Raw genomic sequence first — 144179 nt, 5'->3', positions numbered from 1 at the left:
TTTAGGGAATTTAGGGCATTGCATGTGTGTGTGTTCGTGCAAATGCATGTGTGTGTATATAGTTTATTTGTTTTACTTTATTTTTGTTCACTCTTTTTGGTTAGCCCTCTCTCTCACTCTCCTCTCCGAAATAAGCATGGTGCTGGAGGAGGTAATTTTCTCTCCCTCGTTAACAAGGCCTCATTAGGGCGGGCACACGCTATTTTCCTTAATGAACTCACTGAGTCAAATGGAATGGAAAGTTAGGCTTCAGATAACGAGAGGAGGAAATACACACTTCAGACACCTGTGCTAGAGTTGTTTTCAGAGAATGTGTACATTTTGAGGACAATGTTTTCTGGTCCTCACAAAAGTAAAGGTTCAGGATGTCTTGCAAGAATCAAGAATCAAGTGTTAATGTTGTCATACACAAAAGTCTCACGAAAGGAGCCCCCCATACGTTTGCTGTTTCCTAAACAATTATCACAATATGATAAAAACGTTGATCTTTTAGTAATATTGTTCCTGTTGTTCTACAGTACATATTTGCCAACCAGGTGAAGAAATCACAAATTAAGGATTTTAACCTTTGCTTTAATGAAATAGGGTTTTATGGAATGCTTGTGAACAACATATTGCTAGTTTGCCCATTTGAAATGCTCTAATCAATAATAGCCAATCTACAAGCTCAAAATGCGTTGCATAGAGAGCTTGCAACATGCTTCCATGGAATCCAAATGACTGAAATCAGCCATGGCGACTGAGACCTTAAATCCATGCATAAAGGTACAAAGCACTGAAAAGCAAATGTGGTGAGATCTGCAGGCGGTCGCCTGTGCTTGTGTGCTAAATGCTAACAGCAGCACAACAATTAAAACAACTACTGGATTCGATACAAAAAACCTTGGCCGCCTGGAACCCCCTCAAGGTCCCTGGGCGGCCCCCACAGGATGCTCTGGGCCGTAGCAGAGTAGAACACTTAGTTAGGGTTAGAAATAGGCATGAAGTTGGGTTTAGAGTTTAGGGTTGGAGTTCTGCATTTTGCTTAGTTGTGCACCGCTGTCGCACACCGAAAATAGGGTAAGAATGGCCCCCAAAAAGACACAAAATGGCAATGTTTTAAAAGTGAAATTCAATAAAATGTAATGCTGATGTCCTCTCAAGTATAGTAATGACAGCGTGTGTGTGTGCATGCATGCTAAATTGCCTCCTCCGCTGCATATCAACCGCACGCCCGGCGGAGCATCCGCTCGTCGTACGATCAGATTGAATTATTTGAATAGATATTTCCCATCCTTTTCCCATAAGGCTCTGTGTGACGGCTTCCTCCGTGTCATTCCTCTCTGCCGGTGTCGTTGGCAGCAGGCTGTCTAATGAACGCTGCTTTATCAAACACGGCGCCGCTACGCGCCAACAGACGACCGCGACGAGACAAAGAACCGCGGGAGAATGTGAGACAGGCACCCTGGGTGTCAGCGTGAGTGAATGTGAGTGTGTAGATGGTCTCTCTGTATAAACGGGGTGTGTGTGTGTGCGTGCGCACGCACGCACGCACACACACACACACGCACACACACACACACACGCACACACACACACACACACACACACACACACACACACACACACACACACACACACACACACACACACACACACACACGTACGAGAGAGAGAGTTATTAAGGCACTGCAAGCTAAAACATGCATTCTCATTTTTACACTTTGGCTCTGAAGGAGGTGTCAAAGAGCATTGATTCAACCCAGTTTATGAATCAGGCTATATGGACCCATTTAGCATTAATTCATTCATGGGGAGTCTTGGGGACCCATTGGAGCCAATCTATACTGTAAAACCCTCAGTGTTTAATTGAATTATGAGAGTGTAAGGACCCGGGGTACATTTGGTTCCATTTGTACACTGTCAGAGTTACAAACCTGTCACTGGTGGTCCAGGGACTGAGAAAAAGTGGTCTACATTCAGCCTGTCTGTCTGTCTGCCAGTGAAACATAAGAAACTTTAAAGAAGTTAGATTATTAGAATAATCATTATGAATCTTAATTGAACAAGTTACACAGTATGGTTAAGAAGTTTTGATCGGGTTGAAACCCCACCCGAATTTGGAGATGACTGACATCATCGTTGACAACATATGCATGCGCCTTTATTGTCATTAGCCTGTTTTGCCTATAGCGTGATACCTCGTTAGAAATCCAAACATGCAAATCGATAAAACTGTATTTCTTTTATAGATAGAAACTTGTACCATATTTCATAATACTACTTTTTTACATGCATAAAGTAGGTAGGTAGCAAATAGCTAAACCTAATAATTCAACATTTCAAACGTTCCTTCACAGAGAAGCTGAGATTTGACAGTTTGTAGTGGTTGACAGTACTTGCGCGCTCTGCTTGCTGGCCTACTAGTGTGCAACAAGCAAGTAGGCACTCGACAGAGTGCAGTTCTAGTTGTAACTACTTCACTGCAATTTGGCTTCACTGCACAGTGTAAATGCATTAGTGCACCATGTAGCTACTTTACGTTACCGTGTTACTGCTTTACTGCACCAAGTGCACCATGCTACTGCTTTACTGCACTGTGTAACCACAGTACTTTACTGCACCAAGCTACTGCTTTACTGCACTGTGTAATCACAGTACTTTACTGCACCATGCTACTGCTTTACTGCACTGTGTAACCACAGCACTTTACTGAACTGTGTAACCACAGTACTTTACTGAACTGTGTAACCACAGTACTTTACTGAACTGTGTAACCACAGCACTTTACTGAACTGTGTAACCACATTACTTTACTGCACCATGCTACTGCTTTACTGCACTGTGTAACCACAGCACTTTACTGCACTGTGTAACCACAGTACTTTACTGAACTGTGTAACCACAGCACTTTACTGCACTGTGTAATCACAGTACTTTACTGCACCATGCTACTGCTTTACTGCACTGTGTAACCACAGCACTTTACTGAACTGTGTAACCACAGTACTTTACTGAACTGTGTAACCACATTACTTTACTGCACCAAGCTACTGCTTTACTGCAAAGTGTAACTGCGTGTAGATACTTCACTGCACCATGCAACTACTTTATTGGACCTTGTAACTATCACTGCACCGTGTCACTGCTTTATTGAACCTTGTAACTACTTTTGTGCATGTGTGCGTGCACGTGCATGTGTGTGAATGTGTAGGCAGGTGTGATGGTACAGTATGCATGCATAACATTGTGTGAATGTGTGGAAAGTTATAGGCCTAAACTCATGCATGCACACATGCATGAGCGCACATCTGGATATGGCTCTGTGGCTGTGTACTGCAAGTATGTGGGTGGCTGTTGTGTGCTTGCATGTATTGTGTGTGTGTGTGTGTGTGTGTGTGTGTGTGTGTGTGTGTGTGTGTGAGCGAGCATCCACTCTGCCTCACAGTAGGTAACATTGGCCACATTCCCAGCTGCTGTTCCTCTCTGAACTCCCCTGTAGAGACAGAGCCAATGGGAGAGGGGGGGGGGTAGCTGAGAGAGAGAGAGAGAGAGAGAGAGAGATGGGAATATGAAGGAGAACAGAAACGGAATGAAGGAGGGAGGGATGGAAAGAAAAGCTGACATCTAAACTAAAGGGGGGGGGGGAATAAAGTACCAAGCAGAGAGAGAGAGAGACGGAGAGAGAGAGAAAGAGACAGAAAGAATGGCTCTGCTGAAGCCTTTGGAACCCCACTTATAACTCAGAGGCATGGCAAATGACAGGCCAATCTTCTGTTATTCAGAGTGTGCACGCGGCGTTGTGCGGCAGAACAAACAAGCAGCGCACCCGCACCGACAACACACACACACAACTCCAGTCAAGGGCGGCTCGCCTGCGTCGCCAAGGTCGACAGACACGCTACCAACACAGAGGAGAGAGGGGACAAAGTGGCTGGTAGAAGGTTTAAGTATTTTCTCTATTTGTCATACAAAAAGCAAACCTCACATAGCTTTTCAGACCTTGGACCGCTTAACTGGTCGATACAAAATAGGTAACAACTGCTGTGATCGTATTTGTTCTCCCTGATCTTTGAAATTTGAGTTATAAGGTGCGGGACCCCTAATGGGTCCTCAGACAATCTACAGGGCAGCGCCAAATCTTTGTGACCAAGTACAGTACAAGTTTTCTTGTAGTTTTGAGTTTTCTCAAGTTTTCTTGTAGTTTTGCGTTTTCTCAAGTTTTGAGGGTTTTAGTGGTTATGGACTCCTGATCCCTCCAAATCAATCAATCAATCAAGGGCAGGACGCCTGTGTCGCCAAGGTCGATGTGCGTAGAGAGGACAAGGGATGAAGGGCGGGATAAGACGCCTGTTGGAAACCCATTACTGTAAAGTCACCTCAGGGATGTTTGCGTTCTGGGTTTTAACTTTCCTGTGTCTTTGGCTCATTGTCTGGCAAGAGCCCCGGTTCCAGCGTACAGCAGACGCGCGACCGCCAAGGCTGCATGCAGCAGCTGGCTCCATGTCTGCCAGAAGCCCGGGTTCCATGGCGCGGAGTCCTAGACGGTAGACACCCACCGTCACCGCACACTCATGGCCGCCAACGCTGAAGCAGATGCTGCCACCGCACCACGATTCAGCCCGACACCATTAGAGAGACTTGGGGAGCGAAAATGAACTTGCGGGAGTGAAACTTTCTCCACTTGTGCGGTGCGATCCATCTTTCTTACTTTTTTTTGCAAACATCCAACCCCAGCAACCTAACCCACCGAATCCCCCCGAGCTGGTTCCTCTCTCTCTCTCTCTCTCTCTCTCTATCTCTCTCTCTCTCTCTGGTTTGATAAACGGCCCCTTATGCAAAGGCTTGTAGAGGGGAGGAAGAAGCAGCAGAAAAAGGCGACATGTACACACACACACACACACACACACACAGAGCCCTCTGAAGGCCATTTAAACAAGAGTAAGTTTGAAGGCTCATATTTCATTAAGTCCTTATTACAAGGCTCCAACACCAGCCCTGCAATACGCTGTAATCGGTAAGCCATTACTGGTGTCCACCCCTCCCTAGAAATAACAGAGTTAACGCACACAGATGCCGAGCCAACCAGAGAGATTTTAATAAATGTCATGTAAGCGCGGCGACAATCAAATTTAATGGGCCGGAAGACAGTGGCCTGGACTGCTTTGCCCCGTGACGCACTTTTGCATAAAAGAGATGACAAGCAAATCCAATAAGAGGAGAACACATCTTGCTTCTTTTACATATTTAATTCATAAAGAGGTGTTGCATTTGCAGAGGATTCACTCCACAAGCTACACAGATGAGAAGGGGCATGAGTTCAAGTCACATTCTACTCGTTATTCCTGGATCACCGACATGGCGAATGGCCAGCTCGACCCCCGTCAGAGCCCCTACCAGTCCCCCCTGTGCGCTCATCTTCAAAGCATCTCGGCAGCCATCTGCTGGGCGACGCAGTAAAAGCATGGACCAGAAAAGAGTACTTTGATCACCTGTGTCACACGGCATCATGTCGTCCCTTCTGTCCTGTCTCTCCACTACAAAAACTCAGCAGGAGAAGGAAATGTGCAAAGTGACTAGGGAAGATATGACTGCACGAGAGAGAGAGAACCTCTTCTCTTAAACTTGAAAAGTGGAAACTCGTGTAACATTCAGGAAAAAACCTTTTTTCAGAGGGAGAACTGACGTAACCTCAACTTTTGAGGAAAGAATGTGGCTATGCCTTTTAAAGCAGCTGATAAATTAAAGAGACTTGACGATCTGACTTGATGAAAGGAATGAACATGAGAGAGGGGGAGAGAGAGAGGGAAGACTGCTTGTGAGGGAGGGAGGGAGAGATAAGAGGAGCAATGCAGGGGCGGGAAGGCAGACAGCAAGGCAGGGAGTGTAAGATTGGAAAGAGCAAACATGAGAGCGCACCGTCGATCCTCTTGATGCATTTGTAGCCGCGAGCCACATCTGGGGAAGTGCAGGCAAACTCATCAAGGATTTTTCACCTTCAAACGCAAATTGTGTATAAAACTTCTGAGTAGGGAGATCAGATCACCACATGCTCGTTCCGAGAGAATGTGAATCACGTTGACTGATGGGTGAGCCTTGCAAAATGGAGTGCAAGTCTGCGTGCATACTTCATTCTTTACTGTATGTACTGTATAGCTACACACAAACACACAGATAAACTAGATAATGTGCCCCTTGGGGCACAGGTCTCCACCAGGGCAGGTCAGGTTGTGGCCTCCTGGTGACGCTATAATATGTGAAAAGGGTGCCATTTCTTCCTGCGCCTTTGATGACAATTGGATGATTTGAGGCATTTTGTTCCAAAAATGTGTTTTGCAAAAATCCACCTGTTGGTGGCACTATAGTCTCTCGTTACCAGACTGTTGCCTCCGCAATTTCCAAATGCTTCATCATACAGTCTGGGCCAACGGAAGAGCTGTCTTGAGTAAACTCTAAAGCGGAAGTGGAGCCTCCTTGCCACTTCTGTTTATCCTAATATAAGGTATTTTAAAATATATTTTCGTGAACGGAAATGGCAACTTCATTTACTCAGCTCATGGGGGCTATAGCATATATAGCATTTGGAGATTGTGGAATAGTTGTCTGGCTACACGAGACTGGTGGCGCTATAACAGGCCAATGTGAAAAGGGTGGGATATATTCCTCAGCCTAGTAGGAAAGTGCGTGGAAGATTTCACGTAAATTGCACGCTGCGTTCATGATTTGAGGCTTTTTGTTCAAACTTTGAAAGCCAATGTTAGCCAAGTAGGATGGAATATGAAATATCGGACAGATCCGTTTTTAACACATTACTATAGAGATAGTGTGTAACGATTTGCGGGATTTTTGGACAGAATCTGGAGTAATATCAAAAAGATATTGAAAAGTCGGCCTCCTGGTGGCGCTATAACAGGCCGTTCTGGAAAATGTGGGGCAGAGGTTCATCGGTGGCATCTAGGGAGTGTGTGTGCAAAATTTGGCATCGACCAGGTTAACGTTGCCAGAGATTAGCTGTACACAGACGGACAGACACACACGCGGACAGGGTGCAAAACATACTCTCTCCCCATGCCTTCGCCTGGTGGAGACAATGAAGATCCCTATAGCGATATTTGTCGTATGACTGTATCAAGCTTAAAGGGTTCATTTGAGAGTGAAATTAATTAAGTTATTAAACCAACCAATTAATTGCTGCTGTGTGTTCAATCAGAATGCACCTGATGATCGAGTGGCCATGCTTAAAACAAACAGGTCACTTTATTTCATGGGTTTACCGTGACTTTCTACAAGTCCTTGTAGAATCAATAATGACCTTCAACATCATGTTTAGGTGTGATGCGTGCCATCAACCGGAATCCTCTCAACAGGGTTGTTGGGATCAGTGGCAAGATCATTGAGAGGAACCAGGAGCCACTCAGCAGTATCCACAGGAAACGGACAACAAAGAAGGTCTCTCAAATAGTTGAGGACAACACATGTCACTGTTGTCACACACCCTCTACGAACTAATGCCCTCAGGCCGTCGATACAGAGCCTAAACACTCACCAAAAGGGGCTCAGCTAGCTTCGTGCATACCTCCATCAGACTGCTGAATGCCTATAGGCTGAATCTGCCCCCCGCTGGACTATCCAACATCAGACTCACCCCCCTTCAAACCTGATGGACTATAGTGAAGAACACATATCATATTATCATCACCTACAGCACTTATAGGATTGCTCCATGTGAATTTCAATAATATTGTACTTTTAAGTACTACTAAGTAGAATTTTTAGTTTTATATACACTTATAGCAGTGTATCCATGTATTGTGATTTTTTTGTTGTCTTTTTAACCACTGCAGAAAAGAAGTTTCCGAAAGGAAAAATAAAGTACTTTGAAGTTGAAGTTGACCTGCTCAGTGCCCTTCACAACTCTGTATCCTGTATTCTCATTTTGTCTTAACTTCTGTGCGTGTATGTGTGTGTGTGTGTGTGTGTGTGTGTGTGTGCCTCACGTGCGTGTATGTGTGTATGCTTTTTCCACTTTGTGTAAAATCCCCCAATAAACGGATCTGAAGGCCAAACCCCTATAGGAGTATTATTCTGTAGAGAGCAAAGAGTTAAACAGCAACACAACCCTCGGTGATTGCATTGACCTACCACGCACACACTCACGCACGCACGCACGCACACACGCACACACAGGTAGAGAAGCCATTAGTCCTCTGACTTTGACTTGACAATGTGTGACAGCTTGTTGCCCTCGGTGCCACTTGACGCACAGGGAACGGAGGACGTGTGCCGTACGGGGAGCGTGGTGGCTTCAAAGCTAATCCACTCCACACATTGATTGGAGCAGCCTTCTGTGGCGAGAGAAAGCACAGGCCACGGCCACAGAGAGAGAGAGAGAGAGAGAGAGAGAGAGAGAGACAGATACACAGAGAGAGAGAGAGAGAGAGAGAGAGAGAGAGAGAGAGAGAGAGAGAGAGAGAGAGAGAGAGACAGAGACAGAGAGACAGATACACACAGCGAGAGAGAGAGCGAGACAGATACACACAGAGAGAGAAAGCACAGGCCACGGCCACAGAGAGAGAGAGAGACAGATACACACAGAGAGAGAAAACAGTGTGGAAGAAGCACTTGTAATGTATTTTTGTTGTCATTGATGTTTTATGTGTGGCTGTAGCTGGGGTGAAAGCCCAAGACAAATTTCCCTTGTGTACAATAAAGTTTACCTTGACTTAAGTATACAAAAGTATTGTTGACATCAAAGTACCATGGTAAGAATATTTTCCAAATTTGTGAATTAACCTTATTGAAAATAGCTGATCTAGCTTGCGATGCATTGTGAGCTTGTTGATGCAGCTTTTTCATATTTAAGTTATTTTCTTCTTTCTTTTCTCATTATTTTTGTAAAATAGGGATGAATCAGTAATTTTATTAATAATGTAAATGTACAACGTAACCTCAGAAGGACCTCAGACTGAAGTTCATGGAGATACTTAAGTAAAATAAAAGTACCACAAAATTGTACTTAAAAAGTACTGTATTTAGTTACTTTCCACCACTAGAAAAAGCGTAAGAGAGGCTGAGAGAGAGAGAGAGAGAGAGAGAGAGGGAGAGAGAGAGAGAGAGAGAGAGAGAGAGAGAGAGACACCAAGAGATGTAAAGGCGAGTCGATGGCTTGCATGCACACCTGGGATGTGCCATGGAGAAGGGGACAGATCAATTTTGTGGGGGGGATGTCAGAGGTTTTATCCTCTGGTGACCACATCCCAGGCTTTTAAGGAGTTCAACCTTTCGCCTGTAGATGTCAAGCGGAAAACATTGAAAACCTTTTGAAAAAACGTTACAACCACCAGGATGAGACCATGATGACTGGCTTTGTCTGGGGGAAGCCCAGACACAGACGCACACGCACGCACACAATCCAATAGGGATTCCCAAACTGTACCATGCCAAGGACCTGGAAATAGCCATAGTTATGGCTGTGGCTCCCCGAAATGGTGAGTTAGATGCTAGTTAGGTGCTATTTTCACAATTTAGAATATATTAATGACATGCCCAAAATAAGGATTACAGGTTGAAAGTGTGTTAATCTATCCATCCATCAGTTGCCAGTTCTGCTTATTATAAGCGACTTTCTGCAAGGTTTCCTGTAAAATAGCTTAAAAATAGTTGCACGTTGCTTTAGTTTGGGCCCGTTTCTGAAGTAGGCCTAGTTGCTCAATTTTGATTCACGATATTCACAATTATTTTTGAAAATAGCCGAGTGGTGAAACTGGTATTTTTATTTTGGGCTTGTTTTCATAGATGGTTGTTTCACTCACAGAATGTGGCAAAACCTGCATCCCACAATGAAAACAAGACACAAACTGGTAGCATTTTTTCGCTAGCTTTGCTTTGGGAGCGACGGCTCCTGAGGTCGGCAACCGACCGAACATCGGTTCTTCATCAACGGGTTCCGACTGAAGGTGATATTGACAGCGACGGGAGCTTGTCGTTAGGAGACTCTTTCAGACGATTTCAAACTGGTTCTGGCGCCGACCGTCTGTGCTGTCTGGAGCTGCTTTAACTCAGCCGATTTACCCGGAAACTGCGAGTCAGGAAGTGAAAAACGGCTATGTAACATGTCCCGTGAATGTTATTTCATTCAACCAAAAAATTAATAAGAATTGTAACAAAGGCCCAGGCGGTGGCGTAACCGTCTGGGCACCCGACTGGTGATCCAGTCGCAGTGTGCCGCGGGTTCGACTCCCGAGCCCGACACGGCCTTTCCTGCATGTCATCCCCCCATCTCACTCCCATTTCCTGTCAGCCTACTGTCTGTCCCTTCAAAAAAAACAATAAAAGGCGTAAGCCGCAAAAATATATATTAAAAAAAAAAAAGAATTGTAACAAAGGATCATATCATTTAGAGAAATGAGCCGCAAATCAAGCTTGTTTTCGTCCAAAATTTTGAATCTGAGATATTACGATTAGATTATTATTTTCCTTTTCTTTTTTATCACACCGCAACTAGGGTGTTACGAGTGCGTACAGAACACAGTTGTGAACCGTAATCAATTGATATTAAAAAAGCGTGACAAGGCGAGCTCGTCGATGTGGGCGCTTGGACCAGAAGGCGTCAAAAGGCGATCTCGGTGCAGAGTGAGTCAAGTGTCAGTCCAGACAGGAACAGGGGTGGGGCTGCTTCAACAGTAACGAGGTATAGAGGACAGAGTGAAATACAGACACCTGCCCTTCATGTAATGATACCTCCACTCCACATCATAAAAATGATGTATTCTTTCTGTACATTTCCAATAGTGTAAGCCAGGAATGGGCCCCTGGGGGCCGCATGATCGCACAGCACACCTCCCCCCCCCCCCCCCCCCCCATCCTGATGGCAGGGCCACCTTCTACTTTCAAGGAGAGGAAACAGCAGTCTCTCTCTCTCTCTCTCTCTCTCTCCCCCTCTCTGTCTCTCTCTATCTCTCTCTCCCCGCTCCCTCAGGCAGTGCCTCCGGTCCATCAACACCTCTTCTCCGATCGATAGCAACACGGGTTGCCGGCGGTGGTGGTGGTGTTGGAGGAGGAGGAATCGATCTGACTGGGAGTGTTGTGGACCGGACCGGGTGGCACATTATGCCCTCTCTCTGTTCTGCCACCAAAAAAAAGAAAGAAAAGAAAAGGAAGACAGCCACAGGGCAGGAACTTTTCCAGGCTGTTTTCATGTTAGCGAGGCCGTTATCTAATTTTGGAGAATGAAGAGGATCAGTGAGTCGCAGAAAAGTGCAGCGATCCAGGCGCTTTCTCTGCAGTGCCAGGTTTCTCTGTAAGACTGTGAGGAGAACAGTGATAAGGGGTGTGTGTATGTGTGTGTCTGTGTGTGTGTGTGTGTGTGTGTGTGGGGGGGGTGCTTATCTGAACAAGATTCCAAACATCAAATATGACTCATCTCAGTGTTGCTTTAATTGCAGAGATGGCGCTCCAGAATATAAATGAAAGAAATATCCAAAAACTAATGGGGATGTCTGGTGGCTCAACAGACAAAATGTAATAAATCTAATAAAAATCACACCTGTGTGAAGTGAGGGGTGCTCTTATCATCGTACATACCGGTAATCATGACATAAAATAGACACTGTCTATTTGCTCAGACACTGACGTAAAATTCTCTATTCATTGTCAATGAGGACTTAATGTGTATGTTGTGTATAGGACAACTTTGTGCACAGCACACACACCAAAAGCTGGATATAGGAGGGGCTAGCTAGCACCCCTCAAAAATGTGTTCCACTGGATCCAATGTAGTTATTATTGAAAACAATGTAGGTTTAATGTTTGTTTTTCCTTAAACCAACATTAAAAACACCATTGACAATGGACAGAGTTTAATGTTTGTTTTGTCACTAACACAAACATTAAATGCCATTAACAATTTCATTTAATTAGGTTTAATGTTTGTTTTGTCCTCGATGTTGTAAGATGAGAGAGATAAGAGAGATAAGAGCACCCCGCAGCGGCCGCACTTCACACGGGTGTGATTTACATCCATGCAGACAGGCAAGACAAGGAAGGATGCTCAGTATGCCTTAGGTTACATGGTGACGTGTAGGGGAATTTATATAATTGCATATGACAGATTATAAAAATGGAGAACAGCAGTGTCCCCAGGGATGAACCTTGGGGTACACCTTTTTCCAAAATCATTAAGTCTGACTGAGTACCATGATACTTTAAGTACCGGTATACCTTACTAATAATCAACCACTCAATTCAAAAGCCAAACCAGATAGGTAGCCTATATATGTACATAGGCTAGTTGATCGGGGTCTAGTACTTTGCTAGTCAGGGGTAGACATTAGACAATAAGGGAAAGTGGCCCCACAATTATAACCACTGGCCCAGGACATTCATCAAGTATTGATCAGCATAATTAAGCGATTAACCTTAAAGCTGCTATAAGCAATAATAATAATAATTTATGGGCCACAATCTGCATTCATGGATGTTTCTAGAAGCCTTGTTATTGGTCGGAAAAAAACCCGGTCGGAATGACTAAACAAATCAGGAAGTAGACAGGCAAATTGACCAATGACAAAGCTTCAAGGAAAATCTTTGAATGCAGATTGTGGCCCCTAGATGTGTCGCAGAGACTAACATTTATTGGGATCGTTTTACCCATTGCTGGCTGTCATTAACATTTTGACATATTATTGCTTATAGCAGCTTTAAAATATACAAGCAAAACTCACTTCTGCATATATCATGTGTAAATGAGTTAATTGTATAACTACTACACCTAGACTACGTTTCTATGAAGCAAATGTGAATCTACGATGCAGCTCGACGCATTTAGATTTATCAAAAACTTCTACCCCATATTAACTATTATTTGTATTTATAAAGTGCTGTAGCATGTTACAGTATGTCCTAATCAAGCATAAGCGACTTAACATGAAAAAAAAAGGAATGAGGATTACCTATTGTGAGAATGTTCAGTTTTCAATAACAAAATATACATCCTTCTGCAGTGAATTACAATACATTTAGAATTGTGCTGCATATTCAAGAAGCTTATTTGTTACTGACTTATACAGATTAACACGCAGAAAAATGATTAACACACAGCAAAATGTTGTTGGGACTAGTTCTGCATATTGTTGTACATATAATGAAGAAAATAAAATAGACAATAATAAAAAGAATAATGTAGCCTTAGCCTTAGTCGGGCAGGTGAAGGTTTCTAGTTGCTACTGGGTTGCCCAATCGGGCAAGTGTGCATTTTGAGTGGGGATACAACCGTCTTAATTCGCTATAAACCCAACACGAGATATATCTGTCTTGAACGTGGTCATTACGCTCCGCCTCGGCCCCTGCTTTCTATCTCTCTCTCTCCCTGCCTCTCTCTCAAGCCCCCCCTGCTGCCTTCCTGCCTTCGATCAGCGTGATGAGAGAGCTTCCAGCTAAATCTGCCATGAGTTTTCTTAAGCCTCACAAAACAGGCCAACAACCTGGGGAACGGGTAAAAAATACTACGGACAGTCACAGAGAGAAAACGTGACGATAGAAAAAGTTAATATGAGTCAGAACAACATCAGTGAAAAGTTTGTCATGCGCTCATGCGCCGTGAGCTTGTGGATCGTTTTGTTTTCGCCACACGACACCGTTGTACCGTAAAGTAAATCTCGCAGAACTAGCACACAACACATCAATATGCTATACATTGCCTGCCTGCCAAGTTTCAACAATACCATCATGGTTGGCTTATTAATTAGTGTTTTCAGAATGTTGTTGTTGTTTTTTGTTGTTAATGGTTGTCATTCAACACTCATCTCATGCCGATAGTAAGCCCATAGGCTGTGTGAAAGTGGCACATCCAGTAATGAGGGGTGTCCTCCGAATGGAAGAACAACTATGAAGAGAGCTACGTCTAATGTTCTTATTGTTAAAATAAAATGCTAGTATTTACATAACTTGATTGTTTACTGTAGTCGATTCCTGTGACTTAAACAAAAACATAGTTTTCAACTGGGAAAGGAAACGTTTCAAGCATGCAAGTAGAAAGTAAAAAATTAACAGACCTAATTAGTTCCCCTCAAAGCAAAGCAACGTTAGCATGAAGCTAACATAGCATAACAGAGTCAGACAGAGCCATGCACGTTCATGTACGCGGGAGCGAGCGAGCAGTGGTCATGTCATGTGCAGAGTAGTCTCTCGAGACAGACTGTTGGGCGCTGTTTTTCTGCTGCACAGAGAGAGACAGCGGAGCAGACGGCTGTCTTTCATCCAAAATATATCGGGATCAGTTACGAAACGATGCCTATGTTAACGGTAATTACCGAGACGATTTAACTGAAGTCATTACAAAACTCAGTAGGCCTACTACAGGGAGATAATGTAAAACTATTAAAGGTTAATTCATGTTTTTGTTTTCACTGGCCCGAACAGGCCAGTACTTTTGTATTATGGTGGGCCACCTGGCCAGTTATATTGTCGACCCCTGCTAGTACTTTGCTGATGTACAAGCTCACAACGTGCCATGTGACGACATGTTGCCCCAAAATAGGAACTCTATACTGTTCAAGTTGTTAATGCTATTCTAGTTGGGTTAACAAAAACTCATTACGGTGGCAATTTCAATATATCTCCCCTAGTAATTTCCATAGAGGGCTGAGGCTGTTTTTTATTTAAAAGAAAATCACTTTTCCTGACTTCCTATAGGCCTACTGTAGTTTATTTAGTTATTTCAGTGTATGAAAAAGCAATAGGCTAATTTCCCCGGTCGCATATTAGCCCCTCAACCTCTGCTATTCCCCTGCACAACATCAGCTGTCTGCTCTACATGCAGCACAGAGCTCTCATTCAGCACTATATTCACCTACAGGCTCCCCAGGCAGTGCAACCACCTGCCTGGGGAGCTTACACCAGCACAACCACCATCATCTTTTAAATCTCTGCTCATAACGCTGTTTTTTATACACTTCAGGTTTCAATGTCATGTCTTTTATCCAATTATCTTATAATATATATTTTTTATTTGTATAATGTATTATTAATATTTTTTTTATTTGTGTACCCTCTATTCTTTTTATCTTCTGGTCTTGTGAAGTCTTTGGTGTTTTGCTCATTTGATGTTTTGTTTGTTTTAGCTTTTATTTTTTTAAGCGGAATACAAATAAAGATGATTTATTATAGGCCAAATAATAATCACATTTTCTGCCAAAGAGAAAACATCATAAGGATTTCACCCAACAAAGAGCTAAAAAAAAAAGCTCACCTCTGGTGTAGTGATGGAGGGAAGATTACATGTTAGATTTTAAAAACAAAACAAGCCAGGGACCTCTCATTATCTACATGAAGACACGTTCAGTTTCACTGTGGCTTTTGAAGATGACTCAATGCTATTCAGCACAGCTTCCATGAGCTCTGCTAGGGTTGGAGAGGGGAAAGGCAGCTTTCAGATGTGGAGCGTGAGGGCCATCTAGTGGCAGAAGAGAAATATGGCAGAACGTTTCATTTTGTCTCAGTTAGTCAGTGTTGTGTGTTGCTTTGCCTTTGAGTCATAAGCAAATAGAGCAGCAACTGCCTACAAATCTTTAAAAAAAAAAAACATTGTAATGCCTGTCCCTGCAGGATACAGCTAATTCACATCAACAAGCAAAGAGGCCCCCATGCTATTTCATCCGCCAGGGAATGTCCAATGCATTCATATATTTGAAGCTACAATCAGACCCTATTATTTCCTGGTACTATAATCTACCGTACATCTTAAATCTGCTTCCATCTGCTACAATAATCCTGTGCAGTATGTTCAGTATGTTCCAGTTTTAAAATAATTAATACAATTATTTGGAAATCTCTATGGGAAAACGTTACAGGCTTTCTATGTGTGGAACCACAGAATGGCTGCTGCTGCTATGCTCCATTGATTCACATGGCATCTTGTCAAAAGATTGACAATTGTATTTATTTTTCCCCAAATATGTTTCATCAAATGCCGAGGGTGTACAAAAGTAACCAAATAGACCCTGCCGGGTCCATTTGGTTACATTTGTACACCTTCAAGAGTCGAATGAAGACAGATTTCACAGTGCAGGATTCCCATGAGGTGATAAGGTCAGCGGGGCAGCAAGCAATCCGTCTCAGTTAATGTCGGCACTCAAGTCCGACCTCTAGCTGCGTATGCCTGGACGCCTGCAATTTACATCCACACTTCTACCCCGTTTATGAACCCTAGATGAACTGCTGTGGGTAATAGCCCAGAAATACTACTCAACAGGCACACACAGACACACACACACACACACACACACACACACACACACACTTCCTTCTGCTTCTTCAGCAGAAACATGTGAAATGGGGGATAAAAAAGGCATTAGGAATAGCCAGCCATGTCACAGTTCATAAGCATTTATGTCAATAGAAGGACAAGCCATAACCTTTCCACCCTAGACCCACAAAGTCTCTGCTATCAGCACCAACACACCACCTGTACATAAGCTCTCTGTGTACCTACAGCTTATCCCTTCATCCTCATGCCCACAGTCGACTTATTACGGCCACATTCCCTCATTACATGTGAAATATATATATATATATATATATATATTTTTTTTTAATCCCTATTGCATGAGAACAGCCCCTTAAGAACACTGTACTGTTCCTGCTGCTATACTTTCTTACGTGTACATCTGCTTAAGATGCGAATACAGGGTCTAAAAGAACATGTACGACGACAGAGCTGCATTTAATGTTCTGACATCATGTACATAATATCTGATGTATCACATACAGTTTTTAAGGGTTCCCTATAGGTTACCCAATCAACTCATTGAACAAACGTTATATTTTATTGGAAATGCCAATAGGACTATTCATAGTAAATCTAAGATAATTTCTGCATTTGACATTAATAAAATCTACTCACTAGTCACTACGGACAACTAAAGTAATAAGGTGTTACATGTATCATTGTAGCACATATGTAGTACAGTACATGATGGCAGAACACCGTATGTGATAGCAGATATATGTACATGATGGCAGAACACTGTATGTGATAGCAGATATATGTACATGATGGCAGAACACCGTATGTTGTGATAGCAGATATGTACATGATGGCAGAACACCGTATGTTGTGATAGCAGATATGTACATGATGGCAGAACACCGTATGTTGTGATAGCAGATATGTACATGATGGCAGAACACCGTATGTGATAGCAGATATGTAAATGATGGCAGAACACCGTATGTTGTGATAGCAGATGTACATGATGGCAGAACACCGTATGTTGTGATAGCAGATATGTACATGATGGCAGAACACCGTATGTTGTGATAGCAGATATGTACATGATGGCAGTGTATGTAAAACCAGTTTAAGAGCCATAAACGTCAAGACGTCTAATTGCCAATTATGTACCGGAGACGTGATCCCTTGGGAATTCAATTTTTCTTTTTTTCATATTTAGAAAATTCCTCTAATCTGGTGTACAGGTGATGTTACAATTATTACGGATGGTAGCTATGCTGAAATAACACCTTGTTGTGATCCTACTCCTACTGATATAAAACCATTCAGCCTGAAATCTAACTTGTAGTGTTGCATGACAAAAGTGGAATATTTTCAACCGGAAAACATCAAATCAGATAATGAATTGAATGAATTGCATTTTTATAGCGCTTTTCCAAGTGCTCAAAGCGCTTTACAATGTTTCATTCATTCATACATTGGGAGGTGAAGCAGCGAACAGTCGACGCCAGCGTCCTCACTTCCCACATTCACACACCAATGGTGGCAAGCTCACACCGACCGACTCATTGGAGGCAATGTAGGGTTCAGTGTCTTGCCCAAGGACACTTCGACATGTGGACAGGAGGAGCCGGGATTCGAACCGCCGACCCAGGGATCATTGGACGACCTGCTCTACCTCCTGAGCCACAGCCGCCCTAGATATACTGTTTGACAAGCCAGAATGCAGAGTTTGTTAAAAGGAGCCCTGGCTAATCAGACAAATTAAAACTTATACTTATTATACTGTACTATACTGTGTATTCAGACCGGATCGGATTTTTTTTAAGAACGTGACATAATCTCTAGTCGACGAGCCAAGCGTCAACAAAAAAAAACACAGCCGCTGCACGATGCGTAACACCAGCTGATTTCTCAACGCCGCCCGTCTCCTGTTGAATCTGCGTATACGCGCAGCACCGCAGTACGCGCTGATCTTATTCTGCGGACTACACATGGCTCTTGGGCTTTGCTTGGCATAGTTTCCAAAGTAAAACAAAATAATAATAATAAAGTAGCAAACTAATATCAAACTGGAGCACAGAACTGACTGACACAGTGAATAGCAGGCAGGCTGACAGTATAGTAGTATAACGGCAAAGAGGCAAAGAGGCAATGCAATGCAGTGTGTCTGGATTTATTTGAGACAATGTCGCACAGTTGATTGTCAGTGTCCGTGCGCGCCAGCCATCAAGCACACCGTCATCTGGAGGACTAAAGTGTGTTATGCAAGTGTACCCGGGTGCGCTATTGAATCTCGGGCAATGTGAATCATGGCCATCGGGGACCAGGCAACCGTATTCGGAAACTGTTCCAATGAAACAGATTCAGTCCGTCTCAGTGTGAATTGCCTATTAGTCTTGTCCCTCTCAGCATTCGATTTGTTGTGCAATGTCCCGCCCTATATTTGCATACTGGGCCCTGGTTGGTTATAGCCTGGTTCCAGACAAATCTGGTTGGCTCGTCACCACTTTGGCCAAATCGAAAAAATACGGAAGTAGACCGTTCTTCCAGGTGTTTCAAAACGCCACTGAGCAACTTGCCTGAAATGAATAGCAGCGGGGCGGGTCTGTTACTGCGGTTCGGCCTCTATCCTTGTATTACTCTATGGTGAAGACTTAATCTGCCTGGGGCAATATGCATTGCAAAGGCAGATGAAGATCCTTTACAATTCAGCCAATAACCAGCTACTGAACAACCTGACACTGACCAGATATGACAACCTGGATTTTTAAAGAAATATTAGTGTGTGTGTGTGTGTGTGTGTGTGTGTGTGTGTGTGTGTGTGTGTGTGTGTGTGTGTGTGTGTGTGTGTGTGTGTGATAATTATTTTTACACAGCTTAAAACTACTAGATGCATTAAACCTCCTAGAGCTACATGACACCATAACCAACTCAAGTGCTGTTTGCATCATCATCATTCCTACAATTGACAAAAAGAGAACTCAAAGTAGTGGCAGTGATACTGAAGGCTCAGATAAGAGTAGCCTACCAGGGTAAAACAGGTCATAGGCAGAAGTGTTACCAAGCCAATCATATAGGAACCAATACAGCCACCCTGTCACAACTCACCAACCTACTACAACAACAAACATACTGATACATATTAGATTTACAACACTGCAGCACAAAAGCATTAATTGATCGCTGTCATGTTAGGTGTCAAACAAACCTAGCTTGAATTTGACAGGAAATAGCAAACTTACACAAAGATGTATTGAAGTGACCGAGAGCCACATCCACGTACTGCATACTGCACCATATCACAACTCACTATACCTTCTACAGTAGAAACAACACGACAGACACACAGCAGATTCACAATTTCACTTTAGTCTTCAAGTGCAGATCCAGAAACACTGGCAACTGTCACTGGACAAAGTGGACATGTTTCACTGCCACCCAGTCATTGGGTTCCCAAATGGCAGTAGAGCAGCAGCTGGAATCACATTCGCATACGCCCACCCTACAACACAAACAGCAGCAGCAGCAAAGAAAAAAAGGTTCCTACCTTGAGCCGTCTTCTATGTTTGACTCCATCAGTTGTGTAAGCGATGGCCAGGGTCAAACTTTGGAACCCCAGGCTTGGACGAGCCCTCCAGCGGCGTCTCCAGTCATCTCCAACCTCCATATCTGGCTAGCTCGCCAGCACTTTCCTCCCTTTCCCTTGTGATGCACAGTGGCCAGGGACGTCTGTAGAACAGGCTTCACCGGGGTCACGGTGGCACAGTTGGTAGTGCTGTCGCCTCACAGCTAGAAGGTCCTGGGTTCGATTCCCGCTCGGGGCGCTGTGGGTGCTGGCGGCGTGTTTCCTCCTCCGCGTCATCAGTGCCCATACCCGAAGGCGGGGTTGGCGAAAGGGCCTTTCTGTGTGGAGTTTGCATGTTCTCCCCGTGTCCCCTAGGGTAGGTACCCTCACAAAAACATGCAGTAATCCTGGTCTCTAAACTGCCTCCCCCTGGCCAGCCGGGGCGCCTGATGGAGGGGAAAGGAACTGGTTGGAATAACGTGTTCCTTCCATGCGCTACGTCCAACCAGGGAAACTCTCCCCTGTCAGGTGTAAAGGAGCAACTTGGACACTCAAGCATGAAGGAAGCATGAGTTAAGTCCGTTGCTCTCCCCAGGTTGGCGGAGGATGTGTAGAGCCCAGGATCACATTAGATGATTGACACAGGGGTGAAAAATGGGTTACAAAATCGTGGGATAAAAAATATATAAAAAAAAAAAGAACAGGCTTCACCTAGCATTCACTGCTATATAGGAGAACAGTCTCTACAGTCACTGAGAAGAAGATGAGCTTGTAGTACTTCTGTTCTGTATGGGGCCAAGACATGGACGCTCACAGTACAGCAGGAAAGGTCCTGGATGGCATCTACACAAGAATGGCACTTGGTGTCACATCAGAAACTATGGGGGTCTCCCACAGGTCAGAGATTAGTTCAGAGAGAGAAGGATGAGGCTATCAGGGTATACTGCGTCAGGCACCCGGTACTGGTGGCACGCAAACTGACTGCGGGAGCCAGCCCAAGGCACAGCTAGGAAGGGAAGATGCACACCTCCTACGACACTCTGCGGCGCGACAGTTAAGCTCAGGAGCTCAGTTAACGCTGCAGAGCTCAAGACTCATGTTAAGACATGTCATTAGAGGTGGATGTTCCGTGACGTTCTTGCTCCATCCACTACAGTATCTGCATAGTCCAGGATTATAATGAAGAAGGAAACAGGATCCTGCCAGGATATCCAACTCCTCTCTGTTGCCGCCTGGGGTCATACCTGTGGAGTAGGCAAGGTTATTGTAGTTATCTGAAATAAACAAAAACTAGAATAAAAATTAATAAACAATAACTAACTGAAACTGTATAGTGTGTTTACAAACGACCTAAAACAAACTTAAAATTAGACAAAATGCCGTAAGTTTTTGTTTTCGTCAATTTATAAGCTTTTTGGGCTGATATGAAATCTTAATCTATTTATTTCGCTGTATAGCAGTTTTACACCAGCTGCCGTCACACTGACCACCATACGGCACCTTGTGGTTAACAGCAGAAAGAAACAACACACAACATACATAGCCTTGTACAGTATATATAAATTGTACCCCCACAAATAAATGATAAACTGCTCCTAAACAATCTTCATCTGATGCAGAATAGACAACGCTCCGACTGATGTTCACAAGGGCTCTTTATTTACCCCGCGTTAACCTGGTCGATGCCAAATTGTGCGCACACACACACTCAAATATGGACAAAGCGTTCCCCGGGTCTAACATGAATGTAAAATGAAGCCTGTCAGTCCTTGCAATGGAAGTCGCCATCTTTCTAGATCCGTTTGGGCCCAGCTGGCCCATTGGCTGGCCCAGACAAGATGCCAACACATTTTCCAGAACGGCCTGTTATAGCACCACCATGAGGCCGACTTTTGTAAAACACCTTTTTTTATATTACTCCTCCAGATTCTGTCCAAAAATCCTGCAAATAGTTACACAGTATCTATCTATCTATCTATCTATCTATCTAATAAGACGGATCTGTCCGATATTTCATATTCCATCCATATCCAGGCCTGGTGGAGACCTGTGCCCTGTGGGGCACTTTATCTAGTTTCTCCTGGATTTGGTATCAAAGTCCCAAAATTCACCAGAACACAGGAACTTACATCTACTATATTAAAAAGTCTCTGTGTGATTGCATGCACTGCCCAGACCCCCACAGTGCATGCAATTATCATGCAGAGATGTTCACTTAAATAATGAATTGTTATCATTAAAGATAGGTCTTACTTCAGTCATCAAATCTATTTCTGTAGGCCTATGTTTAGCCTTTTAATGGCTGAAACTGTACGCATCATTTCCCAATGCTAGTAAAGCAAGCCTGATAAAAGTATCAAACTCCCAAAATTAACCAGAAACAGGAAATTATGTTAAAAGGTTTATAGGGAGGACCCCCAGACCGCTGCATGGAGAGTCCCCCCGCCCCACCACTACCCCACCCCCAACAAAAAAGAAACACACAGTTTATTTTTTAACAAAACGTTTTAACAAAACGTTTTCCGAGGATACTTTCCAGGTGTTTGTACACAAACAAGCTGGAAAGTGTCCTCGGAATAGGATACTTTCCAGCTTGTTTGTGTACAAACAAGCTGGAAAGTATCCTCGGAAAACGTTTTGTTTTCAGCTGGAAAACTCCAGACGCAGTTGTTGTTGTTTTTTTTTGTCTTGAAGGTAATTAACTTCTCTTGCACCTGTCACTCATGTCTTTTAGCTATTTAAACTCCCTAACAACACTGGCAACGCTACGCTAGTCAACTTCCATGTGATGTTACTTACCGTACATTAAGTTGTTCATTTTACTCTTTTACTCCCAAATATCACGGTGCTAGTAGCTCGCGCAGGTGGCATCAGGTTTGGGCCGCCCGGGGTGTGTGTGTGTGATGGGGGGGGGCGTGCCCAAACAAGGAGGATTTATTTTAAAGAGCCAGTTGAGGCCTCAACTTGAGGCATGTTCACACAGTTCACTCGTCAAATTCAAAGGAAAAATAGTGCGCTGTTTCTCCTTTATTTTTGGTTCTCAGTTTTCATTTTGTTCCACTCGACTCGGGGGTCTAAGTTATTCAAAGACAGGCAATTCTCTATAATAAATTAACGATAAAAGTTTTACAAGCCACCATGAAAGCATCCTTTGGACCATGCGTCGGTGTGTGTCACCTGTGTGTGTGTGTTTTTTTGTGGCTAAAAGGCCAGTGTCTTTATTCAATGCGGGCACTGATTAGATTGATCAGGTTCACCTGTGGTGCTGCTGATGCCCAGCATGGTGCTGCAGATAGCAGCAGTGGTGGAAAAAGTAAGTAAAAGTAGCAATACTGCAATTTAGAAGTACTTCGTTACAAGTAAAAGTACGGAATTGAAAATGTACTTGAGTAAAAGTACAAAAGTATCGGCATCAAAATGTACTTAAAGTACTAAAAGTAGAAGTATTCATAATGCAGAATGTCCCATTTCACAAGTGCAAAATGTGTACAAAATCTATTGAAAATAGCCGATCTACAAGCTCACAATGCGTCTCGTTGCGACGCATAGTGAGCTTGTAGATCGGCTATTTTCAAATGGCCGAAATGTATAGGGTTGATGTGGTTAATGTATGTTTCGCATATTTATGTAAAATCACCAAAGTAACTAGTAACTAAAGTTGTACTTAAGTACTTAGTTACTTTCCACCACTGGATAGCAGCAGTAGACAATAAAACCAATAAAAGCCTCAGTGGTAGAGGAGCGAGAAGTACATCATTATGGGACCAGTACAGTAAATTGTGTTCAATATAAAAAGTTTGGTCAAGGCTTATGGAAAGGAAGGCCGAAGGAAAGGACTGACGGTCAAAAGCCAAACTTCATGGAACAAATGGACGCCAATCAGTGAAGCACATGCTGGGAATCTCTTTTAATGGTTATTTGGTCTGAGGGTCTTATTGTGATATTATTGTCTGAGGTTTATAGATTATAGTTCCACTAGACCCCAAGAAACTACATCTGGCCACTGATCACAGGATCTACTGAATGTGAAGGTAGCCTACTGGGGGGAAGCCACACTGTGTGTCGTAGGCTCAATATGCCAATTTGACACATTCAGTATATCCTGTGATCTTTTGTGGCCAAATGTAATTTCTTGGGGTCCATTAGGACTATAGTAAAGAATAAAAAAATAAATCGCTATAACATTTTGTAAAGAAATACATATTTAGCCCCATGTTCGAATGCCCCCGCCCCCTGTCAAAACAGCTAAAATCCCTAAAACGAAAGAAAGCAGCAAATGAAAAAATAATTACACTCACCTTTTACTTTCTCTAATAACCTAACAACCTAAAACATGAGCCTTGGTTGAAAAAAACTAAAGTTGTCCTTTAAGCCTTAATGTGATATACATTTCTTATTTAGGTACCCAGATGCTAATCCTGTTATTTGTTCAGATGGGACAATGACAAGACAAAAACACAGCAAAACAACAGTCAGAGAAATGTCTTCAAAGGATTTATTTAAATTAACAGATTCATTAAATATGTACATTTTCCACAGCGCTCACTGGCAATATCACTGCAATAGACAATCTATGAGGAATGAGTTCAACACTACCATTAAATATCAAACAATCGGTTGCTTATCTCAAAGAGGGGTCCCGGGAACCCCCTGGTGTCATTGAGGGGGTGCAGGGTGTCGCCAGAAAATACATGTTAATATACAGTAGCAACAAAATCAGTGTGACCACTTTAATTAGCTTTGAAAATAGCCGAACTACAAGTTCACAACGCGTGAGCCTTAGATATGCCATTTTCAAACAAAAAATAAAATCTGGAATATGTTTTCAAAATATTTAAACAACACTAAATTATTTTAGTGACTATGGGTCCCGCTTTGGGTTTTTGACAATATGGTCAACCTACAGTGTGATCTTAATCTCTCAAGGCATCCATGAAAGGACCAGAACTTCGACCACTGACTAAATGTCCCCATGCTGTACCTGATCTTGGACACTACACACCATGTGGGGTCAGTCTGTAGTTTAAACCCATTAAGACCTGAGACGAGAAAAGAATGCTTTCTGAATCTGTAGTTCTCAAACATTTTCATAATTCAAAATCAGTCAGCATTTTTCAAACACTTGAAAGATTAAAAAATATATATATATAAAATAGCAGATGTACAAGCTCGCTCTGTGGCACAAAGTGACATGCTTGCCTGTGAGCTTGTGTTTCTGCTATTTTTGAATAGCAAACGCTAAAATCTAAATTGACACAGATGCTTTCCCTGTGTTAAAGGGTTAAATACGTGACCACTGGCAGAGGTGGAAGGTAATGAAGCACATTTATTTGAGTACTGTACTTATGTAAATGTTTTGATTGTACCTGTACTTTGAGTATTTGTACTTTTGACTCCACTACATGGGAAAATAATTGCCATGTTTCAAATATAGTGCTTGTAAATATCAGATCCACAAGCTCACAGCGCACCACAGCGCAAAGTGTTGTGAGCTTGTAGATCGGCTACTTTTGCTATTTCAGACATTTCTAAAATGTTTTAGATTTGTTTTGTGTGACAATGTCTAAACTTCAGTAAAGCAATGCATTGATATTAAAAAGAAAATGCACATTGTAATTTTTACCTATGAATACTACTTTTTATTTTGTACGCACATATTTTAACTCAAGTAAACATTTGTCAGAGCAACATTCACTATACTTTTACTACGGTACTACCACCACCAGTCATCTCTGCTGAACCATGATGTGTTTCTAAGGTAAATGCAATGAAACAAAACTCCTAATGGAATACTGTGGATTAAGTGCTTAAAAAACCTCACGTACAGTATATAAAAACATAATTTAAAAGTCAGAAATAAATAACTGCATCAGATCTCTATTGTTTAATAATGTCAATTCTCAACTCACGCCCCCTCATCTACAGTATTCAAAAAGGCCTCACATGAATTAAACCACTTAAACCCCAGCTTCCACATTCTGGGAGGAACAGATTAGCCACAAATAGCTGATCTACAAGCGTTATGAGCTTGTAGATTTTTGGTTTGAGAGATTTGTTGCAGACGTTAAAGATGGATTGCCTTGATTTTTGTACTTTGTACTCTGTTTTGTATGTGTCTATAGAGTTAGACCCCCAGGTGTGGCTATAATATTAAAATATGTCTTCCCTGTGCCAAGGTGAAAACCAGGTATACGTAATGAACTGGCCACATAAAACATCATTTTAACACATTCTGTACAATCTTTTGAAAGAAAAACTTCCTCCTAGTATAATCATAGTACCTGATGATCATGCTTTTTTGGGGGGATCACAGCAATCCATCATTAAAAAGCGATCCAAGTTCAGAGTGAAGTAAGGTTCTCTTCAGATTTAAGTGGTTAAGAGAAAGTAAAAAAAAAAAAAGATGAATAATTCACTCTTAAACCCACAGGCAGCGATAAAAATGACAGCTGAGGCCACTCTTTCTTATTGGTCTGTCTACATCAGTCTATGGGAGGGCTGTGTGAATGTGATGTCACAAGCCGCTGGTCTACAGCCTATGGGAGGGCTGTGTGAACGTGATGTCACAAGCCGCTGGTCTACAGCCTAAAGGGCTGTGTGAAGCTGATGTCACACAGCAGTGATATGTGGTCGGAGGGGTAGTGGTAGGACGGCAGGCGGTCCGGTCCGATGTCCTCCTCGCTGGGCAGGTCAAGCAGCGTGTCCACCCGCAAAGCATTCTGGGTATACCAGATGTAGTCCAAGGTGCTGCAGCTCTCCCCGGACGGACGGATCTTCCAGGTGGTGTAGGCGGGCTCCGTCTGTCCGTCGGCGCTCAGCAGCTTATAGGCCGACTCCAGGCCCAGGGGGGAGGAGCTGAAGCGCCGGTAGACGTCCTCCGATGGCTCGGCGTTGAAGTCGCCGCAGACGATGAGCGGGACTCCGCTGGGTCCCACGGCACCGGGGCCGCCGGCGCTTCCGCTGCGGGCGGTGACGGCCGCCGCCTGCGACGTGATGCTGCGCAAGTTCTGCAGGAGGTCGGCGCCCTGCGCGCTCCGCAGCCGCTCCCAGCCGCTGCGCGCCTTCAGGTGAGTCACCGCCACGCACAGCTGCCGCTGCGTCACCCGGCAGCGCAGAGTCTGGACGATGGCCACCTGGTCGGTGTGGGACAGACACAAAAGCATGTTTACTTAAGTCACTTCTTGTAGTTGTGCTCCACGACATTTGTAGAAAAGGGAGAATACCACATTGGTCTGACTCAAAAAGTACATTATTATGAATTAATTAACAGTACAAGCTCACTTGAGGCTATTTGTCTAGTTTGCAATACAGCAATGCATATAAAAAGGAAAATATTCTTAAAACACTTAAAACATCACTTTTATTAACCACTTTATTGGCCAAAAATAGTCGATCTACTGTAGAGTGTAGAGTGAAAAAGAACGAACCTCCTACGCTCTTTGCAGGTCCGTTTTACTAAATATTTAAAGTGGTACCATCCCTGCAGTGCATAGCATCGGACTTGGCAGAGTTTAATGAGAAGGGACAGCAATGTGTTCAGCTGTGGCTGAACCACATCTAGCCAACTGTGGTACCAGAAATGCAGCTCAGCAAAAGTAAAATGGTGTATGACACAAGGACAACTTCCCGACTATTTAAAATCAGTGCATCATTGTGCAAGTTTTTTATATTTGTATCACTATAAACGATAACTATTATCGTCCCATGCCTAGGTTGAATAGGTACTGTACCTGGTTGGTGGGCAGCATCATGGCGGCCAGGCGCAGATGAGCGGTGGCGAGCAGCGTGAAGCGCGAGCGGCGGTAAAAGAGGGCGCAGCCGTCGGGGCCGTTGTTGCGCGCCACGTCCAGGCAGGGCGACCAGGGCTTGGCCATGAAGCTGCCGTGGTAGCCCAGGCTGGACAGCACCGGCTGGAAGGTGTCAAAGTAGTGGTCCACCTCCTGGAGGCACACCACGTCCGGACGGTACGTCAGGATCTCCTCCAGGATCAGGTACTTCCTCTCCTGCCAGTTGAGCGCGTCCAGCGGGCAGCGCACGAAACCGTCCTTACCCTCGCCCAGAGCTGCACAGAGACAGAGCGAGAGAGTCAGAATAGGTCTTACGATGCATGATTTAATGGGCATCAATCCCACGAGTATGATTAACCCTTTAAGACTGAGCTTGTACATCTGCTACTTCTGCTGTTTTTGGACATATGAGGTTTCCACACGACAGACATATACCCTGTATATAGTATACTAGAGGGAACTTTCTGCTGTTTCTGCAGAAGAGAAAATGTATTTCACTCATTTTGTTGAATTTTATTCAGGTGTGGATTTTTTTTAAATAATTAAGTATCAGAAAGACTGGGGTGCTGGCAATTTCTTTCTTACTGTGAATATTCGCATTTCATAAAAGATTCGCAACCACAACATCGGTGTCTCACGCGACCCCAACTTTGGGAACCCCTGGTCTATGATGAGTGAAAACATGACCGTACCTTGAGCCAGTATGTTCCACTGCAGCACCCGTATGGAGGGTCCGGGGTCGTGGTCATTGTGCCTGTGGGCCTGGCCCGCAGCGCCACCGCCACCGGGGTAGACCAGGTCCCTGTGCGGGCGGGCAGGCCGCTTCTGGAGGGCCTGCTCACACTCCTTCAGCAGCTGGTCCGGGTCGGCCTGGCCCGCCAGGCCGTCAGGGTCCGCGTCCGGGCCCTCCTGCTCGGGTGCGGGGTACAGGTGGTGGGGCTGGTCCGGCGGGGGGCCGCTTAGTGACTGATGGGCCAGCGTACCAAACAGCCTGTTGCTGCTGCTACTGCTGCCCATCGGACACACTGGAGAGAGAGAGAGATGGAGATTAAATCCCATTGAAATGAGTTTGGAATAAGCCTAAAAGAACACTCCCCAAAACATGCTAACCCTGGGTCAAATCCGGCAACCTCGGAGCAGTCGCCAAGAGGTACTCCTAAACGTAACCTGTAAAACTATACCTAAACCTAACTTTATTCCTAAAGCTAACCTCAGTAAAGCCATGCATATTGGAGAAAAAATATTCCTTATACTATATTGTTATTATGGTTGCATATATACAGTGTATATATATATAACCTTATAGAGGGTATGCACATGCATAAAGTAAGTGCCAAATCGAGTGGCAAATCGGCTGACAAAGTGAGTTTAATGTCATTTAATGCAATCAGATAGGACTTTTCTGTTTGGATATATCGGCTGTCAAGACCAAAATAGTTTTTCGCCAGTACTCAGTAGACGTTCCTGCATGACTTCTGGGTATTATGATGATGACACACAAGTAAAGACATGTCTAACCTTATTCCTTAACGTAACCTTTGCGACCACAGGTCGCATTTACTATGGAATCGTGCATTTCCCTACATCTGACTTCAAACCTCAAACCCTTAGATCTCCATATATGGAGCTGACCTGTTAAGACATTCCATATGTTGATCCTCCCCATCAATCCTTCCTCTTTGATGTCTCACTTTTGACTGATACCTGTCCATTTCAACTGTAGCCGGGCGTGCCCCAAAGTTATTAGTGCAGCCGCGCCCGGCAGTCAGTGAAAACTAGAGTTCTCAACAGGCCCGAAAATGAAGTTGAACCTGCTCTGAGATTCCATATGTTGATCTGACCTCATCAAACCCTGTACACTCAAGACACGCTCCATATGTGGCCAGTACAGAATTAATTCCATATGTTAATCTGACCCCCCATGCAAAAGCATCAGCGCTCGCCGTCACCCAGGTGGATGGGGGTGAGGTCGCTTCTCGCCCTCAGGCGTCTTACTGGTTCTAGACTGTGTGCGTGTGCACGTGTGCGTGTGTGTGTATGCAACATTGTACTTAAGTTCACATAACTATATCAGCTTGCAGACAGCGGTATGTGCCAGGTCTGCATGGTATATGGCACAGACCATAGACAACAGCATATTCTTAGTTAACTGGTTAATCTAACTAATAAATGTAATCGATTATCATTAATAATAAGTACTACTATTGCTACATCTACTGTACTTGTAGTGTCTGAGAGACTAAACTGAATCAGACTGGCTGAATCAAATCGACTCAATGACTCATACACTGCTGTTGATTGTAGCCATTTTCTTATGACATGGAAAGAAAAGATCGTCTTTGGTTCATTTGGCAATGACACTTACACATATTTATATTCTCGGGATGCACACGCAGATCCAACACAACAAAGGTCCAAAATGAGGAAATCATCCTCATTGCTCCTGACAATGTGTTGGTTTGACAAGCGTTGCGTCGTGCTTGTGGTTAGGGTTTTGGGTATGGCGTTGCCGCGTCGGTGTAATGATAGTTGGACCAATAGTATGTCTGAACTAAAGCCTTTACCCTATAATCCCAGTTGTATATTATACAACAGCGGAGGCTCAGGGGTAGAGTGGCTGGATGGTAAACGCAAGGTTGCCAGTTCGAACCCGGGCTCCCCCAGAGTTAGTGTTGATGTGTACTTGAGCGAGACACTGAACCCCTAATTGCTCCTGATGTGCTGGTTGGTGCCTTGCATGGTTTCCGTCACCATCGGTGTATGAATGTGTGTGTGAATGGGTGCAAATGTAATGCACAATCTATGTGTCTTGGATAAAGGCGCTATATAAATACACCATTTACAACCTGATATTTCATTGTGATTAGTCAATCAAGGCATTATGTTATGACTAGGCTGAGGTGGGGGGTGCCAGCAAGGTACAACAAGGCTGATAAGCATGAAACCCCAAGGAACTGAGCACAATGTCATGCAAAGCAGTTCACGACAATTATGTATTTCAAAATAGATTAGAAATACAGACTAAAATCAAACATGTAGGAGTTCAAATTCAGTAATTCAAGTGTCATTTCAGCACAGTTCATTAACTGAACAGTTCATCTTTTAGCAGGAATATAATTCTATTTCAATTCATATCAATTGAAATTAATCACAGCATGAAAGCTCAAAGAATAAACATTTTACGTTTCTTAAGTTGCAGTGAAGTTGCAGTGAAAATTGGAGAGGAAGGAAATAAAGAAAATGTAACCTTGTAAAGATAACCTTCTCCTGTTGCTGTTACTCTAGATGAGTGATTATTAAAATGACAGAATGGCATGGTATCAGATGTATTTTTCACTCGGTCCATTAAAGCATATTAATCATGCGGAATGTAATATATTGCCCAAAGATCTCTTAAAGACAGCAGGTTTCTTACCTGTGGCCTCCATATCAGTGAAGCGTTAAAAAGCTGTGAGGTCTGATGACTAAGTAAACCACCTTCTGCTTCCTCCTTAATGTGTTCTATTTCATTTCATAGCTCTACCCACCCTCTGACTCAGCCTGTCTCCCTCCCACATCTCACTGCCCCAGTCTCTCTCTTCCCCCCCCCACCCCCTCTCTCCCTCTCTCTGTTGACATTTCCAGCGTGTCACAGTGTGACTCATTTGAGGGCCTGCGTGGTAAGCTTGTCTTTCAGACACGTAGAGCAGGGGGGTGCATACTTAGTTTAGACTAGTCATTGGTTAGACATGGGTTAAGGTTAGGTTTAGGTGTGCTGCCCCGTGGGAGGTTAGGTTTAGGGTGAGGGTTTGAGATAGGTTGTAGTTGTAGGACTAATGACTGGTCTAACCAATGTCTAGTCTAAGCCAAAAACTGTCAAAACTAAGTACTGCACCCGTGGTTCTCAAAGTGGGGTCTTGGGATCCCCGGGGGGCCTTGAGGGGGTTCCAGATAAATTATGGATAGTTAGGATTACAGCCCCCCTTATGGGGCTGTAATGCTTAGTGTACAAATGGAACCAAATGAACCCTTATGGGTGCCGTTCCATGGTCTAATGCAGCGGTTATAAACTGTAAGTGGGGGCAAGGCAGGGACCATCAGGGATGCATTGGCTATTTTCACAAAAAGATGTTTAAGATGTTTGGATATTTTTGACAACAGAGAGCTGGTAGTGACAGACAGGGGGCGCCAGAGAGCACTGGAGTGTGATATGAAAGAACAAAGAGAGGAGGGAAAGGAGAATGGACTCTTTATTATTATTGGGAGTTGGAGAAGGAAAGACTGATGATGCTTCAAGACCAGGGAGTGGGTGGAAGAGATGAGGATGGAATGTGTATATCTATTCTACGTCCGAGCATAGACATGGTAACGCCCCGCCTGCCTCTGATTGGCCTACCGACACTGCCCGTCTTGCCCCAATGGTCTCACCAGACCGAGACGCAAGGTTACTCCGTGGTGGGAAATAATAGAAGTACAAGAGAATGACTGCGCGGCACGCGCAACAGTAACCTATTTTTGTAGAAGAGGCAAACTAATATTGTTTATGTGTGTATTAATCTAATTATAGTAAACTAATACTATTATAATAAAAAAAGATAAAGATCAAGGGAAAAGATACCTTTTTACAGTACAATAATGTTTCAAGTTTACACTGTACATGTAAAATAAACGGCATAAACAAATATATTAGTTTGCCTCTTCTACAAAACATAAAAGTTACTGTCGCGCGTGCCAAGCTGTCATTCTCTTGTATTATATCGTACTTGTATTATTTATTTATTTCCCACCTCGCAGCAGACTATCCAGCATAATTATACCGGTAGCTATACACCTGAGGAAATTTAAGTCTGGTAAGGCCGGCAGTGTCAGTAGGCCAATCAGAGGCATGCGGGGCGTTACCATGTCTATGCTTGGATGTAGAATAGAGACACACGGGAACACAATGAACTATAATATACTCCATCAGTTTGTGAAAAGTGCTAGCATAGTAAATCTCAAGTCAAGGTATATAAGTCACGGTATATAAGTCACGGTCGCATCCCTTGAGGTTTTCAATACCCAGATATATGTATTGTGTTTCGTTTTATACGTTATGTATTTGTTAAATTATCTAAACAGCATCTTGCAAGACTAATTATTAATACTCATCTGGAATCACTAGGTAGTTGAAAATGTCAGGATATGTCACTCCTCGATTTAGCTGGGTTATTTTCCCAACTATTCAGCCAAGTTAATTATACAACAAGTTGACAACGGTAAAACACACCGTCGTAGGTAAAGCATATATATGTTCAAAATATAGACATGGATGAACAAAGTCAGTCGGGACCGGGATGTATCATTGAGAATTCCACTCTTCAAAGTCGGCGCTCGTAGCCTCATAAAGTCCCTTAAAGCTGTCCTAATTTGAAGCCTATAACTTTTAACCATAAAACAACCAGTGTAGACCAGTACAATTGTTCTCTCAATGTCTATTTTTCTATTATACTACAACTCTAGGGACATAATTCAATTTGGCCCTCACAGGAATTCTAAATATGCACACACACGCATGCACGCTTCTGCTTTCTGGACACAAATAGCAGTTTATAAACCTTTTTAACACAACCCAACTTCCCAAGACAAAGAAGGCAGACCATCATGGGGCTGTTACTGCGTTCAGCTGTAATCCTCCATTTAGATCTCCCACAGCCCTTAGCTCACTGTTCCTGAAAGGTCGCCAGATCCGGGGACCACCAGGGGACCAAATGGACCCCACATTTAGAACCAGTGCCTTAGCTAATCATACCTGGCACTGTATGTTAGCGGGACTATACGTTGGCGAACGCCAATGTAACCAAAGTTGCACGGAAGGCCGCAAAGATAGTGCATTCCTTTAACTTGACGTGTGGGTCACATCCCGGCTACACTAATAACTGGAGCACGAGTACGAACACGGAACTCGGAAAGCGAAGACACACCTTGAACTTCCTACTTCCCCACAAACGTTCACATTGTTAGAACAAAATGGACGCCCAAAAGAAACCTACTGTATTCATTGCATTAACAGCTCACTACCAACATCACTGTTGGTTCTTGTGCTGATGACGGCACAATCTCGGAAACATCGCAGCTCTGGGAAAGTTTAGACCATTTGCCCAGGATTTCTGAGTTGAACGGCCATTCATGTGCAATTTGTCCTACATGGAAACTTCCCAGTTCTTCTTACTTGAAAGTCTATGACAATAATTCTCAAACTTGATCAAAAATGTCATGGTCTCCCCTTAGGGTTTTAGATTTGCCCTTAAAGACAACAATGGTAACAAATAATATCACATCTTGAACACCAATAGTGCATTGAAATTTAGCTGATTCATGAGTTGTGCGTTGGTTACATTTCCAAAGTATGTCTTAGCATAATCTGATTTATTCTTATATTCTTAGTTGAAGGAGGGAGAGAGAGACACAGACAGACTGTGTGTGTGTGTGTGTGTGTGTGTGTGTGTGTGTGTGTGTGTGTGTGTGTGTGTGTGTGTGTGTGTGTGTGTGTGTGTGTGTGTGTGTCGAGAGAGAGAAGGCAAATGTTTGGCATGTGTCACACTCCGAAAACGGACGATCTACAAGCTCACAACCTGTCGCTCTACAACCCATTGTGACCTTGTAGATCAGCTATTTTCGGTGTGCGACACAGGTGCGCAGCTAAGTATAAGTCACCCATTAGCCTTAAGCCAGACGTGAGCTACACAATACAAACACAAGATGATACTCACATGAGCAGGCAGTCGGGGAGAGAGCACATACAATATAATATATCCACCTATCGCTCTTCTGTTCTTCACCTCTGTTCACATCTCTCCTTTTCTCCCTCCCTTTCTCTCTTTCACGTTCAGTCCCTATCCCGTCATCACTCCATTCTCTCTCTCTCTCTCTCTCTCTCTCTCTATCTATCTCTATCCTCAATGTCTCAGTTTCTCGTCATCTGGCTCTAGTCTTCCTCCAGTCTGTTCTTGCTGGAAGATTGGAATGACTGCCGACCATCAGACTGGACTGAACAGCTCCCAGTATGGGACTCACTGTGTGTGTGTGTGTGTGTGTGTGTGTGTGTGTGTGTGTGTGTGTGTGTGTGTGTGTGTGTGTGTGTGTGTGTACACGCGTCTATTCAAGAACGCTCTTGAATAGACCAGTCAGCGAGAGTGACCACAATAGCACACACGGAGTTGTTCCTGTGAGAGTCACTGTTCTTCGCGCACAAACACACACACACGCACACACACACACACACACACACACTCTAACTGAATTATGGCAATCTTGACTGTGCGCTGTCCAGGGTATTTGGTCTGCAGGGAATGCGAGGCCTCAAGTCACATGGAAGCAATATATCATCGCTGTCGGGTGGAAACCTTGTATGTCCTAAAACCTAAACTGATACTTTTCAGGAAATTGAAAAAAAGCCTCTCATAAGATCCAGTATTATAATACTTCATAATTACTGCTAAACTCACTGACTTTTTCTGTGAGCGTCCAGCAATTATGAAGTAATACTTGACCTTTTAAGTCATTATACTGTACAACGCTTTACAAATTGCTATGAAACACTATAAGTGTTATAAGCCGATAATGCATTATAGGTTTGTTTAAAAAATAGGTTTGTTTAAAAAAGGAATCGACCAATATAGGTTTTTCATGGCCGATACCGATTAGTAGTGATCAAAGAGACCAATAGCCGATATTAAAAAACGATATTCGTTAATTTTAATTATTATTATTTTAATTGTCAAATTTGACAGTAACACAAAACAGTGTTCTTTAAATTTTAAGAATTTTAAGCATTTAAGAATATTTATCAACTCAGGGATAAAAGGGTTGGATTGGGGGTAAGTCCCTGCCACATACTAGCGTCATGTCCAGGGGTGTACTTGTACATCAAACTGCCTCACGCTACAGAAACAGGAGATAGGGCTCCTGCCCTATGGCCTCATGGCTCGGCAAGGCTACTTACTACTTAGAGGGGCAAAAAATGCAGGGAGCTCCTATTTAACAGCATTTCTAATAAATTTAACTGAAAATTAAAAAAGGAGTTTTTTGCCCCCGATTTTTTATAATGCATTATACTGTAGACATGGATGCAAAGCAAGTTTTGCCTAAGAACCCGTGTTCCAATGAACAAAATGCGTTTCTTTTTAGTCACAAGCTCTTGTAAATACTTTTGGTTATCTTGTAGATCTGCTATTTTCGCAACTTTTACGACACCTTATACTTAACCAGTATACTACAACAGCTTATGAAATGTGGAGATACAAGGTTTCTGTCTACCAATTCTGCCTTCTCTCGTTCATGAGTGTGACCTAAGAACTGCCCTGTTCCATTTAATTTATTTACCTTTCATAGTGTTTTGAGTGTTTTCTCTGTATAACTAATATATTGTGTCTCCCCAGCTTTTTCTAGATGATTTCTAATATGTATTAAATGTATTTAAATCTCTTAAATTTAATATAAAAATGCTATTGCAAATATTTAACCAATAACTTAAAATGTATTTATTATTGCACATAGCTAAACAGTAAACACTTCTGGTGCATTGAATGTTTATCTATTCTGGTTATATTTGGCATTTATGCATTATTTGCCTCAAAATGGCTTCCCAATCACTTGATTGTTTTTTCCTGATAACGACTACACCCCCCCCCCCCCCCCCCCCCCATGGAGTCCACCTGTTGTTGCTCACCTATAAATGGCTTGTTAATTCCCTGAAGAAGGCCGAAAGGTCGAAACGTTGGATAGTAATAAATACACAGCATCGTGGCTACGTGTGTGCCGCCTTTTTCTCATTTTTACTTATTTACTGCCTTAATTAGGCCAGCACCTCACCAACACTGGTGTGCGCCCTTTCCTGTTTTGTCCACAAGGTTTCTGTCTGACATCAACATTGTGTGTCCTCATGCCACACGCACTGTAGTAATGTTTGTATTGTTGTGTCATGCACCCCTGTGGCGCACACACACACACACACACACACACACACACACACAGTCACACCAGGGGGGCAGTCAGACAGATATTTTGTGAAGCCACTAAGGAAATCGGGATTTCCTGAAAGTTCATATAATGGCCTGTTGTGGCGCTGTCATTGGGCCCAAAAAAACCCATAGCCCCATAGAAGTCCATGTATTTGGGCCCAACTTCACCTAGACTGTATTACCTTAATAAACATGGTCATGAATACTTTCTGCTTCCAGTCACTAGTTTAAAGTCTCATTTCTAATGTCATAATATTCTTTTTGGAAAATTATGGTCCCATTTATAAAAAGAATGACCATAAAGTTGCGTATGTTCTGAGGGGCGTGGCTACCGTTACAGTCTATGATCCCCACCCACACTGGTTCCCCACCCACTCGAGTCAAAATAAAAACCAACGGAGAAGAAGGGGGGAAGTCCCGCCTCGTTGTCTGGGCCAGCCAATGGCCAGCTGGGCCCAAACGGATCTAGAAAGATGGCGATGTACAATTCAAGGACTGACAGGCTTCATTTTACGTTCATGTTAGACCCGCGGAACGCTTTGTCCATATTCTTTACAGTCTATGAGTCACACACACTTCTGAGTGAGGGGAACCCCACTTTTGGAGGTCCAATGATCTAAACTTAGCTCCTGAAATGTCACACAATGCTATTGTAATCTTATCTGCATTTTCTCCAGTGTGGTGATCACATGACAACAGGACAAATTACAGATGTGAAGGGATGAGTTTAAGTTATTAAATTGATTACATTAGGTCAAGCCAAGCGCCACGTGGTGAAATATTACTGGACTGCTTTTGTTTTTCCTCAATATGGAAAATACAGCACTGGCAGCAGGCCTTCAGTGTGTGCATGACACGGTGACAGTCACTGCACTGTGGTGTGGTTTGGTTGCTGCATGCTTCCGATGGCAACCTGCCACTGTTTTGTCTTGTAACTTTATTTAACCAGAGGGTTGTGTGTGGACTTTTAAATGATAGTGGATTTTAAATTTGATTGTGTTTTACATTATTTGGGTTTTTAGATAGGCTATTGCATTTTAGATTTGAAGTTTTATATTTGTGATCAGCAAAATAATTCAGTGTTTTAATGGCACCTCTGTCTTTTCAAACCTGTGATCATGCTGAAAAGTTGAATAAATAAACTATAAACAGAGGGGTCATCGAACAAGTTTATATTTACAGTCTGGCAAAGAGGCTAGCTTGTCTAAAGGAGGTGTGGGGGGAGAGAGAGATAGATAAAGACAGGGGGAGAGACAGAGATAGCAAAGAAAGACAGAGAGAGAGAGAGAGAGAGAGAGAGAGAGAGAGAGATGTTAATTCTACGTGCCATGGGCAACCAGGCCTTCTGCTCGGCCTCCCGACGCAGTCTGTTGATTTATTTAAGAGAGGATTAAGACATACAGTACTACCTTTTTTAACAATGCCATTTTTGAGTGGTGCAACCACTCCTATATCCAGCAATGTCTGTGTACCTGTCCTGTATGTGTACCTGTGTACCGCTGTTGTGCAACCCGGTCTAGGTTCGCTAAAGAAGGAAAGGCCGAGCCAAAATAATAATGAAAAAATAGTTCTCAGCGACGCGGATTGATATCCATAATAAAGCTAATCTAACGGAGCAGAGAGAGAGAGAGAGAGAGAGAGAGAGAGAGAGAGAGGGGAGTTGCACCACTCGGTTCACACAGGTGTGATTTTTTTGTTTTAGTATTGTTTTTGCTACACTGGTTTTACGTTTAGGCTTTATGCCCTCATGTATTAATGTTTTTGTTTCTGCTTATTAGATCTATTGTATTGTAGAACTTTGAGATTTGGTCAAATATAAAGTGCAATATAAAATTCTATTATAATTATAATTATTAGTATTATAAATTATACACTAAATGTATGCATGCATGCTTGTTTTGATGCCAGAGTGACAAGTTATTTTAACACATGCCTGCCATCTGTGTCTGTGTGAGACTGGCTGGCTGACTGGCAGTGATCTGTTATAACACAACCTTACTAAGCAATCCCATTACATCACAACCTAAGCAATCCCATTACATCACCAGTTCACAACACGACACGTCAGCTATTTTCAGTGCATGACACTGTAGCAATGGGACTTACGTACGTGGTGAACCATAACCCATATCATGATAGGGGCTGTTTTCTTTGTCACCAAGACAAAAGTTGTGTGTTTGAGGGACAAACATTTTAACCACTTTTTAACCCCTGGCCTGTAGTCTAAAGCCCAAACCACATCAAAGGGTCGGGTTGGGACAAAAGGACAAATTTGTGTTTTTTTTCAACCAAGGTTCATGTTTTAGGTTGTTATTAGAGAAAGTGAAAGATGAGTGGGTTTTTTTTTCATTTGCTGCTTTCTTTAGTTTTAGCGATTTTAACTATTTTTGACAGGGGGGCGGGGGCATTCGAACATGGGGCTAAATATGTATTTCTTTACAACATTTTATGTTGATTTATTATTCTATTATTTACTATAGTCTTACTAGACCCCATCTGGCCACAAAAGATCACGGGAACTACTGGTGTGAAGGAGGAGGTGACAAACTGACAACACACAGTATGGGAGCCCCCAGTTAGTACTGCTATCTCTTCACCAGCAGGTCCCGTGATCTTTTGTGGCCAGATGTAATTTCCTGGGGTCTAGTAGGATTTTAGTAATTAATAAAATAAAATAAATCACCATAAATGTTGTAAAGAAATGCATATTTAGCCCCATGTTCAATACATTCCAATGTGTGGTTTGGTGCGGGGTGCAGGGTTTGGTGAAGGCGCGTCCTTCCTCCGCTGTGTGTTGTTGATGACTTTGGATAATTTTTCAACACTACGACAAGCAATTACACCATTTGAAGGCGAATTATCATGAAACGGAACGATGATGTCGGCACAGTGGTACTTCAAAGGTTAGTGAAAACTAGGCAGAGAGATGGAGCTCACCATTATTTAATCTTTTTTTGGTATTCAGACAGCCAGCAATGGGTAAAACGCTCCCATTTTTATTCCTCTGTGACACATCTAGGGCGGGGCCACAATCTGCATTCAAAGATCTTCCTAGAAGCTTTGTCATTTGCCCGTCTACTTCCTGTCATTTCGACCGGGTTTTTTTTCCCCAACCAATTACAAAGCTTCTAAGAACATCTTTGAATGCAGATTGTGGCCCCTAGATGTGTCACTAAACATTTTTGGGAGTGTAACAGCAAAACATAATTTTGCTTATAGCAGTTTTAATGGCCAGCCCAAAATAGGGATGGCAAGTAATTAAAAATTAGCAATACAACGCAATACATAATTTTCTGGGTTTCAGTAGCCTGATTATCATCCTGAAGCTGCGTGAAGTGCACTCAGGTAGTGGGCGGGCACCGGGGTCTATGGGCTGGATCCAGGCTAGGGTTTCAGAGTTATCAATAATCATTGATAATTTGTGGTCCATACCTTCATTTACGAGCCGGTTGAGGGTAATACAGAAGGCCAAGTACACACTGGCTGTAGCTGAGCTACAGGGCACTCTACACTGTACCCAAGTTGTTGTTCTGGCCTTAGTTGTGTTGTCAGGTTATGCTGTAGAACAGTGGTTTTCAGCCTGTGAGTCCGGACCCCCACATGATTTTGTAGGGGTCCCCAGATGACATTGAAGTGACTTTTAGAGAAGGACGCATATGATCCTGAATGTACAGTGTTCACAGTGCTGTACTGAACACAATGTTCAAGCTATATTGGAATGATTTTTGTGAGCTCAGCATCTTTCTTATCACCTCTACTTACTGTATCCCCTCACATGCTTTTACTGTCCTCTGTACAGTGTACACTTACTATGCATGTGTTACACGTTTGCATTTTTTATACACTGTACAATACATCAAATAAATGCAAAAACAACTGCATTTTTTATAATCAACAAAATGTGTATCTGTAATGGAAAAGATAATCTTCCAAAGATGATGGATTGACAAAGTTGATTATGATCAAAACAGAACAGACTGGTGTGCTGGTCCTCACAGGAGCCAAATGCCCCCCCTGGGCTCAAGCCCCTCCAAGTGTCACCTGGGACCCCTTTTATACACACGCTCTCCCTAAAAGAAGATAAATATAAACAGGCAGTTACAGGCTGTACTAAGTCACAGTAGGAAAATGCTGACTAGTTAAAACCCATCCCCCGCCAGGATTAACTTATTTATTTATTGCACATTGCCACGGTTTTCCCCCTTTCAACCCTTATTTTGAAGACGAAATGGGGTGTGTGGACCGGTTGTTGTTCTCTCGCTGGGTGCAAAAACAACCTCACCGCGAGTATCACAGCGCCAGCTGTGGGCAGTTGAAAAACCTTGTTTTGACCAGAAACGACATTCATTGCGCCAATTTGGGGATACAGGCCATTCAAAGCAGCACATAGGGTGCAAGTGGATGCGTGCGCATCTTAAAATGGCGCCGGCCAGTGTCACACTTTACAATGGGATGCTAACGGGAGACGGCTATTGACTCGATCGTATCAAAACATGGATTATAGAATATAAAGAATTTTTTCACGTAGCCTACGGTCTTGCCGTGCGGCCAGACTAGAGCTTATCTACGGTTTATACGGTTCTGGTGGGCTTCGTGTTAGGTTAAACGAGTCCATACTAAGTCATACAGGCTTGTTAAATTATGGACATCAATGGTATTGCTGGATCAGCCAAAAAGAGAACAGTGTATCAGAAATAGACTAGTATCTATAATAACAACAGAACAGTTGTTGAAATGACAGCAACAGGAGCTCTGAAAAGACCCCTGCTGTGAAGGTAACACTATGGTCGATGTTTTAGAACAGATTTGCATTGTAAAATATCCATTTTACATATATTTATTCTTAGTCTGTTTCTAGCGAAAGTTTAACCAATTCAGCAGCAGTAACATTAGCGTTTTCTCTCAGTCAGTTGATTCTTCATATCCATATGAGTGAAGCGGCCTGGATGATTTGTTTATTTTTCAAACACAGTTTTTATATGAGGCGATCTAAAATCCCCCTATGGGTATTTCAATGCAAATAAAAAGTACATGAACCCGTGGATTTGCGCCTTCTACCGATATTGACGTCAGACTTCGGTGCTCTATAGTGTGCGGTTCTTTGAAAAACAGTGTGGATTGGGAGTCTAATGATAATGGCTGCCTAGTTGACTAGATTTAGAAGACATTTTGAAGCTCTTGGTACTGAAATGATGGATTATTTATATGGATAAATCCCGTCATTTTAACATGCATCTGAATGGGAGAGAAGGAAAGCTAGCAACTTGTAACTTTTCTAACGAGCCTATTGGACAAGGACGGGTTGGGGAGGGACTTAGCGATATCGGGGAGTTCAAAGTAAGTTTGCGTCCTGGAATGGCAGCCTACAGTATATGTGGGATATATCTATGGGGCAATGTCCCCCTCTGTGTAGGGGAGGAATCTAGAGGGGGCCTCCCAGGGAAGATGGTAGAACGGGAGGGGGTATGTTCAGCACATTGTGTACACAAACACATGGTTACACACACTCAGAGAGACACCCAGGCAAAGGCACATACAAAAATACAGACTCACACATATAGCATTGTATGTTTTCTTTCTTCTTCTTCTTCTTCTTGAGGCCGATTCTAAAAGCGCCTCCTAACCTAAGGTATTCTGAAAACCTTAAAATTCTTATAAAAAAATACAGAAATACACAGAGGGCGCAGCCTGTATTTAATTAATAAATGCCCTAGTTATTTCATACTTTGACGTATGACAGTATCATGCAAAAGTAGGGCAATATAGCATTGTGAGCTTGTTAACTGGCTAGTTTGCATTTTCACTATATATATTTTTTTCTTATTGATTCATTGATTGAATACTTTAGTAACAATCGTACCAGTACCAGTTCTAGGCCTTTTGAGGCCCTAGGCAACATATTATACAGAGGCCCCCCCCCCCTCCTGCTTTGCCACGCCGGATAAAAATAGTAAATTTGCCATGAAAATGCTTCAATCTGGTGATGCCTAGAACCGGCCCTCAGGGCCGGTTCTAGGCATAGGCGAACTAGGCGGTCGGGGGGGTAGGACCAAGTCTCATGGGATTTGTGATTTGTTTATAAACATTTTGGTATTTGTTTATAAACATTTGTGATTTGTTTATAAACATTTGTGATTTGTTTATAAACATTTTGGGATTTGTTTATAAACATTTGGGATTTGTTTACAAACATTTGGGATTTGTTTATAAACATTTGGGATTTGTAAGTCTCATGGGGGGGGTAGGACCACTTCCAGTTGACCTGTAGTAAGTCTCATGGTCGGGGGGGTAGGACCAAGTCTCATGGGATTTGGGATTTGTTTATAAACATTTTGGTATTTGTTTATAAACATTTGTGATTTGTTTATAAACATTTGTGATTTGTTTATAAACATTTGTGATTTGTTTATAAACATTTTGGGATTTGTTTATAAACATTTGGGATTTGACCACTCAGGGCCGGCAGTGCCGGTTCTAGGCCTTTTGAGACCCTAGGCAACATATTATACAGAGCCCCCCCCCCCCTCCTGCTTTGCCACGCCGGATAAAAATTGTAAATTTGCCATGAAAATGCTTCAATCTGGTGCACTTTGAGATCAAAATTAAGAAGCTAGGTGGGGGCCACATGTGGCCAGTAGCCCATGTAAGGGATACATGAAAAAAAAAATCTTCTCCCTGTGACGAGGCCCCCTCAGTGGTTGAGGCCCTAGGCGACCGCCTAGTTCGCCTATGCCTAGAACCGGCCCTGAATCGTACCATCAGTACAGTCAAAGGTACGGGGTATGCTCTCCTAATGATGTGCCCAGAATAGGGATGCCAGGTTGAAAGTGGTTAAGCATGTCTGTGGGTATTGTAAATAATTAACCAATGAAAAGTATTAACAAGCGCTTGTGACTAAACAATGAAAGGTGGGTCCATGATTGCAAACCAACTTGTTTCCACTTCCTCCTAATACAGTAAGTCAGCCTGGCATGGCCAGACTAATATCCTTGCTGTGTAGATATTAGTCTGGAACTTTGGTGTGGAAGTTTTATTTCCAAGGGGAGGTTACAGATACCAAAATCACAGCAAAAAAGTGTCTCACTTTGAATAGTGGGCTCCAATTTGTCACCCACAACTCTGGGGTGAGTGAAATGTAATTCAAACTGAGCGCCACTGTCCCCAGGGATTTTTTTCCTGTGGAAGATTTGTCTGGTTTCCATGCTAACAGTTTTGGACATACAAGGTTTACAGCCAACAGTGACAAGGCTTCCAGCCAACAGTGACAAGGCAAGGATGAAAAGAGGTGCACACATAACCACAGACATGGCATGGCTGTCAGCTGCTCAGCTCATATATCTGTATAAAGATATATTCGTTGTTGTATTCTATGCAGGCAAGTGATGTGTGTCACACGTTTTGTGAATGAAGGTCCAGTCCCCAGAGAAGCGATAACAATAAAATCCACTGTGCCCAACAATCCAATCAAATGGGGGTCTGACTCTGTGACCACCATTTAAATAATTTGTGGACCGCCCATAGCTCCAATGCGTAGCATTTCGCATTGGAGCTATGGACCAGAGCTAAATTCAGCTAACCCGGCCGTAATGGCCTATTTGGGATTTGGACCGCTGGTGTGGTCCGCGAACCCAACGTTGAGAGAACCATGTGAGTGACATCAATCATGTACTTAACATGGACCTAACATCCAAATATGCTCATATTCCCTTACAGCGTTTACTTTAGATCGTATGCCACGCAGCCCACGCTTGCCAGAAGTTCAGAACCGGGGACTCACCAGCTCCAGCAGGTCCTGGTCCTGGTCTGGTCGTGATGGAGGTCTTCACCACCTGCGTCTTAATGGTCTCGGTGTGGGTACCCTCCTCTCCTCCTCTTCCGGCGGTCTCACCGTGGTACTGCTGGTGGCCGTGCCGCGGTCCGGACAGGGGCGAGGAGGAACAACACACCCGCCTGGCGGCGTTCGGTCCTCGGCGGGACGAGGAGGAGACACACAGTGCCGCTAGAGCCGAGCAGCGTCGGGCCGGATTCATGCCGTCCCGCCCCGCCGCACTGAGAGAGGAATTGAGGAAAGTACCGGTGGCGGTGAATGACAACCTCCTGCTAGTAGGAACTTGTCTTGTAGCTTTTCTGTCTTTGTGTTCTGTCAACCGCGTTCACTTCCTCCTTTCCTCACGACAGGCGACAGATGTGTGTCATGTGTTTGTTCATCATGAGGAACATTCTCATGTGTTTGATACAAGTTTCGAATAAGCTGGTAACAAAAGTGACCGGCAATCCGGCATGATGTTACATCACCGTCAGTGAGTGGGTTTCATGTCTAGTGACTCATGGAAAAGCTTTCATCAACGGAGGGGTGTTCTGAAAATGGACTGGTCCCCTCCACTGCAGTCAGTGTGCCTTAGGCCAGGATCTTTTCTGACAAGTCAATAATACAAGGAAAATGGTAATCACAGGCAAATTGCTTTGTTTTTTTTATGTGCTTTTATTTTTGTACTTTATTGTATTTATTATTTTTTGTGTGTGTGAATCACATTTTGTTCCATTAAAACGGCAGCTTCTACTACTGTATATCATGCTGCCTGCCTCCCCTACCATTATGCCTAGATGGTTCATTCCTCGGACGACACCTAGAAGGGGCGTGTTCTGCCAATGAGCGTCTGCTGGGCCCTCTGACAGGTACATGCATAGATATATATACGGTATATAATGGCGCAGACGTACAGTACGCGTGAATTCCGTTTGTGTCCGAGCATAGGCATGGGCCATGGCTGAGGCATGGTAACGCCCCGCCTGCCTGTGATTGCTCTACTGACACTGCCTGTCTTGACTCACTGTACACGCGCGCGCACACACACACACGCGCGCGCATCATGTTTTTTCTTTGAAGTTATGTCACAGCTAGAGAAACAAATAGGTTTGTCGTTTGTGTGTGAAAACAAAGCTTGTCTGGCCTGCACTGCTATGCTGCTTTTAAAAAGGCAGGGTACAACACTTTTTGTTTTGTTTTTCTTCTTACTAATTATTTGATCGGGCCAAAACATTATGTTTATTGTCATGTTTTGGCATAAACGTCTTTAAATAAATACTTTTTTGAAATGTCTATGTGGAAAATGAATGCGGAATTATTTCCTGTGGGGGGCGGGCCTGACAATAAGATGAAATGGAAATATCCCAAAATATTGGGTCGTATTATAATCGTATTATAAGCTTGACATTAACTTTTTGAGGCACTTGACCTTTGGACAAGTACATTTCTGGATTTCCCATTCACTTGTCCGGGCACAAAAGTCACTTGTCCGGAGCACGAGCAAACAAATAGGCCTACATTTTAAATCAATTAACTGTAAGTTGGTCTTACTTGGTGAATACATGTTTGAATATTAAATGAATATTCTAAGTTATCAAGTTAATAGCCCTAGATTAGAATGTCTATGATCTTACATATGAAGTGAGGGGCCCGGAATGAGTGCAGGACTGAACATATCAAAATGGCCCTTGAGGAGGCACAAATGTATGGGGCACACAAAACTGTTCCCAAAGGAAGTTTTTATATTTTCATATAAACTGCTCTGACAGGACTGATATATATGATATATGTATTTGGTATTTGGAATACATGAAATGTAGGCCCTATGTAAGATTACAGACATTCTAGGGCTATTAACAATATTGGAAAGCCACACAATAATGCCAGACAATATTGTTGGCTGGTAGGAGCGTCACAGAAAAAGCTAAACCAAGAGTCACTTGTCCAACGGACAAGTACAAATTTAATGCACTTGTCCAGGAAGATTTAATACTTGTCCCGGACAAGCGGACAAGCTTTAATGTCAAGCCCTGTGATACATAACTTTGTATATTATTATTAACCAAAGGACTGTAACTTCGATAGCTCATAAAAGACCAAGCATTAAAGCCAAAATGTGAATACCCCTTGAAAGTAATTAGATAATTATATACTCAAACCAAATATCATATAGGCGTTCAAAGACAAAATCACCTTTGAATAGAAGAATGCGGTAGGAAGACCTTATAATCAGACTCGTCTTATATTCGGCACAATACGGATAGTTAACTTGTTAATGTGTAATGGGAGAGTGCAACATCTGCAAATTAAACCAAATGGACCCTTATATGGTTAAATTGGCACTCTCCGAGAGATAAATTAGGCTTTGACTCCGGACTGCAGATAAATCCAAAGTAGCAGCAGCATGTTATCCCTCCAGTAGTCTAATCCCCTTACATAACCTGATGAAGCTTCGCCACAACTTAGTTCAATGTTCTCTTCAACTGTTAATCATCCATTGACCTTCCATGGCAAGCCAGCAGTGGTGGAAGGTGGTTTAAGAACTGCAGAAAGGCCTGCATTAAAACTTTTATTTGAGTAAAAGTACAAAAGTATTGGCATCAAAATATAATTTAAATACCAAAGTAAATTTACTCAAATGTTTCAAGATTTTTCAGAAATACTGGGTTTACAAGCTCGCAGCTGCGTTGTGATGCATTGTGAATCAAGCACATAGTATTATTTGCCTCAGATCCTATTTGTTTAAAGTGAAATGGACATACTTAAGTGAAGTAAAAGCACCTAAAAATTAAAAGAACAGTACTTGAGTAAATGTACTTAGTTACTTTCCACCACTGGTTATCAAGGCTGTGTGACTTCAAACAAGTTTCATGTTGTTTTTGTTTTAAAACAACATTGGCACACAGAGTCACGACACACGTCACATGCGAAGAAAAACACAACACAAAGATAATAAACACAGAGAAATTTGGAGCCACCAGAGAGGCCAAAAGACCACAAGTCACTCGTAACTTCAAAAAGGAATTCAGGATTTACTCAATATGAAAAAAAATCTGTTTTCAGAGATAACATATTTGTTTATTAAAAGATAACACACTGAAGAAGCAAAAAAGCATGGTAGTCAGTGATATAGGCGTACGTAGGCCTACACCGATTTCAACAAGAGAAGGAAGCGCTGCGTGGTTGGATCCATAGTGTGGCTCACTCAACAAGTACTCTTGGGAGGAACACATTCCAAGAAGTCCTGCTTGAGCAGAAATTTAGTTTTCGTAGGCTGACAGTTCCTGACACCAATCATAATCGTCTCTGTCGGGTGGTTTTGTATGTCCAAAACTGTCACTTCTCAGGATTCCAATTCAAAAACAGCAAAAGTAGCAGATCTTCAAAAGCTTGTGGATCTACTACTTTTGCTGTTTTTGTATGACACTGTAGGTATGATCAAGCTGGTTTTTTGAGGTTTTCTGCCCAAGGTTTCTGCCCGACAGTGATGATAAAAAAACAACACAATGTTAAAGTCATCTATTCTGAGTGACAGGGTCAAAATATGAACAACCTATTTGGTTCCCAAACCGTTCAGACCAAGATCCCCCAAATAGGCCTATCCATATAGTCTTGATTACAGCAACACACTTCTCATCAGGAGTGGTTATTGCGAACTCAGTGAGCACTTACTATGAGACCTAGCAGATCATGTCTGTCTGTCTGTCTGTGTGTGTGTGTCTGTCCCGCTATCCAAATATGGAGTGTGTTGCATCAGCAATCACTCAGCTCCATATATGGGCACAAAAGGGGCCAGGTCCACTCAGCTCCATATATGGGCACAAAAGGGGCCAGGTCCACATATACAGTAACAGCGGGACAGACACAGACAGACAGACATGGGTCTCAGCTGCGTTCGCTTCCCGCGTTTGCGCGTCTTACTGGTATGTGTAGGCGTAACATTGGTGTGGTTGAATAAATTGATTTAATTACAACATGCACTAGCCATGTTACTTCTCTGCCAAGGACTACTTAGGACGACCATCATTTATGGTCGTATACCGCCATGGGCGATATTGGACGAGTTGGACTTTTATACTGAAAAACCCCCCCACATACATGGTTATTGTAAGGATATTATTTTTAGACCTCATTGAATTATTGCTTTTGAAACTGCTGTTCGTGTACAACAGTAGGCTGTTTAAAACTTTATCCACATTGTTGGAGCCAAAATGCTTTTTGTTATTTTGTTTTGTTTATTCTACCTGATTAATGACGTCATGAGAAGTGGCTGTCATGGAACGCTCTTATACCTGTCACTGTGACGGCACTCAGGGGCGACAGGGGAAGACAAGACAGTTTTCGACCGTGCGTGGTCATTATAGGTTCAGTGGTTTTGTTTGTTTAATAGTTTCAGTTTATTTACGTTTGTTACTACTGCTGAGTATTCAATAAATGGATTGACATATCGAAAGTAAGACAAATCTCTGGACATTTGAATTAATCACACTGCACGCGTCAAACACGTACAACCCAGTTGCCCTGCTGTAAAGCCTAGTTGTAGGCTCTACACACATCTTTAAATCAGCATCATACACTTTTCCTTTGGCTCCAATTCTCTGGCTACTCAGATTTTCCACCAGAGGGTGCTGCACTTCAACTATTCTAACAGTGATTGTTTCCACCAGGCTGAAGGCATGTATGTATGTATGTATCCCACCCTTTTCACATTGGCCTGTTATAGCGCCACCAACAGGTGGATTTTTGCAAAACACATTTTTGGAACAAAATGCCTCAAATCATCCAATTGCCATCCAAGGCGTATAAGAAGAAATGGCACCCTTCACATTGGCCTGTTCTAACAGTCTGTGGAACCATTGCCACCACTTCTGAATGAAGTGTCTGGTGCTGAGACTCTGGTGCAACGCACAGGTCCTGGGCCTGGTGAGAGCAGGAGTGGACCTGGTGAGACATACAGTAGGAGGGGCCTGGACATGAGTCAACCCACAGAGCCTAGTCCTTCCATGTGTAGAAGCGTACCTCCCAGCCCTGGCAGAGTAGTTCTGGAGTAGTTCCAACGGATTGTGTGGCCCTGGTTTTTCCCTAGTGGGACTGATTGAGGGTAGCTACTGGGACGTAAGTTGGGACTTGATCACTCCGGCTGGGTCGCCTGAGTGAGGGGTATGATGTTCGAGAGACCCGAAACCCAGATGACCTTGGGATACATCACTGAGGATACGTCCCGGGTGCAATCGTCCCGGGTGCAATCCATGCAATGTTTTTTGTAATAGCGCCACCATGAGGCCACAACCTAACCTGGCCTGGTGGAGACCTATGCCCAGAGGGGCACTTTTTCTAGTTCCCAATCGTTTTAATTTCAAAGAAATTAAAAGGAAGAAGTTTGATATGCATTAAGTCAGTCACATTGGTTCTCAATCTGTGGATCGGGAACCCCAGGGGGTCCCCACATGATTGTGGGGGTCCCCAGATGACAGTGAAGTGTCAATGTATGTATATAAACCAAGCTCACCAAGCTCACATGAAAGAAGGCATGATCTGGAGATGTACGGTTTAGTATGGTAAGAATATCGCATTGGTAGAAATGTGTTAGGTGACTAATAAGAGCCCAAGGTCCCCTGTAAGCTGTAAATAAACAATGACTAACCTAACAGTTCTCATACTTCTCATATTTAAGTATGATATATATTAAATAAAAAAAGAAAAGAAAAACAAGTTATTGTTTTTGTTTGTTTGTTTGTTAAAAGATGACACATCTGTGCATTTTTACGCAGAGAACTGAAAACTAAAGTACCAGTAGAAGTTATTAAATCTGATTTTTAATTCCTACAGGGCTGCCAACACTCCCTGATTCCGCAGGAGGCGTCTCCTTGGTTTCAACCACATCTTCTTGAGGACTCCTTGATTTCTCATGGGTTTGGTATCAAACTCCCAAAATTCAGAGTGGGAGGAATAAGGAGAGCCTGCTTGATCCACCTAACACTGTACCGAAACCTGAACACACTGACTACAGGTTATTGCCTTTTGTCAATGTATTTATAATAAATGTATAGTTCCAAATAACTAAAGAAGTTATAATGGCATTTCTTCTAGGCATCCCCCAAAGCAGTAAACCTAGAGAAAACACTGAAAATGTCATGTCCATGTTGCCTCTCTCCCAGGCTGGAGTCGACGTGGTGTGGCACCGGATTCTCTCCTTAAACCCCATCCATTCCCTCTACTAGTAGTAGTAGTAGTAGTAGTAGAGACTACTCTCCCTCTATCCTACCTCAGGCTAGCCTCTGCCCCTGCTCCACCATCTCTCCTCTCTGGCCTCAGGCTGAGGTCGTACCCCATAGCAGTGATCAGACAGTGGGGCAACATCTCCTCCAGCAAGATGATGATCAGGCCTGGACTGCTGAGCCCAGGAAGGGACGATATGTCCAGACGCCGCAGCCGTTTGAGATGGCTTAGAGCCGACAGCCCGCGGACGGTGATGCGTGGACAATGAGAGATGTCCAGTTCCTCCAGGCTTTCCTGGAACTCATGCAGCCTGGTCAACGACCAGTCGTCCACTTCTGGACACCCCCGCAGTGACAGAGTACGCAATGACGGCTGCCCCACCAGGTTGTCCATCCCTCTGTAGTTAATAAGCGTTTTGCTCATGTCTATTTCCTCCATGAGTGTTTCCCTGTGATTTAGAAAGTCCCAGTTGAGTCTGCCCCATCTGCCTGGACGGAACCACTCAGACTGCCCAACATACCTGAATCCTCCCTTCATGCACAGGATGTAGTAGGCTGTCGCTATGTTGGCCCCGTAAAGTCTCTGAGTGTAGCCATAGTAAGCATTCTTCTTCCTCAGTGAACTGTTCTTCCACCGAGAGGACCAGTTGAGGAGCATGTCAATGTCATAGAAGCGCTGAGAGAGGAACAGAAGCATTCTGGAGTACAGTGGGGCTGGAGCCACTGGGCTGGAACTCCACCATCGCCTGGACACCAGGAGGACCGATGCCTGCCTGCAGCATCGTGTCAATGGGAGCACTATGATAAGTGATACTAGCTTTGCTAAAAATCCTGTCGGAAAGCACGTGAGTCATATGACATCTCTATTTATAGGATTAGGCCTGTTATTATAATATATAGGTTCGGGTATCTTATATACAAGTGAAAAGGTGTACCCATACTCATTCTTCATGCTCTATCTCCGACCGAACCACACTTTTACCACACATCTCTATATGCAAAATAAATTCGCCACCCTCCCCGAACTGACATAGCCTATTTTTTAGCCGTTCAAGTTTCTTATTTACTCTGCAAATATTACTTTTATGAAAATCACGATCGAGCCAGCAGATAAACGGGTGCCACAACACGCCGAGAAACAAGGAATTTAACCACGCTACTTGCATACACTGCAACTCGCTTACAATTCGCAAACCTGGCAACACTGCCTGCCTCTTACGTCACCAGCTCTGCTCCTCCTGGCCTCCGTAGTCCGTCGCGCTCACAATCTGTCGCAGCCATCTTGCTTTTCTTTTGGATGGGCGAGTTGACATTTAATGCTAATAAATTAATTATAGGTCCAGCAAGCAAATCATGATGGTCTGATTGTGCTCAATAGGTCACAATAACATTCCGAAATTAGGTGTTGTGTTTTGTATGGCATTTTCCCCAGTAGTAGTTGCATATCTATCTCAGCTTTTGCCTGATAGCACACATGCTAACGTCAGCAGCCATAGCAACATACAGTGTGCGCAGACATAACATGAGTTGTTTACAACACAAACACACGGCCTTTTCACCACGCAATACACACAACAGCTCGGGAGTTATTAAACCGAACGTGGACGCTGTTTCAGTGTTACATTTGCTGCGCATATCGGAATAATTGTAACGGCATGCATGATAAATGTAACAACGCTAAAAAACACCATTAAACATATCGTTTTCACCTTAAAGCTATTACATTTCATTGAAGCAACTCCTTAGCATTGTTTTCATACCATGGATGTGATAAGATAATGTATCAAACATAAGGGAAATATTAAATAGGATCGGGTGTACCAGTTTGGCCATTTCTTTTTTTTCAATGGGGCAATACATTGATTAAACAAACGTTTGATTGATTGAGTTGTACAACGTTATACAACCCTACACTAATTTTAGAATACACTACACAATACAATACAATTTTAGAACATATTTTGCACGTTCCATTTTTTTACTCAGAGATCCCTTTAGCTACACATGTAATATTTCCAGGCAACGGACCTACACATGTCAGCTACCATAAACCACTTCAAGTTATTAGGACGAAATAACTGACAGGAGTGACGGTGCTGTGCTGTGAGTAAACTAATAGGGGAGAGCCGCCAAGGATGTAACATTTTGCACGTTTCATTCTTTTACTCAGAGATCCGTTTAGCTACACATGTAATATTTTCAGGCAACGGACCTACACATGTCAGCTACCATAAACCACTTCAAGTTATTTTTTTGATAAAACAGGTCGGGAGTTATTCAACCGAACGTGGACGCTGTTTCAGTGTTACATTTGCTGCGCATATCGGATCAATTGTAACGGCATGCATGATAAATGTAACAACGCTAAAAAACACCATTAAACATATCGTTCTCAGCTTAAAGCAATTACATTTCATTGAAGCAACTCCTTAGCATTGTTTTTATACCATGGATGTGATAAGAACATGTATCAAACATAAGGGAAATATTAAATAGTATCGGGTGTACCAGTACCAGTTTGGCCATTTCTTTTTTTTCAATGGGGCAATACATTGATTAAACAAACGTTTGATTGATTGAGTTGTACAACGTTATACAACCCTAAACTAATTTCAGAATACACTACACGATACAATACCATTTCAGAACATATAATATTGGCCAATATGTCAAATATGTAAATATTACATATAATGGCATTGAATGGAAGCGGACCATTTGTAACACATGTTACAAATGACCCGCTTTTGCAAGTTTTCTTTGCAGTTGCTTACAGACCAGAATGAACGTGAATTCCGTCTAAACACGATGCAAACTAATGAAGAACATAAGCATGAACACATCCATGTGGATTTTTATTCACCAACACCAAAGACAAAAATTGTACCACACATATACTCCAGGTGTAAAATTAGACGCATTTTGAAGGTAAACACTTCAAACTTCAAACTCCTGGCCACGTAGAGTACGTTGCTGTACACATACTGACGCGATGGCGTCATGGTGGCGTTGACCAATCAAGATATAACGTCCATGTTACAACCGTGAAGCGTTACAACCTTGGCGGCTCTCCCCTACATTTGTTACTAACATTAGGTTGTGGCGAAGTAGACACGTGGCCAGCAGATACTGTGTTTTGGACAAACAGGCTAGGTATTGGTGTTGATTTGGGTCAACTGGACAAACAGCGTGGTGTTGTTTTGTGTCTGTGTTTGTGTTGGAGCGCCTCAGTGTGGCCGTACAGGTCATGTGCAACCTCTTCCACAGAGAGATGGAGACACTAAATCTCAGCTGGACAAACATGTTTGCATGCATGCATCGCTGCCTTGCATGCTGTGTGCTACTGTTGAGTCTGTCACTTACTTTGACTGATTTATGGCATTGTCTTTCTGTTAAAATCCAACTATGTTAATTTAAGAACTCTGGGCATATAGGTCATTGTTTATTCACTGTGCACACGTGTAGCCTATTGTATGTCAGACTGTATGTCTGTCCCACAGTCACAATCCTTTAGTACTTAGGCTGTGGAAATATTCAGGACAAAACAATGGTACATTTCCAATAACCCATTCGTTACTACATGTGGAGTCAACTCCCGCCATTTATTTCTTCCCATAGTGCGTGGCAAAGTCGCTCTGGGATGAGTGCGCGCGTAGCGCGCACGAAATTCTAGTAAACTTATATAGGAGATGGGAGAAAGCCCTGCGTTCGTCAGCTGACAAGAATAGGTCACGTGGGTGTGCGTCATGTGAGCCAGTCAACGGAGAACAAGCACGACGCTTGATTATGGATCCTGCTGCAAAAGAACAAGGAGGCGCGGTCTTTGCGCTTAGAGGCAGGCCCACGGCCGTCTTGAGTGACACAGTGACAGGCTGTCAGCCAGGCAGACAGGCATGCAGTGTGCCAAGCACCGCTGTTAAGAACACAAGCGCGAAGCACCCAGGGAACGACCAGAGCAGATCTACAAGTTCTAAGCGCGTCGCATCAAGACGCGATGTGTAGATCTGGTAGGTAGGCTACGACCTGGCTACGACTCGAAGTTTAGGTTTGAACGTAGTTGTCAGTACACAGAAAGAAAGTCAATAGCACTCAGAGGAGGTACATTCAGAATAGCTATAAATGAGTGATGACAACTGAACTGAACACTGAACAGCAAACCCTGAGCAGAGGATTTGAACGCAGTTATTAAACTGATCCTGACACCTTTTGGTGTCTGTGGAGAGTGGAGACAATCTCGTTCAGTGGAAAGTACAGTAACTACAGGACAAATTAACATATCACATCAGTCACTTATGGCTTCCCATGATTATTGAGTAATAATAATTATGGCATACAGCTCATGAAAATCAAAAAATCCTATTTCAAAATTTTAGAATATTTTACGAGACCACTAAAATATATATATATTTTTAAACAAGAAATGTCAACCATCTGTCAAGTATACTTAACACTGGTTTCAACACAGCCATCTTTCTACAGTACATTGTGCTTCAGTATGTTGACAAGCTTCATGGAGATGTTAATATTCCTTTCCAGCTCGAAATATTCCAATGTTTTGAAATGGGATTTTCTTTTTTCATGAGCTGTATGCCATAATCATCAAGATTAAAACAAAAAGAATGTTTTAAATACTTCACTATGCACAATGAATTGAGAATAGATGAAAGTTTTACTTTTTGAATTATACAATTTTACACAATATTATTTATTTTTTTGAAAAGGTGCTGTACATACCGGTAGTCTCTTCCTCGTAGAATCAACTAGATTCATGATAACCTGCCGTTACGTGCATCATGGTCACGGAAGACCAACAGTCATTCTAGACTATAGTAATAATTTAGGGTTAGGTTTAGGCATATAACCACACCCATCGGGTAGAAAGGTCTGGGAAAGAGCAGAGCAATAGCTCTGGGAAAGAGGTGGTCCTGAATTCTAACAGAAGGAAAAATGATGGGGTGCATACTTACTGCACCCAAAATGATGCAGATTTAAATATGTGGATAAATAAGCAGCCTACTACTGTTGTACATGAACAGCAGTTTCAAAAGCATTAGAACAATAATTCAATGATAGTATGCCTACAAACAATATCCTTACCTTACAATAACCTATAACATTTTTAGAGTATACATAGTCATAGAGCCTTGACTTCCCCTCAATAAATAAAATATTTTCCTATACTCTATGAGATGATGGCCAGGGAATACGTCCGTTCTGAACAAAATGCTGAAGACTTTTCAAAAAGCAGATCAAGCAACACAAAGTGACACGATATCACTATGATCGAGCTTGTATAGCTGCACTGTTTGATTGGCCGAAAAATACAATAGTGAAAAGGACCAGTATTGTATAAAAAGTAATCAACAAATTCTCAAATATAAGAAATGGGCACAAATTGTGAACATAGCTGATCTACAAGGTCACAATGCAGATCTTGTAGATCTCCTATTTTCACATTAGTCAAAATAAATGTTATGCCTTAAGTACTACAATTCCAAGTACTCGTCAGAGTGGGGGGGGGTCATTGTTCAATATGATTATTTTGGGGGTGTCTCACAAACTGGAAACTTTAAGGCTGAGACCCCTATTCGATAGAAGTGTTAATTTAACGCAAGTGCATACATGTCCATTTTATACATCAACAAGGGTCCATTTGGGTCCTATTTATCCAATTTGAATCCTTAAAAGTAACAGTTTTGGACATACAAGACCCGACAAGAGACATGAGTGTTGTGTGGAAAGGGCCTAAAGGGCCTTTTAGCCTTGGCGTCATATGGCATAATAATCACATTGATTTCCATAAGTAAGGAAATATTTATAATAAACTGTATTAAGTAATATTTTCAGAAATTGTGTTGACTAGATAACTTAATGACAGAATAGGCCTTTGTCTTGAATTACCACTACAGTAGACATACTGTATGCCATCTATAAATGGCAGACGCAATGTGGATCTTCTTTGAATATCTGCCCTTTCATTAGTACAGAGATGCTGTTATGCTGGGACATCTTGTATGCTGAATCTATAAGGAGCTTACGTTAACCACATAAGCCCTATTTCATACTTATGCCCTTGCAAAAAAAACCGCAATCTACAAACTCACATCACTTTGTGATCTGCTATTTTTGACAAATGTTTGCAAATATAATTTCATGCCCAAAATAGGGATGCCAGGCTGAAAGTGGATAAACTATTCCTCTGCTCAACGTTGTTTTGGCTAGAGCCATCAGAATAGATCATGTGACCCAATTAGTGGCCTTGATCTGTTCAGTCCTCTGTCACCTCTGTACTGGAAATGAATGACCATTTCTCAGAATATTACATGATCAATTTCCTCTAAAATGGCAGCTCATGTGACACATCATGAGCTTGTACATCTGCTATTTTCTAACAGCAAAAGTATATATATTTTTTAAAGCCGGGCAATATCTCATTCTGTATTAAAACAATATAATACTTTTGTCCATTCTGAAGAAAAAAAAAATAGGGTATCTGCACTGCAGGCTTAGGCAAGTCAGATTTAACTTTAATACCTTATATTTAATATTGTGAGATTGTAGATCTGCTCAAGCTGTTACTTTGGGCTTGTTCATCTGTAAAGACAAACAGTCAGATTGATTAATCTGACCTATGCCGATTAATCAAAAAACTAGAATTGGCCGATACCGATGTGTTTGCCGATAAATCTCCCATCAATAGTTAACAGGTTGTAAAGGCTAAATTTGGAAACTTGACAATATTCGTTTATCCGGTCATCTGTAAGGCATTGTTTCCTTACAGATGTCGGGATAAACGAATATTGTCAAGTTTCCAATTTTCCGTTTGGGTGAATCCACCTCTACATGAAATTTGTCCTGTAGAATAATTATGCTTTACACCACAAAAAGCACGTCAGACATTTTCAATTGACATGTCTTTTTTATAATACATATTTCAGTAAAATCTACTTCAATACACTTTGAATTGATAGTACAAGAAAAATAGCATATTATACTTCAAATGTAGAGTACACTATCTAGTTATTTTTTCTTTTAGTTTTTTCATTTTCTTTTCTCCATGGAGACATCCTTTTGCTCCCTTTTATGAACGGCAAAAAAGAAATACAAAATAATTCAACGATGTGAAGTGTTTGAGAGAAAGGTTTACGTTTAGACAAACCATAGAGTGAGATACTGGAGACAGAGGGGAGGAAACAAAGCAATGGTTAAAGACTGCTGTTGCACTGATAGATACCTGCTGAGTATAAAAATGTTAGTTTTTTGTTTTGTTTTTTTCTTGAATTTTTGTTACAACAAAATGTTACCAAGCTTTTATTTCATTCATGATTACAAAAAGAAGGAATTTCTTAATTTACAATCTAAGGCCGCCTATCTCTTTTGCGTAACATGAGCTGTGAAAGTGTATTTATACATAAGTACAAGACAGTCCCTTTTATCCAGTTTGAGGTGTTAAGCCTTGGTTTATACTTGGTTGCCCGTTGTGTCGCACGTGCAACTAAAGCCTCGTTTATTGTTCGCGCACGATGGTGTCGCGCTCCGAAAATAGGCGACTTACAAGCTGACAACTCACCATGGATGCGACTCGTTGTGAGCTCGTTCAGACCTGGCCTAAGTATAAATTGGGCTTTACCGAAATGCGTCAGCACAGTTTCACAATGACAGCCTCTCACTGGAGAGAGAAACGTCCGGTCAAAGGTCGAGGGCGGCGTCAGGGCTCGTCCAATCCAATCACAGAGAAGCTCTGCTCCTCTTTTGTTTTTAAAGAAAGAAAAGGTCCCACACAAGTCGTCCTATAGGCTGGGATGGGGGGGGGGGGGCAGTTTCTAAATGCCCACAGTCCCCCAGCCGCAGGGCTGGCCTCTCAACACGCTGGGGCATCTGTGCTGGGGGAGGTGGTGGACTGGGGGTCCTTGGAGTCCTCTGCTGTGGTGGATTGGGGGGGGTCCTTGGAGTCCTCTGCTTTGACCTGGGGCTGTGGTTTTGGGGAGCTGGGCGCTGCTTGGCTGGGGGCTATCGTCCCTGGCTCTGATTGTGTCACCGTGGCGCTACTGCTGGAGGTGGAGGGAGCCTGGGGGGTCGGATCGGGGTCTGCAGCGGGGGCTACAGAGGCCGGTGCGGCCGCTTTGGCTGGGGACGGAGCGGGCTGGAGCTGGCCCCCAGCTACCTGGACAGAGAGCTGCGGCAGCGCCTGAGCCACAGCCGCCGGTTTGGCCAGGATTAGCTGGTGGGCTATCCTGCCCACTGGAACCTGGAACGTAGCCCCGGCAGGTTTGGCGCTGGCCTGCGCAACCTGTGCGGAGAGGGCTTTGGCCTGGATGAGTTGGGTTAGCTGGGCGGGGTTGGACGCCATTAGCGAGGCCAGCTGGTTGGCCGGGATGGTGATGATGGTGATCTTGTCGCCCATCTTGGAGCCATGCGGTAGCATGGTGGGCATCGCCTGGATCACCAGCTTGGGCGGGTTGCCACTGGAGGTGCCGCTGGACATCGAGACGGGAACGCCCGAGGTGGTGGTGAAAATGGGAGATGAGTTTAAAGTCACCTGACCCAGAGAGTTGGTCATGACCATGGGCATGGCACGGATGGTCCTGCAACACAAATCACACATCATCACATTGAGCTCGCTGGCGTCCAATTCAACCATTTCATTCAGGCTCTCTCAGTGACAAAGCATTTAGATACGTCTAAAGCCCAAACCACACCAATGGGTTGCTCCCTGCAACCAAGTGGTTGCAAGTATGTCGACGCATGTAGTTGCAAGCAACCATTGCATTGAGCCAATGTAATCACTTGGGTCAACTTGCGTCGACATATAACAGATGGGATGAATGCTAAAACAGTTTTGTTGCGTCTCGACCCATTGGTATAGTTTGGGCTTAACATCAATGTTACACACCAATATTGCATTAACCCCTGAAAGTGGGATAAAACCATAGGCTAATTTCATAGTTTGTTTTCCAGTTCAGGTTTAAAAATATTACAGCAGGGTAAAAACACGGCAGGCTGCATAAAGCCGCTCATATGGTACATGTGATGTATAGCAACACAGAAAAGGTGGAGAACCACTGCTCTACAGCTGAATGAAGTGAGGGTGTTGGAGATGCACCTGGTGCCACCGGCGTTGGATGGGATGACAGTGACGTAGCTGGTCTGCTGAGGCTGGGGGGCCATGACAACATGCTGCTGATGGTCTGACGGCCCGTCACCCTCCTCCATGTCCGCCTCCACCTCGTCGTCCTCGTCAATGATGCGGATGTTCTTGGGCATTTCTTTGAACTGGTAGGCCAGTCGCTGCCCTTCCACTTTGGCCAGGATGCCCCGCTGATAGTAATACCTGCGCACGCACACGCACACACACACGTTTGTATTACCATACTTCTGAGGACAAACATTTTAGGATGGTGCTGTTATAAATGACATTTCTTTTTAAATTAAGCCTAAAGCCAAAAATACCACTGCGTAGATATTAGTCTGAAACTTCTAGGACCCTCTCTAAAACGAGATACTGTATCTCAATGGGGTATTCCTAAATAAAGAATTTCAAACATTTCATACTTTGAATAGTGGGCTATTGGTCACCCACACCTCTGGGGTGAGCGAAAGGGGAGAATCTGCCCAGGGCTATTTGTTTTTAGCTGTGACAGATTTGTCTGGCTGCCTTCCATGTTAGATCTAAAAGCTCACGTGTCACCCTGTAAATAAGTAAGGATAAATTAGGCATACCTCTTTAACCCTAACCTCTCAATGACAAATCCTAATTCAAACCTGAATGTTTTTATAATCGAAAGCTACAACCCGAAAACATCTTTTAAAACCATCTAATTCTACAAAATGTACTATACTTGTGGGAACATTTGACCAAGTACTGTGATACAAGTACACACACACACACACACACACACACACACACACACACACACACACACACAATACTTAAAAGTCCCTGAATGTGGTTTCAATTCTTGAAAAATCATCTCTGATCAACTTAACTATTATGTCTGTCTCAATGTCAAGCATTTTCTCCCCCCGAAAATGTCCCTATAGGAGCTTTAAGGTACCTCTATATCTGCCCTCATTTATTCTAGGATATGAGGTGAATAATCGTATTCAAATGTGAATCGGGCGATGGTAAATGGTGCATTTATATAGCGATTTTATCCAAAGCGCTTTACATATCGCTTCATATACAGATGGCGGAAGAAACCATGCAAGGCATCAACCTGCACATCGGGAGCAATTAGGGGTTCATAGTCAGTCTTTCTCAAGGACACTTCAACACTAACTCTGGGGGAGCCTGAGATCAAACTGGGAACCTCACGGTTCAAATCCAGCCACTCTACCCCTGATGGACTGCAATCTTAATAGAAAAATTCACCCTTTGTCAGACTTCTCATTGGTCCCTGACTGACTAACCAGCAGACTCTTTCTGCCTTGTTCCGCCCTGGTTCTGCCTTGTTTATGTTGAATTTGCTATAACATCATTCTTGGAAAAAACTAAAAACAGACATGATATGCCCAGTCATCATGCTGCACCTGTGATGTTCCTTTTTACTGACACCAAGTTTAAAATAAGAATTGAACGCACAGAATATCAATACAAAGCAACTGAAAAACACATTATTTCAATGGTAGTGGATGGAGAGAAAGGATTTTTGTCCAACCACGAAACAGCAACCAATGGGTACGAAGAGGGGCACAACCATGGGTGAACAAAGGGTTCACCCATGGGTGAATTACTAAAAAGATAATTGATAGTTGCAAATAAGGTCGGGCTCCTTTAAGATTTTAACGAATCCAGTTCTTTAGCGATTCCGTCTCAACTCATAAACCACCACTAAAACTCCTGCCGTTGTCGGCTACCACCACCATAGACAGCACTCCATTTCTCTTGTAATACTCAGCCGTTTCCGGTCGCCCAAAAACAGTTAGCGTCATCGTCTATTTCTTCAGAAGAAAAATGACTATAAAGAACAGCGGCCCCAGTATTGTGGAGGCAAAACACACAGAGCTGAGCGTTGCCTAGCGACCGGGAGCCATGCTTTACGGTAAATATTAGCGAGACGATTATGGTAATGGTTCGATTCCTCCCTTTAACGATGCCTATAGGCCTTTGCAGGTCTGTAACTATGAGAGGAACCAAATGGGTCACCAACAGAGTTATGGTCCTTGAAATAAAAAGTTTGAGAACCACCAGTATTGTAATTGTATAGCAGACGAGATTTGAAGTCCACATACCAGCTCTGACAGTGTGATAAAACTCGTCCCGGAAACAGTTCCTAATGTGATGGAACCAAGGGATTCTGGTCTGCGGACCCCCGCGCCGACCCCCGATGTACCCACGGACCCTCACGCCGCGAACCCCCGCTGTACCCACGGACCCCCACAAACTCTGGTTCCTTAATGTTGTATCAGGTTCCCAATCCTAGTTGCAAGCAACCCTTGCGGCTCTCACCTGAGCGCTCGGCCCATGGTCTCATAGTTCATGTCGGGCTTGTTCTTGTGTTTGCCCCACAGTTTGGACACAGCCTTGGAGTCCACCAGCTTGAAGATACCCTTCTCCCTCTGCATCCACTTGATGTAGCGTGGACACGTGTTCTTGTCCTGGAGCAGCTCCAACAAGAACTCCCAAAGGTAGGTGGTGTTTCCTGAAGGAAGGACGACACATTCACAACAACTTAACCCATTGACACCTGAGACCAGATTCTACAAATGTCTTCACAAAGTTCCCAGTTTTCTGAAAAACCTAGTATGTTTCTATATTAACAGTGATTCTCAAACTATTTCATGTCAAGTACCCCAAAAATGTAATTGGCCACCGAACATATTTTCAGATGGGGTCGGCAGCCAATTACATACAGTAGGTATACAAGCTTGTAGCACTGCAGCTTGTATATCTGCTATTTTTCAACAGCTAAAGTTTGTTTGTTCATAAGGTTTGTGGTACAGGGTGTTTGACAGTGAAGCTCCTCATTGGCAGGTATCATTAGACCAACCAGTAGGGGTCAGCAGTGACAACACATGTGTGTCTGTGTGCATGGATAAGGGAATAGGAGCAACCTTTTCCCACAGCAGACATACTGGGTAATGATACAAATAGTTGTGTGAGGTTGCCAATTAACCATTTAAACCCCATATACTTCATTGACCGGGGGTCCCCCAGGGTCTATACTTCTTTTGCAAATTAGTAGAGTTGAATGTTCGGCTGTCTGCACACACGGTGGTAAACCGTGTGTGTAGACACTGCCTGCTCCAAACACCATGATAACACTGGTTGTATATTTAATTGTATATTAATTGTAAATTCAGATTTTTTTTTCTCATTTAGAAAAACTAAAAGGAGCAATAGTCTGGAAACAAATACTTTTCCATGCACCTCTTTCTTTTGATATTTTCATACTTATCCAGACCTGGAGAAAATCTAATCTTCCATACAATTCTAGATGTTCCACACTTGTGTAAGAGAAGTCCTGCTTTATGTCCACAGAAGTAATACTAAGGCTATGATTTATTTGGTGTAGAAGAGTCTTTCCAGTGAGCCGACATGCACAACAGCAGCACCCTAATTGACGTGAATGGAACATGGAAGTACCATCACACAACTATGTGTCAACTGTCAATGCAGGTACTGTGAGGGGGAGAAAGAATAAATCATTTGTGGGGGGAAACAATTATATTGTGAGCAACAAATGTACCTTTGCCCTCTCTTGGTCTCTTCTTTATCCCCAATTCAAATGATCCATTGGCTGCAGGCTGATGTGTCTTGGGTTTACGTCCACCTAGACACACACACACACACACACATCCCTTTCTAAAATGCAGAGTTCCAGTCCTGCTATTTTCACTATATTTGTAGACCATCAGTGTACAACAAAATGAAAAACTAGCCGTCTCGGTAATTTGAGTAACAGATTAGGTGGGTCATTTGGTTCCAAATGTCTAATTTGGTTCTAAAGTTTGGAAATATTTTGAGTCCTAGGTGACATGGCCACTGACCTGCTCTCTTCTTCTTGGCAGCAGGTTCACATTCAGGGGGAATGGGAAAGGAGTCTTCTTCGATAGGTCCACACTCTGTAGACACCTCCACCACCGTCTCCATCATCACGTCTTCCACTGGACACACACAACATCATCATCACATCTTACACTGGACTAACAGCCACAACATTTAATCAGCTTTTTCCACAAAAAAACAAGGAGCATTTTATATAATGCATTTTAACCACTGAAAACCTATACTAGAAGTCTTCAACATGGGGTCCTCAGAGAGAGAAATGTTTGTGTGATATGGAGTCTGGACAGTTTTTCAGTTTGACATAACATTAAATGTTTTACAAATTACAATACACACGTGATGCCCAGGACGTTTCCACACGTCTTATCAAATAAAACCGCAGTGTGCCTGGTACGTGTGGGGACGTCTTAAGGTCTTTTTAAAAGGTCATACCCTTAGGCAACCAAACACTTTTTGCATCTAGCCGACCTCTCAGCCAATGGGATAGCATTGCAGCCAGCAAGTTGCAACAACAACCCACTAGTCTTTATAACGTTGCGCGCCAATGTTATTTCACCATGGGATTCTAGTCTGCGGAACCCTGCGCCAACCTCTGTGGGACTTCTTTACACCTGCCAAGCCAATGTCAACACTACAACCGACAGCTGTGCGTGAGGTGCAATATATGATGGACCTTGATGGTTTGGAGAATGGGCTACCTGAGAGTGTACAAATACAACCAAATGGACCCATAACAGTCCATTTGTACAGTCTCAGAGTTTTTTGTAGTAGGCTCTCAGAGTTAGTGACCTGGACAGATCCTGTTGTTTCCACACACACACACACACACACACACACACACACACACACACACACACACACACACACACACACACACACACACACATATTTACATTTCATAGCACAATGCAGATATAATAACGCTGCTGATAATTATGACTATGTCATCAATTCTTGTTTATTTATATAAAACGGGAGCACTAAAATCCATTTTTGGAAACGGCCGTTGCTAGGCAGCGCCTTGCTCAGTCCCTCCCGACCTGTTTTCACTTTTTTGATGGGGAATCCAATTGACCCATTAAGGCCGAATTTTTCAGATAAACCTATATGTTGCTATATATTGTCGGGCACAAAAGTTTTATCTCCATATAAAGATTATCATAAATCAATGCTCTACTAGTCCACTTGACACTTGATTGTCAATTGACACTTGACTACAGCGTCAGAAAAAAACATCAAAAGTAGCAGATCCACAAGCTATGAATGTGGCATGAAGCTGCACGTTTCGAGCGTGAAGATCTGCTACTTTTGAATTTGAATCCTGAAATGTAACAGTTTTGGACGGTTTCCACCCGACAAAATCTAAAATGTCACGAGACTTCCCCGGTTTTAATGTGTCAAACATTTGGCCGACTCCGTTGGGAAAAGAATATTCCGAATTTGATCAATGAGCACATTCCAGAGTCCTGTCTCTGTTCTGTCCATTAGAAAGGTTTGGTCAGCTTTCAGTCCAGTTACTCGCACAGTCTGAAATTATTTTCATAGCGACTATTCTATCAATTACACTTTAGCCTTCTTAGTTATATACACCTCCGACCAATATCCTCTGAAGGAAATTCATACTTGCATTTTATTCACAATTGATTGATTGGTTGAGTGAATACTTTATTAACAGGTCAGACTAAAGGTCAGCCTAAAGTAACGTAAAAGCACAACAAACAAACATTGGACGTACCGGTGTTGCGTTCATTATGCAGGCTTCCGGGGGACTCCATGTGCAGGAGAGCCTCTGCTGCCTCAAAGGTTTTGTTAAAACACACCAAGTCATGACCCGACATCTCCACTGTCATCAAAACAAAAACACAAGAGCCAAGAAGATGAAAAGAGCTGCAGCACATACTGTACATACACCAGAGAAGTCCTCAGGCTTAATTCATCCTGGGTTAACTGTAGTGTAAGTGTACACTGATTTGTTCAATTAAAACTACACTATATGTAACTTGTTTAAGCGGTGGTTGTAATTGGTCTCAATCCTGAGGTCTGGAAGGACAACTACTGGTTGACAAGTGGTACTGCCTGAAGGTGATCTATTAGCGACTTGTAAAAACCAATATAAACCAAGAAAATAATCTGTACAGTCTACATTGATTATTTTTTAAATATCTATAGTATAGGATACCAGGCAGGTGAACCTAACATGCTATCTAAATTGCAAATTAACCTTTGCATAAACCAGCATGGTCGTCAAGTGCTGCAGGCGAAGGTGGAGAGAAGTCTTCAGATTACGGCAACAAAAATTGGGAGTGAATCTACAACTTAAACTGCATTGGTAAGTTTGCTCCACAGTTTGAGTCAGGAGAGAGAAGATGCTGGGACTGGGACGTGTGGAGGGTTGTCCCGGATGTTTTAGGGAAGGTTCTGACAGCTTCCCTCTGCACTACAGTTATGCACAGAGCCTAAACCACATACAATGTCATAAGTGGACAAAAAATAAAACATCATTTGTGAACGCCTATATCTAAATTCCGGAGCGGTTGCGCAAAGACCCGCCCAGCAGCACCGTTTAATGCAATGTAATATTTGTGTGCGTTACGTTTTTTTTGTTGAATTACTCATGACAAAGTTGTAAAAGTCAACAGTATAGCAGCACGCTAGCAGACAATACACTAGTTCTGTCTTTCAATCATTTTATTATTACTGTTATTATTATATTTTCACAATCTGATGCACAGATACGCTGGCTAATTTCTAATGTTTTGATAATTAGCGCAGATGTATGCATATGACGGTATAGTTTCATGTGACGAGCTTAAACTATAGTGTATTTATTTAAGAAGTTTCATGTGACGAGCTTAAACTATAGTGTATTTAATTAAGAAGATGATCAGGTAAACTAATAACAAAATAAATTGATTGAAAGACAGAACTAGTGTATTGTCTGCTAGCGTGCCGCTTGCTTATGTTATGGATATACATACTGTTGACATTTACAACTTTGTCAACAAAAATACTTCCACTTGCACTCTATGTGCTACTTTCAATGGCCTGTATCTCCAAATTGGCGCAATGAATGTCGTTTCTGGTGAAAACAAGGTTTTTCAACGGCCCGACAGTAGGTGCTGTGCTGTCGGATTTTTTCACCACCGACTGAGAGAACAACCGGTCAAGACACCACACAGAATTTTGTCATTGTAACATCCGGTTACGGATATTTGGCTCTTCAAAATAAGGGTTGCGCGCGATAAACCCTTGACAATGCGCGATAGATAGATTAATCAATCCTGGCGGGCAGGCGGTTAACCAGACCCAACACACTCACCGGTCTCCACCACCTCGGTGACCACCTCCTGTTCATCTCCTACGTCCTGCATCAGGTAGGTTTCGTCATCATACACCAGGACCTGGGCGGCGTAGCACTGCTCCACCTGGGCACTGGGCACCTCCTCTACAATGACGGCTGGACACTCCTCCTCCTCCTCCTCCTCCTCCTCTTCCTCCTCCTGAAGCACCACTTCATCGTCGCCCGCCTCCACGATCACCGTCTCAATCTCATCACTGTCACACTGATGACAATTGACAACACACATTACATATCACAATGTCAGAGCCTTAATTTACAAAGAGGGATTATGTGCATTTTAGCAAAAGCACATTTAAATTGATTCAGGGACTCCTGCAGACCTATTTTGCCTGGGGTGGTCTCTTAAAATCTTTAGCCCCTAGCCAAACATGTCTAGTGAAAATGAAAGGACGGGACGCATACAACTTTATCATGCTACTTTCTAAACTAATTCAACACTTATAATGCCGGACATTCCCGCACAACGTGAATGTGTTTGCGGCCTTCTCTCCAGAATGTCTGCTGCCTTTTTTTTGCATGCAATGAACCGAGGCACCTTGTTACATTGAAAACCTAGTTACATCACTGCAAATTTGATGTGAATTCATTCATCTACTTATGAATTAATTGTAAAAATGAATTGCCCTATTTATAGGCAAAGCTTTTCCTGCAGGAAACACTGTGATTACTACAAATATAGCACTTATGTGTGGTATAAGTAACAGTGTTAATAATATAAGAAGAGACAACGTGAATGCAGGACTCAGTACTGGCTGATGTTGTATAGACCAAAGGTAGGCAAACCTAGGCACGGGTGCCAACATTGGCACAGGGGTGGGTGAGCACCGACACACTAGCAAAACGTCATAAAGCTTTCTTTCCCAGTGCAGGTCAAGAGTTATATAAAAAGGTTGACTGGGGAAGTTTAGACATGCTAGGTTTCATGTTTACCTGGTATCCTAGTTCATTTTGTTAGGTGTTTCAGTGCAGTTGCGTCTGGTCTTGATGTAGTGTTTGAGTGGTTTGGAGAGCATCTATGTTTTGTTGATGTAAGTGTATTGTTCTGTGTCGACATGTTTAATGTATTGTACTATATTCATTGTGTTGTGCCCGTGGACCCCCTCTAAAACGAGATGATATTCTCAAGGGGCTATCCTCTAAAGGAAATAAAATTTCAATATATATATTTAGATTTTTTAAGCACTAAAGGATTTTCTTTGCACTGTATTTACATGACCATCTATATCTGTTGATCTTGAACTTTGGAAGCCGCTCTTGGCTATGAGCAACTGCTAAATGCCTAAACAATAAATAGTACATGTATGTATATGGTGGAAAACACCAGAACACAGAGAGGGATGTAGAGTGTACCTGTTGGTGCTCCTCCATCACTGTAACATACTCCACAATGTTCCCTCCACTGTCTGACACAACCACAGAGGTCATCACTCATTCCTGTCAACAACAACAACACAAACACAACATTCAGATTAGAATGTGAAAAGTTAAATATATATATTTGGGGTTCATGATACCTAACCGCAAGCACGGAGCAACGCATGTCGGGAGTGACGGGTGATTTCTGTATGTCGGACCATTGGTGTGTCAGATAAGCGTGCGCACTGCGCACCCCATTAGGTATTGAAGTGCTGTAGTGTGGAAGCACTCATTTTTAATAACAGGTTGTGCTGCTGCCTCCTGCACTATTTGCAAATTCGAAACGGGTAGTATGGAGGGCCGTTCAGTGACTTCAACGAGCGCTTCCAAACGCCAACACAAAAATAATCACCTGCACAGAATTTCTTGACAGAAAGTAGTTCATAACAAACGCTTTTCAGAGAATGCCGAACCCTCGCCAACGAGCACCTGTTTACAGTTCACAACCACACGGACCATGGCAGCACTTCTCTTCTTTCTATTCAACGTAGGATAAGTCAAGTTTGCCCTACAGCTGCAATGTTGGTGAGTTTAAAGTTGTTTAATACAAACAGATCGGAAATTTGATTTGGATCAATGGGCTGTCAATGGAGGGTATTGCATTTCCAACTCTAGATGCATGTGGTGTGCGGGCCCTACCTCCTTCCAACTCTAGATTCATCCCATTATAAAAAATCTAGTGTTGCAAATTGCAGCCAGAGGCAGCAGGAGGTTGCGTTAATGAAAAATAGCGCTTCCAAACTCAAACACTTGAGAGAAAAACAATCACCCGCGCTTTTTTTTGACAGAAAGTAGTTCATAACATGTCTACGATAGATTATTAGGAAACAAACACTTTGCCGAAATAGGATGAAAAAAAAGAAAGAGGATAATTCTAACTTTCCATACAGCTGCAATGTTGGTGAATCTAACATTGTTTAATACAATCAGATAGGACTTGTTTGCTTTGGGTGTATGGGTTGTCAATGGTGTTGCAACTCTAGATTCAACCAAATAAAATCTGGTGTTGTAACTTGCGGCTATGAGGTCCCCTGCACTGTGAGTGGTGTCCCTAGATTGCAGACAAGTACAAAAGTAGTGGCATCGAAACACCCTGTCCACTTAAAAGTGCCACAGTAAATGTAGTTTCCAAAATTTGGATTTTTCGTTTTTGAAAATAGCTGATCTACTGCCTTGGTGGGCTTGTAGATCAGCAATTTACAAATAGCCACAAGCAACGCTTGAGCATTTAATATGGTTTGTATTAATTCATCATCTAAATCTGCATTTTGCTAAGAAATTAGCTAAAGCTGCTAGATAACTGTAGTGCAGCAAAAAGGACAGCCTCTGAGATGTAGTGGAGTATAAGTATTGCAACATGTAAAACGCTCAATTAAAGTAAAAGCACCTAGAAAGTAGAAACTGAACTGAAGATCACACTACTTGAGTAAATGAAATGTACTTAGGTACTCTCCTCCCCTGTTATACGACGATGATGACACTTCTCTGCTCATAACAATGACAAATATATGAAAACACAAACACGACAATCATGCTGCGCATAATCACGACTTCATCACACCAGCCTCTTATACACGCGTTTATGTCTAGTAGTTATTGTACACTGATGCTTGTACAATTGTAATCAACCACATCACATACTGTCAATCGTGCTGATCCGCACGGAGCCTAGTTATAGTTTAGGATAGATGGCACTTAGCATGTTAGCAACCCGCTAACTCACAGCCTGCACCAATAAGCTGCCCCCGCCTGATTAAAGCTGTGCACAACTGCCGTTAATGTCATTGTATTAATGTTAATGGACGCCCGTTATACCCAGTAACCTCAATACACTTTATTTACACATCCCGTCGCAGAAAGCGAACAGCAGCTAGCATCACGCTAACTGACAGACAGCATTAAGACCTATCTGACGACAGCAGAATAAACATGAAACCATCTGCGTTTTGTTCGTTTCAACTTGTGCTACGTTAACTACTCCTTATCGCACTTATTCTCCTTATTATGAGCCGTAGCTCCCCCGCTTACCTTGCTTTGTTTTTCTGTTGTAGGGTGTCTATGTGAGGCTAACCCGTTAGCCGCAGGGGCCTAGCACCACAGAGCTAACGATGCTAACTAACGTTAGCCCACAGCCGAGGCCAGCGGCGGCGCGTCTGCAAACAAGTCTGAATGTAAACACAGGGTGTTTGTTTGTAGGCCAGGAAAAACCGTAAAGACGAAAGAAGTTTTCACGCGCAGACGGTGAGTGTTTTCGGTAAAGGTCTAGTAGTTGAAGTGTTTGTTGTTTTCCAGGCTGTCCCGTTGCTTTCCGGCGGCGCCACAGACACAGCCCGCTACGCTACAGCATGACGTCATGACGTGACGTCATGTCAGCCCTCCCCCCTTCCGACACAAACGAGCGGCAACATTTGGTAATTTGGCATTGACAAACAAATATGATGAAATATCAATTGATATATAATATCTATTGATAGTTTTTGCTTTGTATTTTGTTATTTTTGAGTGGTGCAACCACTCCTATAACCAGCAATGTCCGTATGTTTAGGGTACCAACAGGGGGCGCTGTTGCACCACTTACTCAGACAGGTCTGATTTCCCCCCTATCTCCAGCTTTGAGGGTTAACACAAACATTGACATTGTCCTTCTAACACAAACATTGAATGCCATCTACAATGAATGGTCAGTTTTGAGTGTTTGTGTAAATACAAACATTGAGACAAACAGTGAGGACGCAAATCTCCGGAATGAGATGATGTATGATCATAAGGCATTAAAGGCAATCGTGTCACCCTCCGGCGGTCCTGGGATGCAATACTGTAGGCCTACTCAGTAGCCTACTGTACTTTAACATCGTTGAAGTAGGACTCATAAAATGTCTCTGGCACCCATCTAAAAGACCACCCCTGGGTCCCGGGACCCATTACATTAAAAAACACACCCATGTGAAGTGCACTATCATCTTACAATAACTAATATTAAAGTCTAACTCATGTTGCGATGATTAGGTGATGTTGTGATGATGTAAAACAAACATTAAATGCTCTTTATTGTTAATTGGATTTAATGTTTGTATTAGGGACAAAACAATGGCGTTTTTAAAACAACATTGAACAAAAAACAAACATCGATATCGGCCAAAATGGCTCATTGGCACATCCCTATTTCGATGTTAAGTTAAATTTCTGTATTTTAGGCTCTATTTTGTGCACACACACAACAATTAAGGTTCAAGGTTAAATAATGTACCACAAGAGGGGCGATCTGAGCACTCAAAAAAACTCAATATAAAATCAAGATTAGGATACATTTAGTCTTGTAATGTTTTATCTGACCTTTTTCAATGTTGTCAATGTGTTTGCTTGTATTTCTTGTTGCGTTATTGCTCCCGTGTGCCTTGTTTTAACGATTCTTGCCCATGTTTTGTTCTTGCTTACTGTAATTCTCTCTGGAGTGTCTGCTAAATGCCTACATTGTAACATACACAACTCAATTACATTACTTTCTAAATCAAAATGTGGTAACCCAATTGTGAGTAACAAATTAAACTGACTGGGCAGAGGAGAGAAGCTGACTGACTTCCTTCTGGATCTGTATTGAACATCCAGTATACTGTGTAACATTGATTGATTGAAATCTTTATTAACAGTTTGCAGAATTACAGTACATTTCAAGCACAAACTCAATACAAAGACTGTTAACTGTGAGTGGACGACCCAATTAAGCCTTACACTTGTTTACAACAGGGTCCACATTGTTCAATTCATCAAAACATTTAGAGACAAACAAATAGACACTTCTATGTAGTTAAAGAACAGAACAGGAATTCATCATACAGGAAGCGAAAAGGGAATAAAATATATATACAGTGAGGGGAACAAGGGGATAAAAGAAAACGAAAGACAGAGTGTAGGGCGCCTGCACACAACACCATGCGTTGATGCCATGTGTGCATATGTGCAGGCACCCAACACCACGTCCATACAAAAACATAGTACAATCCAGATAAAAATTCAGCTTTTACAGAGGCCAGTTTCGAATTGCAGCCATCCGTAGGTGCCCTTTGAGAGCAGTTTTGAAGGAGCCAAGGGATTCACATGTCTTAATGACTGTTGGTAGGGCGTTCCACATTTTAGTCGCATAGGAGCGAAAAGAATTTAGTCCCTTGTTTGTGCCGAACTTGGGTTGTACATGGTTTGTTGCACTCCCTCTGGTGTTGTGGTTGTGGTTGTGGCATGTGAACATGCATAGCAGTGCAAGATGCTATAACATAACATGGGCATTGCACTGTGTATTCTGCTTCCAGAGCTCATGACCCAATGTTAGCAGTTAGCACAAAGAAAATATATCAAATTAAATGTATTATACAGAGATTTAATTATATTTTCTGGCACTTGGGAAATGTTAAATTGGAGATGTGGATGCTTTATTAAGTGCCTAAAACTACCTGTTATCACCATGTTAAACCTTGTTGACTGATTGATATTATTCTATGAAAGCTGCAAAGAGCATTGTTAATTTCGGTGTATATACACTGCATGTTGTATGGAGTTGTGTTTGAGATCTTGCCACCGTAGCCTAGTATGCAGTCCAAGCCATTATCTACTTTGTTTGAAGATTAAGTTGATAGTTTCACTGATTAAATATATTGCAATATTTCTTGGGTGGAATCAGGAAGGTGATCTAAAAAAAATATATATATTTTTCTATTTCTATTTCTAGTCCCCATTTGCAGCATCACTGACTGCCATCAGTGCATGTTTGTAGTGTATGAGGCTTAAATCTTATGTAGCTATTGGACACATTAACAAATTAAACATACAATGGATGCCCCCTGCTGGAATGTGTCACAATGACCACACTCCGGAGGTAAATAAGAGAACCCAGTGTAAGCTGTAGTAGTGGTTTCACTAAGGACAAATATCCATGTTTTCAAATAAAAGCTTTTATTAAAACAAATTCAAAATTAAGACAACTTTAAAACTCAATAGAAACCTTTTTAAGTATTAACTCCTATATATTATATTTTAAACATAATTAACACAGATCTATTGTGAATTATATTATTATATATATATATTATATTATATTTGTACTTGGGCTGTCTGCTCTCATGAAAGTTTATAGTTAGAGAAATTCAAAGTCCAGCCGTCTGCTGTCCAGCCTCTCCCACCCCTCACTGGGGAAAGTTCTGGGGGAAAAACAGAAACGGGGCGAGTAGTCTTGTTACCAACTTGCAGAAGTCCCGAGTGCGATAACTGCACGATCACAAAGGCTCCGTGAGCTCAAACTCTTCACTAAGCGGTCACGAGACTTCGCGGAAGGTTTCATTACAGAACTGAACATGGAAATCACTGAGCTCGGCAAGAAACGTGATGACCTGGAGCATTGCTTTGATGAACGCCATCGCCTTGTCGATCACCATCGCCTTGTCCTGTTGCTGTCAAGCCTGCCCGCTCTGCTGAACAAGGACCTAACAACACTGTGGTTGACTTCAAACTGCTTGATACCAACTGAGTTAGGAGATGTGCAACTCTTCTGGATCAGGAAGTCACTCTGCAGCGGCTGAAGGCTTGTGCTGAAAAACGGGCAAGCACCGGGGCGAGTAGTCCAGTATTCCTGCAAGTTTGGATTCGTATTCCGTCTCAAGTAGTACAACGTGGTGATTTTTGTGGTCCGTTGTCATGCAACCACCACAAATAAATGCCTGGTCAGTCTTACAATAGAGGTCAATGTGCCTGTGATGGTTCTTGCACAACCTGTCTTCAAGACCTGATAGAGGTGCAGATAAAGTGTGGCCCCTGAGGCCTGCAACTCTCAGGTGAGGCTCCAGGTGCGTCTCACAGAAAGAAGTTAGGCATACTAGACAAGACTAGACAAGACACAACAGCCATGTCCTTCCTCACAGAACAGATATCACAAAGAATGTCATGAGCAGATTGGTTTTCTAGAAGTTGAGCCCACTTCTTATGTCCTATAGCCAACTCTGACAAGACAGTATTGACTTGCATTTGAGGTCTGGTTGGAAACCTTGTATTACACAGAGGACACTGGTAAATGACCCTGGTGTCCCAGTAGTCTTGAATACACGCCTTGCAGAAGCTGTGGCCACATGGTGTGGTGACTGGTTCGGTGACCACATCGCACATCGCACAGTTCTCACCGGTAAGAAGAAACCTTGCAGCTGCCATATCTGGATAGGAGGAGAAAAAGAAAAAGACAAACGATATGAATCTTAAAGCCATTTCAGTTAAAGATACATTTAGCATCCCCATTCCAGGGCTAACAGTCAGTGAAAATCTACAAACTCGCATAGACATTTAGTGATAGCAACATTTAGTGTATAGCAAAAGCAGGCAGCCAACTCAATACTGTACTTAAGTACAAAGTTATATTTCTCTTATTTTTTAACTTCACTGGGCATTTCCAATTTTCAGTACCAACAGTTTACTTCTACTCCACTACAACTCAGATGCAAATATTGTAGCTTTACTCCACTACGAACTGAAAACATTAAACAACCAGGTGCTCAGAGATGTAAGTCAGTAAAGTTGATCAAAGGGGATGAAACTGATACAAATCGATGGACCGTTAGAGCAAATCATGTTGGTTTAATAGTATTTTCCCTTTTTTTTTTACTCGAGAGTGCCAGGATCCCCCCTTTTTCTCTGATATAACCACTTCAGCCCTACATTTTGGGCATTTGAAAATGGCAGATAGCTCACTGTGAGCTTGAGCTTGTAGATTTGCCATTTTCAAAAGATTGTTATACATTTGAAAACTTGTGAAATGGGGGTTTCTGCATAAGTATGTGTATTTTGATACCAATAGGTCTACTATAATGTAGTTTTACTCAAGTAAATTTTTAACCAGTTTGTTCTTGAAATATTTCTACATTGCAGTATTGATATTTAACAAGAATCTGACATTTGATTGAATTAATACATTTTCTTCTTACCTCGACTGTGGTGCAATTAAGTTTCAAAATAAAATAAATAAATCACTATGTGTGGGTTCACACAGGGTGGCTGTTGACACCAAACTTGTGCAAAGCTAGCCTTTTTGACTAGTGAACACAGCTGAAAGGAATCACGTTCAAGTTCAAGTTCAAGTTTTAAAGTTGAACAATCGGATAGCGGTGACGTCAGTTTCACATGACTACACAGATCTACTGATCTGGATATTTTGGGAAATCTTCACTTATTTATCTCTTTCCAAAAACCTCCGTTTGAGTGGCCGAAAACGCTGTTTGCGTGTGGCTGAAAGGCCAAAACGCACAAAAAAAAATGCGTTTTGCAAAAGATCCATATAGTTGTAGCCCAGGCCTTAGTGTGTGTCTCTAGTCTCTGTGCACTAAAACAAGTGATTGAGTTCAAAAGTACAGGTCTGTGTAATACATTATGGGTTTCTGCATACCATACATGTGTGCATTGTTACTACCAGCAGCTATAGCCTAAGCATACCAACATTTGGTAAAAGCTGCAGTAAAATAAATACATGTAATGTATTTATTTTACAGCTGTTTTTACTTGAATGTATTCTGGTAACTGAGTGAGAAAACGTAAACGAGTGTCAGACTCAGTCAGAAGTTAAAACGTTTTGAATGTTGTCTTGGATTCACCTTTGTGTGTTTACATCATTCCGTTTATATAACCTTTACAATTATAAAAGCTTTTTACTAAATGTACTCTGCTTTCATGCCAGAAGACTGGAGTATATCGTGCTGAAATCCTATGTATTAAATCGAGAATTACTTTGTATTGAGAATCGTTTTGAGTCGGGGAAAGTCGCTTTTGAATTTAAAAAAAAAGGTTTTTGGATCGAGAATCGATTTAGAAATAAATCTATTTTGAATCGAATCGCGACCTCGAGAATCAGAATTTAATCGAATTGTGGGACACCCAAAGATTCACAGCCCTAATGATGTCAGTCATATATGACATATCTGATTTGGGGAAAGGCTTTAAGCCTGATTCTCCCAATTGACTTCCATTATAGAATTAAAGTTAAATATTTAAAAAGTATGAAGCGTCTGTGGAGATACTTAGCTCCCGAAAAACAGATACATACACACAGACAGAGAGACAGACTCTCTTATAGTAGGCTAGTCCCTCCAAACAGTGTCATGCCACAATAAAAAGATCACACCCAGTGTGAAGTGAGCGGTGCGTTTGATGCAGGGGTTTATGAGGTAATGACACAGTAACTATAGACACAGCAACCACAGTAATCGTGCTGAAATAGACTAATAGACTATGTGCTACACAAATAGAAAAGTGTTGGGCGGCTAGGAACGCTCAAACATTATTTTGAAGTATGAGTTGGCACCAAAACACGCAAAAAATGTTTAAAATAAATAAACATTTCCCATCCTGGTCAATTTCATCTGTTAGACATCAGAACCGAGTGTCAGAGGTCACTGAAGATCAACAAGAACATTTAGAATCATATTATTATTGTACATATTCATGTCCCTCGTGATTCTCAACCTCTTTAATTTCAAAGACACCCCGCGTTCTTATATGCATTAGGCCACATGCAGACACTTGAAACCAGTGTTTTATTTTAATCTCTCGCATCCCAATATACATAATATATATATATATATATATATATATATATATATATATATATATACATATAATCTTAACTCGTAAACCAACTAAATGGAAAAAGTGGCACTCCAAAATGCAAGACTGGCTCGGATGTAATTTCTCATGTTTAATTGCGAACACTGAAGCGTTCCGCCAGAGCCTTCTTCAGAGCAGTCTGAGCCAGTCTTTCACCTTTTATTTGAGTGCTGCTTTTTCCATTTAGTTGGTTTATGAGTTAAGTTATTTTCAAAGCTGAGCACCCACTGCCTCAACCAAGCGCAGTTTCCAGAGGAAGCGTACCTGTTTCTTTCTATACACTGAAAAATCCTCAGTGCTAATTTAACCCTGAGAGTGTAAAAATGGAACCAAATGGATGTGTAACCCGACGTTGGGAGCCAATGCAATATGCATCAAGTTTTGGAAGGCCCCCTATAGAGTTGGACTCTGGATTAAGTATGGGTCAGAATGTGAATGTGGTTGATAAGCTTGAACTGTCGAGAAGGTGTTTGTTCCACTCCTCACAAAGCTGGGGCTGTCACCCCACAGAGCTTGGCGCTCCTTCAACTTGCATCTCTTACGCACCTCTTTGTCCATTGCCACAAGCTTCTCACGCACCTGGGCTATGCAGTTCCCCGGAATTGTAATGCCAACCTGCTTGTTATGCTGTCTGGTTTTGAGGCGAACTATCTGCAGGATGCTGGAGCTGTTGATGCCGGAGACCACGTCAGCCACGCGATTCCACACGTGCAGCAGAGTGCCGCACAGCACGTGGTACTGACGGATGCGCATGCCGTGCATACAGTGTTGTCCCTGTTCAATCTTCTTGCATCTCCCATTCCAGTTGGCATGGCTGCACTTCTTGAAGGAGAAGGTGAACTGGTTCTCCCAGCTTGCCTTTGCCTGGTCTGGAGTCACCTTGTGATAACGTTGCAGCAGGTTGTCTAGGCTCTCAGGGAGGGCCTGCTTGCCAATGTTGGGCTTGTACACCACACAATACTTACCTTGACCTGGGCTCTGCTTGGCTAGCAGTACACATGGTTGTGTACCTCGTAGCTTGTGAGATAAGTAGAAACCCTCATCAGTGCAGCTGACATTCTTTGCCTTTTCACAGGCCTGGTCCCATGGCATACCTCTATCCACGCTAATCTTGTACAAAACAACCTGTCCGTCCTGAGCATATCCTGTTGTCAGGAAAGTCTCCTGTTTCTCCTCATAGATCTCATTATTACCAGGGGCAAGGTCTAGGATTCCCATGTCAAAATTGCCCTCCTTCTTTGCCTTCTCAATTAGGTAGTCAAAGTTGTCATAAAAGTACTGGAAGAGATAGTTCTGCTTGTTTACTTCCAGGCCCAGTATCCGGTTCAAGAACTTAGTGATGTTGCAACGTTTCATACAAAAGATGCCTACATCCACCAGACCACTCTTCATGGCACTGAAGAACTTGGCCTCATCCTCGGGGTAGCCTTTCGGCATGTGTACCTTGTTCTCTATGTGACCCAGGATTGCTTTGATTGTTGTATCCAGAGCCTTGGTACCATACTTGTTTACAAAGTTGTAGTTAACTAGGTTGCTGGTCTCAGTGGCTCTTCTATCCCCATGGGTCAATGCACCCAGGCTTTCTAATCTCTTGGCCACGATGGAGGCAAAGCGTCTCTCCCCAGCCAGTTCAGAGATAAGGAAGACGTACTCCGGGGCCATTACCTGATTGGATCGATGTGTGCGACCAAACTGCTGTATGGCTCGGTCTGCACTCCAGGGCAGCTCCAAGGTCATATGGACCCTGCGCCTCTGGTTCTTCACCCTTTTATCTGCCTGCAGGGAGATACCAGAGCTGGCTGCCTCAGAGATGATGGCCACCAACTTCTCTCCGCTCATAAAGCGGTCTTTTTCCTTGATGTTGATGTATTCGATGTTGAGGCCCTGCTCTGCCCGCGACTCATAGCGTATGCTGCCATCTGGCTGCCGCACCACGCGACCCTTACGGCTCGTCATCTCTGAGACTTTCTCTGGTCCTCCAAACTTATCAATGAGCTCGTCCAGCGTGTTGAGAGGGAGGTACTTTCCCAGTTCGGATATCTTGTTGAGAAGGCCCTGCTTCATCTCCTCTATCCTGGCTGTTTTGCAGTTAGAGTGGATATTGAACATGACATCGTCGTGGCTTAGCAGGGAGTCTGGTGAGGAGCCGGAGTCCATGTCCATACTGTCTGAGTCACTGTTACTGTCGACGTAGTTTCTGAAGATGACACCAGCTCTGTCCTCTGTGTACTTAGTTTGCTTGGGCTGGCCGCCCTGTGACTTATGTTTTCTCTTATGTCCTGCCCTCATTTTCTCAGAGGGAAAATGATTCATGACCAGGGCTCGGAAAACACCCTCTGCAAGTGAGATGAATCTGTCGACGTGGCCATTCTCATTCAGGAATTGTCTGGTGCGGGCCTCCCCTGTGGACTGCAGTCCAATGACTATGCACTTCCCAGCCTCCAGCTCTTTCTGGGCCAGTTCCACCAGATAGTCGACCTTGGCTGCGATGCAAAGGTATTTGAAGAATCGCTGGTGGGACCCCCAGAAATGTGCCCACAGATGCCTCTTGTTAGTCAGATGCAGCTCGTCTGCTGCGCACGTGAACACCTGCAGAGCCTCCACCCACAGTTGACAAGATTTGTTGTAGACAAGTTTAAAGTCATTGTCCAGGCTGATCTCCTTGACATGAAATGACACACCTGAGAAGCTCAACTGCCTGGCGATGTACATGCCACTCAATTTCATGTCCATGGCAACAATCTCCATTGCACCGACACCCCTCTTCTCAATGGCGTGCAGGAAGTCATCAAATGTTTTAAAGGGTGTTCCATCTCCCCAGATCCCCAGTCGGCTCATATAGATCATGTTCTTTGGCTCAGAGGCACCTGTGGCACTGGCATAGACCACTCTAGCCTGTGGCAGCTTGTTCTGTAGGTCTAGCACAGCCTTGGCCATCTTGGCCTTAAAAATACTCTTCATCCAGGCATTTTTTGCTTTGTGGCATTCATCAAAAACAATGACTCCATCAAATTCTGCTGTGCACCAATCCAGGATTTGTTTGATCCTGGTCCGGTACTGCCCTCCTGCCTGGCTCTCTCCAATCAAAGCAGCATAGGTCACAAACAGGACTCCTTCTGAGGCAACTATGTCTCCATACTTAATCTTGCTTAAGGCATAAACAGGAATATTGGATGCATCTATGTCTTTGAGATCTCTTTCTGCATCGAATTTCAGATCATTGGATACACTGAACCATAATGTCTTCTTCCTTCCCTTCAGGTAGTTATTCAGTATTATTCCGGCAATGGTGCGTCCCTTCCCCACCCCCGCACCATCTCCGATTAGGAAGCCTGCTCTCTGGTTGTTGAGGAGGATCATCTTGTGCTGTTGGCAGGCATAGATGATAGACTCGAGCTGCAGTGCTGACAACTGGCCACTGTTGATGATGGATTCTGGTATGGAGAGGTTGTAGGTGATGTCCGGTGGAGGGACACTGGATAGTGTGTTGGTCTCTACCACTATGTCCGGATGGGCGATTCCTATGGTGGATTTGGAAGGTTTGTAGTCAGTATAGATTTCTACATGTCCCATCTGCTCCGTCTCCTCCATCTCTGCATCCTCCTCCTCCTCCTCTGTGGGTGCCGGGGTTGGGCTGCTTTCTATCTTTTCATCTTTGTTGCTCTGAAAGCTTCTGCCACAAAGCTCTAGCTGGCTCTGTGCTGGGCTGTTAGTGGTACTGCTTATGTCCCAGTGGTAGGGCACCATGGCCAGGCTGTCAACCTCCTGGGGTGGGTTGAAGAGGAATCGCGAGTACTGAGTGCTGCTGCTGTTCCAGTGGTATTGATGCTGGTTTCCAAATTGCATAGTATATGTGGGTGGCAAATTTGTTCTCTGAACCTGGAATCCTGCTAGAAGTGGGGTGCTGTTAATGGCAGATACATCTTCAAGCCTCGCTAAATCCTGAAACCGTAGGCTCTGTGCTGGTGTGCTGTTTACGACCCAGAAGGTTGGCGCAGTGGCCATGCTATCTATACTGCAGAAGGTCTGGGCGGGAACACTGCTGCTAGGGATGTATTGCCAGTACATTGGTACACCGCTGCATGTAGCCTGCTGAGGGAAGGCTACACAATCATTAGACAAAGTGTACACGCAATTATTGCACATTCTCTCCATAATGAGCAAGTGTGCTGCTTACTGATATTTTACTGATATTCTTAATCCAGGATTATACTCTCAAACACACACAATGTTAGACAAATATTCATATTAATCTCCTCTCTATTGTTTGAAAGGAAGCTTTGACTGCATGTTGAGAAAACAATCAGGGTTGAAATTATCTCCTGATTGCTAACTACTATAGGTTCAACCTACTGTGCGAGGATTTATATTGAGGTGGTGATGTCAGTTCCAAACTCACATTGTGATTGGTAGAGATGCATTGTCAACGTCACCACTCTGTCAACGTCTCCAAATATGGCTGTGACGTCACTTGTGCGACTGCGACTCCTTGCCTCCAGTTTCTCATGTCTCAAATACAGCCTATTCTCCAAGCATGGAAATACAAACAGAGGCTATAGGAAATAAATATTCAGACAGCCTTAGTGCTCTATCATATTACTTGAATCACTTTTTTTTTTTTTTTTACTTTCAAAACTGGTTCTGAATAGAAACTAGCTACTTCCAATTATACAAATGTAATGGCCCAAAAAACTTCATATATGGGCATGTTACGTGGCACTGATCAATCCAGCAGTTTGAGAGATTAGCTATGGACACACCGGCCGACACTCAGACAGACGGACAGACCCTCTCATAGACGGCTATAGCCTCAGTGGAGAGCATTATCTCTGCTTGTGGGTTTGAACTCTATATTTGGGAAAGACTGATGTCATTGATATGACATTATCAATGTGACACCAGTACTTAGAGGCCAGTCTAGAGTCATGAAGAACAACACTGGACCTGCTCTGATCCCACATATTCTGGAGTATACCGTAACAGTATCTGGATATTGAGTTCACTGGTCTGTGGCAGCGTGCACAAGACGCTTGTTGTTCACTACAGACAGGTTAATCAAAATGCCATCATCCACAATAACACAGGTTCTATCTCTGTACAGGATGTTGCTCAGAGAGAGCAGGAGATTCCCCTCATATAACTACAGGACATATGCTTTGAGGAGGGTGCGTGATGCGTTTCAAGCCAACCGGACAGTCGAGGATTATCAAACTGTCCAGAAACTGATGGAGGACGGATACAAGACACTGGCACTCATACAGAGACAGGTGTCCATAGGTAAGATGTTCTCCACTCAGAGGACCATCATGGAGAGGAAGGAACATCGTTGAGAGATGACAAGGATGGGCACGTGCACAGATAGACACAGGGTGGTGCTAGATCACTGGCCCTTTTGCTCTCTGGACAGCAAGAAGTGCCCTCTTCCCAAAAGGAAAATAAAAATCACACTCTTGTGAAGTGAGGGGCGCAGGACAAGATTTAGCAGACATTTGACCTGAATTTCCCTTTCATTGTCATGGCGAATCTTGAGACGTGTGGGGACAAAAGCTGTTTATATGAGGGGCTAGGCTAGCGCCCCTCAAAAATCACACGTGTGTGTGAAGTGACGGTTGCTCTTCTTAACATCATCAGCCAATAAAATCATCACATTCCGTGCTACAGACACACGAAGCTGTTCATAGGAGCTAGCACCACTCACAGAATGCTCTGGTGTGTCATGTACTTCTAATTTAATCCATCTACTTCCTGTATATAGACTTTTAAAAGAATCACACCCGTGTGAAGTGAGGGGCGCTCTTGTACTGGCCAATCAGAATGCCTGTTGCCTGTGATTGGTTAGCCCATTTGCTCTTTTTCATGTGACGTAAATTTTCCCTTCAATGTCAATGGCGTTGATGTATATTTTGATAGCTTATGCCTCTCAACATATCTCATTATTGTACACATAACACTTCGGCCTATAGGAGGTCACACGCAGGGAAGCCTGAGTGAAGAGGTCATTTAGGATAGTCACTAAGATAGCCTAGGGCACTTTAAGAAAAGCTTGCAACAGCTGTGAGTACATCCTGCCATATTAGCATATAGTGGACAGGATGAGGTTTTATCACTGAAGAATGCTCTGAAAATAAGACCACCTGTGGTAACTTGTTGACAGAGTTTTAAGGGTCAACTGACACACACACACACACACACACACACACACACACACACACACAGGGACAAGGTGACACCCACAGATTAGGGATGTATAAGATGGAACAGAGAATCAGTTAGAACTGTGAGTGAGGGACAGCAGAGAGAGACAAGGGGAACCTAGGCGCTCTGCCTGGGACGAAGGCCTCAATATGCTGTAGCCTAACCATGGAACGAATGCTTGTAACCTGTAACTGATGGCTGATCAATAAATGGAAAGAAGGAAATATGCCTGCTTGGACCTCCTATTCATTTCAACGGCAACTTCAACAAAGGAATTAGGTAAATTAATCCACAGAGCCCTGTAAGAAAGACACATCAGCGTTTAATGTTTTGATGTTTCATTTACGTCATATTTAGCGGACATTTGACCTAATTTCTCCATTCATTGTCAATGGTAAATCTTGAGAGGTGTGGGGACAAGATTTAGCAGACATTTGATCTGAATTCCCCTTTCGTTGTCAATGGCAAAACTTGTTTATAGGAGGCCCTCAATAAAACCAGTTTTCTAATCATATAACAAGAGGCTCTAGTTTGAAATCTGCTTTAAGAGGAAATACTTCTTGTTAGATACTTGTTGGCAAAAGTTCAGAAATGAAAACCATATGCTCCTGTGACTTAATCAATGTACACCGTTTGGAAGTGTGTTAAACTCCTCATTCCAGTATTACAGTAGTGGACTCTGGTTATATAATATTACCTCATGCTCAGCTGGCTAAAGTGGTGGCGCTGCAGTAGATAGGCCACATCCATCTTGCTCTGCTCTGTGTTGTTTCTCCACATCGCTATCAGGTGGATTATTGTTTGACTCTGTAACAAACGATGGGACTATTTTCAGCTGGACTTTCATGAAATGGAGGTACAATTAAGACGCCGTGATTCTTCAATGGTTAGTGTAAACACCGGCAGGGAACATAACTTATTATTATGATTTATAACGCAGTAAAGGTGGACATATTATGTCCAAATACTCACCTGATAAAAAGAACATTCACTTGTTGTTCTCAGTGCCACCAAACAATGGTGGCAGATAATCTGTTTTCAATGGGCTGCCAATATAAATACTGTTGAACATGCATGGGCAGGCAAGTGGTTAATTTAGCATCTTCAAACAGACAGGCTGGAAATAGCTGAGCAGGTCCATCATGGGCGGGGTCTTCTCAGGAGCAGGATGGGAGCATGCTGGTTGCAAGATCACGATACCAAGCCTGACACAGTGAGAAGCAGGCTGGGGAGCAGGTGTAACTGAGGTGGAGTGACGAAAGTCCTTTAGCCTCTCACGGACTCTGTTAATGTGAGGTACAAAGTGGCTCACCCATGGCCGCTCCTGGAACCATTGATGCTGGGTCGAAATCTTTCTTTCAAATTCAGCACACTGATCGGGAGCTGAGGTGATGAGGCACGTCACAACAGTGTCAAATTCATCCACCTTTTGCTGGAAAAGTCTCTGTTCTGCTGGTTCCATTTTATGGCTTGATTATACTGTCACGGTGCGACTCAGGATATGTAGAACCCAATTGCAGAAACAGAGCAGGAGCAGAGCAGGTCAAATGTAGGTGATTTATTCTCCAAAACACAGGAACATGAGAGAATACAAAGAACATAACTAGGACTGAACACTGTAACAACATCTATAATCAAGCAGGGAACATAAGGGACAATCAACACTGGGATTGGCTGGGAGACTAACAAGACACAGGTGGAGAAAACTAGTAATCACAGGGAGGTGAGACAAGACAGGCAAACACAACTAGGCAGAACAGGAAACACTAGGGCAACACTACAAAATAAAAGTGTACAACAGACTGATATCGTGACACCTATATGCTATTTTAATAGATTTTCTGAATGCATTTTTAACTGTGTCCTAACGGATGGTACTTTATGTCATCCATGTGTATTGACACATCGTATTATGCTTGTTATTGTGTTATTGTATTTTCAGCTTTTTGCTGTGTATTGTTGTGAAGTGCACAGAGACCCCTTGGGGTGATGTTGCACTATAAATAAAATCACACCTGTGTGAACCGAGTGGTGCAACTCCCCTCTCTCTCTCTGCTCCGTTAGATTAGCTTTATTATGGATTGCGCATGCGCGCTGCCGTCCACCTCCCATTATACAGGCAGACTAAAAGCTGAATAACTCCTAATCTACGGAGCTCTCCATGGTTTGGTCAATTAGCGCGATTTCCGGAGGTCTTTGCTGATAATCCGGTGGTCTAGATGGAAACATTGCGCAGCCTCACAGACCGTGGCAGTCAGAAGTTGATTTGCGTCCAGCAGGTGGCAGCAATGTCACATACTTCTCTCGTTCCAATTTCACGCATGCTCACACCACTCGTGCTCATACACATACATCACAAACAAACAGGTACATGGACATTGCTACTTTTGCTAGCTGGTTGTAGGAGTGGTTGCACCACTCAAAAATGTGAACTGAGTGGTGCAACTACCCCCCCCCCCCCTCTCTCTCTCTCAGCGCCCCTACTGGTACTAATAGTCATACTGGTGCTCATTAACCAACACATAGGTAGGTGAACACGGACATTGCTGTTCCTTGGAGTGGTTGCACCACTCAAAAATAAACTGAAACTGAAACTGGGAGAAAAAAAAACACATTTGAGGCAGCAGCGCAGTAACTTTCAAAATAGGGAATCCAGTTGAGGACCCCCTGGAACTCCCTCAAGGACCCCCTGGGGGGAGTAAGGTTTCTCTAGTAGGCCCAGGGAGTTGGGCTCTTTCTCTGTATCCCCGTTATGAGTGCAGGGGTGGTCAGTGGATATGGTCACATGGGTTTAGTGTAACTGAAGACTCCCACGGGGAAATGCTTGACATGTGTTGGCCACTGGGCGGCTATCTGGAAAAACTTGACGTTGTTCCATTCGACTCCGTCGATAATCACTTTCAGCATGGTGTGCTGATGCTTGGCTGTGCAGACTAACCTGCTAATACCATCGATCACTTGGCTCTTAGTGTCCATCTCTTTCTCCTTGAGCTTCTTGCTGAGGAAAATCACTTTCTTGTTCTTGGTGACCACAGTCATAGCCATACTGGGAGGAGGGGGGAGTTCGCCACAGCCGGTGCCGCCGTAGGGCAGTCTGCTGACTTGGAGAGAGCAAAAGTTTCCTTTCAGGGTGTTTTTCCGCACATCTCTCTTCTCTCCATCCTTCTTCTTCTCTGGGCCCTGCCATGTCCAGTAGTCCACCTGGAGCCCCATCACCTCACCACCGGTGCATGGACAACCTGCTCCAGAGAGGCCTGTGGAGATAGAAGGGGACTGAGAAAGTGGACTCCCTATCTCTTTACCATACAGGCCAGCCAACGGGGGAGTCTGTGACGACAGGATGCCAGTGTTACTACCCCCCATGGCATCGTCCGAGTCCACTGAGGTCGAGAGGCTGTGCTCCACAATACCAACCTTTACAACATCCACAAATGGCACAAATTCCTGACAGGAGTCGACATTCTTCTGTTTGTAGGTGAGCATGGCTTCTGAGATGGGGAACTGGTGGGACACGTTAGCACCAGCCAGATACTCAACAACTCGTCCTGCTACATCGATGCAAACTGAGGTGGGCCGTTCCATCCTACGGAACAGCTCCCTCCATGCTGTGTCCATGAAGATGCTGTTGAATCTGCTGTCAAATGAGGCTATATACTTTGCCAAGGGGTTTGAACCTATGGGGATGACCAGGAAGACGATGTAGTTGAGCCAGTCAGGCGTTTTGTTGGCCAGCTGCTCCACGAAAAACCTCAGGATGGTGCTCAGGTAGCTCTGGTCCCCCACCACAGCCACCTTGATGGTGGGCAGGGCCTCCACATGGCAGTTACAGAATCTCTGGATGCGGGTGAAAATAGTATTGAAAGCCGCCTGCACGTCGGCAGCAGAGCAGGTGGATACCATGGGCTGTTCCTGTTCATGGAGCACCTCCGCTACATACCGTCCTTGCCATTCCATGGTGTTGACGAGGATGATGCTCTCTGGCAAGCACTCATCAGAGATGAGTATCTGATTCAGCTGGTCGTATACAGACATCCTGGGAGCCTGTGCTCTGGAGTCTGAAGAGCACCCGCTGTCCACGCAGATGCTGGATGTACTGTTGGGCCATCGCTGAAACTTGTTCTCCACTTTGCTGGATAACATGGAGATTTGGGACTCTGTCTTGAGTGTGCCCACTGTGGTGTCGGCCAGTTCGGTAATGACATCCCAGCTGCTTCTCACCTCCTCGGGCTCTGTACCAACATCATCCATCTCTGTATCCATGGAAGGTGTGTCTTCAACTCTGTCACATTGATAATTGTCCCCTTGCACTTTAAATTTGTCAACAGCCAGAAATTCTCCACCAGGGAAGGACAGTTGTCTTTCTTGGATCTTTTGGCTGTGTACACGTCCAATCTCTGTATGGGAGCTGGAGTGGGACATCCCTTCAAAAAACGGCTTGAGTTGTGGCCTGGGCATGCTGATGATACTCTCATTGTCCTCCATCTCTGATCCACTATCACTCTGGTTGTATGCCTCCAAGCTGTGATACAGCAAATCCAGGTCCTCCTCCACTTCCTGAGTCTGGTTTACTGGGTCCAAGTCCAGGACCCCGTCAGTTACCTTGAACTTCTTCAGCAAAGCCACAAACTTCTGCTTGAAGTTTGGGTGCCTGGTCATAGGAGAGGTACGGCTCATTTTCCTCCTCACCTTTTTCTTCAGCTTCCTGACCAAATCGTCATAGAGATCACTGGCTTCCTGCTCTGACAAATAACTGTCATCATCTTCCTCTGAACAGGTCATGTAAGGGGAGCGGTCTGAGGTTTTGGTCTTGCGTCTGGCCCGGCCACTACTGTCCTCATGGTCGATGGGTTGGCTGGACAGAGAGTACACCGTTATCTCCGCCACACGCACTGGCGGCTCCTTCACCTTGCTATATAGATGAAGTATGTGTTCTCTGTCTGTCGGGTGTTGCATCACATCTGTCATATCAATGACTCCTTCAGCCAAAGTCTTGTAGCCCAGGATGGTGTGGTGCTTGTAACGCTTTCTTCGCTGCAGCATGATCTGGAGTCGATTGGCCCTCTTCAGAAAATGGGGATACTGTAAGGAGAGGTAAAGCTCCAGATCAGTCTCCATTGGGCGACTAGGTGGGAGAACATAATCGTGTGATCTCAGGAGCCTTTTGTAACCCTGTATTTTCACAGCTATAGACAGGGAGTTGAGTTCTTTATCCAGTTCTTTCAGGACAATGAGTTTCTTCAACGTGAGACTGCAAAGCCTTGGAACACAGCTTGGGGATGATCGGTCTAACTCCCAGGTTGCGATGATGTTCATAGGCACGGGCGCCATGCCGGAGCTTGAACCCAGGACACCAGCCCCGGTGACCGATCCTGTCGGGAAGGTGGTCAGTGCTGGTCCACTGCCGCCACTGCTTGGGTTCGGGAACCCGGATCGAATGCCTGGTCTATCTAAAGCAGCTGCCGCCATCAACTGCCTGTGAAGAGTTGAGCTAACTGTCAGTGTGGGAGCTAGCCCTCTCTTTATCCATAACAGTGACTACACTTGTCCTTTTTTTACTGTGCCTAGCGGGATACCTGTGTCAACCTACTGATGTCACAATGACATAACCATAATGGAGTTCTCAGTACAGCTGCGCCCAAATATGGTTTGTCATCTAATCAAACTGTGTCAATATGATGTAAGATTCAAACGATTCAGGTGGCTCCATATATGGAGCTCCACTTCAACCATGATCATGCTACTGAAAATTTCTGACGAGCCGAAATCATTTCGGCACTACAGCGCCGAAACAGCGGTAAAATAGGAGGAGGAGTATGAATCGGCCCATAGACTGTTCTCGACCGGTCTAGACTCTATTTGGGCATGCCTGACATGTAACTCCATATATGGATATAAAAGAACTGGTACTTTGAAAACTGGTAACTCCGTTCTCATCATTAACCTGGTGCAGAACCTCCAAGAGGAAATGGACCAGGATGGAAACTGCCAGGTGCTGTTTCCCGAGGAAATGGACTGGTCTTATGGTTCGGGCTTGTCCCAGCAGCCCATGGCCAGTGGCGAGCTTTTGTACCAGCCTCCATCTGTGTACCAGGACCTTTAAAAAAAAAAAAGTTTGTTAGATTCCTGTTAACGTGTATCTTCTTCTCTTCCCCGAAAAGTAGTAGTTCTGCTATTTTTGGCTAAATTCTCGTTAGAATAGGGATGCGATGCTGGGGATCAAGTGGTTCCCTGTATAACTCCGAGGACCCCCTAGGGGTGCCAGACCCCCTGTTGAAGATCCCTGACATAGTAGAGAAGGTCATCAGCCAGGTCCATTCTAGGAAAGGAGTTGACAGAGGAGGTGGACCTACTCTAGTACTCTATATCCATCTTGACGCAGTCTAGATGGATCGACAGAACTAATTCAAGTTCCTATTTAGCGGTATCACAATTATGTGAGAAAACAAACATGTTTACTTACTGAATAATTTGGTGATTTGGCACTGAGGAGAAACATGGATGTTGACAGACAGCTACAGTTTACATTGTTGTGTTGTTTTCTCACATAATTGTGAATGTTTTTCACATTTTGTGAATTCATTCATGATCCCAGTTTCCGACATCCCACGTACAAGACTGACATCAACATGACATCATCAATATGATGTCATCAACATGAGAGAAGAGTTTGGAAGTACATGGCTTGACGCTGAACTGGCGTTTTCTCCTGAACCCTTAGACAATCAACAACCTGTCTTGTTCTGCAGAACTTGTGTTGTGTTGAACTCAAATTATTGTTGTCGTTTGCCATTGTTTTGATGTCCCGGCCGGGGAGGATGCTTCTGTCTTCTATCAGGAGGTTCTCTGTCCTCCCACTCAGATATGGACCAAACCAGCAGCCCAAAGACTCCATAAAGAGTGGTGAACTGGAGAGAGACAACCTTCGACCTCTCTACATGGACTTCCAGGCCACCACTCCCGTGGACCCCAGGGTGCTGGACGCCATGATGCCCTACCAGGTCAATCACTACGGCAACCCTCACTCCAGAACGCACGCCTACGGCTGGGAGAGTGAGAGAGCTGTGGAGAAAGCGAGGAAGCAGGTAGCCGATCTCATAGGGGCGGATCCCAGAGAAATCATCTTCACTAGCGGTGCCACGGAGGCCAACAATCTGTCGATCAAAGGCGTGGCTAGATTCTACAAGGCTTCAAGGCGCCACGTGATCACGACACAAACGGAACACAAGTGTGTTCTAGACTCCTGCCGTGTTCTGGAGGCAGAAGGATTCAGGGTCACTTATCTGCCAGTCCAGTCCAGTGGCTTAGTGGACCTGCAGCTCCTAGAGGACTCTATTGGTCCAGACACCTCTCTGGTGTCAGTGATGACAGTCAACAACGAGATAGGTGTCAAACAACCTATCAAGGCCATAGGTCAGTTATGTCGCAGCAAAGGAGTGCATTTTCATACTGACGCAGCTCAGGCTGTAGGGAAAATTCCTCTTGACGTCAACGACTGCAAGGTCGACCTCATGTCCATCAGTGGACACAAGATATACGGTCCTAAAGGCATAGGGGCTCTGTTTGTGCGTCGCAGGCCCAGGGTACGCCTGGAGCCGCTACACAGTGGTGGTGGCCAGGAGAGAGGCCTGCGCTCTGGCACTGTCCCCACCCCTCTGGCTGTAGGCCTGGGAGCTGCATGCGAGATTGCCATACAGGAGATGGAGTACGATCATCACAGAATATCTACACTCGCTGAACGTCTGATGAGGAAGATCACATCTGGACTCACCGATGTCATCTTGAACGGAGATCCGGAACACAGATTGCCTGGCTGTATAAATCTGTCCTTTGCCTACATAGAGGGGGAGAGTCTATTGATGGCTCTGAACGACGTGGCCCTGTCATCGGGAAGCGCGTGCACGTCTGCATCTTTAGAACCGTCTTACGTTCTCAGAGCGATCGGAGCGGAAGAGGACTTGGCTCACTCCTCTATCAGGTTCGGTATTGGCAGGTTCACCACTAAGGAGGAGGTGGATTACACCGCGGCCAAATGCATTGAAAAGGTTCAAAGACTGAGAGACATGAGTCCTTTGTGGGAGATGGTCCAAGAAGGAATCGACATAAAAAGCATCAACTGGACGCAGCACTAGACTCCGCCCTCTTCCAGCTCAGCTAATCAGTGGAGAGACATGATGAAGTGTGTGGCATTGCGTACTATACTGCCGGCCTTGTTTTTCATTACAATACTGCTGAACGAAAACATCCAATCATATCCCAAATTGTGATCTCATGTTGAGGGGCCTCTAGTGCACGTGAAACCGCGTTCACTTCTGTCCATAAGGAGCACCACAAATAAAAACAGTTGCACAAACTAGATCTATGCTACAAGGAGCACACCTGTCTAGTTAACTTTAATTTGATGAAGGAAGTTAACGGGGCTCTGATCGGGCTGAATCCTTGCTCAGATTTGGAGTCATGCGTCATAGACAACTGACATTGTAGATGATGTCACAGGTTGGCCACATGAAGGTCAAGATCGAAACTGGAGCCATGCCGGTCCCATCTGGATCCCAAGAACCTCGATTACATTTTTGAGGGGTGCTCTGAATTGAAGCAGCTCTTCCACATCACATCCAAACTGCTGCCCTCCAAGGACAAAGGTCAATGTCCATCTGTCTCTACATGTGGGTACTGCGAGGACAGCTGTGGCTCAGCTGGAGAAGCCGCTTAGTAAAGATCCCAAGCTCATGCCGTCTGGTGCTGGAAAACAAGTGGAGTTCTCAAACTCTGCCCGAACCCGACCAAACACAACGTTTTAGGGCCGGGCCTTAATTTTCAGGCCCGATGAGAACTCTAAAAACAAGTAAGTCATGGAGACATAAAGGATCTCTTTCTCCCAGACACCAAAGAGAGATTCTCCAATTGCACTTGCATCAAGCTTCTCTATTCTTTTACTACGAAAAACAAAATGAGTTACAAAAATCATGGGGTAAAAAAACACAACCTTCTCCCATAGTGGAAGTAGGATTTGTCTCACAGCACACCGTTTGGGAATCACTGACCTGTGTGCCATGTTCTTGTGATTGCAATAAATCTTAGCTGGAAGCATCCTCCTGGTGCCAGTGTGAAGAGGAATTATCATTGTTTAACTTTATAAAACTCATGCCACAAGGTTAAATCAATGTTTTTATTCCATCTTTATTTCACAAAAAAATAAGTCAAGTTTGTGGCTCTTGTTAAACAAGGAACTGACACGTCCTCTATACAAAACTTAACTGTGACCAATAAGAACAGATATGGTGAGCAATATTCACAATTCACAATCCTAATAAAACATAGGCATATTCTTACATTCATTACATCGTCCCTTTTCAGGTATCATAAAATATGCCTAACAAAGTGAAATTTGACTGGTGAGAAAAAGGTAAGGGGTTGTGTGTCATCTACGGTACCTCCGAGTATATAGCCATGTCACACTGTTGTGACAAGTCTTGCTACAGAGGCATCTAGCCAGCTCTCATCTTGAGAATGGAAATGTTCAGAATGGTAAACAAACAGGATTCATCAGCATTTTAAAAGCACATCAAATATCAATTCCACTTGCTGCTAGCCATCGCCACACATTCACATGGAATTTAAGCCCAAGCATTAAGTTACACTTATCCCTCAAAAATAAAGACCAAACGAGACTCCATCTCTGGTCTCCCAACAACATGCTGAACCCAACATGAACCATAGTCTTTTCTTACTTTACCTCTTAACGCTGCATGACTATGAGATATTGGCGTAGGCGGGCACAGGTAAAAGCCAGGAGAGAGACTCCATGACTTTCACTACAACTTCACAAAGAAATAACAGGAAATCTGGAAGAAAAAAAATTGTTAAAATGTCTGCCTTATGAAATTTTTAAAAGCCGTTTCATGTATGTTCATGCGCAAGATTTATTAGTCTTCAGAACATGAGGAATGATTGCATTTGAGTTTTGTACAAAGTCACTGTGTCGTCACTGGCTTTGCAACCATGACAAGGTATCAGCAGATGTGAGTAGAGGGTCAGTTTGAAAACTGAACTTCTGTAGGGGGACTGAAATTGAGGTAGCTACTTCGTACGGCTCTTTTTTAAATACCTTTTCACAGTGAGAAGTTTGCCTGGAGAAGAGTTCTGAGAAGTAACGACACCTGAGGTTGGCACTGTAAACGACGCTGGTGATTCCCCCCAAAACAACCCAAATCGTGGGTAAGGGGGGGGGGGGTGAGTGGTCCTATTTCTGTAGCAAAAATTGCGCCTAGTAACGGGAAATACCACTGGAGTGAAACACTGGGCAGTAAACCTGAGACTAAAAAGTACTAAAGAAGGTAGATTGGGTGCTTTACAGCTGTACCAGAGGGTATAAGTTCGTCTTGTAACTGTGGAGATTAACCCGTTAAGATCACAACTTTATTTCTGTTCTCACTGTAAGAGTCGTGCAGTAGTTGTCCAAGTCAGTGTGCACTGTGCAGTGTCATGGGTCATGTATAGGTCCCGCATGGGGCCATTGTTGCCACCATCTTGATCAGACAGGAAAATAACTGTACATACAGAATGATCCATAAAGCAGGCATTTTTTTACATATATATAATCATATCTAACAACCACATATATGTATATATCACATATGTAGGGGGTACACACGCTTGATTTATACTTTGTTGGGCACCGTGCGGTGTGCAGGAAATAGCTGATCTACAAGCTCACAGCTTGTAGATCAGCTCACAGCTTGGAGATCAGCTATTTTCGGCACACAAACAAAGTATAAATCAGGCTCCAGGGTGCAGGAAACAGGAAAGGCACATCCATCCTCTTCATCCACAGGGTAGAAGGTTGTCGCTCCAGCAGCTCCTAGTGTTTACTGTGATTAAAACAGAAATGCAGTTAAACCACACGTAGTAACAGTGTCTATATAAACCGCTGCTGCTCAACGTCTTGTCTGGGGACCACCATGAGCCCAAATGTACATACAGGTCTGTAACTCTTATGTGAACACATGGAACCAAATGGTCCTCATGGTTCAACTTTTACACTTTCAGAGTAGAGTAAACACTGAAGATTTTACAGTAGGGGTCCCAGAGATAAAGACTGGCATCAAAACTGCAGCCCAATGCATATCAAACTGGGGATCCTTGAACCCAAATGGACAAGTGTACAAATGGAACCAAATGGAGTTACAAACCCATAACGGGTTCAAAATTTGAGCCCAGACCCATTGTTGAGAACCAACGATATAAACTGCTATACACAGAAATTGATGGAGATGTGTTGAGTGGAAATGTGTACATTGGTGTGATAACGCATCATCAACACAACAGCCCCGTACCTCTTGGATCAGACTACTGCATTTGAATCCTAAGCAGCCGTCGCTTGCCCTGAATGGTAGAACGAAGAAATCGATGTTAAAGCCGCAATCTGGGATTTATTCTAGTGAGTAAAACATTTTAATCAATCTGTATTGTAGAGCATGTTAATACCATATAACTAGTAAATGTGTGTGGTATTGTTAAAACAATAATATAACTAGTGTGGTAGAGTACGTATGTTAATACAATATAACTAGTACATCTGTGTGGTAGAGTATGAGTATGTTAATACAATATAACTAGTATCTGTATGGAATTGTATGTTAAACATTAGACCCTGATGTCAGGTAGAACACATGCTGGTTGACCCTGATGTCAGGTAGGACACATGCTGGTTGATAAGTAGCCTGGCATGAATAAGCCCAATGACCCACGTGTTTCAAATCCCAGTGTTACAGTTGAATGACCTCTCCATCAGGAGAGGACATACAACTCACAGAACGTAATAGATTGGAAATACACATCAATGTTAGAAATTAGCGTTTAGTAATTGTGGTTATTTGTATTGTGTGCTCTGATTTATTATGAGCAATCTGAAACTAATTTGCATAAACCTTTACCTCGGCTTAACATGAAAGAATCCTGATTGGGGAAAGCAGTCATGGATATTGTTGATGTCGGAATGAAACCTCGTATCACCATTAACAAGAGCATGTGACTAAGAATACAATATACATTGGATGCACTGACTGGAGCGCAGGTTTGTCCCCCGCCATTCCCTGAAAAATAACCGGTTTGGACATACAGTACAAGGTTTCTGGCCGACAGCAACAATAGTCCCAGTGTTCGTTCAAGAAACGTGGTGTGTAGATTAGTATGCTACAGTAAGTGCTGGTTAGTTTTAGTAGTCAGGTTACCTGCTGGTACCTCAACGGCAGGGACTTCATCATCATCATCTGGAGCTGGGATGATTCTGCCGTGCATGGGTCCTATTCCCAGCACCCTGGGCCTGTTGTCTGTCTGAGGCGCTCCGTCCAGTATTACAACTATGTACTCCTTCTTGGGAGCTTCTGCCGGGGCCTCCACAGGGGCTGCCGGGGCCTCCACAGGGGCTGCCGGGGCCTCCACAGGGGCCACTGGAGCCTCTTCCGTCACTGGTGGCACGTCCTCGGCCGGTGCAGGCTCAGCAGCTATGACTTCAGCAGGGGCTTCTGTAACTGGTGCAGGGGCCTCTTCAACTGGTGCGGGGGCCTCTTCAACTGGTGCGGGGGCCTCTTCAACTGGTGCAGGGGCCTCTTCAACTGGTGCGGGGGCCTCTTCAACTGGTGCAGCCTCAACTGGTGCGGGGGCCTCTTCAACTGGTGCAGGGGCTTCTACAACTGGTGCAGCCTCAACTGGTGCAGGGGCCTCTTCAACTGGTGTGGGGGCCTCTAAAACTGGTGCGGGGGCCTCTTCAACTGGTGCAGCCTCAACTGGTGCGGGGGCCTCTTCAACTGGTGCAGCCTCAACTGGTGCTGGGGCCTCCTCAACTGGTGCGGGGGCCTCTTCAACTGGTGCAGCCTCAACTGGTGCTGGGGCCTCTTCAACTGGTGCGGGGGCCTCTTCAACTGGTGCTGGGGCCTCCTCAACTGGTGTGGGGGCCTCTATAACTGGTGCAGGGGCCTCTTCAACTGGTGCGGGGGCCTCTTCAACCAGTGGAGGCTCCTCTGCTGGTGCCCCCTTGACCTCTTCAACAGCAGCTACCGTCTCCTCTATTATCTCGGCCACCATGGGTACGTCTGAGGTAGAGGCAGCTGCCAGCACTGCAACACAGAACCCAGCCACCCAAAAAACATCACTCTCCCGTCACAGTGAAGACTAACTCCCCTTTCCCCACATAGCTACTGTTTCTACTGGACTGCCTTACGGAATGATGCTGAGAGATGAGGTGTTTAACCATGCCAATTAGATTCATATTCATAGCTTTCTAAAATCCCAGTAGTAGTATGGGCGTCACAAAATATTGAAATATTAAAACGTAACTATTATGTATAGTTGTGACGTTATACTGTATCACGATATACGTTTTTGGCTGGTGAAAGTTACAGGAGTTTTTACTGTATGGTATGTGATATGAAATTTGAGATTACCATAATAAGAGTAATCATTTTGGAGAGAAATTAACACTCACTTTTAGCACTTTTTAAATTAAGATAATGGCCAATGTTGATCATTATAGAGCTGACGTCAATATCGTTAGAGGGCGCCAAGTCCACGGTTCATGTACCTTTTTATTTGCATTGTAATTTTAGGATGAAATGTTATCCAGATGCAAGGTGAAATCTGCATGCTTTGCCATAATTACTGTAAATGAAATAGGACGAATTTACTTTAAAGAGAGGAAAATCTATTTAGCCAAATACCATAAAAAGAGGAAAATGTACTTAGCCCAATACCATAGTAGAGTCAAACACGTGTGCATTAGTGAAGTAGAATATATTTTACAGGTGTACTAAGGCCCACACCATACCAATGATTCGCCATGCAATTCCTTGCAACCAAATTATCCCCATTGGCAGTTGCATTGCTGTGACATGTCCTTAAAACAGTTTTGTTGCAAGCAGTTGCGACTAGTTGCGTTGGTGTGGTTTGGGCCTAATGCTATAATAGTGTATGAAATCAGAGAATTGGGTGCAGAAAGCAGGTATAACAGCAGAGGGTAGCAGAGGGCAAGGCAATTGAAGAGTGCTCGCTAGAAAATGGTGCATGGAGGAGATTGTGAACAGTGTCAGTGTGTATTGCGTGCCAAATATATTGTACCATGAAACATGTGACTTTTCAGGCTGTTGCCATCAAATTTACAACCTGAAAATGTGAAAACTGACTGCCTGCCAAATATCACCAGAATGAGGCACACCAAATTAAAGCATTCAACATTTAAAATAGATTCCTTATGTGTGCCGATTTGTAATCAGTGTAATGTTGACAACAATTTCACTAGTTTAGTGCCAATTCATAACTTGCCGTCTGTGTTTAGTGCATTGATTAGGCCTGTTAGAACTAAAGCATGATTGCCAGAGCTTTCTGCACCCAAATGCCCTGCAACAGGTGTAGTCATTAACGCAAGCAAACCAAATTCAGGCAAATTAAAGACGTGAATAAATCTTTCCGGTTTGATAATACTTTTATTTTATGGCTCAATGAATTCCCTTAAACCATTTCATTATCATTTTTTTAATATCCATTCATAAGAATAATCTACCGAGTCCACACAAGGTACTGAGTTGTCCAGTTGTTAACCTTACGAGTTATTTCACTTTCCCTTTACATTTTTTGGATAAAAGTTTTTTACACAGTACAAGTTCTCAGCGCAATCTCATACAGCGGCAAGCTAGTCACACACAGCTGCATGGCAGACCAGTTTAACTTTACAAAGACATGGGTACCAACTCTGTGATATCTGGCAGAGAAGCAGCACAATTAAAAACCATTAAAAGGTAACAAAAGAGACAGTGTTCATAAAATCGCCCAAGAAACAGCCTGAGCATCAGTGGTCGCATCAGAAAAAAGATTTAAGAAAACCCTGAAGTGAGGTGTGTTACTGGTCACCCTGAAGTGAGGAGTGTTACTGGTCACCCTGAAGTGAGGTGTGTTACTGGTCACCCTGAAGTGAGGTGTGTTACTGGTCATTTCAAGTGTGGACTAGAAACTTGAGGTATACAAGGAGAGTAAGGTTCAACTCAACCCTATGTGGAGAGAGGTAAGTGGAGAGAGGTAAGTGGAGGGTGTTTTTGGTCAACACAGTACGGAATCGGCCGTTTACTGTAGGTACATTAGAATTGAGAAATCCTATACATCTACTTCAAACACACACACCGGAAAAAAAGAAAGAATCCTCTCGAATTATCATCTTGTGACGAAAGAGGGAAAATAACAGAATAATTTACTCTGTCTTCTTCTCAATCCTCACATATATACACAGGCATATATTATACAGGATTATGCACGCACAACCCCGTCTTTAGTTTATATTAACATCCACTCCAATAAATACAAAGAAAATATCTATATCTCAGAAAGACAATGAAAGAAGACAATACTGTGAGAGGTGAAGCCTGGTTTGTGGGAAACGGAGGCTAACCTGTCACTAACTAGTGGTTCAAATGACTGACTGGAGGAAACGCTGTAGGTTTGACTTGTTTTCGTGTCACTAAGAGTGATCTATATAATCTCTGGATTGGATAACGCAATAACCATTGACACCATGAACACTAGCATCCCTTTTCTGGGGCGAACATGTGGTTAAAAGAGCAGATCTGTAAGCTCACAAGTTTGTGGATAGGTCATTTTCAGCAAAGATAGTTTGTGTCGAGTGAACAGGAGCCCCAACCGGGGACTCCGGTCAACTAATTTATGAGGTTTAAGTGGTTAAGATTTAAGCCGCTATGCGGCTTGGTAGTACCCCCTAAAACATACGGTTATTAGAATGATTTCATGACACAACATAAAATATCATACATACACGTATACATATATGTATGATAAAACCTTAACCCTAATAACAGTGGGATTATTATTTAACTGCTTCATGTGTGCCAATCAGTTCAAACACATTGTCTAACACAAATAATTTCACGAAAATGTTATGTAAATCAACTTTAGATAATAGGGACCACAATTAGACCTAAAGTGTATGGTTTGTTTAAATCATGCTAACCGTAATAATTTATCTAGATCAGTAGGGAATTCCAATTCCAAGTTATTACTTTGTAATCAATCCAGAGGTTATCATAGAGGGATCTGAGATCAGTGATGTGTATACCACCCTATGGTCAAGGATTATATACAGTATATATACCAGGATAGGACAGACAATCTAATCTAGACCATAGTATGCACCATAGGCGCCCTGGGAGGCAAACTGGTGCCAGAAGATCAATGGAACACATCTGCGTTAATACAGTATTCAGCCTGGCAGATTCATAACAGATCAGAAAACAAGGTGCAGGTTTCAAATGGTTATTCAAATGTTTGTCCCGACGGCTCTCTCTGCAACCAGCTCCAGTTTGCCTCCCAGTGAAGGGTGTTTCTGTCTGTCCTATCCTTTGTTCAAATAATCCTTGCCTGTGGCGTGTGTGCTGTGTGTGTGTGTGTGCGCAACCTCAGGCCTCGGCAACCTCAGAGGCCATACCGTTGCTCTCGGCGACCGGCGCCTCCTCCTCGACGGCAGCGGGCTCTGCGACGGCCTCGGCAGCCTCCTCCACGGCCTCGGCCACTTGGGCCACCTCCTCCGCTACCGCCTCCACCTCCTTGGCCGCTTCAGCCACAACCTCTGCCACCTCCACGACAGCCTCCGCCACCTCTGCAACAACCTCCGCCACCTCCTCCACCACAGTCTCGGGCTCGGCCGCGGCCACGGAGGCTACCTCCGCTACGGCCTCTGGTTCGGCAGCGGCCTCCTCCGCTACGGCCTCTGGTTCGGCAGCGGCCTCCTCCGCTACGGCCTCTGGTTCGGCCACGGCCTCCTCCGCTACGGCCTCTGGTTCGGCCGCGGCCTCCTCCGCTACGGCCTCTGGTTCGGCCGCGGCCTCCTCCGCTACGGCCTCTGGTTCGGCCGCGGCCTCCTCCGCTACGGCAGCGGCCTCCTCTACCTAGGGGGAGTCATGATCATTACATTTTAGTTTAGTGTCGTACATAAAAAACTAACTTTAATTTATAACAATTGTAAATTAAAATTTCGTTTGCAAAGTAAACAAGACTGGGAAAATGGGACAAATAACTAAATATACAAATAAATGGTACGATACTTTTAATAATTGTACACTTTCAAAACATTGGAATAATAGCACATATTGTGTGATCATCGGCTATCAACCGCAATGATTCTGCCTCATCTGCAGAATCATTGCAGTCATCTCAAATAATTGCAACAGGCCTACCTCTGCTGCGGCCTCCGGTTCGGTTACGGCCTCAGGCTCCGCCTCCTCCGCTGCGGCCTCAGGCTCCGCCTCCTCTGCCGCGGCCTCGGGTTCGGCCTCCTCTGCGGGAGCAGCTGCCTCCTCGTCCTCTCCTCCCTCAGCTGCCTCCTCCTCTCCTCCCTCGACGGCCGCCACCTCCTCTCCTCCTTCCTCCTCTGCTCCCTCACCCTCCTCGGCAGCCTCCTCTTCCTCCTCTCCACCTGACAAACAGGAGGTGAAAGGAGGAGCGTCAGAGGAAGCACGGGTTCGACCGGCAACACCCCACTCACACATTGCATCCTGGGTGCAGCCTGCAGCTTGATAACTTCATACACCCTGACTGACGGCGACGCATGCCTTTTGAAAAAGTCTACATTTAACAAATACATGAAATAAATAAAACAACAATTGTTTGATTTAAGTTATGAGCCATAACAACCATTCTTTAAAATTAAATCAAAAAATATATCACCAAGGGGCGATGAAATATTTATCTTTGCTCTTCCACAAGTGATCCAAAATACAGTCATAGCTATGCCATACTCAAACCACTCCAAACACACGCCACTCAAAATACATAATCTCACACAGAGCCATGCCACTCTGAACCTTTACCGTTCCACTCTGCTTGTGACACACCCCACCTGCAAACACCCCTCCCCAAGCCAACGAAGCAAAGAGCAACAGTAGCACAACATTCACAAACCGCCATGCAAAAAAGATAAAGAATGAAAGAAAGGAAGTTATTGACGACAAAGGGTCAGGCTTTGAGGACAGCGGGAAGCATGGGTTAGTGGAGGCGTTTGTTAGGTTCTTACCATCCAATTACAATCTACTAGCTGGAACTCACCGCTCCAAGAGATAGGTCAAATGCGGAGAACGAATCTCGCATACAGCAATGTACAAATAGTAGGACTTTAACCTTTAACTCTGCAATTCTGATAGACAGACACTGAGACAGCCGAAGTAGTTTGTGCGTGTTTATTTTTTAATCTTTGGTCCCCCCTCTACCGAGTACATATTTATCATCAACATTTATTTTATGCGAGCCAACAGTTCAAACAAGAAGCAATTGTATGAGGCAAAATGAGGGAAACAGGGATTTGTGTGTTCTTTTTTTCCCTTTCGCTTTTTTTGGTCGTTAACATCTATCATTACAGTCCATCAATGGAATCAAAAGTAGAACGAACAAAAGGTTGAAGAGCAGAAAAGTGTTATCCAAGTGTGAAACTTTCCGACAAGACACTCCGAGGTGGAGTGTGGGGCTTTTCTTTAGCAGTACGAGGTGGAGTGTGGGGCTTTTCTTTAGCAGTACAGGACAGGAGGAAAGAGGAGGGATGGGAGGATTCTCCCGTTCGTTCACATCCAATCACAGTCCAGTTCTAGGACCAGAGGCGGTCGCAGAGGACCTTAGCTTTACCATTACACTGGAAAGGGTAAAAACCAAAAGGAAAAAAAAGAAAAGAGAGTTAGAGAGGAAACGGGACATTAGTCTTCAATTAACTTAACACACATAGTGTCACCGTTAATCGAAATCCAACCACAAGAGAGACTACCGTACGTTTTGTAAAAAGAATAATAATTAAACAAATGGATACGGGCTGCTTGCTTTAGGTAAATGACTCATGTCTGATGCAGAGGTAGCCTTCTATATTGGGTCAGGTAATACCCATTATGATTGTCTACTCTACATGGAGTCGGTTGCAAATGTAGAAATTTAGTTTATTTTTTTAATATATATTTTTTTACAAAATAAGGAAACAGGGTGGCAGAAAGGGCGGAAAGTGAAAGCATGGAAGGAATGTGAGGAACACAAATTTATGCTCCGTTGCGTGATGATGTCGAGCGCAGAGAACGGGCAAGAACAGCAGACCTGCAAGCTTACAACACATCTGTGCCATGTTGTTGTGAGTTTGTAGGTCGCCTATTTTCGGCACGGGACACCGTCGCACGATGAAGTTTAAATTGGGCTTTAGGTTGATGCGGTGTAGGGTGGAAGTGTGTCGAGAGACGAGGCCCTGTTCTATTTAAACAGGTCTTTCAGTCTCGAGGAACAAGTTTATTTAAACGTGAGGCAATGATGACGATGACAGTGGGAGAAAAAACTAAACAAAACAAAACAAAAAATCTTAACAGAGAAGAGAGACAGGTTGTTCAGCTAAATTGCTAATCTTTGCTTAGACCCAAACGAAAAATAAAACCCATGAACGGCTTTGTAGGCGAGATGTACACAACAAAGAACATTCGTATGCCTGGATATGCAAGTAAGCAATCTACATACTGTACACTAGGTCTAAACACCAATTCAACTTCTTAAAGATGATTCCATATTTGTTACGTCAACTGCTGCTTAAGTGGTTACTGTGCAAATCAAAATAACCCACAAGCAGGACTCTGACCCTCTACTACTGTAACTTCCAAGGATGAAAATGTCAAATGATACTTCATTTTAGTGATCTGACTTTTTAAAATAGGCATAATTTATTTGAGTTTAGGAGTCAACTAGCAGGTTAAACTACCCAGGAGGAACCCGAGAGGCATAGCCATAATTGATACTGTATGTGTTTATCTTCCAATAAGGAAGCCGATTTCTTCAGAGTAAATGGCATTGCATGGTACAAATAATTTACTCTTAAGAAATCGTTGATTGGTAAAGACTTATATGATTGTATATACAGTATATATATATATATATATATATAGTTGTGTGCAGTGTCATGCATTCCAAAAATAGCAAATCTACAAACTCAGTGAAGCTTGTGGATCAGCATGTCAACCGGCACGCAACTAAGTACTTAAGATGTGTTGATACTTTACAGAGTTAGTTCATCTATCCTCTACTAGAGCAGCACAATTCATTAAGAATAACTGAGAATTGTGATCACAGAAGTGCAATAGAACAGAGAATGGTGATATTCCATACCATTTGACGAAAGATATGGCAAGGTGAACAACAAAAGAAAGAAAAAACTCCTACCAAAAAACGTAATTATCAATCAATAATCATGATCACAATGATAAGGATTGTCATTTTAGTCATGGTGCCCTACACTGTGCAATTACTCGGAACAGAGGGCCTTCTAAATGTGTTCCGGACGTCCTGGTAAGCAGCACTGAGCCACGAAGGACAGGGGGTAATGCCGTGCTTTGAAATGTACAGTATATATACATACATACATACCAGCAATAATAATGATGCACAATTTTTGGCTGTCAATTTTCTTTGTAAATCCTTGTTAAAGTGTTATTATTAGTATGCTTTAATAGAAAATTGAGATAATCCAAAGATGCTGAAAAATCACACTCAAGAACATGCTTCAGAGTTCCTTGAGCACAGATCAGAGATTCAGAGAGCATTCAGATTGGGCCAGATCAGTGTTTAGAGAACATTAGAGACCAGGCATTGGAAATAAAATATATGAGGCATGCCATCACAGGACTCACCCTCCTCGTCCTCATCCATGCCTGCAAACAAACAAACAGACAACCACAGTGTTACCACTTCACACACCCTATTAACACAAAACAGGTCTCCAGGACTCCACAATGCTGAGACAGCAATTTCCTCTGCATTATCAGCCTTGACATGTTTATTTACTACAGTACCGACATGTCAGCTTCGGGCCATTATGTTGCGTGTTGGTGTACACAGTGGCTGCACGCTTGCAGATCACAATCGGTAAACAAACGACTTCAGAAGGCGTGGCGGACGGAAAGCAAGGCCTCCACCAATTACATCTGATCTTGATTTATCTTCTATGTCTGCAGCCTGGCCTTGTGATCCCTATCTGAGACTGGTGTAGTTCCGGTTTGAGTTGAAGAAGAGTGAAAATACATAGACAACCCTGTGACAGAACAGCTTGGCTGTGTATTTATAGTCGTTATTTTGAAGAGCAGTACGTTTTGGCAAGGCAAGTAGTAGTAACACACGCTCTAGAAAGCTGGCTGGACCTGACAAGACAACATGAGAGGAATGACCAGACGGAACTATTTGGCTAGAAGCATGGCTGTTGACATGGGGATGACCGGACGGAACCATTTGGCAAGGAGCATGGAGTTGTTGATACAGGGAACGAGAAAGAGAGAAGAGAAAGAGAAAGAGAAAGAGAAAGAGAAAGAGAAAGAGAAAGAGAAAGAGAAAGAGAAAGAGAAAGAGAAAGAGAAAGAGAGAGAGAGAGAGAGAGACACACACACAGAGAATGAGAGACAGAGAATGAGAGAGGCAGAGAGCCAGAGAATGAGACGCCTGTGCAGGCATGTGTGGGGAAGATATTCAATATATGGCATCTATACAGCACATGGTCCACACTTCTTTGGGGTATTTTTTGTCACAGTAAAAAAGTGCAGCATTAGTAGGATACATTAATACAGCGCCCAGGGAACAGTTCGGTTTGCTCAGGGACACTTTGACACACGTGGGAGCCTGGGAGGGTGTGGTCAGTCAGTGACATTGCATTAGACACCGACATAAGTAGAGGATAATCCCAGGTCATCAAATGGTCCCACAATCCTTTGCCTGGATCACATTGCTGGTTTTGTTCAGGGAGAGCTGGAACAGACCAACTAAAGCACTACGTTTTAGTTGTCTGGTACAGATAGATTGTGTGTAAATAGTGGCTTCTTTAAGGGGGTTGAATCCCCAGGCTGATTTTGTCGTTTGTGTTCAGGATAAACAATACAGCACAGTAAAACATGGCAGCTTGCCATGTTTTATCTGATTTCACACTGAAGCTAATCAGATTAATAATGGCTGCCTACGTTGTTGCTGCATTCAACAGTAACAGTGACTAAGCAACAGGCTACAAGACACAAACCGACAGCTTACACTAAAAAAAGAAAAGAAAAAAGAAAGAAAACCAACTTCAACTTTTTTCGCTGCTGCAATGTTGCAGTGAAGCATCAATCATATTTCTATTTCACCCTCTATTTATCCCTTTCTCTCTTCACAAAGTCCCTGCTCTGTTCCATAAATGTTAGAACTGCTCAGTTACCCTTTGCTATTTAAACCTGACATGGCCACGATGTAATGTCCCACCCCATATTGGAATACTGGTCCCTGGTTGGTTATAACCTGGTTCCAGACTAATCTGGTTGGCCGTCACCTTCGTGAAGTCCTCCCACAATTGAGAGGGGCCAGACTTAATCTGCCTGGAACACGCCAATCTCAAAAAGCAGATGAAGGCTGGCTATGCGAGGCTAACAATGTATAACCACGCTAGATCCTTTTGTATGTTTTGTCACCACCAGCGTGAACGCAGCATGTCATGGACCAGTGGTTCCCCAACCGGGGTACGGGGCCTAGTTTGGAAGCAATCCAAAAACTTTTTGCACAAAATCTAAACTTATTTTCATCAATTGTCATCAAGCTTTTAGATCTGCTTAATTTTTGCAGTCTCAGGTTGTCTCAAATAAGAAGATGGGCTCCAAGGAAGAAGGAAATAAAAGGCTTGGGAACCACTTTTCTAGACGATTACAATGTCATCTGCTTCCATTGGTTTAGAGTGGACATGTGGGGTGGCAATGTAATGGAATGCATATAATCAATGCCAATCTGTTCAAAATCCCTATTCTTGTCTAACTGTATTTGGACTGTAGTGTTTAACTTCACAGCATGGGTCTTGTCACAAGCTCCTGTTGCTGTCCTTAGGGTCTGGTCAACAGCTGTTCTAAGGCCTATTTACACTTGACTACTCTCTTTTTGGTTGTTTCAGCAACACTATTGATGTTGTCTGTAAGTGTAACATGACTGTTGTAGAACATAGAATATGACTATTTAAGGACATCTTGGTGTGGGGGTCTGAGATTGGTTCTCTGGCCTGGAGGTCTGAGCTATGCTGCCGTCCTGCTGTTTGTTGCTTGAATCTTCAATAAAATGTTCACACTTAACCCATTTCCACAATAGTATGTACTTACTCTTGGGAGGCCATGGTTTGGCTTTCACCTCTTGTCTGCTGGGCCGGGCAAAGATACCTGCGACACGGTCGTTGTAGCGGGTGTTATCCTCCACCACAGTGTTATATGCCTGCAGAGAAAAGGACAATGTCAAAATCACAGACTTACTAACTTGATAATGCTTTTGTGAAATACTGCACATGTATTCATGAAATGGTTGTGTAAGATACAACTTCTCAAATACAAACTAAATTAAAATCAATTTTTTTTAAATTCGAAAACGTACAACATCGCGGTCAAAGTCTAGTTTTCTTCAAAAATAGAGATCGGACTTAAATATCAGTAGGGCTCTGAAATAGCAGTAACAGAGTGTATGTCATGGATCAATCTTTTCACATCTTTAATAGGAACACGCAGTCAATCTTCCGGCATCCCAGCCAGGAAGACGAGCCGCCTACACACATATTTAGGTATTTATCCCTTCTGGGAGTCAAGCAAGAGTAGCTAGGCAAGTCCTTGTATGGAACTTCTTGCTATAAAAGCTGGCAAGGGTCAGTTGGAAAAATAGGTGACATGACAATCAGCTGTTTTACAAACTCAGCAGGGGGGTGGGGGGGTTTGCAACAATACCATAAACCAAACAATCTTGGGCTAAAAGAACAGGTGACAAAACATTGCAATACAGGGTTACAGATGACCACGACAATGACCCTATGCAGCCTTGCCGCCTTACAACTTGTAGATTGTCTTTTTTTGGTGTGTGCAGCTGCCGTGCGACCAAATTGGAATGGGGCTTTGATGAGAAGAGGAAGACGGAGGACTGGAACTTACATATGTAACAGATGCGGCGAAGGCTCCTGCACACAACACCGTATAGAGGATGTTCTCCCCAGATGGACCGCCTCCTGGGAGTGACGACATGGGCCGCCGCTGGAGCGCTGCCACACACAAACAAAAGTCACATGTTAGTCATTCTCAAACCTTTTTTGCTTCAGTGCTGCCTACCTTTTAGTACGTACCCTTTTTTGACAGACTAAACGGTTCACTTGGAAAACTGCATGAAGAAACCATGCAATTGAGCTGGAAGTTATAGATTGATCGACATGGGGAAACACGATGACTGTCTTTTGTGCCGGTAGCCATGAAAATGGCCCTCCTCATGAATTATATTAGGACAATATCAGTCACCAGAAGCAAGGATATGTTTTCAAAGACTAGGACTTGTCTGATCAAATTATTATGAAATATTTAAATATTGAATGAAGCAACTTAATAACAGCCTGGTTAAATTGATGATTTTTTTTTTTATAATTGATGAATTGGATTAGTTTGATTAACTCCTGCACACCTATATCATTATCATCATACTGAAATTAACAGAAACCAAAGATCTGTTCAACAGTGGTGGTCGACAGTAATGTTGTGTATATACCGACGGTTATAAGTCGTAGTAAATGAGCTAAACATAGCGATACTGGTGGCTTTAAAAAGATTGTCACTGCATTAGGCCTAATGTGCTACTTAAACACATCAGATTGCTGGGAGGAACAGGATTGGTGACGAAGCACACACCGTCACTCCATGATCCCTCCTCTTCTGATTGGATTTAAAGCCTCGGATTTAAATGGGACAAAAATATACCTTTGGCGAGCCCTCGTTGTTTACTTACATCATATATACTTGGATGAAAGGGAACACTCTCTAGTATTGAGCCGACATATGTAGCACCCAGTGTTTACACTATATGTATTTAATAGTCCGCCGCTGCAAAAATTATGTTTTCATGAATTGCAACTTGCAATCGAATACCAAATAATTAAATATGCACAGGGGTCAGGAAGGTCCTTTCAAATTAAACTCATTATTAATTTGTAGTCTCAGAGTACGTATTTATTGCATTGCTCTTGCATAATGAATCCAAATTCAATTCCACATTAGGGCCAGGGTGCAACAGTTAACCGAAATAATCAATATAATCGATTATGAAGAACTGATACGGGGAGGGTGACGATCTGCCAGTCTGGCCACTAAACATTTCACTGCACAAAAACAGGCGTGTGATAGCTGCCAGGAGCTGGTGCTCATCGTGATCAGATAATCTTTAGTGTTTCTTCAAGCATGACAATGTTCAATCTACTGCAGCCAAGCATGCAGCAGGGCACCGCTATCCCATATCTGCAGCCAAGCATTCTGTTTATCAGAATGATAAATCATATATAATATATATCAGAGTGATATAGTTAAAATAAGTAAAAGAAATTGCATTTTTGGGTCAGGATACCAATTTTATCTAATGAGAGAGACAACTCATATTCAGAGGATAAACAAGTGGAATGAGCAGACAAAATTGAACAATATAAATAAGCTGATAAATGGGCACTTTCTCGATTGGGTGAAATTGGCAGCCCACCTGAAACTGTATTTTCTGTTCATTGATTAATTTCTATTTCTATGGAAACTACTAGAATTCTCGTACTTTCCCTCTACACCGCCAACTATGAGAATTCTCGTAGATAAAGCTTTATATCAAATATGAAACAGTTTAGCATTAAACACTGGCCCGGTTGCTAGGCAACGCCTTGCATACCACCAGGAAACGTGCATACGCATCCCATAGAGCAGGGGTCCCCAACCTTTCTGATACCAAGTACCAGCTGCCAGTTCATGAACATTTTGTGGACCGGAGGGTGGGGGTTTTCATCTTTTCGCTACTTTCTGCATGTATCAAGAACATGCATTGCGGGCAGTCACCCTTAAGTGACTGGGAGAACAGATCTACAAGGCAAACAACGCCCCCTGATGCAATGCATTACATGCCCCTCAATAACAACCTCAAACGTTGACGTATTTAGAGCATTTTAACTCTTTTATTGCAGCTAGCTGTAATAAATCTCAGTTTCCACTTCCCAGTGCCACGATCAGTGTTCACATCCAGGCACACATGCCTGGATATCAAAACACGTTTCAACATCTCACCGCCAACATGTCTTCTGCGGCTTGGAAATATTTCCAAAACAGAGATATTGTTACAGTGTTTCAGCAGTCAGTGTGGAATTAACGTATGCAATTAATGCATTCAAAAGTGCTGAATAAATGTTTTATGGACCCCTAATAGTGATTATGTTTTAAGTTAAGTTTTGCCATAATCAGGTACCTTTAAGTTACGGCCATGACAGCAATGGTAGGCCTACAAAAACTGTAAAAAAAAAAGGGAATAATAATAATATAATATAATATAATCATATTTGGGCTATTCGGTATTCGGTTTTCAGCCAACCATTTCCTATATTCGGTATCGGCCAAGAATTTCTAGAGTTTGAATGGACAGGTAAGTCAAAAGGGAGACATCGAAGAGGAAGGATGGATGGGGAAGGATCAACATATACATCAGGGATCTCCATCCCTGATGATGTCACGAGACCTGGGCGGCTTTCCCCATGTATGGGGATTTTAAGTATTACTGACTGACTGACGGACGGACGGACAAAGATGTACAATTTCATAGTAAATGCGACCTGCGGCCCAGTCCACAACAATGATTCAATGCAACAAAACCATTGCACAGAGAAACTGCAGTGGTCAGTATTGACCCGTTGCAGGTCGGTGCAGTTTTGGGATTCTGTTGCCATGTGGTTGCAAAGTTGCAAGTCTTTGCATGGCGAATCATCAGTGTGGACTGGGCTTTATATACACACACTACATGCCATCTTGCTCTCTAATGTTGCCACAACGTCCACCAGCATACGGATTAGCTGACCCCTCATAATCTTACCAACTAGTAATCCACTCTATAACATCCTACCTCCACCCACCCCACTCTCACTATACAGGCTAATAGGCTCTACTCAGTCTACTGTTGTCTGTAGTAGTCGCGGACGGATGTGATGAAAGTGGTCAGACTACTAGCAATATGGTCAGGATGGCAAAGTGTTAGGCCAGGATATGTTGCTTTAGTTAAAGGGTGCTTCTGGGGTCAATAGTCTGGGTGTCCCAGTAGGCCAGTACAGCTCATCTTGCAGCAAGGCTCTGACCTATTTGTCACTGCACTGCAGCAGGAGTGCAATCCAGTTCATGCATGGAGGCACGCAGGGCTGGACACTCCTAAAAACTGCTCTTTTTGTCACACACACACATGCATGCACACACACACAGCTTGATAGCCGGACAACAGAGAATAACCTCACTTTTGCGACTAAGGCTGTATAACCAACACATAATTTAGAAAATGTGTCCAGAAAATCTGTTCTTGTATTGAATGACATGTCCAAAACAGTGATGTTTACGAGCAAATTGGCTGGCCATGTTACTGCATCATTTTAATTGGGATAAATCAAAGCACTCAATGGGCAAGCATTAATGTTACAATTCGTGGTACGACGAAGGTTAGTAGCAGGAACGGTTTGGTGTGGTTCAGGACAGTTGGGATAAGGATCTAGTAGATCTAGTTTGACCCCGGGGTCCAATGCCAGACAGACGGACATACATATTAAGAAACAAAACAAAACTATGCTTTTCAACATGGTACCCAGGCCAGTCCACTACCCAGAGGTTGTTGAGGGGAACCCCAGCAGGCCAGCTAAATGATAGATGTACAAGTAAATACAACTAGATAATGTACACAAGTTAGTGTTTGATTAGCATTTCACTGTTAACTCTAAAGTAATTCTGGACCAAATGACAAAATCAACACAATCAAAATACAGTAGAAAATATAAAAATCATGGGCCTGTGGCCTTACACAGTGGTTCTCAAAATCAGGGTTCCTTGAAGGGATTCCCCACTAGTATTGATAGATAGGAACTAAATGGACCATTAAAAGTCTGTAACTGAAGAGTGCACAGAAATGGTTACGGGATCATTTGGTTCCATTCCCATAACTGTGTTGCGTTTGTACACAGTTATGGGGGTCCTTGGCCTAAATAGGGGTCCCTGGGAACCTCTCTGGCCTAGTAGTGCATATGAAAAGTGAAGAATCACTAGTCCTGGATCAAGACTATCGTAGATGTATTTTATCGAGTCTGACTTTTGCTTTTGGAGTTTTGTATCCATGATAAGAAAGCAGAAGTCAGACTAGAAACTAATAAAAATCCATCAATGATAGTCTTGATCCAAGGCTAGAGAAACACTAAATGGTATTGTACAGTCTTCTTCATGCCATGACACCTCCAACAATGGCTACCCAGAATAACATTTATAAAATAAAATAAATGTAAGCCCATCTTTTCCAGTGTTAGAGCATGTGCCATCACCCTACCCACCGACCAGGGGCGCACATGTCGCATACATTCTCCTGCATGGACAGTGCAGTACAGTCTTTAAATTGAGACCGCTGTCACGCTCTGTACCACGTGTCCCTCAACATACAGGAACCTTCCTTCACGTATGACACATACATGGATCGAATGAAGGTCACAAAAAGGTGCTTCTAAAACGCCACTCAGTTGTGTTTAATGTTGACAGTTGGCGCAGATTGTGTGTGGTGTTTAATATCCTAACAATAATGCTTATGCATTAAATTGTAGACCTCTTTATAGAATGCAATAGCATGGCTGTCTGTCGACTGTTTAGATTCCAGTTTGTGTCAGCTAGGCTGAATATCAGACGACTATATTGGTGAAATAAACATCAAAGATGCGTTGCTACAGAATAGTATTTTGGTCTAAATTGTAACTCAATCAATTCAAAATAAAGAGACTATTCACTTCCCAATTTGAACGCAGGCCTGTCCCATATCGCTCTATATTTAGCTCACAGTGGGACCACATGAAAAAAGAAAGCCTCAGTGAGTGCATCATCTACAGATTTTCATATTATGACCTTCACCTCTCCCCCCACACGATGCCATTACATTATCTGCCAGCTTTGAGAAGTACTAGCGATCAGAGCCCGCATGGATTGGGGACAAAATGTTCTCTACTGTTCCGCGGAATTTACGCACAGAAACAACAGAGCCACGACGACGGCTCAACGTTGAACTGCTGCGGTGTGAGATAATCGGGCAGATTGCGTCACTTACACCAGAGATAGAAGCTAAAAGAATCCCAAGTTCATAGTATACTAGTCGGATGGGTTTGGTGTGTGGTGTCGTGGGAAGAGGGGGTTGAAATAAGCCCACCCCAGAAACTCACCATGCTGTCGGGGTAAACTGTAGGCTGCTTTCCGCGCCAGAGGCCCACATCTCTGCCAGGCTGCCCTGCACGAAAACATCTTAGCTGGCTGTGTGTGTGTGAGGGAGAGTGGAGCTGTGGGACTGACTGAGGAAGGTTATCTTCAACAAGGACAGAATGAATGATGGCTCGGCACGCAGTGATCCTCCTCCCTCCCTGATGGGACTGGTGATGACGGCGGCGTGTGAACAGAGAGACGCAGACACACGCAACGCTAAGCTCTTCCCCCCGAACGCTGTGTGTGTGCTGTTGTGTACTAGTGTAGTAGAGGCGAGCTCGTCCTCCTCTCCTATGTCACTCACTCTGATGCCTAAATTATGCAAACCACGCCCCGTCTTCAGAATAGCACGCACGGATTGCACAACACAGATGTAATGTCAAAACAACGCAAATCAACACGCGTGCTGTGAACATAATAGAAACCGCGGCCCGCGCAGGTCATATGGTCCATGGAGCCTGACATGCACCCGACCACAACAAAGGTGACCTCGTATGGGATCTGTTTGGTACCTACTGTATCAATCATATAGCTGGGTGGGGACTTCCTGGAACCCCTTCAATGACCTTTGGGGGTCCTCACTTTTAGAACCACTGGCATACGTAGATCACCGACACCAAGAGCCGACATTAATATCATCCCAATCATACACACTAATAATCAGATCAGGTCGTCACCACTGTAAACCAGGGTGGTTCTCAAAGTTGGGTCTGGAGACAGCAGGACATTGAAAGGGGTTCCAGAGAGTCCCCAATAACACTATTTAATGCACTGCATTAGTTCAAGCACTTTAACCCTATTTTATACTTTGGCTATATATGTACATATCTTTGTAAATTTGTAATATTGTTTGAAAAACTCGCGTTAAGATGGGATCACTGCCACAAAATAGCAGCCAAATAAATATCAACTTGGGGTTCCTTGACATGAAAAGGTTTGAGAACCACTGCTGTGTAGTGTGTAGAGTAGTGTGTTTACACTGAAGAATGCTCACAAGTGTACTTTGCATCACTTAATTCCTGGAAAACTCCTTTCGTAGCCTATAGTAAGAACCAAAGGTCACCCAACCCGTTTAAAGTAGCCAGCATGGCTGTGGCAGGTCATGGAGTCGACATGAGAAGGACAATCAATATGGTTAGCTTTATGCTACAGTATAGGCCTACGTAACGTACACACACATTCACGCTGTAAGGTTGTCACTTGTGATAACATACAATTTGACCTGTAAATAATGTGACTGCTATTTAAGGGCCAGGCAACATTCATATAATTCTATTATAATCAGGCTTCAAAACAAGAATTTAGCACATATGGGGAATAATACGGAGGAGGGGGAAAAAAGGACAGAAAACAAGTTTAAAATAGGTGACGTGTGAATCACCTGTTATGGGGGGGGGGGGGGGGGGGGGTGTTGTGACAGTACTGTAAACCAAACAACCTCAAATAATGACTGAACAGGTGACAAACTGAAAATAAAGTGGTATTTTCAGTTTGTCACCTGTTGAGGTTGTGATCCATGATATTTAAACTATTAAATGGATCATTCATGAAATGACATGGTTTTATTTTTAACTGGTCAATGTAAAGCACAGTATGTAAAAATACAACCTTAAAATCATAACAACAGTGGAATTATGGGATTGAAATAACATCACACTGCAAAACCTATATAATACACAATAACATCTTTATTATATACCGGTATATACAGAATTAGGTGTTATGCGAGGGTTCAAGAATCATTGAAAACAGAAACAATCCGATGCATCCTTCAGGTAAGATGGATTCCCTCCCTGTAAAGGAAAAGACATTCAATAAGAAGATGTTCCTCACAGAATAAAAATCACACCTGTGGGAAGTGAGGGGCACTAATATATTAAAGTCTAACTCATGTTGATTAGGTGATGTAAAACAAACGGTGCCAACACAAATATTAAATGCCATTAAAGGTTTCATGACATTTATTTATTTTTAGTTTGTGCCGAGTTCTCTCTGGGGTTTGGAATCCTTTTGAGCTGCAATGAAAACAGGCAAATCAGTGTGACATCTGCTGGCAAATCCCATTGAAAATGACATACAGATACAGTATATGGGATTTGCAAGCTGTGACACAAACAGCAGGGAAATCAGAGCACTTGTTTGAGCCAGAAAACCCCAGACCACGGAAAATCTACTGAATGTTAAAAGTTCATGTTTTTTGGGTGCAATTGAGCTCAGAAAACCAAAAAAAGAAGCCAAACCAATTAAGAATTACCAAAACTTTATGTCACAATCCCTTTAACAATATGACAATATAACGTTAACGACACATTATGACGTACATTGTCAATGCGTTTACTAAACAAACTTTGAACTAAAGACAAACATTAATGTTTGTGTGTGCTTCTCAAAAAGAAGAAAACAGGCCATTCCTTGATTCAGTTCATCTATTTGATTTGGGTGTCGTCCTCTCCTCAACAGCACTATCATTCCACAGTCACAGTCACACCCACATCAACATCACCATCTGCCTACTTCCACCTCAGAAATATCAACCGTCTCCACCCCTCACTCACTCCCAACAGTGCCGCAATCCTGGTTCACTCTCTCGTCTGACGTCACCTCCCGCTTGGATTATAGCAATTCCTTTCTTTTTGGTCTTCCCCACAAACTCCTCCATAAGCTCCAACTGGTCCCCCCATACCTGTCCGACCTTATTCACATCAATATTCCCACCCGGTCTCTTAGGTCTGCCTCCTCAATCACTCTGAAAGTCCTTCCAGCCAATCTGTCCACCATGGGGTCAAGAGCTTTCAGCCGCTCTTCCCCTTATATCTCTGGAACTCCCTCCCCCTGATATTAGAAACTCAATCACCAGATTTCAAACCCACCTCAAAACCCACCTGTTTCGGCAGGCTTATGGGTTATGGCAGACCTCTGTGTTTTGTTCTACAAGCTGTACCATATTTTTAGTTTTTGCTTTTTAACTGTGTATTGTATTAACCGTTTTTAACTTGTTGTACGGCGACCTTGAGTTCCCTGAAAGGCGCGTTATAAATAAAATGTATTATTATTATTTCCTTGCTAAAACCTTTACACAGCATTTCCCCGCGGCCTATTAGTCCACTTTGTATTGTGGTGGTGCCGGGTGAGGATAGAAATAAATATGAAGCCATTTTACTATCTACTCTGTTAGCCAGGAAACTGATTCTTCAGACCTGGAAATCTGAAAATCTTCCAATGTTGTGGTTAAAGGAGTTGAGGTGTGTTTCATTTGGAAAGAAGGATTAATTCTGTCAAATAGGGAGCGCCTACCGGTATTCTAGAAGATCTAGTCACCTGCTGGAAGAGTTAAAGTGAGTGGTACTATACTGACCTCTAGTGTCAGTTGCCTATTCCAGTTAGATTGAGATGCGATTGCTCATAGTATTGTTCATGCAACCTTCTTAATATGACACTGTGATCACTTAATTATAGTATTATACAACAACAAATTATCTTTATCATTACAAAAACAGTGAAGAAAAAAAAAAGAATAGTGTACACCAGGGCATGACTTTCAGGGAGGCCATGAGGGCTATGGCCGTCGTTGCCCCTGTTCACTTTGTCCCCTGTCTCTTTTTTTTTAGATTCTGAACTACCAATCTTTAAACCAATCCAGTAACTCTGATTGGTGCAGGGGTGAGCATGGGCATTTATTTATTTCACTGCAGAAAGTCTAAATATTACAATTTTAATACTCTTTATATTATGGACTAAAACCTTGTATGGCCTTCCTGCCCTCCCTAAAATGATGAAATTCCAGGCCTGAAGCCGCCTGATTAGTACACTCTCAGAGTGAAAAGGTAGTGTCTATATTGTGACAGTAATCATTGCTATAGTGTTTGTTCAGTATGAAGGGTCTCTCCATCTCTTTAACAGCTTCACTTTTATAATGTTCCATTTCCAATTTTGTCTGCTTATTTCTTAGTGTCAACACTTCAATTTAACTTGTTTATCATGTATCCTGTATGAGTTCTCTCCCCTGATTGGATACAATTGGTATCCCGAATTTAAATTTAATTTTCTGTTTACTAAAGAGCTGGAGAGACAGGGAGACTCCTGTTACCGAGTAAATACTCACTGGATTACCAGAATATAGAGCTATTTAACTCTTATTTTAACAACAAGTATCCTTTAAATGAACACATGATTTTACAGTGATGAGCACATAAAGGATTGAAACCTTTGGCAGTTGTCAGTCAAACTCACACAGTGGTGTTGGGGTTTCACTCGAGTCCATTCCTGACTTTGTACTCGTGTACGTCTGTGCTGTGCTGCTTGAAGAGCTATGGATATGGAACAAATGTAAAAAAAAAGCAATACAAAAAATGAAAAAGTAGACAGTCATTCAAATATTACCTTCAGTGAACCCTCACCTCCAGTGACACATGTACGTATTATTGTTAATTATCATTACTGTAGATCATTATCATTTGGATGATTTTAATAGAATAATCAATAAAAAAAGCTAATTTACAATTTATATATATATATATATATATATATATATATATATAAATAATTGCTAAGAAAATAATGGCTTATTTGCAGCCCCAGTGTACACTTTAGCCTTAGAACAATTGAATAATAGTAGGAATAAAGCTTTATTTATAATTCATTGCCGATGCAACCGGTTGAAAGTTTGTCGATCTGTTCTTTTTGGAGTATAAATGTGGTTTAATACCAGCCAAATGTGTCCATCAGGTCCAGAAACACTGCATCACCCAGTACGTTAAATGTATGAATTTATACGTTTATATTCATTTATTAATAGACAACATGAAGCAGACATTCATCTGTTTTCAATCAATAGGACATTTTGCATGACTTCCTCGATAATTACTAATTAGACACACTAGCGTAGCTAACTTATAGTGGATATTTTCGATGAAAGATATTTGGTAAAAAAGGTGAGGGCCTAAGAAGGCACTCTGTCAGTTAAAGTTGTAACATTTTTATCTTTTCCCCCTGTTAATTAAACAAAAGGCTCCAAATGCCCGAGCTGCTCTAGTGTAGAGACGTTCGATTGCGGCTTGGTGGAACCCCCTTCATTCCAGAGTAGACCCTTGAGGGACTCCAGTCAATTAAGTATATACTGTAGGGTTTAAGTAGTTATGGGCAGTCTACACCAAGAATGAGAACAATAACGATAATGTTAACATCCACTGACGAACGATAAGGTTCTTTCTGTCAACTATTACAACCCTGTGTAAATTGTGATGGATTTCAATTGGCTGTCAGCGTTCCCATCATTCATCGAAAACGCTCCAACCTCCCCAAGTGCTCTATAGTTTGGTGCACTGCTTTCTGTATGTATTGTTGTGATCATGTGGATGAGATTACCAGGCCCCAGAGAACAGCAGATGCCCCAAAGGTCAGGCCCACTCGCAGCCAGTTAGGGTTGTTAACGTCTGGCTTGGAGGCTGTGAACGCAGACCTGGCTCCAACTGCAAAATGCAAAGAGAAGAATGCATGAAGTATTTTGCGCATGCACGTCTTGCACAATCTCGTCTCTCCACCATTTGAATACGTTTTGAAAGTCAGGAAGAAACATGGTATCTCTATTTTAACGTGTGATTATTTTAAACCCAGGTTCCTGCTGTTCTACATACAGCCAACCAGTTGAAATAAATTGCAGCTTGAGGATTGATTATGCTTTTAAGAAATATCCAAGAACATCTGGGTTTAATGGAAGATGCTTCTGATCACTTTACAATGTAAGCATTAAGCAATATTACAGAACATGTATTCTATTGCTAATACTACTTGCTTCCAAGTGCAAAAAGAATCACATGAAGAGAATTTCTGTACAGAAAGTAGCTCATATAACATACTACGGTGGATTTTTATGAAACAAAAGCTTGGCAGATACAAAGAGGATAATTCAAGTTTGGAATAGAGCTGCAATGTTGGTGAGTTTAACGTTGTTTAATACAAGCAGATCGCAAAAGCAAATTGGATGAGGGGGGTCAGGGACACTGGGGAGTCAATGAGGGTAGTCTGGCTCGGCTGATTCGGTCTGGCTTATTAGCCAAGCTAAATGGAGGGTATTGCAACTAGATTCATCCCATTATTAAAAAAAATCTAGAATTGCAAATTGCGGCTAAGTGTAACTCTGAGAGTTAGCCTTGGTACTTTCAGTTTTGATGTTTGCATATCATACGAAATTAAAAGTCAGACTCAGATAGTCAGTCTTGATCCAAGGCTAAAATAAATGTTATCTGCAGGTTCCCATAAATCCCATTCATTTAGATGGAGAGTATGGGGACTGTGCGGCCCAAACAGGGTACTTGAAATGAAAAGGCTTGCATGCTGTAGGTAAGCTGGCTGGGTCACAACAGCCCTAATAGTAATAGCATTATTACAAATTAACCAACCATGCCAAAATAAACTCTTCGAAAACATTTGCCATTGGGTAATGATGATGCTATGCTAAGCTAAGGTCAGAGCAGCAGGCAGACGTCATCAACAGCAGGGATTTCACGGCACATTGGGCACAATGATATAAAACGCTCGAGACAAATTGTGACGTGGTAAAAAAATACTATATTCTAAACATGTAATCTTACCTCTGCTCGTCCATACAGCTCTAGACAATAGTAATCTGTTGAAAGACATTTTAACTGCAGTGTGTCTACTCTGCACCCTATCTGTGGATCTGGGATCGATTAGTCGCCCTTCCTCTCTGGCGCAGTCAGACCTGTTTAAAGATTGTCAAATGTCGATCAGGAGATTGCGCGTGTGTGTGCGTGTGCGTGTGTGTGTGACGAGAGAGACGCAACTTGGCCTGTTGTAGCGCCACCATGAGGCTGATTTGAAAACTGTCAAGTGGCATTTCTTCCTCAGCCTATAGGAATATATAGGCATGCATGGATTGGCTTGGGAAGCCGTGGATACACTGCCATGTCTTCCTTCTCAGAATGCATTTCTTTCATGTTGATTCCATGAAGGGATTCGATTTCCCAAAAGTTGCGTAACTGATCTGACAGTGCCTGTTCCTCTCCGACTGATGTGCATTACTTCAATGTCCACAACTTCAGTTATGATATTTAGCGTGGTGACTTCTCCTTGCACCAGCCATCCAAATACACTTTCCAGTGCAACTAGTCCTTCATTCAGTCTCTCCATTTTTCCTGTGACCATTTTCCAATATTGGTCTCCGCCAATTAGGACTCCTAATTCCACTGCATCCATCCCTATGATGGGTAGGCTACATCTGCTATGGGCATTCCTTTTGCTTCCAAGTCCCTCCTTATCTTTCTGTTTGGCGCTTCATAGAAGAGCTCAACTTGGGTGTTTCCAATAAATGGACATCAATGCTTTGATTGTTCTTAATATTTCTCAAACGAGTGCAGGTAATTCTCTGGGGTGTAAAATTGTGTAATAAAATAGATTGTGTAATTTACATAATATGCTACATCACTGGTTCCCAAACATTGCTGTGTATGTGTAAATAAAATTGTTGCTATTATATTATTATTATATTGTATTATTTATGTACATAAATATATATTTATATACAGTTTGCGTAATGCAATCACATCTGTTGCCCTTTTAACTGGAGTTAGATTTAACAGTTTTGTGGGCATTCATTATTAGATATTTGCGCCCAAAACGACTGGTAAGCATTTTAATGGCATTGTCATAATTCTGGTCTGATAAAGCCAATCCCGCGACTACATAGCCGCTGTGCCACTTAAGAATCCATGCTAAGCATGTCAATCTACATCAGTTGTTCCCAAAAGTTTTAGCTCAAGACCCAAAAGAGAAATTAGACGTTTGCCCAGACCGGTACTCAAACTAGTGCTCAAAGCCGTGACCCGTGAGCTTGTAGAGCGGCTGTTTTCAACCTTCACATGAGGCTATTTTCACTACTTCTTAAAAATGTGTTTTGTAATTTGTGGACTTTATTAGATTTCTCTTGCAGTATCTTCATGAAATTACAAAAAAAAGAAAAATAGCAGATGTACATGTGTGTGTATATGAATCAATAGACAAACACTGGAAATGTAATGTAATTTTAATAGAAGAGTTGAGGAAGAGCAACAGTCTCCAGTTGATTCTGCTGCCAAACCGACATACATGAACCCATTCACTCTGTATAGGCTATAATTGTGTCTTCATGTAGGCCTACTGTACCATGTGTGTGTGTGTGTGTGTGTGACTGTGTGTGTGTGTGTGTGTGTGTGTGTGTGTGTGTGTGTGTGTGTGTGTGTGTGTGTGTGTGTGCACGCACATGCATGCTCGGGGGAACTATTCATTGTGCTTTGGACAGAGTGGTTGGTGGCGGTGCTGTTTTCTCTGTAGCTGTGGAGGAGGCACTCTCTCTCGGACACTTTGTGCCCTTTTGCTGCCACCAGGTGGCTGCAGGTCGTTATTGCAGCGGTGGATGAGCACAGGGTGCTCCTTGGACGATGGAGGAGTTCTCTTCAATAACAAGCGCTGGAGGATCTGTTTGTCCGAGCGCTCCCGTCTGAAGTCATCCTCATACACCTTCAGCTGCACGGAGGAGCACAAAGAGACTTAATACATTCAGGCCTAATTATTTTCTATCAATTAGCCTACACACGCATTGAATTCATGGAGATTCATTTAGTGTTTGTCGCATTCCTAACTCCTAAAGCCAATAATTTTATGAATCAAACGTACGTTTTTACTACACTACAATATAGTGTAGTATAGATTTATATATAAAAAAAACATACATTGTGGGCTCAGGTGCCACAGTGGTACCCCCACAAAGGTTGTGGGTTCGAACTAAGCCACTGTGGTGCATCTGGCTTTGTCGAGCGCCTACACGAACACAATTGGTCTGTGTTCGGGGGAGGGAAGCCGGCGCAGCTTACGTATTTCCTGTAGGTGGACTCGACGTAGCTGCGGGGTTTAAAACCTCACCAGACGCACCTCTTCTACTATAGTGAACGACAGTACAGGCACACTGTCGCGCGCAGACGCGTCAGGGGGCGGTGGCTCAGGCTCAGGGGTAGAGTGCCTGGATGGGAACCGCAAGGTTGCCAGTTCGAACCCGGGCTCCCCCAGAGTTACTGTCGAAGTGTCCTTGAGCAAGACACTGAACCCCTAATTGCTCCCGATGTGCTAGTTGGTGCCTTGCATGGTTTCCGCTGCCATCGGTGTATGAATGGGTGAATGTAATGCACAATCTATGTAAAGCGCCTTGGATAAAGGCGCTATATAAATGCACCATTTACCAGAAGAACCTGAAGCCTTTCTTCTTCGTGGGGTTTTTAGACAGCTGCTGGATGGAAAAGAAGCTCCACCTCCGTGGCTGATTGACGCGACGGACAGCCGTGGAGGTGGAGCTTCTTTTCCATCCACCAGCTGTCTAAAAACTGTGCGCAGCTTCTGTGCGCAGCCGAAAACGTGCGCGACCACACGCGAAGGTCTGCCTGCGGGGAGAGTGAAGCCCTTTCCACACCTAAGCGCAAAACGGTTTTGCGCTGCGGACAGAATAAGCTGTGATGCGTGTGCGCAGCTGGATTTTAGACAGCTGGTGGATGGGAATTAAGCTCCACCTCCGCGGACGATTGACGCGGAGGTGAGCGCTTCTGGGAATCTGGCCCTCGCGCAAGTCGTCCGCGGAAGTGGAGCTTCTTTTCCATCCACGTGCACGGCTCTTTTGATAGTGTGGCAGCACCCTGACTGATGTTAGTCTGCCTCAAACATTACTCTTTTACCTGCTTTTTACTACACTAACATTACAAAGATGCCCAGAACTTCGGGATGAACCTGTGTTGTTTATGGCTGCTCCAACAGTAGTGGCAACATAAAAACGGAATGTCAAAATACCCACTGCGGTGGCTGAGACCAGAGCCATTGGTCTCCCCCCCCCCCCCCCAGAGAGGACGTATAGGGCCTTAGTCCTACTCCTCCTCCCAGCCCAAAGCACACTTGGAAAGCATGAGTGTCTATTTCAAACAAATTGTTTTTTGACAGGGGGGTCATATTTTGACAGCAGGAATTGCCTGTCATGATTTGACCCCCCAGTATCAGGTTCTATTAGGATGTTGATATTCTTTCATAACAGGTTAGTACCCCCCCCCACCTCCACCTCCCAGCCCAAAAATCACACCTTGGAAAGCATGAGTGTCTATTTCATGATTTGGTCCCCCAGTATCAGGATGTATTAGGATGTTGATATTCATTCAACACTCCCCATGTCTGGACATGAATATCACACGCACGCACACGCACGCGCGCACACACACACACACACACACACACACACACACACACACACACACACACACACACACACACACACACACACACACACACACACACACACACACACACACACACACACACTAATCAATAACAACACAGGAGGCCATGCCATCCGTTGGTGACTTGCTGTTCTCCCACCTGTTCCTGCAGTAGCGCCACCTGTTGGCGCATGTCCTCCCTCCTCTTCTTGAGCCTGCGGTTCTCCTGAAGGGTGTGTTTGTGGTCTGCATGCTCCGTCTGGTAGTCTGCCTCGTACACCTGGGTCTGTGCACACACACAACGCCATGTCACCAAGCTATAGTCTGGGCGCCCAGTTCAAATATAATTATTTTGGGGGGTTGTGGCAACGACAATTTTGGGAATTCTAGGCCATGACGAATGCAGCGTTTTAACCGGCTGCTCATAATAGTATCCACACTCATCCACTGAGCTGTTATGATGAGGATGTGTATGAAATACAACCAACCACAGGGTGGCACAATTCACCATCTAATCATCAGCTTGGCAGAAGGCAGCCAGCCACCATGAGCAAGCACAATATCATTGCTGGCAGGCAGAAACCCTGTAGGCCTATGTCCAAAACTGTTACTTTTGCATCGATATGCAAATGAGATAACAACATTTTTTGAAAGAAAACACCAACATAGAGCTTAAAGGTGCCTTAATCCTTTTTCAAAGCATTTTCATGTACAGTATTGGTCCTCACTAATGCTCATTATAAGATGGCAACATTTCTGTCTGCTCTGCATCCGTCTAATTTCTGGGAAGTAGACAGTTCAGAAACCTGCCTACCAATGACATCATCAACAGGGATTCCAAGCTACGGGAAACTTCAGCCTTTCTATTCCTGGAAAGTAGGCATGATGGAATAGAAGCCATTGTTCTTGCATTAACTTAAAAACAACAATGGTAGGCAGGTTTCAGAACTGTCCACAGCACTCTTCTGAGACACAGACTGAATAGACAAAAATGGTCCCATCATAAAATGAGCATTAAGCGCCATTCACACTATAGCACCATAACTATAACTACAACCACTACACAGAATGTAAGTTGACAAGAGTCAGAGATAAGTTGCGCGCTCTGCTCATTCATACAGAATCACGCTGAAAGTGATCCAAAAGTTATAAACCCTTTAGAGATGGAGCAGTTATATGTAGATATGGTTGAGAATGGGTGAAGTGCTCCTTTAAAGGAGGAGGTAATCACCTGACATCTAAAGACATCCAGTTGCTCCTTTAGGTCCTCAACCTCTCGCCGGCTATCTGTGTGCACCGCCGGCTCTCCACCACCGGGGGCGCTGCTGCTCCAACCCCGCAACGGATGGCTGGAGGTTTGCTGCCCGGGGCTAGAGGCAGGCACCACAGGGCCACCTGGTGGACCGGAGGATGGATGCAACTCCGGGGCATCTGCCTACAAGAACAAACAATTATGTATGTACAGTAGCGTTGTTGTCAGGTTGGAAACCCGTCCAAAATTGTTCCTATTAATTATTATCTCATAAAATAATGATCTGACAAAAATATATTACAGGGAACCAAAAAGAAAGATCTCCCCTAAGGGAATCATATAGAAAGGTGGATGCTGGGGGTGGCGGTGGAAACGCAAAAAAAGTCACAAAACAGCAGCAGCACAGCAGAACAGAGAGCTGATGGCTTAGCAGCAAGATGGCAGCAGTACGCTTTAGGGAGGTTTCAAATAAATAGCCCGCCCCAGTCAGATGAAGTGTGCATGTGACTGATCACCTGATCCGCAGTTGGAGTCTGCCCTGCTTTGAGTTGTCTGCCTGAGCTGCGCAGGTTTTGCCGTGCATTTTGAGTGAAAACAGGAAGGGGCCTAGTATAACGCCCTGGGGGGCTCTGGTCCACTGAGTACAGGGTTTAGTGGTTAACCATATGACTGACTGTACTGACTGTACTGACTGACTGGCTGGCTGGCTGGATGACTGACTGGCTGGCTGGCTGGCTGACTGACTGACTGACTGACTGACTGACTGACTGACTGACTGACTGACTGACCGGCTGGCTGGCTGGCTGGCTAGCTGGCTGACTGGCTGACTGACTGGCTGGCTGAGTGACTGACTGACTGACACACACACACACAGGGTGTGATTGGCTCACCACTCACCTGGTCGTTGTGTAACCGTCTCTCCAGAACTCTGATGTACTCCTGCAAGTCCTGGTTCCTCTTCAGCTCCTCCATCAGAGCCTGTTCATAGTAATCCTTGGCACTCTGTAATCCCACATGCAGTAACATCAGTGTATGACTCTGTAATCCCACATAGTAACATCAGTGTATGACTCTGTAATCCCACATAGTAACATCAGTGTATGACTCTGTAATCCCACATGCACTAACATCAGTGTATGACTCTGTAATCCCACATAGTAATGTGGGATCCCACATGCAGTAAATACATGCAGTAAATACATTTGTCTATATCCGTGTATACTGCTCATAGTAATCCTTTGCACACTGTAATGCAGTTATAGGAAATACCATCAGTGTATATTACAGTTATTGTACAGTATGAAACAGGTAATCTTGTAAGTAAGTAACTTGCAAGGACATGTTTCTGTAGTGTCAGGCATCTTGATATACTGTACATGTGCACCTCCTGGACAGGATGTACAAGTACACCTCCTCTGTGTGGAGTTTGCATGTTCTCCTCGTGTCCCCTATAGGGTAGGCATACCCTCACAACAAACATGCAGTAATCCTGGTCTCTATACTGCCTCGCCCCTGGGCGCCTGATGGAGGGGAAAGAAACCGGTTGAAATAACATGTTCCTTTCCTTCCATGCGATATGTCCTATCGGGGAAACTACCCTCCTGTCAGGTGACAAGAAGTGACCTGATCACTCCTCATGCATTGAAGGAAGCATAAACTCAGTTCGGGGCTCACCCCAGGTTGGCAGAGGGACAGTAGCGCCAGGATCACAGTTTAGGCAATTGGCACCGGGTGAAAAATGGGTCACAAAATCATGGATTTAAGTACACCTCCTGGACATGATGTACAAGTACACCTCCTGGATGACACTGTGTCGCAGGGATTTAACGAGATACCCCCAATCCAACCCTTGATGCTGAGTGCCAAGCAGGAAGGCATTGGGTCCCAATTTTACAGTCTTTGGTATATGACCCAGCCGGGGATTCAATCTCCCACCTCCCAATCTCAGGGCGGATGCTCTAACCGCCACTGAGCAGGTGTTTGTTATTATGTGTATTTGCCTGAGAGAGAGAGAGAGAGAGAGAGTGTGTGTGTGTGTGTGTGTGTGTGTGTGTGTGTGTGTGTGTGTGTGTGTGTGTGTGTGTGTGTGTGTGTGTGTGTGTGTGTGTGTGTGTGTGCACTGTGCACACGTGTGTGCACGCGTGCGTGCGTAGTGCGTACATGCGTGTACCTGTGTGTGTTGGAGTCGTAACAGCAGTCTGTTGTTGAGGTCTTTGAGGACAGAGTTGTCGTGCTCCAAGGACTGCACTCGGTGGTGCAGGCCCAGTGTGGCATTACGATACACCTGATCCCAGTCCTCATTCAGTTTCAGCAGCTGTACACACCATCATCATCATCATCATCGTCATCATCATCACGTCTTTGTCCATGCACCACTGATTATTTTCATCCTACTGCTATAGCTTAAATGTATTTGCACCCTAGCTAGCATGACATACGGAAGACCTATTATTTAATAATATCTCTGTTCTGTCCTGTCCTGCCTGCCCGCCCGCCCGCCTGGCCTGCCTGCCTGCCTGTGGGATGCAGCTATAGTAAATGATGGAGAAAAGGCTTTACTGTATTCCCCCTGTCATGGACAGAGGTCTCAATCATCATCATGCAGGGTTCTGGTACCTCTTTATTGACCCGGCGGAGCTCTGTGTTCTTGTTGAGGAGCAGAACCTTCTCCTGGTCGGCGGAGGTGATGGACATGCTCTCTGTGATGAGACTGAGACTGGCCTGCTCCTCTCCGCGTAGCAGAACCTCTGCCATGAGGCCTGCATCCTCCACCCTGCACAATACATTTAACATCTTTATTTGCGCTCACAAGACATTATTGAACACAAACAATAGTAGATGCTCAAATTTGGGAAACTCAACATTAAGTGTTTCAGGATACAGATAGCATCGTGGCGAATTCCAATTATCACAGACACTGAACAGAATTAATTTAGCCTTAGCATTATGCCTTAGCTCTCGGCTTGGGCATTCCCATTCCTGCAATTTGCAGGCCTCTCACAACACATTTATGGACATTACAGAGGCTTCCAAATATTTACACTTGTAACCAAGCATATAGCATCCTTAAGACATTGGTACTTTAGCCCCTTTGTAAGGAAAGCCTCTTCCAGACTGTGGTCTAATATACAACACAATTCCAAAACCGTCACTTCTCTACTGTCCTCATCAACAACATCATCATCTGGTGTATTTAGGTGTAACATCTGAAAAGGCATAATTTTCATTATTGCACAGTTTGAACGTGGGAATTTGAACATGGGAATTGAAACACAAGAGTGCTTATACTGTACATTTTGACATAATGATAACATACTGTATGAACTTACGGACTGTATGTCCTTATAGATAAAAACAATCCTGTCGTGCCTAGCAATTTACAATCCCTTATATATAAATAGCAGCCATTCAGAATATGTGACTCTCTCTCTCACACACACACACACACACACACACACACACACACACACACACACACACACACACACACACACACACACACACACACACACACACACACACACACACACACACACACACAATACAGGGTCAAAGGCACGTCCACAAACCCGTGTGTGGGAAAAACATAGATCTAAATATAAAATGAACGAGAACTTCCACAGGAATTTCATTATAACAGAAAGACACACACGTGATCTCTTGCCAGAAACGACAAGGTACTTTTCGACACCCACTTATGAAAAGTGCACTTACTGAGAATCGAACCAGAGCCATTATGAACACCCACCCACCAACCCACACACACACACACACACACACACACACACACACACACACACACACACACACAATTGCCATGAAATTATGGCTGCTACGTTCTGACTCGTAGCCTTTGTCATTGCTGCATGTTTATATGCAGTCAATATTGGTCTCACATAACTATTTAATCAGACAGAGAATCGTTAGACAATACTCTTTTTAGGAAAACACTATAGTGTACATAGTAGGCTATAGATCCCTGGGGGATATGTATGGTTTAAAGTGGTTCTGCTCTCTGTCCTAAATGCACATTCGAGAAACTGGAAAAGGGGCTTTTATGTATTCAGATTTCTTTTTTTGTCTTACAAAATGTCAAAGCGGCAGATGTTTGTTGCGCCACACCAATGTACAACAAAGTATATGAAATAGACACGTACATAAACACTTACATACATGCGAGTATGTGCACCAACATAAGCATGAACAAAGACATTAATTTCACTTTTACTTCTCTGGCCAAACCAAATCTCCAGGCAGGGGAGAGAGTACAGCTTTGATTTGTTCATAGAACGTACAACACAGAGGTTTTCATGGGGTGTTGAAGCCCTCACATGTGTTCATTGTGTTGTTCACAAAGACTAGCTACCACTTTAAAGTAACAGGAAATGGTAATCCGCCTTGCCTCAAGTCGCCCCCTAATGATTAAACTCCTCCATAAAGACACACTCAACAACTCTGCACACCAAATGATGTGGCTGTGTGCGTGCGTGCGTTCACATATCTCGAGAACAAGGTCAACTTCAAACTTGACGTGTCAAGTCACAGAGGACTCGAGAGCGTGTCGTGCAGAAGAGTCATCAAACGTAGGAGGTACTCAAAAACAAATAACATTATTAAAGCACATAATGAGCCATTTTGGATTTGATGGTGAAGGCAAGTGTCAAGAGGTGGGTGTTGATGGAAAGAACAGCGGGTGGAGGTGGGACTCGGGAGTTGTTTTGATAACATGTCACTATATATGAGATGAGTCACTTTTCTTGTATACTATAATGTCATGTGTCTCTTGCTCGTCAGTGTCAAACAGTGAAGTCACGTCACCACTTTCAACCTGGCGTCCCCTATTTTCGACATTTCATTACATTTATAATTTAGGCATTTAGCAGTTAACAAGCGTTACCTCTAGTCAATAAACAAGGTAAATAGTCACATACTGAGTGCCTCAAATAAACTACGATATGAACCTATAGCATCTGTGCAAACAACATGCTGTCTAAAATACCCAAAATATCCCCCATAAAATATGGCTTAAGTGGTTAACCTAATCGCAAAAGCACCGCATAGCATTCATGGGCTGTTATTCATAAAGGGACATTCATGGGCTGTTATTCATAAAGGGACATTCACTCAACAGATAATAATGTTTTATGCTCTTGTGACAGGTCTCTCTGTTTTGACAATGTGAAGGTGAAGTGAGGATATAGGTCACATGACTGGATGATAAACTGAATATCTGCACTCAATCATGGATCAATATAGTGATATTTAATGAGGGTAGCAAAGAACACATTTCAGCTAAAAGTCATCAGGCATCAGCACAACAAAAAACCACTATGTAATGAAATGTAAATATATAAAATCATTAAAATGTCAATTCTGCAGGCTTTTAGCTAAAGGTTTTTAAAGTGGGCCCTGATCCAGAAAAGGTTGAGAATCAGAATTAAGATCTAAACTGAGACAAGCAAAAATAGATTACAAAGATAAAGTTGAGTACCAATATTTTTTCAGGGAACGCCAAGAAAGCATGGGAAGGTCTAAATGTGATGATGGGCAGGGAAACTAAGCAAAAGCGTACATCCCTGTCACACCCTTCTCCATTTTTTTGCTAATGATCTAAATATCTTTTTCAGCCGTTTTGATAAGAATTCAGTGCTGAGCGTGATAGTGTGTGGTCCATTCCGGAGTATGTCCCTATCACACTCAGTGAAAATTAAATTGTAGCTAGCCTTTCCTGTATTAAGCCCAACTCGGCCCCTGGGCCAGATTACCTTAGAGGTAGATTGTTGAAACTAAATGTTCATGAAGGTATTGTGTTGATGCTATTCCAGTATTTGCTTGACTCTCTAACAATGTCCAATTTATGGAAAATGTCTTGTATTGTGCCTCTCCCCAAGAAGCCTGGAGCCACTGAACTAAAAGACTTCAGGCCCATTGCTCTTACTTCCATTTTGGGAAAATGTTTTGAAAGAGTTATAAGCAGACAAATCACAGCGATGGTTTCTAACAGCATAGATCATCTCCAATTTGCTTATAAAAGTCAGAGAGGAACTGATGATGCAACTATCAGCCTGTTTAACATCTCCAAGTCCCCTCCAACTTTGCCAGGGTCATTTTTATTGATTTTACCTGCTTTCAACAGCATGCAGATACACACCCTTCTGCAGAGACTCATTGACATAGGGGTGACAATGGACCGTCCTCAACAGGTCTGTGTTAATGATACTCTTTGATACTCTGTCCGACATCACTGTGCTTAACACCGGTGCTCCGCAGGGGACTATCTTATCCCCGTTACATTTCTCCTTATATACAAATTAATTCCAGTTAGGATATGTTTCATTTGTTCAAAAATGCAGATGATATGGCCCTGGTTGCCTTACTGAAGAAGGGGGACACAGCAGGGGAGGAACTTCCTCCCCTGCTTCCTCCGAGGAAGCATGGGGAGATGACATGTGTCATCTCTTCAGAACTGCTGCGATAAAAGCTCCTTAGGGATCAATGTGACAAAAACAAAATAACTTGTCATTCATGAAAAGGAACCTGTGCAGTCCATTACAATTAGTGGACAAATAGTGGAGGTAGTAGACAATTTTAAATACTTGGGCACATATATTGACAGCAAACTCAATTTCAGTGAAAATACTGACCAGATTTTTTAAACTTGTAACCAACACCTCCACCTACTACGCAAGCTCAACTCATTTAGAGTGAGCAAGCATATCATGGAAACAGTCTATAAGAACCTGATAGAGGGAATCTTCAATTTTAACATGGCAATGTGGTATGGCAATCTTAATGTAAAAGGAAGAAGCAAGCTGCAGCGAATAGTGAACCTAGCCTCAAAAATCATTGGGAAGAGACAGAAACAATTAAGTTGTATCTACAAGGAAGTACTTCAGAAAAAAGCTGTCAAGATCCACTCTGCAGGGAGTTCAAACTACTTCCCTCTGGTAGACAGTACAAAGTACCAAAAGCTAACCGTAACATTTTGAAAAATTCCTTCATCCCAAATGCCATTGAGGCACTAAGTGATACCATATCTCGCTCGATATGTTGTTTTTCAATGTATTTGCCACTGTTGTCCTGCACTTTTTTGCCATGTAAAAATAATTGTGTAAGTGTTGTTGCTGTTGTAACTGGGGTTTTTTTGTACTGTTGAGACCGAAGACAAATTTCCACACGTGGACAATAAATGAAACTAACTAACTAACTAACTGTAGTGAAAAGTAGAGGCTCCCATCTTTAGGCGGATGCCTATCTTGATAAGAATCTTCCTGGGTAAAAAAGGTTGACCACAACTATTCCATGTTAAGATATGATTGATATTGACTGATGTTGACTGATATTGTGGGATATACATTTGTTGACAGTAACCACTTTGGGCACACAGGGCTCTATAGTTGGATTGATCCTTTATTATATCTCATCTGAAATAATAGCCAATCTACAAGCTCACAACATGGAGGTAGGTTAGGCGTAGGTTATGTCTGAACAAATCTGGGCACCCATTGGCAAAACAAAGGAAAAACAGTGCCCTCTTTTCCTTTGAATCAACAGTCTGTGTGTGCACGTGCATGTCTGTGTCCGTGCATGGGTGTGCGTGCGTGTGTGCAATATCAGTACAGATTGCTATCGACCACCATACTGTATAAGGAAGTGGTAACATATCCCAGCGCAATGTGGGATATAATTTTTTGGTGTGACTTCATGGGGAAGTCCAGAGTCCCCGTCTTCCTCTTCTCATTAAGTTCAGCAGAAGAAAAAAACCCCACATATGGACACATTTGACAAAAAACATATTATGATCATACTCACAGCTACCGGTATTTAATTTGACCAGATTCAGGAAATTGTCACTAACAAAATAATCAGTTTACTAGAGAGCAGGATAGAGGGGGAGACTCCTGTTACTGAACAAACAAACAGTCTACAGCAACAATTACTACCGGAATATAGATAGTTAACTTAATGTACTTTAAGAAAGAAAAATGTCTTACACACCACCTTTGATCACAAATATTTTTTAGCATACATACAAACACATACCCTGATTCCACTGTAGTGTTGTGTTCCTGTGAGCTGTCAAGCAAACCGTCCTCATGTGAACAATGTTCCTCCATTACTTCTGTAACAGATAACGATAACGAGTGACCAGGTGATGATGATGATGATGATGATGATGGTGATGGTGATGGTGATAGTGATAGTAACGGCAGTGTGCCTTCATCCATGATGAAGCCGTTCTTGAATCAAGCGCAGAGAGTTGGAACCTATGCTACTCTGTGACGATACTGTGATGTACAGCAATGAGCACATACTGTAGGTGAAAGCACACATTAGTGTCGGGCAGAAACCTCGTATATACATACTCCAACATTTGTTCTTTCCTTATGTTAATGCCCTTACCCTATAGGGCTACTTTATATTATTGCTACTTTTAGTATTAACAAGAGCTTGTGACTAGCTTGTGACTAAATAACTTGTAACTACTTTGGATTAAAAAAAATCCACATTTACTAAAAAGTGACAGTTTCGGACATACAAGGTTTTCACCCGACAGCACCGGCATGATCGTCATACAAAAGAGGAAGTAACACCGCGCACACACACACGCACACACACACACACACACACACACACACACACACACACACACACACACACACACTACATACAGTAGTTTCAATGACAACAGGAAGTCAGAATCAGGGGACGGAAGGGTTAAATACTCATATAATTATTTTACTCAAGTTAAAAGGCCTATATTAAAACTAATGACTTGAGTCAAAGAACAATGGCTTAAATCAGTACTCATTATGAACAGTCTATTAACACTTCCTTTTCTAAATCTTTCTACAAACTACAAAAAACAAAAATTCATCGCAAGGATGCACCTGGGACGTATCCTCAGTGATGTATCCCAAGGCCATTCAGGAATGGTGGATTCTCGAGCCGCAATGGTTCCGCAGGCTCCACCTAGCCCATGGTGGTGCCTCAGGCTCCGCTTGCAACATGTAACTAATTTTTTTTTTTTAATAAACTCACAACTGTAGCCTATTAAAGTACAGTAGCCTGCTTGAGTGAGTACATGTATTTAGATACTTTACACCACTAGTCAGAATGAAGTCACACAGGGTTTCAGCTTTATGAGGCCTGTCTGTCACCTTTATGATTATGAATCACCATAATATTTACTCAACTACTCTACTTAAAGGCAGGGTGATATTTGTGTTAAAATAAGTATAGCTTTATATTCTGACAGTAGGCTATTCATTGCTATGGATATTTGTTCATTAACAACAGTAGTCTCCATGCCTGTCTTTCCAACTTTTACTATATTGTATTACTATATTTGTGAGAGCCAAATATCCTCACTCAGTATATAACTTGAATGATAGACATTGTGAGGACCATTTTCCTGGTCTTCACAAGAGAAATGGTTGTTTTTATGGTTAAACACTATATGGGGAGTTATGGTTTCAATTAGGAAAAGAGTCAGGTCAGGGTTAGGATTAGCATTAGACATCTATAGGTTTAGTGGTTGGAGTTAGCCGATCTACAAGCTCTATGGTGCGTTGTTGTGAGCTTGTATAGCTGCTATTTGTTGAGCTTCAGGGTTATATTAGGGGTTAAAACAAGGAAAAACAACTGTAACAGTGGCATTCATAACATCACCATCCTAGAATATTGATGTCCTCACAAGAATAGTAATACAATCATACGTGCGTGCGTGCGTGTGTGTGCATGTGTGCGAGCACAACAATACTATAACGGCTCTGGAAATAACGTCTAATAATAGGTCACTGACAGGAGATATGCATAATTGCTGCCTAATTATGTATTAGCGACTATAAAAATGATAATGCATACATTTATTTATGCAAATTTCAGGTTCCTGTACTGCAGTCTACTCATTATTGCTGGGGAGGGCTGTGGACTGCTTTGGCGTAATTAACAAATTAAGTAAATTAAAGGATTTTAGTTAATTATGTACCTCTTAGTCAGGCTAAGCCACCTTTTACTGAGATCAATTTGAGATAAGTTGTCTGACATGTCGTCGTCGGGTGGAAACCTTGTATGTCCAATTTTCAGGGAATACAAAAACTGAAAAATGAACCTGCGTTCCAATTTGTATTGGTTCAATCATTATAAAAGCCACAGACACACTTACACACTTTCAACCTGGTGTCTCCAGGGCGAAACTAGCAGATCTACAAGCTCACCTTGTAGATCAGCTTGTAGCTAAAAAAAGAAAGAATCTAAAGGGGACTGTTTCGGACAGACAAGATTAAACCGAAAGCCTACCATTGCCATTTCCATGTACGTATAGTATCTTTACTCATCAGGAATTTGTGGAATATAATATATTTGTGTATATGTAGTACAGTATACAGTTTCATTACACTCATACAGTATCAGGATTATTTGAATGTATCCGACTTGTTTTTTTGTTCTTTCTTTCTATTATTATTATTACCCATTATTATTATTATGCTTTTTTTGTTTTTTGTTTTTTTGCTTTTGACCCTTACATTTGTGTGTTGTCACTGCTGTTGTATCCTACTGACTCACCTGCCAGTGAGGAGCCCCCACCGGGAGGATGTAGAGCCTTCGTCCTACTCCCATGCACCCAACACTAGCTGCCTTCTGACAGGTGCCGCTCCAGCCCAAGGAGTACGTGTTGATGACCTTGAGCTTTGTGTACGTTGTTTCAATACGCGAGTAATTGTATTGTATTGTTAGCCCTGCGCTAACAAAGAGAGCGCAGGGCAGGAAGCCGTGACCACTGTGCCCCCTCAGTTTGGCTGTTTTGTAAATAAACAGCTCTTTTTCATTGATTTATTTCATACTATTATTAAAAATAAAATCACCCATAACCCTTAAGTTCAATTAATTATTTCTATGGACTTTTTATTTGATGGCTGGCATTGGCCTTTGTGCCCTCAAAAGGTTGACGACACCAAAGGCCAGGTGGCCTTGCCCCCTAAAATAATGAAATTCCAGGCCTGACACCTCAGAGCACGGCTCAGCTCTGAAGCTAATTAACAGGATAAGGATCTCCTCCTTCCCCGTCTTAAGCAGGGTGGAAGAAGTACTCTTTTTGTTTTACTATTTTACCCTAACCCATCATTTATACAAAGTTTTGTCACTTTACTTAAAGGTCACAAAGTCATGCTGATACAACTGCTAATAACCATTACAGAATGTTGCCACTTTACTTAAAGGTCTCAAAGTCCTGATATTATTGATGTTTCTAAGACATTATTCCATTTAATACACATTGGTTGTACTGCATCCTGACACAGACATTACAGCATTTCTCTATGTGCCTTTATAACCACCTAAGTTACAATATTTATAATGTGCTGTTCCACATAATGCATTATGACCAGCACTTATAATATGTTATACATGTGGTTATAAGTTGTACATGATTATAAACATTTATAATGAGTATTATAATGCCTTATAAGCACATTATAATGCATTATACATGCACTATAATGCATTATAAAGACGGTGGTAAAGAAGGTGGTAATAGTCCATTTGCTATTTCAGGGGCATATTTAGAATGTGTACAGGGTTGAGTACGTTGAATCTATATTGCATTAATACGATCTCTAATGGAGGGTTTAGTTGACACAATGAAAATAAATGGCGATAGTATTCAGCGTGGGGCAGACAGCCTGTCACAGCCATATTTGGGAGAACAGTAGCTTTGTTTGGAAAGCGGTAAAATTAGACTTTAGTGGTTGTTGAGGCTAGCCCCTCCTATATACAGGCTTAATGTTTGTTTTAAAAATGCCATTGACAATGAAGGGAAAAAATCATCTTGTCCCCAACACAAACATTAAATGCCATTAACAATAAAGATAATGTAATGTTTGTTTTGGCACCGTTTGTTTTACATCACCATTACATCACCATATCATATAGCAACATGAGTTAGACTTTAAAATATTTTTGAGGGGCCTCCTATATACAGGTTTAACACCCTGAGCGGCAAGGAACGGAGTTCTCCGTTCAATCAATTAGTAACGCCCAGCGCTCAGGACGGAGATGTATAAAAAAGGACGAAGATTATTGATATCAAAACCGATCGCATCGCTCCACAGGCTGGGAGCGTCTGTTGTGCAACATTCAACGTTATTTTCCGGTGGGACGTCATCGAAAATGTCCCCCCCTATTTTAGCCGACGAGACCGAAAATCTTAAAACGTGAATAACTCTAAAATCATTCCGTCCAATTCTAAGCAAAGATTATGTGTTAAACGGCCCATCGAGGTCCCATCGCTAGTCGCGTTAGAATTAATCATACCTCCCGTTGTAGTCGATTGCATCAGGAGTGTTTTGGCTATACATCAAGCTACTTCAGCTACATCCGGGATAGCACCTGGTCCATCGCTAAATGTGCTCCGCCTCTATAAATCGCGCTCTGATTTAATAGATTAAATAACCCCGGCCGATTACAGTACTTGCGTGCTCTGCTTGCGCAAGTAATAATAATTTTATATATCACCTTTCAAAAACAAGTTAAATAGTACAACAGTTAGGCTGTAGAGGCCTCCCGGCAGCCAGTCACTATGACTTAGACATAGTCACATAAACCTGTCACATGCCCATATATGGGCATATACTGATGACATCAGGGATCTCCATATATGGACAAGATAAAGACAGTCGGAAAACAAAGATCTGGGATATATGGGCATATTGTATTAGCGGTGCAGTGCATAACGCCCCAACTCCAGATCCGCTCTAAATCCGCTCTAAATCGAATAGACAAAGTATAGGGCTTAACATCTACTGAGTAAGTAGTACCTGAAACCATCAAATATGGAGTAAAAAGTATTAGTGGAGTAGAAGTATAAATTGTCGAAAAATGAAAATACACAAAGAAAGTAAAAGTAACTCAAACTTTAGTTTGAGCTACAGTAAAAACTTTAGTTTGACCTACAGCACTTTAGTAAATGTTACTTTCCACCACTGGTCTGTGCTTCACAATTAATCAACATTCTCATTACAGTAAACCAACTAGACAGCATTCCCTGATCAAATAATTCATTTAAATTAAAGTGGTTGTCATACGGTTCTGCACACCCGCACAGGACATCTGTGCAAGCAAAGATTAGTTGAAAAGAAAATCAATCCTTTTCTTGTGTTCTTGTTCTATGCCGTCTGTAGTCATTTTTGTCAACAGTGAAAAGTTATATTGTTGACCCCGGGCAGAAATATCCAATCACTATATTTCAAAAATGTTTTCACTTCATCACATACTTACATGTTTGTTTAGGACCGTGGGCTTGGAATGATGAAGTGAAACTGTCCGCGACGATTTCACTGGGGGTCTTCAAAAGGAATTGCTTTTTGAAAGCTGATCCTGTCTCTTGAGGTAAATTGATTCGTGCCTCAGCGGTCTATTGTATGTACTTGAAGTGTACAATGTGATGTTGCAGGTATGCTTTTAATCCGTTATTTTAATTGCTAGGGACTTCCGTTGGAGTGGATTGTTGTGTTTTGTCCTGTTCTGTCCATGGAACTTGTGAAATATGCTGCGTCTTTGCCAGTTCACACTTGTTAACGATACAAGTCTCTGGTGAAAAAAAGAGCTCACGTGAGCTTGTAGATTGGCAATTTTCACTATTTTAATGTTTTGAAAAGAACAGCCTCAATATTGATGATATATGCAGTGGTGGAAGAAGTATTCAGATTTTAGCTTAGGGATATATCGCTTTAAAACACTTCTGGGCTGATTTTAATGTACTCAGGTGTTTGTGTTTCAACCTGACCGTTTTTAAATTGCTTGATTCAATATTTAGATATTGTCGCTGTTGGGCAGAAACCAGCTATATCGAACCAATGAAAAGTATTAAAAAGCTTCTGTCCATTTGATCCTCACAACTGTCGTTCAAACCACCTAACTCTAACTTTAGAGATAGTCTATCATTGATTAGAATTACTCACTTAAAGTGATTACAATACATAAGGACACATTCAAGTATCAAGACTATGTATCCTTTGAAGGGGCCAGTATTGTTTTGTTATATATTTTTTTATTTCCTGAAAAGTTAATATTTTGGACATAGCTAGTTTCTGCCCAGACAGCAGAGATATTCAATAATCATGTTATCAGTCACGCCAATACTATAAACCCATTGAAACTACAAACTCCATTTGAACCATATTAGACTAATTCTGAATGTGTGAGTGGGTTGTTTTATTTTTGTTGTAATTTTCTTCTGATGTGTGAGGCGGCTTCACGTAAAAGTACATCCCCCCAGCCATGATGTACAAGTATACACCCCCTGGATATGACGTTAGTATGTCGCAGGGACTTACCCCCAATCTAACCTTGATGCTGAGTGCCAGACAGGGAGGCATGGGTGCCATTTCTATAGTCTTTGGTATGACCCAGCCCGCCCAATATCAGGGCGGCCGCTCTAACCCCAAGGCCACTGAGCTGGTAATCGAGTAGAAGTATATAAAGTTTCAAAAATGGAAACACTCAAGTAATGTAAAATTGCACTTACACACAGTACTTTAGTTACCTATTATACCTGGTAGTTACCTGGAAATTACTGTACTGTAAAATGAAGGGTTACCAGTATATATACTTAAAATAGTTACTATCCCCCCCCTGTTCTTTTGTTGTTGTAAGTGGTGTGTGGTAGTTTGTGTGCATCCAACAGTGAAATTAGTATTATCGATATACTAAGTAACCCATTAAAACCGCAATAGCATCTGTGTCATTTTAGATTTTAGCATTGGCTATTAAAAAGTAGCTGATATACTGTACAAGCTTTAAAGCTTAAAGCGAGCTTGTACATCTGCTATTTTTGAAAGATCTTTAAAGTGTGAGAACTACTGATTTAGAAGGCCTTTGTAGAATTGTCCTGGTCTGAAGGGGCTACAGCTAGTATTGTGAAATCCATAGAGCGGCTGAGTTACGTGCCTTTTGTCATGTGATGCCCTCCGTGTCACATGAAAGCAGACGGATGAACAAAACACAGTGTGAGTGCTGTCCCCAGGAGGTGTGGACTGGGACCTCGCTGCCATCCGTCATGGAGCCACCAACAGTCACAGTATTGCTGTGTCAGCCATAGAACAGGCCACCACCACCACCAGGCCTAAACGAGAGCGTAGCGATGCGACGCCATTATTGACCCGAGGCCCTGTCAGAGCCATGGACAAATTGAGCTGTGAATCCACAGGGGGGGGGGGGGATCTTTAGCCTAACAGGAGACACCAAGAGGGAGTAGGACTATGAACAGGATGCCTTATCTGTGGGCAACAGGGGACTACATGTCTAATTTACAATAGTCAAACGAGTCAGGGTGCTGCTATTGTCTCACTGTTCTGCTGCTATTGTTCTCACACTCTGCTACACCAGTGGGTCTCAAAGTGTCCTTGAGTGGGTTCCAAATGGCCCCGTACGGGTGTGTAACTCTGAGAGTTATGGGGCTCCTTGAAATTAAAAAGTTTGAGAACCAGCCCGGACGGTTAGCTCAACCGTCTGGGCACCTAGGCTGCAGAGCCAGCCTGATGGCGTGCTGTGGGTTCGACTCCCGATCCCGACGGCCTTTGCTGCGTGTCTTCCCCCCCCCCATCTCTCTCCCCATTTCCTGTCAGTCTATACTTTCAACCTATCAATAAAGGCCAAAAGAAAGCCAAAACAATAAAAAAAAAAAAAAAGAGAATCACTGTACACTGAATGGAATTATGGAACAGAGCCTTAGTATCATTGGTAACACCTGTGAAGGAAGTAGTAAAATAGAGCCCATTGTCGTCAAATCTGGATGCACCACGGTGGATTTGAAGTTTCAGCACTTCACCACTGCACCACCCGAGCACCTAAATAGCTATTTTTGATGAATAGATCTGGTGTGAAAACAAGAGTACAGTTGTAACTCAGGTCCGTTTTTTTAAGTATTGAGGGTTCAAGTGTTTAATTTACTACCTTTTCAGCTTTGCAAGATTTGCAGGTCAGTCAACAACAGAGTTGTATTTCTAACTCAGATTTCATAGAGCGCCGAAGTCGCTGACGTCACACGCTCGTCCCCTCGATTCCCCTGGTTCACGGAAGTAATTTCTCTATGGAGAATAACATGGGCTCATCTTAAAATCGTTTCATATAAGCGTTGTGGTCCAAAAATAAACAAGCTGCGTTATTGTCAGGGAGGTGTCTTTATATCGTTTGCGACAGTCAGTCATTGATCTATTTCTAGCGAAAATTTAACTAATTCAGTAGCAGTAACAATAGCGTTTTCTCTCAGTCAGTTGATTCTTCATATCCATATGAGTGAAGCGGCCTGGATGAGAGAGAAAGCGACAGTGAAAGAGACAGAGAAAGCAAGAGAGAGACAGAGAACAAAGAGATATAGAGCTTAGCATGCTATAGGTCATAAATCATTCTTGTCCTTCAAGGAAGAAACTGCCAATGATAAAAAATAACTTTTATAATGAACCACCAGAACATGACGGAAGAAGCCCAGCATCCAAATTCTGTGGGGAACAATAGCCAACAAATATACTCTCCCCATGCCTTCAGCCTGGTGGAGACAACAAATATACTCTCCCCATGCCTTCAGCCTGGTGGAGACAACAAATATACTCTCCCCATGCCTTCAGCCTGGTGGAGACAACAAATATACTCTCCCCATGCCTTCAGCCTGGTGGAGACAACAAATATACTCTCCCCATTCCTTCAGCCTGGTGGAGACAAAAACAACTACAAGCTTCATCTAAAATTTGATTCACAACGTGTCACTAGAGAGTTATCAGCATGAAGTTAATATTACTGTGAAAAGAGGAAGCAAGTGGTTTTATCTGCAATGCTTGCACTTGTGAGTGAGTGTGAGTGTGAGTGTGAGTGTGTGTTAGTGTATTGTGTTGTGCTATTGTAGTGCAGTGTAGTGTAGTAGTGTATAGTGGCTTGGGAGCTTGTAGATTGGCACTTGTTGGCTAATGTTCCCCCCAGAATATGAAAGGTGGGGTTCAAGTGGTTTATAATCAGAGTCAAATTATACTTGAGTCAAATTAGGCAGACAATCCCCCGAAAATATCTATAAAAAGGCAATCAGTGAGTTTGAAAACCCCACAGCCCACTGTAACAGGTATACCAGCCATGGGGCAAATCAGTTTTTCCCCCACACTCCCGACTCTGCCCCCCCAGCTAAGACGAGCTGATGATGCTATGCCGTGTGAAAGTATGTTGTGAACCTGAGATGAAGCTTAGGCTCTATAGTCTGGACTGACTGGTCAGTAAGCTTTTAATGTGGCTGCAGCAGAAGCTCTATTAATTTAGCCGCTTAATCATAAATGTTCACTATCCCGCATTAACTGGACTTTTTAATGCTCCCATTAAGAATTAATGTGACCCTACACTGATCTCCAACATGGCCGGGTTCATTAGAGACATTCAGAACAATGCTCTGCTCAGCCCTGGCATGACACCATCCATCACACTCTGGTATAGGAGGACATAATGCAGTGAGTGATGGAAGACGTACTCAGATTGTTTGAAACCCTCTTAATGATAATCATTTGTAATTGGACCGCTTTCCTTTCCATCTATACCAAATGCCTTTGCTAAAAATTGCCGATCTACAAGCTCGCAACACAGGGTGCACCTGGTTCGAATGCTATCGATGCACTGAATGGGACATTATCACGCTTAATCATCATAACCTTTATTTAAACTGAGTACAATTAAGGGGCAGGCCCTCATTTTCAATGTAGCCGAAATACAAAACACAAAATCAAACTCAAGGACTGCATGAGCGACCGACTCGGTGTCACTGGCAACGCGAGGGAGATCGGTGCCTTACGTTTGTCCAGAACCGCTGGTCTGACCGAAACAGTATGTTATCAATACATTGCCGTTTGCCCATTTATTTGGGGGTGGTACTTGCACTATCATCAGTTCCTCACGGTGCACCAATGGTCCCCAGAACCACAGGTTGGGAATCCCTGGTGTAGACAATCAGTTCGTAAAAGAGAAAAATCTGATCTGCCTCATTCAATCGTCTCCCAGCTCCTGCATAATAACAGTGACAAGAAAAAAGAACCAGAACAAAGACGTGCCTGTGTGGCTCATTGCATCCAACAGTTTGAGTTTGTGCAGAAATGCAATTTCAACAGTGAGCGTCTCACTGTTGCAGTTCTGTGGGGACATCGCAGCCTACGCAGGGTTAGTCATTTCATAAGAAATGGTAATGAGCACTTCTGCCCTTTGCCCAGGGAATTGGAGAGAAGGGAAAACAGACTTTCATACACCTCCATGTGTGTGTGTGTGTGTGTGTGTGTGTGTGTGTGTGTGTGTGTGTGTGTGTATGTGTGTGTGCATGCGTGCGCGTGCACGCATGTTTGTGCACGAGCACGTGTGTGTGTGTCATAGACAGATTAACCCCCACAAGGGCCCCTGGGCCGGTAATGTTTGCAGGGCCCCCATAGCACACGTGCGCATGACATTCTTGTGTTTTCCGTGTTTTTATCATCTTTTTAACCTAAATTTAACAAAATCAACAGCCAATGAAGGGCCCCAGGAGCCCTTTTCAGGGTGTCAAACCTAGTACCTCACGGTCCAATTTCCCCGAAGGCCCTTGATTTGTCCCTGGTGTGTGTATGCGTGCGTGCGTGTGTGCGTATGCGTGCGTGCATGCGTGTAGGCTAGGCAATATCACAGCAGAGTGCATTCAAAGGTTTTTCCATTTTCAGTGATGTTCTGTGTGCAGTGGCTTTGAGAGTGAAGGTGGAGCGAGGAACAGAGAGAGATTTATAGCTTTATACTTCTTATAGAACAGGTTCAAGACTTCAAGTCAAACAACAAAACCAAAACCCAGGCAAAATACAGCTGCAATAAGGAATTATTATTTTAATTGACAAAAATGGAAAGGTTTAAGAAAGATCTGCGCAATTACATTTTGAAAGACCTCTTACTTGCAATTGAGTAGTATTTCTATGCTGCATGTGGAGTGAGTGTACAACATTGCTGTCAGGCAGAAACCTGGTACCCTACTTCATCATACTATAGAATCACACAAAAGTAGCATAACATCTGCTGTTTTTGCTCATTTTATTTTATGGTTTGTTTAAGTGATGCTGAAAGACGTTACATTTATATTTATCTTATTATAAATTTTAAACAAATGACAGCACTATAATAACAATAATCCTTCCATAAATGTGTAGACGCAGGGGGGGGGGTCCCTGCTAGGGGCTTGACTGAATTACTATGTATAGGGCAGGGGAGACAATTTAGGCATTTAGCAGACGCTCTTAATCCAGAGCGATTACCGTAAGCAAGAACAAAAAACATGGTAATACTACTAATACATCTTATATATGAAAGAAAAATAGCCATCATGAATCATACGTAAACTAAGAACCTAACAGTGGAATATATATGTAGATATATATGAAACTATGCATAAATTGAGCCTTTGCATATGCCTGTAAGGTCATCGGGCTAGGGTGGGTTAAGTGCTACAGGCTAAGATGGAGTCTGAAGAGCTGGGTTTTCAGACTACAGCGGAAGATTGTGAGTGAGCTGCAGTTCTGATTGCAATGGGAAGTGCATACCATAGGTTTGGAGCTGGAGGGGAGAAGAGTTTGGGACGTGTGGAGCGTTGTACTGGCGTTTTTAGTGAAGGTACTTCCAGCTTACATGCGTTGGCTGATCTGAACACACGGGAGGGTTTGTAGGGTTCGATCAGACTTGCAAGAAATGGGGGTGCCATACCTTTGATTACTTTGAATACCAGCATCAGAGTTTGGTACCGGGAGTCAATGGAGGGAGCGGAGAAGGGGGGAGACATGTGAGAATCTTTGGCTCGTTGAAGACCAAGCGAGCCGTGGCATGTATCCCAAGCTACACAAATGACGGCCACAGCCAAAAGCTTCCTCACAGCATCACACAACACACGCACACTTACATGCCACCACATTTCACACGACACTAGTACTCCGACAAGGTTTGTGCCCTACCCGCTCCTAATCTCTATACTGTAAAAACAATATATAAAACCGTTCTAATCTGGCTCCATGCAGCCACCTTTCTTGCCCATCACCCACGTCATCAACACACAAAGCAGGAAGGCAGACAGACGTCTCAGACAGCCTTGAATTGAATACTTTATTTTACCATTTACCATTTTACCATTTTACCATTAAAATGGTCACATAAGAGATTGACTTCAGGGTGA

General features: G+C 43.0%; 8 protein-coding genes and 2 long non-coding RNA genes across 17 annotated transcripts; 2 read left to right on the top strand and 8 right to left on the bottom strand.

Annotated features, from left to right (window-relative positions):
• Nucleotides 1-26312: 26312 nt before the first annotated feature.
• LOC308322829 (nocturnin-like) lies at nucleotides 26313-44898 on the bottom strand. Of its 3 annotated transcripts, none has more exons than XM_080774304.1 (4): nucleotides 44321-44898; nucleotides 28258-28590; nucleotides 27509-27840; nucleotides 26313-26911 (listed from the first exon to the last, which is right to left on the bottom strand). In XM_080774304.1, the coding sequence occupies exons 1-4, from the start codon at nucleotides 44571-44573 to the stop codon at nucleotides 26357-26359; spliced, it is 1473 nt and encodes a 490-aa protein (XP_080630430.1). In that variant the 5' UTR covers nucleotides 44574-44898; the 3' UTR covers nucleotides 26313-26356. The 3 variants fall into 3 exon arrangements, with proteins under 3 accessions (XP_080630430.1, XP_080630432.1, XP_080630431.1); XM_080774306.1 differs by lacking the exon at nucleotides 44321-44898 and adding an exon at nucleotides 34294-34345; XM_080774305.1 differs by lacking the exon at nucleotides 44321-44898 and adding an exon at nucleotides 30981-31038.
• A 5713-nt stretch (nucleotides 44899-50611) lies between these two features.
• Nucleotides 50612-57892, bottom strand: LOC308322210 (distal membrane-arm assembly complex protein 2-like; the record flags this gene model as incomplete). The annotated part of the gene is made up of 2 exons (XM_080773404.1): nucleotides 50612-51341; nucleotides 57873-57892. 2 exons carry the CDS (start codon nucleotides 57890-57892, stop codon nucleotides 50612-50614), a joined length of 750 nt encoding a protein of 249 aa, XP_080629530.1.
• LOC308322828 (ETS-related transcription factor Elf-2-like) lies at nucleotides 57475-70682 on the bottom strand. Its single transcript, XM_080774303.1, has 9 exons — nucleotides 70383-70682; nucleotides 68289-68372; nucleotides 66897-67140; nucleotides 65313-65420; nucleotides 63559-63675; nucleotides 63258-63341; nucleotides 62018-62210; nucleotides 59672-59899; nucleotides 57475-59153 (listed from the first exon to the last, which is right to left on the bottom strand). Exons 2-9 carry the CDS (start codon nucleotides 68361-68363, stop codon nucleotides 58430-58432), a joined length of 1773 nt encoding a protein of 590 aa, XP_080630429.1. The 5' UTR covers nucleotides 68364-68372; nucleotides 70383-70682; the 3' UTR covers nucleotides 57475-58429.
• LOC308322209 (protein strawberry notch homolog 2-like) lies at nucleotides 68367-80987 on the bottom strand (the record flags this gene model as incomplete). The annotated part of the gene is made up of 3 exons (XM_080773403.1): nucleotides 68367-68372; nucleotides 77469-80596; nucleotides 80840-80987. The coding sequence occupies 3 exons, from the start codon at nucleotides 80985-80987 to the stop codon at nucleotides 68367-68369; spliced, it is 3282 nt and encodes a 1093-aa protein (XP_080629529.1).
• A 4971-nt stretch (nucleotides 80988-85958) lies between these two features.
• Nucleotides 85959-88643, bottom strand: LOC308322017 (phosphofurin acidic cluster sorting protein 2-like; the record flags this gene model as incomplete). Its single annotated transcript, XM_080773191.1, has 1 exon — nucleotides 85959-88643. One exon carries the CDS (start codon nucleotides 88641-88643, stop codon nucleotides 85959-85961), a length of 2685 nt encoding a protein of 894 aa, XP_080629317.1.
• A 499-nt stretch (nucleotides 88644-89142) lies between these two features.
• Nucleotides 89143-91306, top strand: LOC308322208 (cysteine desulfurase-like; the record flags this gene model as incomplete). Its single annotated transcript, XM_080773402.1, has 2 exons — nucleotides 89143-89261; nucleotides 90037-91306. 2 exons carry the CDS (start codon nucleotides 89143-89145, stop codon nucleotides 91304-91306), a joined length of 1389 nt encoding a protein of 462 aa, XP_080629528.1.
• Nucleotides 91307-92329: 1023 nt separating this feature from the next.
• mgarpa (mitochondria localized glutamic acid rich protein a) lies at nucleotides 92330-112730 on the bottom strand. Of its 6 annotated transcripts, XM_080774719.1 has the most exons (10): nucleotides 112447-112730; nucleotides 107150-107256; nucleotides 106340-106448; nucleotides 103871-103891; nucleotides 100409-100647; nucleotides 99661-100120; nucleotides 96012-96292; nucleotides 95418-95939; nucleotides 94511-94559; nucleotides 92330-94045 (listed from the first exon to the last, which is right to left on the bottom strand). In XM_080774719.1, exons 1-9 carry the CDS (start codon nucleotides 112523-112525, stop codon nucleotides 94524-94526), a joined length of 1854 nt encoding a protein of 617 aa, XP_080630845.1. In that variant the 5' UTR covers nucleotides 112526-112730; the 3' UTR covers nucleotides 92330-94045; nucleotides 94511-94523. The 6 variants fall into 6 exon arrangements, with proteins under 6 accessions (XP_080630845.1, XP_080630846.1, XP_080630842.1 ...); XM_080774720.1 differs by having other exon boundaries at nucleotides 95418-96292; nucleotides 99661-100030; nucleotides 100406-100647; XM_080774716.1 differs by having other exon boundaries at nucleotides 95408-96292.
• LOC308323103 lies at nucleotides 97244-98982 on the top strand. The gene is made up of 2 exons (XR_013964799.1): nucleotides 97244-98062; nucleotides 98117-98982. It is a non-coding gene; the product is annotated as an uncharacterized lncRNA (long non-coding RNA).
• A 1421-nt stretch (nucleotides 112731-114151) lies between the features above and the next one.
• LOC308322371 lies at nucleotides 114152-119233 on the bottom strand. The gene is made up of 4 exons (XR_013964703.1): nucleotides 119074-119233; nucleotides 117848-117951; nucleotides 116714-116790; nucleotides 114152-114276 (listed from the first exon to the last, which is right to left on the bottom strand). It is a non-coding gene; the product is annotated as an uncharacterized lncRNA (long non-coding RNA).
• Nucleotides 119234-120757: 1524 nt separating this feature from the next.
• LOC308322207 (uncharacterized protein) lies at nucleotides 120758-132135 on the bottom strand (the record flags this gene model as incomplete). The annotated part of the gene is made up of 7 exons (XM_080773401.1): nucleotides 132023-132135; nucleotides 126596-126752; nucleotides 126150-126293; nucleotides 124877-124981; nucleotides 123959-124162; nucleotides 122888-123013; nucleotides 120758-121003 (listed from the first exon to the last, which is right to left on the bottom strand). The coding sequence occupies exons 1-7, from the start codon at nucleotides 132094-132096 to the stop codon at nucleotides 120758-120760; spliced, it is 1056 nt and encodes a 351-aa protein (XP_080629527.1). The 5' UTR covers nucleotides 132097-132135.
• Between the last annotated feature and the right edge of the window lie 12044 nt (nucleotides 132136-144179).

This window comes from Protomyctophum bolini, assembly GCF_963924005.1.
Source record: "Protomyctophum bolini genome assembly, chromosome: 10".
NCBI lineage: Eukaryota > Metazoa > Chordata > Actinopteri > Myctophiformes > Myctophidae > Protomyctophum > Protomyctophum bolini.
Note: the sequence above shows the minus strand (reverse complement) of the source record. Positions and strands in the feature narration are given on the sequence as shown.

Coding starts and splice junctions, on each gene's coding strand:
- mgarpa (XM_080774715.1), bottom strand. CDS start 112,525: ATGTTTTCGTGCAGGGCAGCCTGGCAGAGATGTGGGCCTCTGGCGCGG. Junction 103,892..106,339: donor CAAACCATGGCCTCCCAAGA/GTAAGTACATAC, acceptor GTTTGTTTGCAG/GCATGGATGAGGACGAGGAG. Junction 100,121..100,408: donor AACCGGAGGCCGCAGCAGAG/GTAGGCCTGTTG, acceptor GACTCCCCCTAG/GTAGAGGAGGCCGCTGCCGT.
- LOC308322829 (XM_080774304.1), bottom strand. CDS start 44,573: ATGAATCCGGCCCGACGCTGCTCGGCTCTAGCGGCACTGTGTGTCTCC. Junction 27,841..28,257: donor GTGGAACATACTGGCTCAAG/GTACGGTCATGT, acceptor GTCTCTGTGCAG/CTCTGGGCGAGGGTAAGGAC. Junction 26,912..27,508: donor TGATGCTGCCCACCAACCAG/GTACAGTACCTA, acceptor CACACCGACCAG/GTGGCCATCGTCCAGACTCT.
- LOC308322828 (XM_080774303.1), bottom strand. CDS start 68,363: ATGACCTCTGTGGTTGTGTCAGACAGTGGAGGGAACATTGTGGAGTAT. Junction 67,141..68,288: donor TGATGGAGGAGCACCAACAG/GTACACTCTACA, acceptor AATTGTCATCAG/TGTGACAGTGATGAGATTGA. Junction 62,211..63,257: donor GAGACCAAGAGAGGGCAAAG/GTACATTTGTTG, acceptor TCCTTCCTTCAG/GAAACACCACCTACCTTTGG.